Genomic DNA, 137,015 nt, shown 5'->3' with positions numbered 1-137,015 from the left:
AATTCTTGCTTCTTGTGCATCCCCGATTTTAATCGCTCCACCATTGACGGCCGTGCTTTCAGCTGCCTCGGCCCTAAGCTCTGGAATTCCTGCCCTGAATCTCTCCGCCTCTCTACCTCTCTCTCCTCATTTAAGATGCTCCTTAAAACCTCCATCTTTGACCAAGATTTTATTCACCTATCTTAAAACCTCCTTACGTGGCTCAGTGTGAAATTTTGTTTGATTACGCTCCTGTGAGTTGCCTTGATAAGTTTTACTACGTTAAAGGCGCTATATAAATGCAAGTTGTTCTTCTTGTTGTGTGGCATTTTATCAACCGCATTGCCGTCATCAACCCTCTCCGTTACCTCATTCAAGTTAGTCAAACATGATTTGCCTTTAACAAATCCATGCTGGCTTTACTTTATTAATCCACACTTGCCCAAGTGACTATTCATTTTGGCCCAGATCATCGTTTCTAAACGCATCACACCTCCGAGTTTAAATTGACTGGTCTGTAGTTGCCGGGTTTATCCTTACACCCTATTTGAACAAGGATGTTCCATTGGTAATTATCCAGTCCTCTGGTATCACCCCCGCTTCCATGGCGGATTGGAAGATTATGACCAGCACCTCTGAAATTTCCAACCTTACTTCCCTCAGAAACCTTGAAAGCATCCCATCTGGACCGGGTGACTTATCAACTTTAAGCATAGCCAGCCTTTCAAATGCCTCCTCTGTATCAATTTTCACCCCATCCAGTATCTCAACAACCTCCCTTTTTACTGTGACTTTGGCAGCACCTTCTTCCTTGGTAGAGACAGACGCAAAGTACTCATTTAGTGCCTCAGTCATGCCATCTGCCTCCATGCGTAGATCTCCTTTTTGGTCCCTAATCGGCCTCACCCCTCCTCTTATTCCCATTTCGCTAATTATATGCCTGCAGAAGACTTTTGGATTACCTCTTCTGTTAACCGCCAATCTATGTTCATACTCTCTCTTTACCCCTCTTATTTACTTTTTCACGGTACTTCCTATATTCAGCCTGGTTCTCACTTGTATTGTCAAACTGACATCTGTCATTAACCCCCTTTATCTGCTTCATTTAACCCCCTATCTCTTTCCTCATCCAGGGGGCTCTGGCTTTAGTTGCCCTGCCTTCCCCGTCCTGGGAATCTACTTAGAGTGCACCCGAAACATGTTCTCTTAAAATGCCACCCATTGTTCGATTACATTTTAGCCTGCCAATCTTTGATTCCAATTTACACGGGCCTGGTACGTTCTGAACCCACTTGAGTTGGCCCTCCTCCTATCAAGTATTTTACTTGAAATAGCTCCTTCTCCTTTTGCATAACTAGTCTAAACCTTATGATACTATGATCACCGTTCCCTAAATATTCCCCAAGTGACACTTGCTCCACTTGACCCACCTCATTCCCCAGAACCAGATCCTTCCTCGTTAATATTAACACTTGTGACGTATTTGAATATTTGTTGTATTTAATGTAAGATGTTTGAGCTGCGAATGTGTCCAAAACACGTTTTGAGGATACTGCTCTCGAGGGCTTATTTTACAAACTTCTTTACCTACAACCAGCTACCCATCTCCATTAAAGGTTGCGAAGTGAAGCTGGTTTCAGAGCAGTTTTCGGCGTTCAGCTTTTCTCCACAATGTGCAATTAGTAGAAACTCATTTAGAGCATATCTTAGTATCAATGAGAATGTCACGCACAGAACAGTTGGGATGGAACCGTCTCTTACAATAATTACAAAGTGTAATAGATTACAAAGTGAAAACGCGAATCCAATCTCTCAGTCTCTCTCTCTGACACTTTCTCGGTGAGTGAACATAAACCAGCAGAAGAAGCTAAAACAAAGAACTGAGCAGTTTTGTTTGTTTCCTTTTCCTTCGGACGAGTACAGTTGAAGAGAATGATTTCTGTTTCCTGCTGGACAAATAACTGGAATGAGCAGTGTATCTGGTTCCCATGGTTACCCAGTGAAACATCCACGTTTAGATCTCCCATTTACACTGAAACCTTCCTTCCTCACGAATTATAGAAAAGTTTTGGTCAGGTTCAATTACACTTCAGAAGTCCAGAAGCACAAAGAAAGGTGGACATTTCATGGTGACCTAACCGACAGGCGAGAGAGGTTTGCAGTTTTACCTGGAGCTGTAAATGTATAAACTCCTTCCAATCTACAAACTCCCCTCACCAACAGCATTCAATTCTAACTGATCTGAGACTTTGGTCATTATTGGTGTTAAAACTTTGTGGAGTTAAAGCAGCAGTAAATATGTTCTGTGTTGTGTACATAGCAGTTCAGTCAATATAAAACATTGTCATCCGACCTACCATGAGCAATGCCACACGGGGTATGTTAATTACGGACAGTCCTGCCTCCTGCAGTTGGTCTCTCGGTCACACATCCGGCATCACCTCTCGGTGCCACACTTCAGAGTCACGCCTAAATATGAACACATTTCTGCTTCAGACTTTTACATGGAGATCAACAATTCACTAGTCAAGATGGAGAGAGCAAACAAATCAAATATTTAAGAACGTTAACAGATAGAAAATTCACCATAAATGACTGAGGAAAAAATGAAGCAAACGGAACGGGATGAACAATTAGCAAAAGGTAACAATTAAAGAAAGGAGAAGGGGAACCGATCAAATCGTTTTTGAAAAATCCTTTCGGTTTTCATCTTAGTTTCTCCGTTAAGTTAGGGACGTACATCGAGAAATGTTTTTCGTAATATCATAAAGACAATTAGAATAAACATTTCACAAAGTAGGCCTTAATCTTACTTATACGACAGCGTGTTATGTGATTGTAAAATCTGCAATTGTTTTACCATTCTTCAAGTTTAGAGCGATGCTCTGAATATATGCTCTACATTGAAACGTAAGTGGATTAATAAAATATATTGAGGAAATTTGTTCATGAAAATGAAGAGCTGCTTTTCCATCTTACAGATCGCGATATATTTATTTACACAACTGTCATTTGTGAAATGATGGAATGTATTTATTTCTATATCTGTACGGGTAAGGAAATCCCCATTGGATCATTTCCAGAAACCAGTCAAGTACTTAAATTAATTTGTCAAACCCAAAACACCCGTTGGGAATTGCTGATTGAAAATTTGAATGGAAATCGAGACCATCACAAAGCATTGGAACAATTATACCCATTGAGGTTTCGGGGTTGTTACTGATTGATTTCTATCACTGAGTAACCTATTTTAAACAGGGTAAAGCTGCAAATCTAATGATCAGGGTCTGGGTTGGAGAAGGAACAGATGAAAGTATAAAATTTAATTACACTGATTCCACAAACACTGCACACCACATCCCTAAAACATTTTTAACTGTTTCTACATAAAACTGGAGAGGGTGTAAATAGAAAGTAACAGAAAAAAAAGCTCATTAATGTAACAAATTTAATTTTGATATTGTTGCACAAACACTGAACATCCCATCACTAAAACACTGCCCCGATCTAAAATCAGTCGGCATGACCCTGAGCCACAGTGAAAATTCTGTGATTTCAACCTGGTTCAAAACACACAACCTTCTGATTTGGAGTCAGACGCGACTGTTCTTGTTCCAGGCCCACAACAAGCGGCTGGAGCAGGATCCATTGGAGGGCGATCAGTGCAGACTGCCGCCGCGGCTCTCGGAATGTGAAAGGCGGAAGCCGCAGCAGTCAGACGACCTCAACCACAACACAAGATCCCCGCTCTCCTTCTAACTCGCTAGCTAACTCTGTGGCGCAATGGATAGCGTGGCGATTTTCTATTCCGTGGGTGGCGGAGACATTCAAAGGTTGTGGGTTCGAATCCAACCAGAGTTGGATTTTAGTTCACGGATCGGGAGCTGAGAAGTGAAATTTTGGAGCAAAACCGAAACAGGGTCATTAATGTCCGTCAAGAACGGGAAACTGCCCCCTGCACTTCATCTTACACAAACGGCTCCAGTCCCACCCGAATTCATGATTCTTAATCCACTTTGAGCAGGATTGGCGAAACACTCTCAAGAAGGAGACTCATCAACTGCTCAGACCGAAAGTCAATCTGCTCGACTTCCGGCTCTGTCAGACTGAATGTTCCTTCAGACAGGTTTCGAACTGGACACATGCATCCGACTGCCGTGCGAGCATTGGTGCTTGAGGGGTCGAATTATTGCTTGTAGTAATTCTATTCCTGTAAAACTAGCTCCTGAAGTGTAGAATGGAAAGTATCCTGGCTGAGCGGTCGAAGGCGCTGGTTCAAAGCTCCAGTTGAATCCCATAGTGTGTGGATGGATCAAAATCATAGTTTGCGTCTCCAAAACCGCAGCCTCCCTCCTGTAAAGAAGTAATCCTAAACATCTCATCTGCTTTTGCAACAGCGTGGTCCGGAGGAACCACATGGCAATACAAATAAGTAGATGCATTTTGGAACAAACCAATTGTACCTTCAACTCCGGTCGAAATGTTCACAAGGAAAAGGATTGTTTGATCTCGGTGAGACTAGAATTAACAACCTCGGTATTTCCCGATCCTGTACTGTCATATAAGGACCGCGCACTGACCGATTGCGCCGCTGGAGTCCGTTCACTCTGATCACCTGTCCCACTCTGCTGGAAAGAATATTAAGGTAAGAGGCCCTTACCTGCGGAAACGTGTCCTGTCTCCTGCAGTTGATGAAAATAATGTCTGCACTTTCACTTTCAGCTTCTTTCACATCCTCTGCTCCATCGCACTACATTCGTGTTTTCTGTGAACAGGTCAAAATGAACATTGCCAGAAATTCTATCAGTAGTAGGATTTGAACCCAGCGCCCACGCAGCGATTGTATTTATTGTCTGAAAGCAGTAAGCTCCGCGAGCACAGCGCCTTACCAGTCTTTCACGTTTTGTTTAATGCGCAAATAAATAAATTGGAGCTAATAGACCGCATTTACGCCGTGCTGGGGTTGTTCTCCTTCGAGCAGAGAAGGTTCAGAGGAGATTTGATCGAAGTGTTCAAAGTCATGAAGGGTTTAGATAAAGTTAATAAAGAGAAGCTGTTCCCATTGGGGGAAGTGTCGAAACCAGAGGGCACAGATTTGAGGTGATTGGCAAAAGAACCAAAGGCGACATGAGGAAAATATTTTTAACGCAGCGAATGGTTATGATCTGGAATGCGCTGCCTGAAAGGGCGGTGGAAGCAGATTCAATCGTGGCTTTCAAAAAGGAATTTGATAAATACCTGAAGGGGAAAATGCAGGGCCACGGGGAAAGGGACGGGGAATGGGACTAATGGGATTGTTCGTACAAAAGGCAGGTAAGGAATTGTTGGGTCGAATGGCCTCTTTCTGTGGTGTGTTCATTCTGTGATCAATATTATTTTACATACAGTGAACAGACCATCCCTGAAAAGATGGACAGTTACATGGGTAAGATGGGTATAGAGGGATATGGGCCAAGTGCAGGCAATTGGGACTAGCTTAGTGGTATAAACTGGGCGACATGGACATGTTGGGCCGAAGGGCCTGTTTCCATGTTGTAAACTTCTATGATTCTATGATTCTATGTCCCGCGATAAAACAGAGTGACACTGAAACGTTGCGAAAATGTGATCCAAACACACATCCTTTTGATTTGGAGTCAGACGCGCTACCCTTGCGCCACGAAGCTCACAGCGAGCAGCTGTAGCCGGATCCATAGGAGGGAGATCGGTACCGACCGCCACAGGGACTCGAAGAGGCGGAAGCAGCAGCAGCAACAGCGCAGGAACGACGCTCTCGAATCCAGCCGTTACCAGCGGAGAGCTGCCAGTCCCGGCCTGAGCCCTGTCTGGGAGCCGACTGCCATTCTTTCTTCACAGAACGGGACCGATCCAGTTTCAGCTCACACACAAACTCAGGTATCTCACTCCTGAGAGATTCACTTATTTAAACCTTACTTAGATTCAGTGAATTGGGATTCAATTCAATCCTCATCTGCCCGACGCTCTGTCAGTTCAGGACTTTATTTGAACTGACACTTGGAGCTCTGTTTTAGAGGGTGCCGGCTGTTTAAGCATTTCTCAGTCCCACCACGAACACTTTTTGCTGCTAACTTCTGCTTAATACAAAGTTCCCAGGAACGAGGGAATTTCTCCAGGTACTGAGTTCGAGTTGAAGAACAATAGAGGTGCGATTACACTACTTGGTGTGTTCAGTAGGCCACCAGCAAGTGGGACGGATATAGAGGAGGAAATTTGCAGGGAAATTACAGAGAGGTGCAAAAGCCATAGAGTAGTGATAACAGGGGATTTCAACTATCCTAAAATAGACTGGGATAACCAGAATATAAGGCGCAAAGAAGGAGAAGAATTTTTGAAATGTGTTCAGCATAACTTTCTCGACCAGTACGTTTCTGGCCCACTGAGGAAGGAGGCATTGCTGGACTTGGTTCAAGGGAATGACGTGGGCCAAGTGGAGCAAGTGTCAGTGGGGGAGCATTTAGGGAGCAGCGATCAGTATCATAAGGATTAGAATAGCTATGGAAATGGACTCTGTCCACTCTAAAGTAAAAATACTCAATTGGAGGAGGGTCAATTTCAGTGAGATGAGAACAGATCTGGGCCCGGGTAAATTGGAATTAAAGATTGTCAGGCAAAACTGTAATTAAACAGTGGGCGCCTTTTAAAATGATGATTCGGGTATGGAGAAGGTACATTCCAACGAGGGAGAAAGGTAGGGCAACTAAAGCCAGAGCTGCCTGGATAATAAGCGAGATAGAGAGCAAGAAAAAGTGGTGTATGACAGGTGTCAGATTGATTACACAAGTGCCAACCGGAGAGAATATAGAAAGTTCAGAGGGGAAGTGAAAAGAGAAATAAGAGGGCCAAAGAGAGAGTATGAGAATAGCGGACAACATAAAAGGGAATCCAAAAGTCTTCTTCAGACATGTTAACAGTAAACGGGTTGTAAGAGGAGCGATTAAGAACCATAAAGGAGATTTACTCATGGAGGCAGTGGGTATGGCAGAGGTACTAAATGAGTACTTCGCATTGTTCTTTACCAAGGAAGAAGATTCTGTTAGATTCCCGATGAAGGAAAATATAGTTAAGATACTGGATGGGCTAAAAATGAGAAAGAAGAGGTACTAGAAAGGCTTGCTGTACTTAAAATAGATAAGTCACCTGGTCCGGATGGAATACACCCGAGGATGCTGAGGGAAGTAAAGGGGGAAATTGCAGAGGAACTGGCCATAATCTTCAAGACATCCTTAGATATGGGGATGGTGCCAGAGGACTGGAGAATTGCAAATGTTACAACTTTGTTCAAAAAAATGGTGTAAAGATTATAACAGCAACTATAGGCCAGTCAGTTTAACCTCGGTGATGGGGGAAGTTTTGGAAACGGGACAGAATTAACAGTCACTTGGACGAGTATGGATTGATTAGGGAATGCCAGCACGGATTTGTTAAAGGCAAATCGTGTTGAACCAACTTGAGAGAGTTGTTTGATGAGGTAACAGAGAGGGCAGATGAGCTCAATGCAGTTGACGTGGTGTATATGGACTTTCAAAAAGCGTTTGATAAAGTGCCACGTGGTAGGCTTGCTATCAAGATTGCAGTCCATGGAATAAAGGGGGCAATAGCAACATGGATGCAGCACTGGCTAAATGACAGGAAACAGGGAGTTGTGGTGAATGGTTGTTATTTGGATTGGAAGGAGGTGGGCAATGGTGTCCCATAGGGGTCGGTGCTGGGACCACTGCTTTTCTTGATATATATTAATGACTTGGGCTTGGGAGTGAAGGGTACAATATCAAAATTTGCAGATGACACAAAACTTGGAAGGGTCGAGAACAGCGAGGTGGATAGACTTGAAGAGGATATGGACACGTTGGTGGCATGGACGGACACGTGGCAGATGAAGTTTAACACGGAAAAATGCGAGGTGATGCACTTCGGTGGGAAAAACGAGAAGAGGCAATATAAACTAGAGAGCACAATTCTAAAAGGGTTAGAGGAACAGACAGATCTGGGGGTATATGTGCATAAATCGTTGAAAGTGGCAGGGCAGGTTGAGAAAGTGGTTTATAAAGTGGTTTATAAAGCACTGGGCTTTATAAAGAGAGGCATTGAGTACAAAAACAAGGAAGTCATGATGAACCTTTAGAAAACACTATTTCGGCCACAAATGGTATTTGGTCCAGTTCTGGGCAGTGCACTTTTGGAAGGATGTGAAGGCTTTGAGAGGGTGCAGAGGAGATTTACTGGAATGATTCCAGGGATGAGGGACTTAAATTACAAGGATAGGCTGAAGAAGCTCGGATTGTTCTCCTTGGAACTGAGAAGGCTGAGAGGAGATATGATAGAGATATTCAAAATCATGAAGGGCCTAGACAGTGGAGATAGAGAGAAACTGTTCCCATTGGCGGAAGGGACATGAAGCAAAGGGCATAGATTTAAGGTGATTGGCAAAAGAACCAAAGGTGACAAGAGTGAAAACTTCTTTACAGAGAGAGTGGTCGGAATCTTTGATTTTTGTGCTTTGCATGTGATGAAATTTCATCATTTTACAGACTGTATCTTAAGAAAGGGATTAAAAGTTCAGTTTATGACGCCAGGAATCTGGTGCAGCCGTTGTTAAATTTATCAAAGCAGGCAATTGTCGCCATTCATCACAAGAACGCCCTAACTGGTTATGCGCTCAAAATGAAAGTAACTCAACGGGGGACAATTGATAAAACACGAAAGGCATCGGGCTCTGACAAAAATCCTCACCGTTTTGCTTTTCCAATATAAAGGGTGCGCCATTTATTCTCTGAACAGAGAAACAGCCTGGTCTCGCTCACCACAGTAATCTCAATGTCACAGCGAATTGGCCTTTCGGGACCGTGTCTGTCAAGATGAATTGTGATTTCCGTGAAGCCAATGTTCCAATCCTTTGTAAGTTTCCTGTGCCTGCTATGCGATCACAAGGTTTTTTTTTTATTCCACAGGGAAAATAGTGGAATGTTAGCTCTGCTCAGCCGGCAATGATCACGGTACATTTTCTCGCAGACAAAACACACATTGAAACCCTGGAACATTGAGGCGATGAATCCTCAGGAAAAATAAAATAAGGGCTCGTATCAATCGAGGATAGCTTCAGTCTGCAGGACGATATAGATGGGTTGGTCAGATGGGCGGAACAGTGGCAAATGGAATTTAACCCGGAAAAGTGCGAGGTGATGCACTTTGGAGGGACTAACAAGGCAAGGGAATACACAATGAATGGGAGGACCCTAGGCAAGACAGAGGGTCAGAGGGATCTTGGTGTGCAAGTTCACAGATCCCTGAAGGCGGCGGAACAGGTAGATAAGGTGGTAAAGAAGGCATATGGGATACTTGCCTTTATTAGCCGAGGCATAGAATATAAGAGCAAGGAGGTTATGATGGAGCTGTATAAAACACTGGTTAGGCCACAGCTGGAGTACTGTGTGCAGTTCTGGTCGCCACACTACAGGAAGGATGTGATCGCTTTGGAGAGGGTGCAGAGGAGATTCACCAGGATGTTACCAGGGCTGGAGCGCTTCAGCTATGAAGAGAGACTGGGAAGATTGGGTTTGTTTTCCTTGGAGCAGAGGAGGCTGAGGGGGGACATGATTGAGGTGTACAAAATTATGAGGGGCACAGATAGGATGGATACCAAGGAGCTTTTCCCCTTCGTTGAGGGTTCTATAGCAAGGGGACATAGATTCAAGGTAAAAGGCGGGAGGTTTAGAGGGGATTTTAGAAATAACTTTTTCACCCAGAGGGTGTTTGGAGTCTGGAACTCACTGTCTGAAAGGGTTGTGGAGGCAGGAACCCTCACAACATTCAAGACGCATTTGGATGAGCACTTGAAATGCCATAGCATACAAGGCTACGGACCAAATGCTGGAATATGGGATTAGAGTGGACAGGGCTGTTGGCCGGCGCGGACACGATGGGCCGAAGGGCCTCTATCCGTGCTGTATAACTCTATGACTCTATGACTCTATGAACCAATAGCACCATCGAGACAAGTGAAGAGTTCACCTGCTCAATCAGTAATTCACTGAGCTGAACCTTGAGACTGCAGTGACCAATATAACAAGTGTCCACTGTCAGTTAACTTTTCCAAAATGAATGTTTGAAGCTTGCAGGAGTGAAAATCCAACGAGCCGGTCTTCACTCTTAAACCAGCAACTATGAAGTTAAGAGAAACATGCCGGCGAAATACTCGATTTCAGCGCGGTGACACTGGGCCAGAGTAAAGTTCAGTTAATATGATCACCGAGTGGCGAGAGGGTGGATTTGGAACTCCTGATCGACCGCACTGCGCATTTTCCAGTTCTGCTTCGAGCACCAATCCCTTCAATTCATCACTTACAGGGACAATTCGATTCTCGGTTTCTTTTCCCTGAACTTGACGAGATCTTCAAAATTGAAAGCGACCTATATCAGAGCGAACCTCGTCACCGACATGCTCACAGATACAAAGCGGCCAAAGTCTGCTTCAGTGAGATGAAAGCCCAGAGCGGTTTCAAGGTGGAATTGCAAAGAAAGCTCGATCAATGAAAGTGCAGATCATTGAAGTGCCTGTAAAGTCCAGATTGTTTGAACTGAACTTCTTCCGAAAGCGCTTGAGATTCAGGTGGAGTGATTTGGAGACTTCTTTTCCCTCTTTACAAAAGTTTGTACCGCAGATCAAGATCAAAATTCTTGGGCTGAATTTGGGCTTCTCCGTGATATGTACCTCGAATCGAGAATTATATCCCGACTACAACGAGCCCAGAAACAAATCAAGGGGATTCAGTCTGAGTAAAATAATGGTATTGGAGAAAATAATTAGATGAAAGATAGACAAATCACCAGGACCTGATGGTGACCATCCCAGGGGATTAAAAGGAGTAGGTGAGAAAATTGTACATGCTTTCGCCATGATCGTTCAAACTCTCTTGTTTCAGGAATTGTTCCATGGATTGAAAAATTGTCAATGCCATTCCATTATTTAGGAATGGGAGGAGAGATAAAGTAGGAAATTATACACCGATTAGTCTGACGTCTGTTGTGGGGAAGTTAGCAGTATCTGTTATTAGGGAAGAGAGACTGAGCACTTGGATAAATATGAATTGATCAGAGAATCCAGCATGGATTTGTAAAGGGTAAGTCAAGTCTAACGAAACTAGTTGAACTTCTTGAAGCTGTAATAACGTGGTAGATAATGGAGTGTCTTTGGGTGTTATATGTTTATTGACTTCCAGAGGCATTCGATAAGGTATCACATAAGAGACTGTTTACAGAAATGAGAGCACATGGAAATTAAAGCAACCTATTGACATCGGTGGGGAGTTCGTTAGAAGGTAGGAGACAGAGAGTCGGGATAATGGATCTGTGCTCAAATTGACAGCATGTGATTAGTGGTGTCCCCCAGGGATCTGTACCGGGGTATTAGCTTTTTACTATGTGTATAAATGAGGCAAATGAAGAAATAGAGAGCCATATATCCAAGTTTGTCGACGACACCAAGTTAGGTGGCACAGTGAGCAATGCAGATGGGAGCATAAAGTTGCAAAGCGAAATTGATAGATGAAGTGAGTTGGTAAAACTGTGGCAGATGGAGCTTACATAGAATTACATAGAATATACATCACAGAAACAGACAATTCGGCCCAACTAGACTATGCCGGTGTTTATGCTGCAGACGAGCCTCATCCTACCTCATCTAACCCTATGAGCAAATCCGAATATTCCTTTCTCCTCCATGTGTTTATCTCGCTTCCCCGTAAATGCATCCATGCGTTTCGCCTTAACTACTCCTTGTGGTAGCGAGTTGCACATTCTAGCGAGCCACTTTGTAAATATGGTTCTTTTGAATGCCATATTGGATTAAATGTGATTATCTTATATTTATGGCCCCAATTTTGGACTCCTCCCCCCAAAATTGCAGCACCTTATCTCCGTCTGACCTATCAAACCCTTGCATAATTTTAAAGTCCTATTTCAGGTCACCCTCAGCCTTCTATTTTCGATGGAAAAGAGCCGAAGACTGTTCAATCTTTCAATATTGGGAAGTGTGAGGTCATCCACTTTGGACCTAAGCAAGATAGATGAGAATATTTTCTAACTGGTGAGAAACTAGGAACTGTGGAGGAGGAAAGATGTTTACGGGTCCAAGTGCAGAAATCATTAAAAGTCAGTGGACAGTTCCAAAAATAATTAAAAAGGCTAATGGAACTTTGACCTTTATCTTAAGGGAGCTCGAATTCAAAGGGGTGTACTTTATGTTACAGTTATATAAACTCTGCTAAGAGCAAATTTCGAGTACTGCATTCAGTTCTCGGCACCACACCTCAGGGAGGATATATTGGCCTTGGAGCGGGTGCAGCGCAGATTCACCAGAATTATACCGGAGCTAAAATGTTTAAATTATGCGGACAAGTTGCAGAGAAAAGGTTTGTATTTCCTTGTGTACAGAGGATTAAGTGTTGATGTATTCGAGTTGTTGAAGGTGATTAAATGAGCTAATGGTGTGTGTGTGAGCTGTGAGACAGCTTGAAATACCAATCCTCTCCACCACTGGGGACTGAGTCTTCCAACATGCAGGGATTTTCACTCGTGCAAGTTTCATCCACATTTTCTGCTCTTCATTTCTCCGACTTGCTTGTTGCGCCTTTCCGTTCAATTCAGGACTTACAGGAAAAACTCGATTCTGCGATCAATCTTCGGGTCACATGGTGAGATTTCAAATAAGTGAAATCGACCCTTATCAAACCCCAATATCGTCACCTTCACGTTTGACGAATGCAAAGCGGCTTCTATCGCGGTTTGGCTGCACAACTCGTTCAAAGATACTGTCGGTAATTGGAGGGTCTTTCAAGTCATGACCCGAACATAACAGTTCGCACTGCCGTTTTCCCCAAGACGCTTCAGATTCATGTGGAATGATTTCGGTCTGGCGGTTAAATCAGTTCCCTCTTTCCGAATCCACCTTTGAACCCGGGAATTTCAGTATTTTTGATAACCGAGACCAAACTGGTTTGTCCTGTATTTTACATTACTTTCCAGATATTACAGATAAGCAGAGCACTTGAGCTGTCACAGCTGTGACTTTGACTTTTCTCCCTCTCTTCTGGATCTCCCCGGCAACTGCCACTAACCACAATCTTCTGACACACTTCTCCATCAGAAAGTTCCGAGTCTCGGTTTCCAAATGAAATAACGCCCATCTCTTCAATCAACGACTGCGCAGAGAGAGTTCCTTACTTTCAGCTCCCAATTTCCACAAATCCTCAAAGTAGCATGAAAATAATTGTCCTTAAGTTAATAATAATAATATAATTCAAAGTTCTTATCGTCTGGGGCTTTGTTTCAGATTCCACGGCTTTTAAAGTTCACTGCTGATGTTTCATGAAGCGCCTCTTGGTTGGAGGTTTCTGTGTGGGAAAGATCACGAAGCGATAATTGAGAGACCGAGGATGAAGCTGTTTGATGGGAGCACTGGTGACACAGACCGTGCGCGGCTCCAGTGGCGCAATCGGTCCCCGCGCGTTATTTCTACAATAATTATACGCTCGAGAAATGCTGGGGTTGTGAGCTCCAGCGCCATCGAAAGTAGTTGAACCTTCTAAATATTTTGACTGGAGTTCAAGGTACATCCGGTTCCATAACGCATCGACTTCTTCATGTCCCCATATGGGCACTGAGGCTCCTCTGGCCTACCGTCTTGCAATTGCAGGCGAGAGTTTAATTGTTTATAAGAGGAGAGGGGGCAATTGGCGACAGCTGAAATGGTAAAGGGGCCGGCACGACAACTTTAAATCCAAAGAACCAAAAACACAATTCTTCTTTCCGTGAAGCAGGTATTGATCGATTTGAAGTGTCGTGTAGGGAAAATTCGGGAGGCAAACCTGCTGCCTGGTGTCACCTTGTATCGGTTGAAATTATTCAGCTTTCAATTGTTGATCGGCTGAAAGGTCGAGAGGCCTATTCCAGCTCCCGTGTTGAACAAGTTTAGCTTTTGAGCCATTGGGTAAAGTGTTTTTGTTTAATTGCTGCTAACGAATGACAAGACATTTTGTACAACCAAGAAGAACTGCAAAATCACGATTTCGCTGCCCATGTTTCTAACATCATGTTCAACAGAAACAAGGATTCTCCTCAAATCGTTGCTGAGAATGAGAGAAAACGGACTCTCACCCTTATTCAACAGCGACAAGGGATAATTCACAGTCCTACCATGAATCCGTATGATGGAAGCAAGTCAAGCAACGAGCCTGGGTAGCTCAGTCGGTAGAGCATCAGACTTTTAAAACAGGTAGTGATCTGAGGGTCCAGGGTTCAAGTCCCTGTTCAGGCGAAAAGTTTTAAAGCAGCTGGCAAGTTCTGCCTTTCCAGCGGACCAAAAGAAGCAGGAGTGGGCGAGAGCGTCCCTCGACCCTGCTCCGCCATTTTATGAGATCATGGATGATCTTCGAACTCACCTCCACTTTCCCGACCTATCCCCATATACCTTGATTCATTTAGTGTCCAAAAATCTATCGATCTCAGTTTTGGACATACTCAACGATTCAGCATCCACAGTCTTCTGGGGGAGAGAATTCCAATGATTCACAACCCTCTCAATGAAGAATGTATGTCTCATCTCTGTGCTAAATAGCTGGCCCCTCATCTTGAGATTATGACCGTTACTTGTAGACTCTCTAGCTGGGGTAAGCAGCCTCCCAGCATCAAGCTGTCACACCCTCTAAGAATTTTATACATATCAATGAGATCATCTCATTATTCTAAACTCCAGTGAATACAGGGTCATTCTACTCAACCTCTCCTCAGAGGGCAAACATCTCATCCCAGGAATCAATCCAGTGAACCTTTGTTGCCCTCACTCTGAGGCAAGTATATCGTTCCACAGGTAAGGAGATCAAAACTGTACACAGTACTCCAGGTGTGGTCTCACCATAGCCCTATATAATTGCAGCAAGACTTTCTTATCCTTGTACTCCAAACCCCTTTCAATAAAGGTCAACATATCATTTGCTTTCCTAATTGCTTGCTGCACCTGCATGTTAACTTTCTGTGATCCGTGTACAATGACAGCCAAATCACCCTGAAGACCAACATTGCTTAGTCTCTCACCTTTTAAAAGTTATTCTGCTTATATATTCCTCGCAAAGTAAATAACCTCAGATTTCCCCACTTTATACCTAATTTGCCACCTTCTCGCCCATACACCCAACCTGTCTATATCACTTTGCATTCTCTTTGCGTCCTCCTCACAGCTTACTTACCCACCAACATTGTATCGTCAGCAAACTTGGATATATTACGCTCGGTCGCCTCATCTCAGTCATTAATTTCGATTGTAAATAGCTCAGGCCCAAGCACTGATGCTCACGGCACCACATGAGTTGCAGGCTGCCAACCCGAAAATGACCTGTTTATTCCGACTTTCTGTTTTCTGTCCGTCGACCAATCCTCAATACATGTTTATGTATCACCCATGATCCCATGAGCACTAATCTTGTGTACCTACCTCTTATGTGGAACCGTATCGAATACCTTTTGAAAATCCAAATATACTACATCCAATGGTTCTTCTTTATCTATCCTGATAGTTACAGCATCAAAAGCTCTAATAGATTTGTTAAACACTAATTGCCTTTCATAAATCCGTGTTGCATGTGACTAATCATATTATGGTTTTCTAAGTGTCCTGTAACCACGCCCCTTGTAATACATCCTAGCATTTTACCTACTACTATTGTCAGGCTAAATCGCCTGCAGTTCCCTGTTTCCTCCCTTCCTCCTTTGGGGTTATATTTGCTACCTTCCAATCCACGGGGACAGTTCTAGAATCTTGGGAATTCTGGAACATCGAAACCAATGCATCCACTCTATCTACAGCCACCTCTTTTAAAACCCTAGGATGTAGGTCATCTGGTCCAGGGGATTTGTTGGCTTTTAGTCCCATTAATTTCACCAGTACTTTTTCTTTACTAACCTTAATTACTTTAAGTTCCTCACTCATTAGCCCCTTGATTCCCCACTATTTCTGGTATGTTTTTTGTGTATTCTACTGTGAAGAACGATAAAAGTAGTTGTTTAACGTCTCTGCCATTTCCTTATTCCCGAATATAATTTCTCCTGTCTCTGCCTCCAAGGGACCAATGTTTACTTTCGCTAATCTCTTCCTTTATACACACTTGTAGAAATTCTTACAATCCATTTTTATATTCCTTTCTGGTTTACCCTCATCCTATTTTCTCCCTTTTTATCAGTTTCTTGGTCATCCTTTGATCATTTCTAAAACTCTTCAAATCCTCAGTCTACTACTCTTTATGGCAACATTGTAAGCCTCTTCTTTTAACGTAATACTACCCTTAATTTCTCCAGTTAAGCAAGGTTGTACCACTTTTCTAGTGAAGTTTTTAATCCTCAAGGGAATGTATTTTCGTTGAGAATTATGAATTATTTCTTTAAATGTTCGCCATTGCTTATCTCCAAACATATTTTTAATTTAATTTCCCAAACTACCTTAGCGAACTTGCCACTGATAACTACTTAATTGGCTTTGTTTAAATTTAAGAGCCTAGTTTCGGAACTAACGACAGCACTCTCAACTCAATATGAAATTCTATTATATTATGATCATTGTTCGTCAGAGGATCATTTACTCTAAGATTAATAATTATCATAGAATCATAGAATGGACCATCTGGACATCTGGACCATCCGACCCATCAATCCCGTACCTGCCTTTTGTAAGACCAATCCGGTTAGTCCCATTCCCCGTGGCCCTGCATTTTCCCCTTCAAGTATTTATCAAACTCCTTTTTGAAAGCAACGATTGAATCTGCTTCCAACACCCTTTCAGGCAGCGCATTCCAGATCATAACTATTCGCTGAATAAAAAAGTTTTTCCTCATGTCGCCTTTGGTTCTTTTGCCAAACACCTCAAATCTGTGTCCTCTGGTTCCCGACCCTTCCGCCAATTAGAACAGCTTCTCTTGATTGATTTCATCTGAACCCTTCATGGCTTTGAAAACTTCTCTCAAATCTCCTCTGAACTTTCACTGCTCCAAGGAGAACAACCCCAGTACCGGGAAAATGTGGTCACTTCGTTCTGCTTCATTAATTTTGGCATTAAACAGACCTTTGAACAGTGGCCAATTGACCCTGTTCCGGTGGTACTTTTTGGTGCAAAATGCCGATGCATTGGCCGGGAATCGAACCCGGGTCTCCCGCGTGGCAGGCGAGAATTCTACCCCTGAACCACCAATGCTTGTACCAATCGTTCCTGCATGTGTCCATTTGGAATTCTATCTGAACGAACATGCCGTTTTCAGCTGCGATGACTGAGTGGTGAAAGAGTTGGGCTCAAAATTCCAAGGGGGTTTTCCTTCCTCGGTTTGAATTCTGCTGGTAGCGCGACCATTTACAGATCTCGGTGCTTTCAATTGGATGTTAAAACTTCTCTTGCAAGATTTCAAGACCCGAGAAGGAATCTGTAACTTAAATTCTGCTAGTTTGCTACACCTGACATTTATAAACTTTATTTTATTTGCATTCATCACATAAGAACATAAGAAATAAGAGCAGGAGTAGGCTAATCGGCCCCTCGAGCCTGCTCCGCAATTCAATCAGATCATGGCTGATCTGATCCGAACTGCAAATCTAAAGAACACAAGAAGTAGGAGCAGGACCCAGCCACTCAGCCCCTGGGCCCGCTCTATCTCTCCCTGTCTTTAGCTTTTCTCTCTGTGCTGTCCCCAATGGACTTCTCAGGCTTCCTTGAACGGGGAAGGCTGATCTAACCTGCAACACTAGCAGAGAAGGGTGAAGAAATAAAAGAATGAGACGGTAGGAAAAGTAAAGGGGCAATCCAGCTGATGCAACCAATGTCGACACATTAATGCCTCTTTGCACTCAGAGTGAAACAAAACACTAATTTGATTAAAGTATACCTATGGTAGAGTGTATGTTATCACGATGCGGAGAAATTTACTTGCGAGCATTGGTGCTTGAGGGGTAGAATTCTTGCTTGCAGTAATTCTATTCCTGTAAAACTAGTTCCTGAAGTGTAGGATGGAAAGTATCCTGGCTGAGCGGTCGGAGGCGCTGGTTTAAAGATCCCGGTAAATCCCACGATTTGTAAATGGATGAAAATCATAGTTTTCGTCTCCAAAACCACAGCCTCCCTCCTCTAAACAAGTAATACTAAACATCTCATCTGCTATTGTAACAGCGTAGGCCGGAGGAACCACATGGCAATTCAAATAAGTAGATGCATTTTGGAACACACCAATTGTACCTTCAACTCCGGTCGAAATGTTCATAAGGAAAAGGATTGTTTGATCTCGGTGAGACTCGAATTAACAACCTCGGCATTTCCCCAGAATCTACGGCATAAAAAGACCGCGCACTGACCGATTGCACCACTAGAGCCCGGTCACTCTGATCACCTGTCCCACTCTGCTGGAAAGAATCTGAACATAAAATGTCCTTACCTGTGGAAACGTGTCCTGTCCCCGTGATGAAAATAATATCTGCACTTTAACTTTCAGCTACTTTCACATCCTCTGCTCCTTCGCATTCCAATCGGGTTTTCTGTGAACAGGTCAAAATGAACATTGCCAAAAATTCTATCAGTGGTGAAATTTGAACCCAGAAACACCCCAGACATTGGATCCACGCACCTTTGACCACCAGCTCACGCTTCCATAAAACAGCACCACTGGTTAAAGGTCTGTTTAATGCTCAAATAAATGAATTAGAGCAAATTGACCGCATTTGCCGCGTGCTGGGATTGTTCCCTTGGAGCAGAGAAGGTTCAGAGGAGATTTGATATAAGTTTTCAAAGTCATGAAGGGTTCAGATAAAGTAAATAAAGAGAAGCTGTTCCCATTGGCGGAAGAGTCGGAAACCAGAGGACACAGATTTAAGGTGATTGGCAAAAGAAGCAAAGGCGACATGAGGAAAAACATTTTTACGCAACGAATAATTATAATCTTGAATGCGCTGCCTGAAAGGGTGTTGGAAGCAGATTCAATCGTGGCTTTTAAAAAGGAATTTGATAAATACTTGAAGGGGAAAAAATGCAGGGCTACCGGGAAAGGGCCTGACTGGATTGCTCTTACATAATGCCGGCATGGGTTCGATAGGTCGAATGGCCTCCTTCTGTACTGTGTCCATTCAATGATTCCACAATAATTATTATTTTACAAACAGTGAACAGCCCATCCCAAAAAGACGGTCCCGCTATAAAGCAGAGAGACACTTAATCCCTGTGAAAACGCAATGACCTCGACGTGATTTGAACACGCATCCTTCTAATCTGGAGTCAGACGCGCTACCGTTGCGCCACGCGGTCCACATCCAATAAATGGAGCCGTATCCATAAGAGGGAGATCAGTACCGACCGCCGCAGGGACTTCCAGACGCGGAAGCAGCAACAGCAACAGTTCCGCTTTCTCATCCAGTCGCTGCCCGGTCCCGGCCTGAGCCCTGTCTGGGAGCCGCCTGCCAGTCTCTCTTCACTGAACGAGATCATTAAAGGCTCCAGCAGCGCTGTCTCGGCGAATAACAACAGTTCAAAACCGCATTCCAGATGCGACAACAAACCCATCAGTTTTCCGCTGTTCTCCAGCTGCCGGAGTGAGAGAGGCTGCGACAACAGGATTTATGGAGGATCGAAGAGAGTGAAACTTTATTTGGGCTTTAGTGGGAAATCCAGTGAAAGTGAGTAAGAGCTCCAGGATTTGAACCAGTGAAACTGCCTTAGCGGGAATCAGATCCAAAGATCAACTGGCAACAGAGCCGTGCAGCCAATGTAAAATTTCGCTGTCACGCAGCCGATCAGCCATCCTTCCAGAACACAGTATCCGTCCATTCTCGCTTTCTTCTACAATATATGATGTGAAGCGATATCAGATTCAACACTTATTATTTCAAGTCAACAATATTATCCTCTCTTCACCAAATTCGTTTTGAATGTACGACTTGCTTTATCGTGATCTGTTTGCAGAATGAAGTGTTCTGAAGCTACATAAATGTGGAGACATTGGCTACGAACTCATCAGCTGGGTTTTAACTTTACTTTTCCTACCGTCTCAGCCAGCTGGTGTTGCTGGTTAGATCAGTTTTCACCATTCAAGGAAGCCTGAGAATTCGATCAATTGAATTATTTGGATAATAAATTAAACGATTGAATTATTTGTATAATAAATTGAACCCTTTAATTTATTATACAATTAATTTTTTAATTTATTCATAACAATTAAACACGTGAATTATTTATATAATAAATTATACACTTGAATTATTTATATAATAAATAAATCAATTGAATTATTTCGATAATAAATTAAACTAATTAATTATTTATTTAATAAATTAAACTATTGAATGATTTTTATAACAAACTATTGAGTTATTTTTATAATAAATTAAACATTTTAATTATTTTGATAATTAAACATTTGAAGTGTTTGTATAAAAAATAAACACTTGAATAAATCATATAATAAATGAAACAATTAAATTGTTTATACTATAAATTAAACAATTGAATTATTTATATAATAAATTAAACACTTGTCTTTATATAATAAATTAAACAATTGAATTATTGATATGATAAAATAAACTATTGAATTATTTATATATAAAATTAAAGGATTGAACTATTCATATAATAAATTAATCAATTGAATTATTTAGATAACCAATTAAGCTATTGAATTATTTATGTAATAAATTAAACACAAATTATTATAAAATAAATTAAACAATTGAATTTTTTATTAACAAATGAAAGACTTGTGTTCTTTATATAATAAATTAAACATTTGATGATATAACAAATTTTTTAAATGAATTATTTATATGATAAATTAAACACGAAGTTTTTATGCAATCAAGTAAACAATGTCATTATATAATACATTAAACAATTCAATTATTGATATATTAAGTTAAACTATTGAATTATTTATATAAGTTAAACAATTGAATTGTTTAGATAATAAATTAAACACATGAATTATTATATAATAAATTATACACATGAATAATTTATGTAAAAAATTAAACACTTATCGACAAGAGACAGAATCAGTGACAGATACAGAAATGCAAGGAAATAAACAAAGAGTATAAATGCCAGGTTCTGCAATCTAGAAGAATTTAAATTGCTGATTGGGAGATATTCCTTCTCGTGTCTTGAAATCTTGAAAGAAAGCATTGGTCGCCCGCCACGGCGGAATGGCTCTCCAGCTTTGAAAAATGTAAACGCGGTCAATTAGCTCTAGTTTATTCATTTGGACATTGAACAGATCGTTAAACAGTAACTCACCGAGTAGAATTCAAACCGGGGCAAGAAAACCCGAGTGGGGTGTGAGTCTAACGCTTCAAACACTGGGCTATTGGAGCTGCACAAAGCAGTTCTTGCACAGCTGCAGGTCAGACTGCGGGGGGTTATCACAGGGCCTCCGTCAGACTACATGTGCTTTCAAACAGGATTCCAAATGGACACATGCAGCAAATGGCCATACGAGGATTGGTGGTATTGGCGTTGAATTCTCGCCTGCTTATCATGCGACCCGGTTTTGATACCTGGCCAATGCAGGATCGTTTTACATTCTGCACCAATGAGGAACACGGGATCAGGAGTCGGCCATCTCGCCCATCGAGTCTGTTCCGCAATTCAGTCCACAAAAAGCAGAACAAATCGAATCCGACCAATTGCCGCACCATCAGTCTGCTCTCAATCATCAGCAAAGTGATGGAAGGTGTCGTCGACAGCGCTATCAAGCGGCACGAACTCACCAATAACCTGCTCACCGATGCTCAGTTTGGGTTCCACCAGGACAAATAGGCTCCAGATCTCATGACAGCCTTGGTCCAACCATGGACAAAAGAGCTGAATTCCAGAGGTGAGGTGAAAGTGACTGCCTTGACAGCAAGGCAGCATTTGACCAAGTGTGACATCAAGAAGCCCGAGTAAATTTGAAGTCAATGGGAATCAGGGAGAAAACTCTCCAGTGGTTGGAGTCATACCGAGCACAAAGGAAGATGGTAGAGTTTGTTGGAGGCCAATCATCTCAGCCCCAGGACATGGCTGCAGGAGTTCCTCAGGGCAGTGTCCTAGGCCCAACCATCTTCAGCTGCTTCATCAATGACCTTCCCTCCATCATAACGTCAGAAATGGGGATGTTTGCTGATGACTGCACAGTGTTCATTTCCATTCGCAACCCCTCAGATAATGAAGCCGTCCGAGCGCGCATGCAGCAAGACCTGGACAACATCCAGGCTTGGGCTCATAAGTGGCAAGTAACATTCGCGCCAGACAAGTGCCAGTCAAGAGACTTTCTAACCACCTCGCCTTGACTTTCAACGAGATTACCATCGCAGAATCACTCAAATCAACATCCTGGGGGTGACAACGGATCAGAAACTTAACTGGACCAACCACATAAATACTCTGGCGACAAGAGCAGGTCAGCGGCTGGGTATTCTGTGGCGAGTGAATCACCTCCTCATTCTCCAAAGCCTTTCCACCATCGACAAGGCATAAATCAGGAAGGTGATGGAATAATCTCCACTTGCCTGGATGGGTACAGCTCCAACAACACTCAAGAAGCTCGACACCATCCAGGACAAAGCAGCCCGCTTGATTGGCACCCCATCCTCCACACTAAACATTCACTCCCTTCACCACCGGTGCACAGTGGCTGCAGTGTGTACCTTCCACAGGGTGGACTGCAGCAACTCGCCAAGGCTTCTTCAACAGCACCTCCCAAACCCGCGACCTCTACCACCTAGAAGGAAAAGAGCAGCAGGCACATGGGAACAAAACCGCCTGCACGTTCCTCTGCAATTCACACCCCGTCCCGACTTGGAAATATATCGCCGTTCCCTCGTCGTCACTGGGTAAAAATCCTGGAACTCCCAACCTAACAGCACTGTGGGAGAACCTTCACCACACGGACTTCAGCAGTTGAAGAAGACGGCTCACGACCACCTTCTCAAGGGCAGTAAGGGATGGACAATAAATGCTGGCCTTGCCAGCGACGCCCACATTCCATGAATATTTTAAAAATGTCTGACCTGTGACCTAACTCCCTAAAACCGCCTCAGCCCCATATCTCTTCGTAACTTCGGTTAACAAAAACCTGTCAATCTAAGATTTAAAATTTACAATTGAGGTCGCTTCAACTGCCGTTTGCTGAACCGTGTTCCAAACTTCTACCAACCTTTGCGTGTAGAAGTATTTCCTAACTTTATTCCTGAAAGTCCTGGCTCTAATTTTTACGATATGTTCCCTAATCCTAGACTCCCCAACCAGCGGAAATAGTTTCTCTCTATCTACCCCTTCAGTTCCCCTTAATATCTTGAAACTTCGATCAAATCACCCCTTACTCTTCTGAATTCTAGGGAATGCAACATAGGAACAGGAATAGGCCATTCAGCCCCTCGTTCCTGCTCTGCCATTTGATAAGATCATGGCTGATCTGTGATCTAACTCCATATACCTGCCTATGGCCCATATCCCTTAATACCTTTGGTTGCCATAAAGAAACTGTCTATCTCAGATTTAAATTTAGCAATTGAGCTAGTATTAATTGCCGTTCGCGAAAGAGAGTTCCAAACTTCTACAACCCTTTGTGTGTAGAAATGTTTTCTAATCTCACTCCTGAAAGGTCTGGCTCTAATTTTTAGACTGTGCCATCTACTCCTAGAATCCCCAATCAGTGGAAATAGTTTCTCTCTATCCACCCTATCTGTTCCCCTAATAACTTCGATCAGATCACCCCTTAACCTTCTAAACTGTAGAGAATGCAACCCCAATTTGTGTAATCTCTCCTCGTAACTTAAACCTTGAAGTCCGGGTATCATTCTAGTAAACCTACGCTGCACTGCCTCCAAGGTCAATATGTCCTTCCGAAGGTGCGGTGCCCAAAACTGCACACAGTACTCCAGGTGTGGTCTAACCAGGGTTTTGTATGGCTCTGGCATAACTTCTGCCTCCTTGTACTCTAGTCCTCTAGTTATAAAGGCCAGCATTCCATTAGCCTTCTTGATTATTTTCTGCACCTGATCATGACACTTCAATGATCTATGTACCTGAACCCTTAAGTCCCTTTGGACATTCACTGTTTTTAACTTTTTACCATTTAGAAAGGACCCTGTTCTATCCTTTTTTGATCCAAATTGGATGACCTCACATTTGTCTACATTGAATTCCATTTGCCACAGTTTTGCCCATTCACCTAATCTATCAATATCGCTTTGTAATTTTATGCTTTCATCTACATTGCTTACAATGTCACCAATCTTTATGTCATCGGCAAACTTAGATATGAGACTTTCGATGCCTTCATCTAAGTCGTTAATGAATATTGTAAATAATTGAGGCCCTAAGACAGATCCCTGCGGGACTCCACTGGTCACATCCTGCCAATGTGAGTACCTACCCATCCCTACTCTCTGTCGCCTTTCGCTCAGCCAACTTTCTAACCATGTCCGTACTTTTTCTTCGATTCCATGGGCTTCTATCTTCGCTAACAATCTCTGATTTGGGACCTTATCAAATGCCTTCTGGAAGTCCATATGAATAACATCTATTGACATTCCCTTGTCCACTACTTTAGTCACCTCTTCAAAAAATTCAATCAGGTTTGTCAAGCACGACCTACCTTTCACAAATCCATGCTGGCTCTCTCTGATTAACTGTAAATTCTCGAGGTGTTCAGTCACCCTATCCTTAATTTTCGACTCCAGCATTTTCCCCACAACAACCCTAGTTTGTGTAATTTCTCCTCATAATTTAGCGCTGGGAATCCAGATACCATTCTGGTAAATCTATGCTTCACTCCCTCCAAGGCCAATATATCACTCCTAAGGTGCGGTGCTCAGAACTGATCACAGTACTCCAGGTTTGGTCCAACCAGGAACTTTGTACAACTGAAGCATGACTTCTAACCCCTTGTATTCTAACCCTCCAGATATAAAGGCCAACATTCTATTTGACTATTTGATTATTTCCTGTGCCTGTCCATGACAGTTTAATGATGTATGTACATAGACCCCTAAGTCCCTTTGGACCTCAAGAGTTTCGAGCAATTCACCATTTAGAAAGTATTCTGATGTAACATTTTTCGGTCCAAAGTGGACGGCCTCACACGTGCTTACATTGAAATCCATTTGCCACAGTTTTGCCCATTCACTTAATCTAGTAATATCTCTCTGTAATCTCATTCTTCCACCTACCATGCTTACAATTCTGTCATCGGCAAACTTGGACATGTGATTCTCGATCCCGTCATCTAACATCAATCAGACCGGTCAAACTGGGGTAAATTCACATTCAGCTTCAATCTCCACATCATCTTGAGACATTTTCTTTACTCCGTGTGTGTTGCGCTTTGGAAACTTCTGCACTTTGTCCTCTGGAGCTCAAATATAATTCAATTCGAACAACTGCAAAGATATCAAAATCCAATTGGTGACTTCTCACACAGAAAAAGTGATCTAAAAGGGCTCGTCCGGGAGTTGAACCCGGGACCTCTCGCATATTCACGGAGTTGAAACACCCTCAGCGAGAATCATTCCACCGTCTTCAGCCGATTGGCCATCCTTTCAAACCTCTTCTGTCCATCCAATCTCGTTTTCTATTCCGATGTGCAGCAACATCAAGTTGTACACTAACTGTTTCCAGTCACCAATATTAGTCTCTCTTTACCAAATTCGTTTCCAATGAACGACTTGTTTTATCAAATAAGACTTTTCAGAATTAGTTAATCTGAAGCTGCATTGGCATCTGTCTCGGCATCGTCAGAGTATACAAGCTACCATAAGTATATTTTACTCACATTGCTGCTTTCTTTCACTGTGAGGGCGAAGAGGCAAAAATGTGGAGACATTAGATACGAATTTTTTCAGCTGGGTTGCACCTTTACTTTTCCGACCGTCTCAGTCTTTTTTTCCTTTCCCTTTCCCTGCTGGTGTTGCAGGTTGGATCAGCCTTTACCGTTCCAGGAAGCCTGAGAAGTCCATCAGGGGACAACATAGAGACAAGAGACAAGGAGCGATAGAGAGATTCATGTAAATAAAGTCGCTTATAAATGGGTGGTTCTGCAAAGTAGCAGAATTTTAGTTGCAGATTGCGCAAGATTCTTTCTTGTGTATTTGCATTTTGCAAGAGTACATTGGGCACCCAATTAAAAGCGCCGGCCACGCTCGAGTATCTCTCATGCTCTGAGAGAGATAAATGAAGTGAGTTAGATCCATTTCATTCATTTGAGCATTGAACGGATCTTTAAACAATAATTCAGCGAGCAGAAATCAAACCTGCGAAGGAAAACTCCATTTGATCTTGAATTTAACGCTTCAACCACTCGGCGGTCGCAGCGGCACATGGCAGTACTTGCATGGCTGTCGATGCCACTTTAAACTGCCAGTTGCTTCAAACGATGCCCGATAGACCGGCGTTGTCTTGTAGCTTTCCCAGGAGCTTCATTTGATTCGGTGGGTCAAGTTTGGGAAATTGAATGATTTTCACCGGCAGCTTGTGGTAGTATATTACCTCATTTTCATTACCGGTAATGAACCACTGCAGCCACTGCAGAATTCGGTGCCACCCACAGCCGATCGGCCATCCTTTCAGACCTCTTCTATCCATCCAATCACGTTTTCTATTCCGATGTAGAGAAATGTCGAGTTGCACACTAACTATTTCATCCGTTCTCTTTCGCAAACATATCACTGAACCAAACTTCACAAGTCACTCAGGAAAAATAATTCAGTTCAAAATCATTTGCTTCCGAAGGACGTGCGAGGACAGACTGACCAAACCTGCGTTCAGTCGTGAAGCTTGTGGATGTGTTCTGATCCGAAGGGACAGAGACAGGCCTGCGACAGAGAGCGAAGGCAGGAACTCAGAAATGTGGCCATAAATGGGCAGACAGTCAGTCACAGTCATTAATTCTGACACACGGCCCGGTAGTTGTTCAGTCAGTCGGGGAGCGAGGCCTGCAGCCAGCAAACAAAAAGCCTGGCCTGAGAATAAGGCCGAGACCCAATCAGACGGATAAACAGACAGACAGATAGACAGACAGACATCTGACTCAACGTCAAAACGCAGCGTGATCGAATCACGTTGCGGTGATATCATTTTCACAGCAGCTCAGGGTCCTTCCCACAGGTTTTACAGCGGGGCAGTGTTTTATGGATGGGCTGTTCATTGTTAGTAAAATAATATTGATCGGAATTTAATTTGTTACATTAAAGTGCTCTTTGTTTGTTAATTTTGATCTACATCCTCGACAGTATATACAGAAACAAGTAAGAATGTTAAAGGGATGTGGTTTATTCAATATTCGTTGTAAAACCCTGTCAGCTGGTGTAAAAATAAACACAAACTAGCCAACACGCGGGTAAGCCCATAAAGCTAAGATGTATACATGGCCGGTTAGCTCAGTTGGTTAGAGCGTGGTGCTAATAACGCAAAGGTCGCGGGTTCGATCCCCGTACGGGCCAAAAGGTTCCTATTGCCATATTTTGGTAACTTTTAAAAGTTTGGCAGACTGATGAAACAAGCGAATCCACACAAAATTTCATGAGGTAAATTTTTTGGAGTAACATCCATTAATATGTTTTCTGATCTATCTTTTTGAGGTCCAAAGTGGACGGCCTCAAACTTGCTTACGTTGAAATCCATTTGCCGCAGTTTTGCCCATTCACTTAATCTAGTGATATCTCTCTGTAATCTCATTCTTCCATCCACACTGCTAAAATTCTGTCTATCTTTGTGTCATCGGCAAACTTGGTTATGTGGTTCTCGATCCCGTCATCTAATATCAATGAGACCGCCTAAATTGGGGTAAATTCACATTCAGATTCAATCTCCACATCATCTTGAGACATTTTATTTACTCCGTGTGTGTTGCGCCTTGGAAACTTCTGCACTTTGTCCTCTGGAGCTCAAATATAATTCAATTCGAACAACTGCAAAGATGTCAGAATCCAATTGGTGACTTTTCACTAAAAAGCAGTGAGATAACAGGGCTCGTCCGGGATTTGAACCCGGGACCTCTCGCATATTCCATTAGAAAAACGCCCAAAGCGAGAATCATACCCCTAGACCAACGAGCCGCTTGCTAGAAAGCCCTGCAGCCGGTCTAAAATTTCACCATAGACTTCAGCCGATCGGCTATCCTTTCCAACCGCTTCTGTCCACCCAATCTCGTTTTCTATTCCTATATACAGCAATATCAAGTTGTACACGACCTATTTCCAGTAACCAATATTAGCCTCTCTTTACTAAATTCGTTTACAATGTACGACTTGTTTTTTCAAATAATACTTTTGAGAATTAGTTATTCTGAAGCTGCATTGGCATCTGTCTCGGCATCGTCAGAGTATACAAGCTACCAGAAGTATATTTTACTCACATTGCTGTTTTCTTTCACTGTGAGGGCGAAAAGGCAAAAATGTGCAGACATTAGCTACGAATTTATCAGCTGGGTTGCACCTTTACTTTTCCGACCGTCTCAGTCTTTTTTTCCTTTACCTTTCCCTGCTGGTGTTGCAGGTGAGATCAGCCTTCACCGTTCCAGGAAGCCTGAGAAGTCCGTCAGGGGACAACATAGAGACAAGGAGAGATAGAGAGATTCATGTAAATAAAGTCGCTTATAAATGGGTGGTTCTGCAAAGTAGCAGAATTTTAGTTGCAGATTGGGCAAGATTCTTTCTTGTGTATTTGAATTTTGCAAGAGTACATTGGGCACCCAATTAAAAGCGCCGGCCACGCTCGAGTATCTCTCATGCTCTGAGAGAGATAAATGAAGTGAATTAGATCCAGTTCATTCATTTGAGCATTGAACGGATCTTTAAACAATAATTCAGCGAGCAGAAATCAAACCTGCGAAGGAAAACTCCATTTGATCTTGAATTTAACGCTTCAACCACTCGGCGATCGCAGCGGCACATGGCAGTACTTACATGGCTGTCGATGTTACTTTAAACTGCCAGTTGCTTCAAACGATGCCCGATAGACCGACGTTGTCTTGTAGCTTTCCCAGCAGCTTCATTTGATTCGGTGGGTCAAGTTTGGGAAATTGAATGATTTTCACCGGCAGCTTGTGGTAGTATATTACCTCATTTTCATTACCGGTAATGAACCACTGCAGCCAATGCAGAATTCGGTGCCACCCACAGCCGATCGGCCATCCTTTCAGACCTCTTCTATCCATCTAATCACGTTTTCTATTCCGATGTAGAGAAATTTCGAGTTGCACACTAACTATTTCCTCCGTTCTCTTTCGCAAACATATCACTGAACCAAACTTCACAAGTCACTCAGGAAAAATAATTCAGTTCAAAATCATTGGCTTCCGAAGGACCTGCGAGGACAGACTGACCAAACCTGCGTTCAGTCGTGAAGCTTGTGGGTGTGTTGTGATCCTAAGGGACAGAGACAGGCCTGCGACACAGAGCGAACGCAGGAACTCAGAAATGTGGCCATAAATGGGCAGACAGTCAGTCACAGTCTTTGATTCGGACACACGGCCCGGTAGTTGTTCAGTCAGTCGGGGAGCGAGGCCTGCAGCCAGCAAACAAAAAGCCTGGCCTGAGAATAAGGCCGAGACCCAATCAGACGGATAAACAGACAGACAGATAGACAGACAGACATCTGACTCAACGTCAAAACGCAGCGTGATCGAATCACGTTGCGGTGATATCATTTTCACAGTAGCTCAGGGTCCTGCCCACAGGTTTTATAGCGGGGCAATGTTTTATGGATGGGCTGTTCATTGTTTGTAAAATAATATTGATCGGAATTTAATTTGTTACATTAAAGTGCTCTTTGTTTGTTAATTTTGATCGACGTCCAAGATTCTTCCATCACCATCCCTGTGCATGTCCTGTCCCACCGGCAGGACAGACCGACCAGAGGTGGCGGTGCAGTGATATACAGTCAGGAGGGAGTTTCCCTGGGAGTCCTCAACATTGACTCTGGACCCCAGGAAATCTCATGGCATCAGGTCAAACAAGTGCAAGAAAAGCTCCTGCAGATTACCACCAACCGCCCTCCCTCAGCTGATGTATCAATCCTCCTCCATGTTGAACACCACTTCGGGGAAGCACTGAGGGTAGCAAGGGCACAGGATGTACTCTAGATAGAGGACTTCAATGTCCATCACCAAGAGTGGCTCGGTCGTATCACTGCTGACTGAGCTGGCCGAGGCCTGAAGGACATAACTGCCAGACTGGAACTGCGGCAGATGGTGAGAGAACCAACACGAGGGAAAAAGTTACTTGACCTCGTCGTCACCAATCTACCTGTCGCAAATGCATCTGTCCATGACAGTATTGGTAGGAGTGACCACCGCACAGTCCTCGTGGAGATGAAGTCCCGTCTTCGCACTGAGGATACCATCCAACGTGTTGTGTGGCACTACCACCGTGCTAAATGGGATAGATTCAGAACAGGTCTAGCAGCTCAAAACTGGGCATCCATGAGGTGTTGCGGGCCATCAACAGCAGCAGAATCGTATTCCAGCATAATCTGTAATATCTTGGCCCGGCATATTCCTCACTCTACCATTAATAAACAAGCCAGGGGATCAACCCTGGTTCAATGTGGAGTGCATAAGAGCATGCCAGGAACAGCACCAGGCGTACCTAAAAATTAGGTTCCAACCTAGTGAAGCTACAATTCAGGACTACATGCATGCTAAACAGCGGAAGCAACATGCCATAGACAGAGCTCAGCGAATCCACAACCAACGGATCACATTAAAGCTCTGCAGTCCTGCCACATCCAGTCGTGAATGGTGGTGGACAATTAAACAACTAACGGGAGGAGGAGGCTGTGTAAACATCCCCATCCTCAATGATGGCAGAATCCAGCACCTAAGTGCAAAAGACAAGGCTGAAGCGTTTGCAACCATCTTCAGGAAGAAGTGCCGAGTGGATGATCCATCTCAGCTTCCTCCCGATATCTCCACCATCACAGAAGCCAGTCTTCAGCCAATTCGAATCACTCCACGTGATATCAAGAAACGGCTGAGTGCACTGGATACAGCAAAGGCTATGGGCCCCAACAACATCCCAGCTGTTTTGCTGAAGCCTTGTGCTCCAGAACGAGCTGCGCCTCTAGACAAACTGTTCCAGTACAGCTACAACACTGGCATCTACCCGACAACGAGGAAAATTGCCCAGGTATGTCCTGTCCAAAAAAGCAGGACAAATCCAATCCGGCCAATTACCGCCCCATCAGTCTACTCTCAATCATCAGCAAAGTGATGGAAGGTGCCGTCGACAGTGCTATCAAGCGGCACTTACTCACCAATAACCTGCTCACCGATGCTCTGTTTGGTGTCCGCCAGCACCACTCGGCTCCAGACCTCATTACAGCCTTGGTCCAAACATGGACAAAAGAGCTGAATTCCAGAGGTGAGGTGAGAGTGACTGCCCTTCATTTCAAGGCAGCATTTGACCGAGTGTGGCACCAAGGAGCTCCAGTAAAATTGAAATCAATGGGAATCAGGGGGTAAACTCTCCAGTGGCTGGAGTCATACTTAGCAAAAAGGAAGATTGTCGTGGTTGTTGGAGGCCAAACATCTCAGCCCCAGGACATTGCTGCAGGAGTTCCTCAGGGCAGTGTCCTCGGCCCAACCATCTTCAGCTGCTTCATCAATGACCTCCCCTCCATCATAAGTTCAGAAATGGGGATGTTCGCTGATGATTGCAAAGTGTTCAGTTCCATTCGTAACCCCTCAAATAACGAAGCAGTCCGAGCCGGCATGCAGCAAGACCTGGACAACACCCAGGCTTGGGCTCATCAGTGGCAAGTAACATTGGCGCCAGACAAGGGCCAGGCAATGACCATCTCCTACAAGCGACTGTCTAACCACCTGCCCTTGACATTCAACGGCATTACCATCGCCGAATCCCCCACCATCAACATCCTGGGGCTCACCATTGACCAGAAACTTAACTGGACCAGCCATATAAACACTGTGGCTGCAAGAGCAGGTCAGAGGCTAGATATTCTGCGGCGAGTGACTCACCTCCTGACCCCCCAAATCCTTTCTACTATCTGCAAGTCACAAGTCAGGAGTGTGATGGAATACTCTCCACTCGCCTGGATGAGTGCAGCTCAACAACACATAAGAAGCTCGACACCATCCAGGACAAAGCAGCCCGCTTGATTGGCACCCCATCCACCACCCTAAACATTCACTCCCTTCACCACCGGCGCACAGTGGCTGCAGTGTTCACCATCCACAGGATGCAGTGCAGCAACTCGCCAAGGCTTCTTCGACAGCACCTCCCAAACCCGCGACCTCTACAACCTAGAAGGACAAGGGCAGCAGGCACATGGGAACAAGACCACCTGCACGTTCCCCGCCAAGTCACACACCATCCCGACTTGGAAATATATCGCCGTTCCTTCATCGTCGCTGGTTCAAAATCCTGGAACTCCCTTCCTAACAGCACTGTGGGAGAAGCTTCTCCGCACGGACTGCAGCAGTTCTGGAAGGCCAATTAGGGATGGGCAATAAATGCTGGCCTCGCCAGCGACGCCCACATCGCATGCACGAATAAAAAAAATGCGATTTTAATATATAAGCTGTAGGTGACTATCAATGAATGCGCTATTTATATATGAGCTGTGGGTGAGTGTATATGAATGCAATGTTTAGATATGAACTGTGGGTGTTTATATATGCGTGCGATGTTTATATATGAAATGTGGGTATGTATATATGAGTGCGATGTTGATATATGGACTGTGGATTTGTATATGTGGGTGCGATGTTTATATATGAACTGTCGTTGTATATATAGGTGTGCGATGTTTAAATATGAACTGTGGGTGAGTGTATTTGAGTGAGATGTTTATATACGAACAGTGGATGTGTATATATGAGTGCAGTATTGACATATGAACTGTGGGTGTGTATATATGAGTGCGATGTTTATATATGAACTGTGGGTGTGTATATATGAGTGCGATGTTTGTATATGAACTGTGGGTATGTATATATGAGTGCGATGTTTATATATGAACTGTGGGTGTGTCGATATGAGTGTGATGTTTATATATGAACTGTGGGTGTGTATATATGAGTGCGATGTTTGTATATGAACTGTGGGTGTGTATATATGAGTGTGATGTTTATATATGAACTGTGGGTGTGTCGATATGAGTGTGATGTTTATATATGAACTGTGGGTGTGTATATATGAGTGTGATGTTTATATATGAGCTGTGGATGTATATATATGAGTGCAGTATTGACATATGAACTGTGGGTGTGTTTTATGAGTGTGATGTTTATATATGAACTGTGGGAGTGTATATATGAGTGCGATGTTTATATATGAACTGTGGATGTATATATATGAGTGCGATGTTTATATATGAACTGTGGATGTGTATATATGAGTGCGATGTTTATATATGAACTGTGGGTGTGTATATATGAGTGCGATGTTTATATATGAACTGTGGGAGTGTATATATGAGTGTGATGTTTATATATGAACTGTGGATGTATATATATGAGTGAAGTATTGACATATGAACTGTGGGTGTGTTTTATGAGTGTGATGTTTATATATGAACTGTGAGTGTGTATATATAAGTTCGATGTTTATATATGAACTGTTGTGTGTCTGTGAGTGTTGTGTTTATATCTTGAACAGTGGATGTGTATATATGAGTGTGGTGTTTATCTATGGACTGTGGTTGGATATATATGAGTGTGATGTTTATATATGAAGTGCAGTAATGAACAGTAAGGCGTCGCTGGGGTTATATTTTCTTGCAAGACAATGGCGAAAAGTTGCATTTGCTTTGGTGTCCCAATAGCTCAGTCGCGGTTGCATTGGACTGAAAACTTAAAGGTCTTTGGTGTCATCCAGTGTTTGGCTGTTTTTGGTTATTTAGTTTCTTCTTCTTTGGGTCGATTCTCGCATTTATTTGCAGTGAAATTTTATTCCCGCCACTGAAGGATTGGGGATGGAACAGAGAGACATCAACGATGGGAAATATTTATATCGTCTGCATTTGGTTTTTATTTCTCTGTTACCTTCTGCCTTTTCCTCTTGGTTTTTCCTCTCTCGGTGCCGGGTGACCATTTGATTTGATGCATTTGTTCTAAACTGATCCTTTTTCCACATCTCGGGGCGGTCAGACCCGCTCTGTCTTTCTGTTGTTGCTGATGATCATTAATGGGAACAGGCCGCGAGTTAAACGTTTCTCTGCAAACCGGAGAAAGAAAAAGAAAAAGAAAGACTTGTTTCTCCGGCCCAGGGGTAAAGTTACAATGGATGTTATTCAATAAAATTGTCCCGTGAATTTGTCTGTGGATCTGATTGTAAAGCTTGGATTTTAAAATTACGAATACCCAAAACAAAGCCCCTTATCAACCCATACAGGAATCAAACCCGCGATCACGACATTGTGGCATGTTTTACTCCAGCACCTGTACAACCAGTCTCCTAAAATGCAGTCTGAAAAGCGTTTCACATACAAAACAAATCATTATTAAACTTGCGACTGTCACTCGGTAACCACGTTGGCGTCTCTTTCAGTCTGCAACATAATGTTATAGGTTGGTTAATGGTGTTTACAGAAATATTCCTCTTTTCGTCGAGTTTATTTGGTTTCATGTAATTAATTATATAGGTGTGAACGCCGAATCATAACCACGAGCCCACCAGGCACCTGTACGGACAGTTCACCCAATCCGGTTACTTTGATGATCTGCCCTACTCTGCTAGAAAAACAATAGGATGAACAGCCCTTGTCTGTGAAAAGGTGTCCTCTCCCCTTGATCAAACTAATGTGTGCAATTGATGAACTGGAGTGAATTGCGCTCAAAGCAGATCTGGAAAATGCGCAATGCAGCCGCACAGGAATTCCAAATCCACTCTACGTGGAGGAAAAGGAGTGACAGAAACAGAAGGAGATGCCACGTGAAAGATTTGGACCCGGACCTGCTGCATGAGACTTTAAATGTTGTCAGCCTTTAACTGTAGCTCACAGTGTGAGAACAGTCATTGTTATCATTTGCCTTTTATGTATCTTCTTGTACTGCATCTCTTCAATATCCCCGGGTTGTTACAGCACTGCTTTCTTCAAATTAAATCCCATTGTGAAAACATACACGATTTCAAACCAAAGCGAGGTGTGTGAGATTGGAAGGAGAGTGTGAGTGGGGATCATGGGCCCGTGCGTGCGTGCATTTTGGAAATGGAAACAGAGACATCCGCTGCTTGTTGGAGTGTTTCACCTCACTTTTCCATTTCACGCGCAGACCTACCCGCACTCGGTACTGTCATGGCCTGAACAAGTCTTTCGTGTTCTCACAGAAAATGCCACTTTGTGCGAGCAGTTTGTCCGGCCTGGGCTGCAATGAGGTAGGACACTGGGAGTATTCAATTAATGAAATCAGTACTTCAAACAGAAAACATTCTTCACTCACTCATCCTGAGACATTAGGGTCTCTATACTTGAATTATTGTTCCATTCATTGGAACTTGGGAATATGAGTTGGCCATTCAGCCCCTCGAGCATCCTTCCTGAGGTGGGTGCCCGGAACTGAATGCAATCCTCCAGATGGGGTCTCACCAGAGCTCTGTGCAGCTGTAACATAACATCCACCCCTTGTTTTCCAGCCCTCTTGAGATAAACGGGGAGAGTCAGAGCTCAAGAGAGAAAGCGAGAGTGAGCAAATGGGAGCGAGAGAGAGGACTATGCATTGCACAAACCGTCGCTGTGTCGATTTCTCAGGAGCGCTATGAATCCCCACTGAGCTTTTGAACCACTTACTGCACCGCAGCAAATGTTCCAAAGCAGCATATGGGTAACGTGAAATAACCTAATCGATAGCCGATTTGTGGTGCCATGGGTAGCACGTGGGGCTTCTTCTAATCACTGCAAAGGTTGTGTGTCCGATTCTCACCATCGTTGAATTTTAGTTCAGGGTTCGGTGATTTCGGCGCTGGGAAGTGAAATTTTGCAGCAAAACCGCAACAGGATCATTAATGCTCGTCAAGGAAGGGAACTAACCCCCTCCACTTCATCTTATACAAGTGGCTCCAGTCCCACCCGAATTTATAATGCTTAATCCTCTCTGAGCTGGATTGGCGAAACACTCTCAAGATGGAGGAACATCATCTGCTCACCACAAAAGTCAATCTGCTGGACTTCCGGCTCTGTCAGACTGCATGTTCCTTCAGTCAGGTTTCCAACTGGACACATGCATCCTGCTGCCTGCGAGCATTGGTGCTTGAGGGGTAGACTTCTTGCTTGCAGTCATTCTATTCCTGTGAAAGTAGCTCCTGAAGATCGCAAGATGGAAAGTATCGTGGCTGAGCGGTCTAACTCGCTAATTTAAAGCTCAAGCTAAATTCCATAATTTGTAGATGGATCAAAATCATAGTTTGCGGCTCCAATACCGCAGCCTCCCTCCTGTAAACTAATAACACTAAATATCTCATCTGATATTGCAACAAGAGGAACCACGTGGCGATACAAATAATTGATGCATTTTGGAACACTCAATTATACGTTCAGCTCCGTTCGAAATGTTCACAAGGAAAAGGATTCGTTGATCTCGGTGAGACTCGACTAACAACCTCGCCATTTCCCGACCTTGTACGGTCATATAAGGACCGCGCACTGACTGATTGCGCTGCTCGAGCCCGGTCACTTTGATCACCTCTCCTACTCTGCTGCAAAGAATCTTAAGGTGAGAAACGTGTCCTGTCCCCGTGATGAAAATAATATCTGCACGTTCACTTTCAGCTTCTTTCACATCCTCTGCTCCATCGCACTACAATCGGGTTTTCTGTGAACAGATCAAAATAAACACTGGCAGAAATTCTAACAGCAGTGGGATTCAAACCCACGCCTCCATAGAAATTAAATTTAACAACTTGGACCGCGAGGCCACGCTACCATAATGTCACAGTAATGTTTAAAGTGCTGTTTCAGGCTCAAATAAATGAATTGAAGCTAATTGACCGCATTTACCCGATGCTGAGGTTGTTCTCCTTCGAACAGAGAGCGTTAAGAGGTGATTTGATCGAAGTGTTCAAAATCATGAAGGGTTTGGATAAAGTAAATAAAGAGAAACTGTTCCCATTGGCGGAAGGGTCAAGGACCAGAAGACACAGATTTAAGGTGATTGGCAAAAGAACCAAAGGCGACATAAGGAAACACTTCTTTACCCAGCGAGTAGTTAAAATCTAGAATGCGCTGATTGAAAGGATGGTGGAAGCAGATCCAATCGTGGCTTTCAATAAGGAATTGGATAAATAGTTGAAGGGAAATACATTCAGGGCTAACGGGAAGGAGCGGGGGAATGGGACTATCTTGATTGCTTTAACAACGATCCGGCACGAGCTCGATGGGCCGAATGGTCTCCTTCTCTGCTGTAACCATTTTATGATTCTATGATTCGATGTATTCTCTTTATTTTCTTTGCATGCATTTCTCTATCTCTCCCTGTCTCTGTCTCTTGCGTTGTCCTCTGATGGACTTCTCAGGCTTCCGTGAACGGCGTTGGCTGATCGATCCTGCAACACCAGCAGAGAAGGTTAAACAAAGATTGAGACGGTAGGAAAAGTAAAGGTGCAACCCAGCTGCTGCAGCCAATGTCCAAACATTAAGATCTCTTCGCTCTCACAGTGAAACTACGCACCAATTTGATTAAAGTGTTCTGATGGTATAGTGTATATTATCACCATGCCGAGACAGACAGCAATTATATCAAAGAATCATAGAATCATTAAAATTTACGTTAGCGGAGGCCATTCGGCCCATCATGTTTGTACCGGCCGGAAAAGAGATATCCAGCATCAACCGACTTACCAGCGTTTAGTCCGTAGTCTTGTAGGTTACGGCTCTTCAAGTGCATATCGATGTGCTTTTTAAACCCGATGAGGGTTTCTGCTTCTCTCACCCTCTCAGGCAGTGAGTTCCAGACCCCCACCACCCGCTGGGTGGAAAAAAATTCCCCTCTGCTCCACTCTAATCCTTCTACCAATTACCTTAAATCTCTGACCCTTTTTATTGAACTCTCTGCTACGTGAATCAGGTCCTTCCTATCCACTCTATCGAGGCCCGTGATAACTTTATACACCTCAATTAAATCTCCACTCAGCCTCGTCGGTTCCAGAGAAAACAACCTCAGCCTATCCAATCTATCCTCATAGCCAAAATTCTCTACTCTTCGCAAAATCGTCGTAAATCTCTGTACCATTTCTAGTGTAGTCCCATCTTTCCTGTAATGTGGTGACCAAAACTGTACGCAATACTCCAGCTGTGTCCGAACTAGTGTTTTATTCAGTTCTAGAATAACCTCCCTGCTCTTACATTCTATGCCTCGGCTAATAAAGCAAAGTATCCTTTTTTCCTTTTTAACCACCTTAACTACCTGTCCTCTTAACTTCAGGGATCTGTGGACATGCACTCCAAGGTCCCTCTTTTTATTGACACCCATCAGTATCCTCCAAAGCAATGTAGTTTCCGAGCAAATAATTCTGAAACGTCTTGCTTGATAATATAAGTCGTCGAGACGAAACCAATTTAGTAAAGGGAAACTAATATTGGTGACTGGAAATAGTTAGCGTACAACTTGATATTGCTGTATACCGGAATAGAAAACGAGATTGGATGGACAGAAGAGGTCTGAAAGGGTAGCCGATCGGCTATGGGAGACAGCGAAACTTTACACTGGCTGCATGATGTAAGTAACAGCGTCTGCTTGGTCTAGATGTATGATTCTTGTTTCGGGGGCTTTGGTTGATTAATATCTGAGAGTCCCGGGCTCAAATCCCCGATAACCTCTTGCTGTTCCGTTTCGTTGAGTGTAAAATTCACCAATTAGCTTCTGACATCTTTTCAGTGTTCCTGTTGGTAGGATTAAAGTGCATGTTTGAGCTCCAGAGGAGAGAAAGCTGAAGTTTCCAAAGTGCAACACATGTGAAGTAAATAAAATGTTTCAAGATGATGCAGAGATTGATGCTGAATGTGAATTCCCCCTATTCAGGCGGTCTCATTGATATTAGATGACGGGATAGAGAGCGACATATGGAAGTTTGCCGATGACACCAAAATGGGCAGCGTTATAAGCAGTGGAGATTATATCGGAATTGGAACACAGGAACAGGAGTAGGCCATTCAGCCCCTCGTGCCTGCTCCGCCATTCTGATAAGATCATGGCTGATCTATCATCTAACTCCATGCACCTGCCTTTGGCCCATATCCCTTAATACCTTTGGTTGCCAAAAAGCTATCTATCTCAGATTTAAATTTATAAATTGAGCCAGTATCAATTGCCGTTTGCGGAAGAGAGTTCCCAACTTCTACAACCCTTTGTGTGTAGAAATGTTTTCTAATCTCGCTTCTGAAAGGTCTGGCTCTAATTTTTAGACATTGCCCCCTGCTTCCAAAATCCCCAACCAGCGGAAATAGTTTCTCTCTATCCACCCTATCTGTTCCCCTTAATATCTTATAAACTTCGATCAGATCACCCCTTAACCTTCGAAACTCTGGAGAATGCAACCCCAATTTGTGTAATCTCTCTTCGTAACTTAACCCTTGAAGTTCGGGTATCATTCTGGTAAATTCCAGAGAGACATTAATACAATGAATGAATGGGCAAAACTGTGGCAAATGGATTTCAATATAAGCAAGTGTGAGGTCATCCACTTTGGACCTCAAAAGGATAGATCAGAATACTTTAACAAAAGGTGAAAAATTCGAAACTGTGCAGTTCCAAAGGAACTTAGGTGTCCATGTACATAGATCAATTACATGTCATGGACACGAACAGAATATAATCCAAAAGGCTAATGGAATGGTGGCCTATATGTTTAGAGGATGAGAATAGACATTATGCTACAGCTACACAAAGCTCTGGTTGGACCACACCTGGAGTACTGTGTTCAGTTTTGGGCACCGCACCTTAGGAAGGATATATTGGCCTTGGAGGGAGTGCAGTGTGATTTACTAGAAAGATAACTGGACTCTAAGCGATAAATTATGAGGAGAGATTGCACAAACTATAGTTGTATTCCCTTCAATTTAGTAGATTAAGGGTTGATGTGATCGAAATGTTCAAGATATTAAAGGAACTGATGGGGTAGATGGATAGAAACTATTTCCGCTCGTTGGGGTGTCTGGGACTTGGGGACATAGGCTAAACATTAGAGTCAGACTTTCAGGAGTGAAGTTAGGAAACACTTCTGCAAGCAAAGTGTTGGAGAAGTTTGGAAATCTCTTCCACAAACGGCAGTTGATGCGAGCTCAATTGTTAATTTCAAACCCGTGATTTATCGATTTTTGTTAACCAAAGATATTTAGAGATATGGGACTAAGGCGGGTACAGGGATTTCGGTCATAACTCAGCCATGATCGTATTGAGTTGCGGAACAGACTGGACGGACCAAATACCACAATCCTGTTCCGAGGTTCCTCATTGGTGCAAAATGCAAAACGATCTTGCATTGGCCGGGAATCGAACCCGGGTCTCCCGCGTGGCAGGCGAGAATTCCACCCCTGAACCACCAATGCTTGCTTTTTGCCGAAGTTACATGTTCCTATATGGAATTCTGTCTAAACGAACATGCCGTTGACAGCTGCGATGGCCGAGTGGTTCAAGCGTTGGTCTCAAAGCTCCATTGGGGTTTTCCTGCCGAGGTTTGAATTCTGCTCGCAACCCCCAACTGTTTAAAGATCTCTTCAATGCTCAAATAGATTAATTGGAGTTAATTGACCGCATTTACCTCTCTCCCAGCATCAGAGATACTTCAACGTGGCCGGTGCTTTTAATTGAGCGTCCAATCTTCTCTTGCAAGATTTCAAGACCCGAGAAGGAATCTCTCCCAATCTGTAACTTAAATTCTGGTCGTTTGCAAAACCTGACATTTATACTCTTTATTTTCTTTGCATGCATCTCTCTATCTTTCCCTGTCTCTGTCTCTTCTCTCTCTGTTGTGCCCGACGGGCTTCTCAGGCTTCCTTGAACGGCGAAGGCTGATCTCACCTGCAACACCAGCAGAGAAAGGTAAAAAAAAGGCACTGAGACGGTTGGAAAAGTAAAGGTGCAACCCAGCTGCTGCAGCTAATGTCTACACACTTACGTTTCTTCGCTCTCACAGTGAAACAAAGCATCAATTTGTTTAAAGTATACTTCTGGTCGAGTGTATATTATCGCGATGCCGAGACAGACGGCAATTATATCATAGAATCCGAGAAAGTTATGCCAAAGAAGGAAGCCATTCTGCACATCGTGCCTGTGCCGGCCGAAAAATCGGTACCGAGCCTCATCTCACTTTCCAGCGTTTAGTCCCTAATCTTGTCGGTTATGGATCTTCACGTGCATATTGAAGTTTTTATTTTTCAATACGATGAGGGTTTCCGCCTCTCCCACCCTTTCTGGCAATGATTTTCCGACCCCCCCCCCCCCGACCCACCCACCACACTCTGGATGGAAAAAAAATTCACTCCCCTCTAATCATTCTACCGATTACCGAAGATTGATGTATCCTGATTATTGACCTCCCTACGAAGGGAAATAGGTCCTTAATATACACTCGATCGAGGCCCGTCATAATGTTATACACCTCAATTAAATCTCCCAACAGGCTCCTCAGTTCCAAAGCAAACAACCCCAGCTTATCCAATCTAATCTCATAGCTAAAATTCTCCAGTTCTGGCAACATTGTCTTAAATCTCCTCTGTACCATCTCTCGTTCAATCACATCTTTCCTGTAATGTGGTGACCACAACTGTACGCAGTATTCTTGCTGTGGCATAACTATTGTTTTATAAATTTCTACCAGAACCTCCCCTGCTCTTATATTCTATGCCTCGGCTAATAAAGGAGAATATTTTTTATGGCTTCTTAACCACCTTATCCAGCTGTTCTGCCACCTTCTGGGATCTGTGGACATGCACTCCAAGGTTTTTGCTGTTTATCTACACCTCTCAGTCTCCTCCCAAGCAATGTAGTTTCAGAGCAACTAATTCTGAAACGTCTTACTTCATAATTCGAGTTGTACAGTCGAAACCAATTTGTTAAAGGGAGACTAATATTGGTGACTGGAAATAGTTAATGTACAACTTGATATTGCTGTGCACCGGAACAGAAAACGAGATTGGATGGACAGAAGAGGTCTGAAAGGATGGCCGATCGGCTGTGGGAGGCAGCGCACCTTTCAACTGACTCCACGACTTCAGCATCAGCGGTTTGTTGGTCCAGGGGTATGATTTTTCGCTCAGAGGGTTGTGTTATGTGATATGCGCGCGATCTCAGCTTCAAATCATGCATGACCCCTCCTGTTTCTGTGCTTTTAGTGAAAAGTCACCAATTAGCTTCCGATATCTTTTCAATGTTGCTGTTGGTAGAATTGAATTATATCCAGAGAATGTTTGAGCTCCAGAGGACAGAGTGCGGAAATTTCCAAGGCACAACACAGGTGAAAAAATAAATGTCTCAATATGATGAGGAGATTGAAGCTGAATGTGAATTTACCCCAGTGCAGTCGGTCACATTGATATAAGATGACGGGATAGAGAGCGACATGTGCAGATGACGCCAAGATGGGCAGCACTGTAAGCAAAGTAGATGGAAGCAGAACATTACAGAGAGTATTTAATATAATAAATGAATGGGCAAAACTGTGGCAAATGGATTTCAATTTAGGTAAGTGTGAGGTCATCCAACTTGGACCAAGAGAGCATTGATCAGAATACGTTCCAACTGGTGAAATGCTCGAAACCGTGGAGTTCCAAAGGGACTTAGCGGTCCATATACATAGATCATTAAAATGTCATGGACAGGTACAGAAAATAATCAAAAAGACTAATGGAAAACTAGCGTTTATATCTAAAGGACCAGAATACAAGGTGATAGACATTATGCTACAGCTATACAAAGCTCTGGTTAGACCACACCTGGAGTACTATGTTCAATTCTGGGCACCGCACGTTAGGAAGGATATTTTGGCCGTGGAGGTAGTGCAGTGTAATTTTGCTAGATTGATACCTGGAATCCAAGGGTTAAATTACGAGGGGAGATTACACAAACTCGGGTTGTATTCCCTGGAATTTAGTAGAATAAGGGCTGATTTGAGTGAAGTTTTCAAGATATTACGGGGAACTGTTGGTGTTGATGGAGAGAAACTCTTCCCGCTCGTTCGGATGTCTAGGACTCGGGAACCTGGCCTAAAAATTGGAGTCAGGAATTTCAGGAGTGAAATTAGTTAACACTTCGACATGATGTGGAGATGCCGGTGATGGACTGGGGTTGACAATTGTAAACAATTTTACAACACCAAGTTATAGTCCAGCAATTTTATTTTAAATTCACAAGCTTTCGGAGGCTTCCCCCTTCGTCAGGTGAACGATGTGAAATCACATCGTTCACCTGACGAAGGGGGAAGCCTCCGAAAGCTTGTGAATTTGAAATAAAATTGCTGGACTATAACTTGGTGTTGTAAAATTGTTTACAACACTTCGACAAGCAAAGCGGGGTAGAAGTTTGGAACTCTCTTCTGCAAGCGACAGTGTTAGCTTAATTGTTGATTTTAAACCTGAGACTGATAGATTTTTTCGTTAACCAGTGGTATTAAGGGATACGGAGCGAAGGCGGTTATGTGGAATTAGGTCACAGATCAGCCATGATCTCACTGAATTGCGGAACGGGCTCGAGGGGCTAAATGGCTTACTCATCTTCCTAATTGGTGCAAAACATGAAACGTTCATGCATTGTCCGCGAATCGAATCCGTGACAGAGGCCAGAATTCTATCCCAGAGCCACCAATACTCATACGTACACGCACTGCATAAGTACATTTATGTTACTCTCATAGTGATTGAAAGCAGCAATTTGAGTAAATTATACTTATGGTAGAATGTAAACTATGACGATGTCGAGACAGACGATTATGTTGTTTCAGAGCAATTCATTCTGCAAAGTGTTACTTGATAATGCAAGTCTTACATTCAAAGCAAATTTGATAATAAGCGAGAAATATTGTTGATATGAAATGATCAGTGTGGAACCTGATATTGCTCTACATCGTGCATCGTAGAAGAAAGCGGGATTGTATGGACAGAGCCTTCTGAAAGGATGGCGGAACGGCTGCATGGCAGCGAAATTTTACAGCGGATGCACGGCTCTGTTGCTTGTTGGTCTTTGGGTCTGAATGTCGCTCAGGAAGTTCGAATCGTTCTAAATTCCGAATGAGCCCTGTTATGTCCCCATTTTTAGTCAAAAATCACCAATTGGCTTCTTACATCTTTTCAGCGGTGTGGAAGGCAGTTTTGACTTATCTCCAGCAGAGCATGTTTGAGCACCAGAGGAAAGAAAGCAGAGGGTTTGTCCATGCAACACAAGTAGACGAAATGAAGATCATCTTTCAAGAAGTTGTAGATTGAAGCCGGCACATGAATTTATCCCAATTCAGACAATCTCATGGGCACAGAACAAACAAGGTAAAGGATGCTGCATTGGCCTGGAAACAAACCCCTGGTTTCCAACCAGCAGGCGAGGGTTCCACCACTGAACCACCAATGGACACACGGCTGCAGGCAGCACGTGTCGCTTTGGATACATGTCTGGAACATGCCATCTGGCAGAGTTCCTGTGATTACCCTGCGCAATCGACTCCACAGCCGCGCGATGCCTTTGTGTTAACTTATAGACTAAGCATGGTCGTGAAATTCACTGGGGGTTCGAAACCAGCTTACACGACGATTGTGAAACAGTCAAATAAATAAGAGCTGTAATTACCAGGCAGTGTTTACTTCTCTCAGAGGTTAAGGGATAATCCAGCCCAATGTTCACCTTTAAGATTTCACGACTTGAGACAGAATTTCAAAAAAACTGTACCTTAAATTCTGCTCAATCACAGAATTTGGAGATTTATACTATTTTATTTCTTTGCATGCATCTCTCGATCGCTGTCTACGTTTCTTCTCTTTCTTATCGGGCTTCCTTGAACGGCCAGGTCTGGAAACCGGGGATGGAAAAGACTGTCGGATCTTCAGTCCAATTATTGGATTTCGACGGGATGAGCTTTGCTATTTTCCGTCTCCGTTTTCGGAAAATATAAACCCAGATGGGATTTCACCTCCTCAGTCCCGTCACCTCCGGGTAATGGGAATGAACCCAATCTATCGCTCGGTCGGAACATCCGTATTCTTATTGCTTAAGTATAAAATTATGGGGTTACAGCTATATTCAGGACGCATTTTAGAAATTAACACGTAACAGACTTATGCGAAAACTAGAAGCACGTGGAATTAAAGGACCTGTGGTAACGTGGGCACCTAATTGGCTCAGGAATGGGAGGCAGAGAGTAGTGGTGAACGGATACCCTTATACATTAGGGTCTCTATACTTGAATTATGTTTTCATTTATTGGAGCATAGGAACAGGAATCGGCCATTCAGCCCCTCGAGCCTCCAGGTTAACACATTCTGCCTGAGGTGGAGTGCCCAGAACTGAATGATGTCCTCCAGATGAGGTCTCACCAGAGCTCTGTTCAGCTGTAACATAGCTTCCACCCCTTTGTATTCCAGCCTTCTTGAAATAAACGGGGAGAGTAAGAGCTCAAGAATGAAAGCGAGAGAGAGCAAGACGAATAGAGAGAGACAGACAGACAGACAGATCACTCGGCATTGGAGAAACCGTCGCTGTGTAGATTTCTCAGGAGCTGCTGTGAATCCCCACTGAGCTTTCGAACCACTTGCTCCACCGCAGCAAAAAGTCATAAGCAGCAAATGGGTAATGTGAAATCACATAATCGACAGCCGATTTGTGGCGCAATGGGTCGCACGTTGGACTTCAAATCACCAGCTCCAAAGTTGTGGATTCCAATTTGACTACCGTTGAAGTTGAGGGCTCAATTTTGGTGGTGGGAATTAGAACTTTGCAGCAAAACCACAACAGGATCACGAATGTTCATCAAAGAAGGGAAACAACCTGAAAATCGCAATAATTCAAGTATCGTGACTGAGCGGTCTAACCCGCTGGTTTAAAGCTCCAGTTAAATCCCATATTTTGTAGATGGATCAAAATCACGGTTTGTGGCTCCAATTCCGCAGCCTCCTTCCTGTAAACTAATAAAACTAAACATCTCATCTGTTTTTGCAACAGCGTAGGCCGGAGGAACCACATGGCTGAACAAATAACTCGATGCATTTTGTAACACACAAATTGCACATTCTACTCCGTTCGAAATGTTCACAAAGAAAAGGATTGGTTGATCTTGATGAGAGTCAACTAACAACCTCGCCATTTCCCGACCCTGGACTGTCATATAAGGACCGCGCACTGACTGATCGCGCCGCAAGAGCCCGGTCACTTTGATCACCTGTCCCACTCTGCTGGATGGAATATTATGGTGAGCGGCCCTCACCTGTGGGAACGTGTCCTGTCCCCGTGATGAAAATAATATCTGCACTTTCACTTTCAGCTCCTTTCACATCCTCTGCTCCATCGCACTACATTCGGGTTTTCTGTGAACAGGTCAAAATAAACATTGGCAGAAATTCTCAGAGCATTGGGATTCAAACCCACGCCTCCATAGAAATTAAATGTAACACCTTAGACCGCGTGGCCGCGCTACCATAATGTCACAGTAATGTTTAAAGAGCTGTTTAATGCACAAATATATGAATTGAAGCTAATTGACCGCATTTACCCCGTGCTGGGGCTGTTCTCCTTCGAGCAGAGAACGTTAAGAGGAGATTTGATAGAAGTGTTCAAAATCATGAAGGGTTTAGATAAAGTAAATAAAGAGAAACTGTTCCCATTGACAGAAGGATCGAGAACCAGAGGACACAGATTTAAGGAGATTGGCAAAAGAACCAAAGGCGACATGAGGAAACACTTTTTTTACCCAGTGAGTATTTATAATCTGGAATGCGCTGCCTGAAAGGGTGGTGGAAGCAGATTCAATCGTGACTTTCAAAAAGGAATTGGATAAATACTTGAAGGGAAATAAATGCAGGGCTACCGGGAAGTGGCGGGGGAATGGGACTAACTGGATCGGTCTTACAATGAGCCAGCGCGGGCTCGATGGACCGAATAGCCTCCTATGCTGTAACCATTTTATGATTGTATGATTCTATTGATAATCCTTATTTTCTTTGCATGTATTTCTCTATCTCTCCCTGTCTCTGTCTCTTGTGTTGTCCCCCGATGGACTTCTCAGGCTTCCTTGAACGGCGTTGGCTGATCGATCCTGCAACACCAGCAGAGAAGGTTAAAGAAAGATTGAGACAGGAGGAAAAGTAAAGGGGCAACCCAGCTGCTGCAGCCAATGTCTACACATTAATGTCTCTTCGCTCTCAATTAAGTCACTCTCTTTTCATTCCTCTTAATTCGTTCTTTTTCTTTCTGCCTCCAGCACCTTTATCTCTATCCTGTTTTTATTCTCTCATGTGTCTCTGCTGGATGATCCAAAATTCAGACCCGCCGCTTCTTCCAGCTTTTTCTTCCTTCCACAATAATGGTCCATTTCATTGAGACTTTACTGCGGCCTTGCTACTCTAACATTCACCTTCACATTCTGACGCCTTTATGTTTGCTCGATATCGACCGCTGTTCCTCGGGGGCACGTGACCCGTTCATTTGTGCCTTGAAACATTTCCACCTGCGTGACTGTTCCAGAGACAAGCACAAAGAAAGCAGGTCTGGCATTCCGAAGGACAGCGGCATAGTTTTCCGTGAAATTTCCATGGGGTATCTTGTGACACGGGGGATGTTAACTGAAGAACTGGGATTTGTTTTCATGGTCGTTGGAGCTTTTCCCCGAGCAGTTGATGTGCGGGAGAGACGGGCGGCACGACATAGATACGAATGACAGCTGAAAGGTGCACTTTTGGCAATCTGGGCGGTGCAGGAAAGTCGGAAATGTTCCGCTTGATCTTAATAGGTCTGTGGAAATATCTGATTCAAAAGGAATGAGGAGAAATGAAAAGAGCGGGAATGGTGAAAAGGTGTCGATTACAGGAGATTGGCCGTGAGCGAAAGATCCTTTGAAAGCTCGGCGAAGAGGGGAATTTTGTTCGGAAACGGCAGACTTTAAGCGCGTGAGGAAAGTGAAGTGTGAGCTGCGTCCTTGGGTCAAATTGGGTGTTTTCAGGAAAACAGCAATTGTGAAATCACGAAAATGAAAACAGAAAATGCTGGAAACGCTGAACAGGTCAGGCAGCACCTGTGGAGAAAGAACCAGAGGAAACGTTTCAGCTGCATGACCTTTGTCATCAGAACTGAAAGGTTTGTCATGTGTTTGAGCAACTTGACTGTCGAAGATGCGAGCTTCCATCTCTGAATTATTTGGGTTCGAATCTTACTGCTGCCAGAATTTGTCGAGTTTTTCATTTTGGCCGCCACACCAAAAACCCTTCTTTAATAAGAAGTGTTTTTCCGCATTGCTGGTTTACACCTGTTTGTAAAATTCAGCAAATTCTGGATTGCCACCCAACTGTTTCTTAGACGGAGGTGTTGGGACTGTAAGGTGTGATCTCGGCGAAGTATCAATCAATGTGCACAATGGCGCCCTGGTGAACCGAGTACCTCTTAAAGTCAGTATAATATAAAAGATATGTACCATAATTATGAATTTCTTCTTTACATCACACTAGGATTTATTATCAGGGAATGGACATGAGCAGGTCGATTTACGTCACGCTCCGGTCGCTTTGCATCGCCCCCGACACATAGAATAGAATCATAGAAAGGTCAGAGCACGAAAAGAGGCCATTCGGCACATCGAGTCCGTGCCGACAATCTGCCACTGCAATCCAGATAGACCCACTCCCCCACCCTATCCGTGTCGCCCTGTATTATCTTTCGTTTCAAATACTTATCCAGTTCCTTATTGATGACCATGATTGAATCTGCCTCCACCACCCCCTCGGGCGGTGTATTCCAGATCCTAAACACTCGCTGTGCAGAAAAGTTTTTCCTCATGTCACCTTTGGTTCTTTTGCCAAACACCTTAAATCTATGTTCTTTGTTTTTTGATAGGAACAGTTTCTCTCTATCTACTCTGTCTCGATCCTTCATGATTTTGAATACCTCTATTAAATCTCCTCGTAACCGTTTCTGTTCCAAGCAGAACAACCCCAGCTTCTCCAATCTATCCATGAAACATATGCCCCTCATCCCTGGAATCTTTACAGTAAATCTCTTCTGTGGGGATTCGGTATTAACATCGCCGAATCCCCCACCATCAACATACTGGTGGTCACCATTAACCAGAAACATAACTGGACCAGCCACAGAGGCTGGATATTCTGCGCCAAGTGACTCACCTTCGATTTCGCTAAAGCCGTTCAACCATCTACAAGGCGCAAGTTGAGTGAGTTCGAATACTCATGTGATGGTCATCGACCTGAGACGTTAATTCTGTTTCTATGTCTAAAGATTCTGCCTGACCTGCTGAGGATACGCACATTTCCAGTTTCTGTTTCAGGTTGGCAACAGAGTCAGTATTTTCATTTTGAATAAAGGGGCTTTCACGCATTTCTCCATGCGACGAGGTGGTAGAGAGGTTAAGGCGATGACCTGTTAATCTGTTGTGCTCTGCAAGCGTGGGTTCAAGTCCCATCTTCGTCGTTATTGTGTTTAAGTTCTGTTCCTCTCATTCGTGAAAGAATGTCTGGTGAAAGTCCCATCCTTCTCGAAACGGCAGACGGAGTGTTGTGCATTGTTTGCTGAAATCAGCTACAGTTCCTTCCAGGACGGTGTTGAGATTGTATGGTCGCGAAGTATCAGATTGAAGATTGGTGTAATTGTAAAAAGAGTAAATCTTATGGTCATCGTAAGAGAAACGTATGTACCATAATTATGATTTATGTCCGGATCATTGCGTGTCTGTGTCTGTTAAAAATGGATGTGCTGTAAGTCCCGGATCATTCTCTGTGCGTTTTACCCGATTTTCTTGATACCTTTTTCCTTCTGAACTGAAATGACGATCCTCTCTCGAGAAAACGGTTCACCACCTGCTTCGGGCAACTGGTCGGAAAAATAACAAAAACTGATGAGACCAAGTTCATTCTGCTCGGATTAAATTCCAATCTCCGCACTCTATCCCCCATTCAGACCCACCCCCGCCTGGACATTATAATCAACGATATTCATAAGGGAATGGAGAAGCAGAATATCACGGTTATAATTTTCTTCGTTGCTCAACACTGAATAGCTTCAATTGCAATGATTCAGAAGGTAATCATAGAATCATAGAATCTTACAGCACAGAAGGAGGCCATTCGGCCGTCGTGCCAGTGCCGGCTTTTTCGAAGACCTGTCCAAATTAAACTCACACCCCACATTTTTCCCAATAATCCTGCAAATTCGTCCTCTTCAATTATGTCAAATTGCCTTTTGAATGATCCCATGGAATCGGCTTCCACCACCCTTTCAGGAAGTGCGTTCCTGATCTTAACAAACCCTCTGTGTGAAAATAATTCTCCTCAATTCCCCTCTAGTTCTTTTGCCAATTATTTTAAATCTGTGACCTTTGTTTACCGACCCACTTGCCAGAGGAAACAGTTTCTCCCAACTTGCTCTTTCAAAACCCCTCATTATTTTGAATATCTCTGTTAGGTCTCCCGTTAACCATCTCTGCTGTAAGGAGAATAATCCCAGATTCTCCAATCTCTCCACATAACTGAAGTCCCTCATTCCTGGTAACATCCAGGTCAACCTGCTCTGAATCCTCTTCAATGCCTTTTTATCCTAAAGTGTGGTGCCCAGATCTGTACAATATACTCCAGCTGAGGCCTAACCACTGATTGTAAGGATTAGTATAATTTCCTTTTTTTTTGTATTCAAATCCCCTGTTTACAAAGCCAAGAATCCCATACGCTTTCTTAACCACCTCATCAACTTGCCTTGTTTTATGAATATGAACCCCCAGGTTCCTCTGCTCTTGGAACCCCCCATAAATTGTTCCATTGAGATTATACTGCCTCTCCATGTTCTTCTTCCAAAAGTGCATCACTTCACACTGATCGGCGTTAAATCTGTCACGTGACCGCCAATTTCACCAGTCTGTCCATCTCATCCTGAAGTCTGCTATTATCTTGCTCACGATTTACTACGTTGCCAAGTTATGTATCATCCGCAAACTTCGAAATTGTACTCCCTATTCCCACATCCCAGTCATTTATATATAACAAGAAAAGCAATAGCCCTAATACCGACCCCTGGGGGATTCCACTGCATATTTCTCACCAGTCAGAAAAACATCCGTTCACCACGAATCTCTGCCTCCGATCCCTCAGCAAATTACTTGCCCACGTGACCACCGGCCCTTTAATCCCACGTGCTTCTAGTTTTCGAATAAGTCTGTTATGTGTTAATTTCTAAAATGTGTCCTGAAAATAACTGTAACCCCGTAATTTTGTTGTTAAACATTGAGAATACAGATATTACGACCGAACGATAGATCGGGTTCATTCCCATTACCCGAAGGTGTCGGGACCCGAGGAGGTGAAAACCCATCTGGGTTTATATTTCGCGAAAACGGAGCCTGAAAATAGCAAATCTCATCCCATCGAAATCCAACAATTGGACGAAGAACCGACAGCCTTTTCCCATCCCTGGTTTCCAGACCTGGCCGTTGAAGGAAGCCTGATGAGTCCATTAGGGAGCAACACCGAAAGTGAAGAAACGCAGACAGAGATAGAGAGATACATGCAAAGAAAAATAGTCTAAATTTCCAATTCTGTGACTGAGCAGAATTTAAGCTGCAGCTTAAAGGAAATTCGTCTCATGTCGTGAGATGCACATAGGGCTGGATTATAACTTTATTTCTGAGAGAAGTAAACATTGCTTGGAAACTACAGCTGTTATTTATTTGACCATTTCACAGTGGCGGTGTGAAGTGATTTCGAATCTCAGTCAATTTCAAGACCATGCTTGATCCACTCGTTTGGTCACCCACGGATTGCACGCGGCTGCAGAGCAGACTGCGCAGGCTTATCACAGGAACTCTACCAGACTGCATGTTCCAGACTTTTATCCAACGCTACACGTGCAAACTGCAGCCATGCGTGCATTGGTGGTTCAGTGCAGAACCCTCGCCTGCCGGTGGGAAACCAGGGGTTTGGTTGCAGTCCAATGCAGCTTCCTTTACCTTTTGTATCTGTACCCATGAAATCGCCTGAATTGGGATAAATTCATGTGCCGGCTTCAATCTGTACAACTTCTTGAAAGATTATCTTCATTTCATCCACGTGTCTTTCATGGACAAACCCTCTGCATTCTGTCCTCTGGTGCTCAAACATGCTCTGCTGGAGATAAGTCAAACCTGCCTTCTGCACCGCTGAAAGGAAATGAGAAGCCAATTGGTGATCTTTGACTAAAAATGGGGACACAACTGGGCTCATCCGGGATTTGAACCAATGAAACTCCCTGAGAGAAAATCAGACCCAAAGATCAACTCGCAACAGAGCCGTGCAGTCACTGTAAAATTTCGCTGCGACGCAGCCGATCCGCCATCCTTTCAGAACTCTCTGTCCATACAATTCCGCTTTCTTGTACGATATACGATGTGGAACAATGGCAGGTTCTGCACTAATTATATCATTTCAACAATATCAAATTTGTTTTGAATGTATGACTTGTATTATCAAGTAACACTTTACAGAATGAATTACTCTGAAACTACATTGTCGTCTGTCTCGGCATCGTCATAGTTTACACTCCACCATAAGTACACTTTACTCAAATTGCTGCTTTCATTCACTATGAGAGCGAAGATCCATGAATGTGGATACATTAGCTACGAATTTATCAGCTGGGTTGCACCTTTACTTTTCCTACTGTCTCCGTCTTTTTTTTCTTTCACATTCTCTGATATTATTGCCGGTTAGATCAGCTCTTGCCGTTCAACGAAGCCTGAGAAGTCCATCGGGGACAACACAGAGAGACAAAAGACAGAGACAGGGAGAGATAGAGAGATGCAGGCAAAGAAAATGAAGAGTGGAAATGTCAGGTTTTGCAAACGAGCAGAATTTAAGTTCCTGATTGGGAGAGATTCCTGGTCTGGTCTTGAAATCTTGCAAGAGAAGATCTGACACTAATTAAAAGCACCGGCCACGCTGTCGAATCTCTCATTCTGGGAGAGAGATAAATGCGGTCAATTAACTCCAATTAATCTATTTCAGCACTGAAGTGATCTTTAAACAGTAGCTCTGCGAGCAGAATTCAAACCTGCGCAGGAAAACCTCAATTGAATTTTGAGTCCAACGCTTTAAACACTCGGCCACCGCAGCTGTAAACGGCATGTTGGTTCAGATCGGATTCCAAATGGACACTTGCCGCTATTAAGAACGCGCGCATTGGTTGTGCAGGGGTCGAATTCTCAATTCTTATGCGGGAGAATTTGGTTCGATTTCCGGCCAATGCAGAATCATTCTCACCAATGAGGAGCTGAGGAATATAAGTATGCCATTTCTCCCCTCGAGCCTGTTCCGCAATTCAAACAGATCATGGCTGATATGTGACCGAACTCCAGATAATCGCTTTCGCCCCGTATCGCTTAATAACATCAGTTAACAAAAATCGATCAATCTCAGGTATAAAATTAACAATTCAGTTCGCATCAACTGCCGTTTGCGGAAGAGAGTTCGAAACTTCTCCCTCCCTTTGCTTGCAGAGGTGTTTCCCAACTTCACTCCTGAAAGTCCTGACCCTAATGTTTAGGCGATGTCCCCAAGTCCTCGACATCCCAACCGGCGGAAATAGTTTTTCTCTATGTACTCCATCAGTTCCCCTTAATATTTTGAAAAGTTCGATCAAATCAGCTCTTAATCTACTAAATTCGAGGCAAACCCGAGTTCATGTAATCTCTCCGCGTAATTTAACCCTTGGGGTCCAGGTAACATTCCAGTAAACCGAAGCTGCACTCGCTCCACAGCCAATATATCCTTCCAAAGGTGCGTTGCCCAGAACTGAATACATTACTTCAGGTGTGGTCGAAGCAGGGCTTTGTTTTGCTTTATCATAATGCCTATCCCCTTGTATTCTCGTCCTCGAGATATAAAGACCAATATTCCATTAACATTTTTGATTATTTTTTGTACCTGTCAATGACATTTTAATGATGTATGTAGATGGACACATCAGTCTTTTTGGACCTCCACTGTTTCGAGCTTTTCACCATTTACAAAGTATTCTGATCTATCCTTTTTGGTCCAAAGTGGATGACCTCACACTTGACTAAATTGATATCGATTTGCCACAATTTTACCCATTCATTTATTGTATTAATGCCTCTCTGTAATTTTATGTTTCCATCTGCAAGGCTGACAATGCTGCCCATCTTGGTGTCATCGGCAAACTTGGATATGTGGCTTTCTATCCCGTCATCTAATATCCGCCTGAATTGGAAAAAATCCAAATTTAGCTTCAAACTCCTCATCCTCTTGAGACATTTTATTTCCTTCACGTGTGTTGCGCCGACGATACTCCGGCATTGAGTCCACTGGAGCTCAAACATCCTCTGGATTTCATTCAGTTCCACCAACAGCAATACTGAAAACATGTCAGAAGCCAATTGGTGACTTTTCACTAAAAGGAGGGCTCGTCCGGGATTTGAACCCGGGACCTCTCGCATATTACGCAATGAACCGCCCTAAGCGAGAATCATACCCCTAGACCAACGAGCCGCTGTTACTTCAACTGTGCAGCCAGTGTAAAAGTTCGTTGCCTCCCACAGCCGATCGGCCATCCTTTCAGACCACGTCTGTGCATCCAATCTCGTTTTCTGCTCCGGTGTCCAGCAATATCAAGTTGCACACCAAATATTTCCAATCACCAATATTAGTCTCCCTTTACCAAATTGGTTTCGAGTGTACGACTTGAGTTATCAAGTAAGACGTTTCAGAATTATTTGCTCTTAAACTACATTGCTTGGGAGGATACTGAGAGGTGTGTCGATTTGCGGCACGCTCTGTTCCCTTTGCATCGCCTCATGCTCATTGAGTTGAATCAAAGAAAGGTTGCAGCACGGAAAGAGGCCATTCGGCCCATCGAGTCCGTGCTAGCGCTCTGCAAGAGCAATCCAGCTAGAAACACTCCCCCGCCTTTCCCCGAAGCCCTGCATTTTTTTCCTTTCAAGTACTTATCCAGTTCCCATTTGATGGCCATGATTGAATCTGCCTCCATCACACACTCGGGCAGCGCATTCCAGATCCGAGCCTCTCCCTGTGTGAAGAAATTTTTCCTCATGTCACCTTTGGTTATTTTGCCAATCACCTGAAACCGATGTCCTCTGGTTCTTGACCCTTCCGCCAATGGGAACAGTTTCTCTCCATCTTCCATGCCTGGATCCTTCATGATTTTGAATACCTCGATCAAATCTCTACAAAACCGTCTCTGTTCCAATGAGAACAACCCCAGATTCTCCAGTCTATCCACGGATCCCTGCAATTATGCTGGTAATTTTTTTCTGCACCCCCTCCAAGGCCTTCACATCTTTCCTGAAGTGCGGTGTCCCGAACCGGACACAATACTTCAGATATGTTCGAACCAGTGTGTTATAATGCTTCATCCTGACTTCTACACTTTTGCACTCTATGCATCTATTTGTAAAGCCCAGGATCCCGAATGCTTTTTAACCGCTTTCTCAACCTGCCCTGCCACATTCAACTATTTGTACACATGAACCTCTCATTGTTCCTGGATCGCTTTCACATTTGTGCCCTGGGGTTTATATTGCCTCTCCTCGTTCTTCCAACCGAAATGTATCACTTCGCATTTTTCTGCGTTAAATTTCATCTGCCACGTCTCTGCCCATGCCACCAGCCTGTCTATGTCCTTTGACGTCTATCACTGTCCTTAACACTGTTTACTACCCTTCCAAGGTTTGTTTCATCTGCACATTTTGAAATTGTGCCCTGTGCACTCTGGTCCAACTCATTAATATATATCAAGAAAAGCAGTGGTCCGAGCACTGATCCCTGGGGAACACCACTGTACAACTCTCGCCAGTTCGAAAAACAACCGTTCACCAGTAATCTCTGTTTCCTGCTCTTAGTCAATTCTGCATTCATGTTGTTACTGCCCCCTTTATTCCATGTGCCTCAATTTTGATGATAAGCCTACCATGCGGCCCTTTATCAAACACCTTTTGAAAGTCCATATACACCACATCAACTGAATTGCCCTCATCTATCCGCCTTGTTACCTCATCAAAAAACTCTTACAGGTTAGTGAACCACGATTTGCCTTTAACAAATCCGTGCTGGCTTTCCCTAATCAGTCCACCCTCGTCCAAGTGACTGTTAATTCTGTCCCGGATTATCGTTTCTAAAAGTTTCCCCACCACTGAGGTGAAACTGTCTGGCCTATAATTGCTGGGTTTATCCGTACACAGTTTTTTGAACAAGGGTGTAACCTCTGCAATTCTCCAGTCCTCTGGCACCACCCACATATCTAAGTATGTTGGTAGATTATGGCCAGTACCTCCGCAATTTCCACCCTTACTTCCCTCAGCAAACCAGCATGCATCCCATCCGGATCTGGTGGTTTATCTACTTTAAGTCCAGCCAGCCGTTCAAGTGCCTCTTCTTTTTCAATTTTTAGACCATCCAGTATCTCAACTATAACTTCCTTTGCTGAGACTCTGGCAGCATCTTCTTCCTTGGTAAAGACAGATGCAAAGTACTCATTTGTTACCTTGGCCATCCCCTCTGCCTCCATGAGTAGATCTCCTTTATCGTGCCTAATCGGCCTCACCCCTCCCCTTACTACCCGTTTACTGTTTACATGCCTGTAAAGGATTCCCTTTTATGCTGGCCGCCAGTCTATAGTCATATTTCTCTTTGCCTCTCATTTCCATTTTGACTTCACCTCTGAATTCCCTAAATTCGGCCTGGTGAATGAGCGCATAAAAAAGTTAGCATTTCTTTCAGCCGGAAACAGAATGTTACCTGTTGATTAATGGCGATTTGAACAAGTATTCGTCTTTTTTACAATGTTTAATGAGTTTTGTGAAATTAATACAGTGAACTAATGCAGTAAAGTTGAATTCCTGATCGGGAACCGCCTCAGACAGCGCATTACTGCCCATCCCTGGGAAACAAGATACTACCGAAACGTTGACAACACATCGCAGGTCCCGCTGCAAAGACACAGCTTGCCAGTTGTTCCGAAATTTGGAGCCTGGACAGGGAGTGAAACGCTGGACCTTCAGCTCACTACTCACTTTAAAAGTCTGATACTCGACCGACTGAGCTACCCAGGCTCGATACTAGATAAGCTCCCATCGTACATATTCATGGGAGGTCTCTGAATTATCCCTGCAGCCGTCGAGCAAGGGTGAGGTCCGTTTGATAAAATTCTCAGTGACGTGTTGAGGAGAATCCTTGTTTCTGTTGAACATGATGTAAGAAACATGGACAGTGAACTCGTGAGTTTACAATTCTTCTTGTTTGTGCCAAATGTCTTGTCATTCGTTAGCACCAATTAAAATAACACTTTTCCCAGCGCCTCAAAAGCTGAACTTGTCCCACACGGGAGTTGGAAAAGGCCTCTCGATTTTTCAATGTATTAACATCTTTGAGCTGAATAATTTCTCCCGTTACCCAGTGACACCAGGCAGAATATTTCACTTCCAAATTTACCCCACACGAAACTTCCAACCGATGAATATCGGCTTAACGAAAAGAAGAATTGTTTGTTTGGTTCTTTAGATTTAATGATCTCGTACCGGCCCCTTTGCCATATGAGCTGCCGCGAAAAGCCCCCTCTCTCCCTTTGAACAAGTAAACTGGCACCTGCTATTGCAAGACGGTAGGCCAGAGGAACTCAAGAGCCCACATGGGGACACGAAGAAGTAGATGCGTTATGGAACATACCAGTTGTACCTTGAACTCCAGTCAAAATGTTCGGAGTAAAAGTTTTGATTGTTTTAGAAGACGCTCGAACTCACAACCTGGTCATTTCAGGAGCCCATACTGCTATAAATAAGTAACGCATGCTTAACAATTGTACAATACGAGAGCAGCGAACAATCGACAGCATCAGCGCTCCTGCCAAACAGCTTCATTTTCCATCTCTCAATTATCACTTGGAGATGTTTCTCAAACAGAAGCTTCCAATCAAGATGCACTTCGTTAAATAACAATTCCTAAATCAAGAGAGTTTTGGTCGATCATGACTAAATTTCCTTACCTGTTGCTTTTAATCACATGGGATGGTGACCATCAGGTCCTTGAGATTTGTGTATCTTTAGCCTAATTATTTTCTCCATCGCCATCATTTTACTTATACTGAATCCCCTTGATTTATTAACAGTTTTCCTCGTGTCTCTGGTATGTTAGCCTCATCCATTTCTGTGACGACCGATGCAAATTAAAAATTTAGCAACTCTGCCATTTCCTGATTTTCAATTACAATATCACCTCCATCTGTCTTTCAGCGGCGCACATTACACTAAACCTCCCTTCTTTCTCTTAATATACTTGTAAAAACCTTGAGAGTTGTCCTCATTTTTCCGCACAAGTTTTTCTCCTTTTCCCTTTTTGCTCCTCTAACGATTTTTTAGTTTCAGCACCACAATAAACAAAACTTCGCTGTAAAGTTCGGCTCAATAGTTCTCCAATGTCAGAGCGAGAATTGTCTGAAGCCCTAATTTATTTAATGTAACAAATACAATCACACATAATCATCCGTGTATCAACGCACTGATGGATACACAAAGATGAACACAGCGAGAAATCCAGTCAGTGTCGGAATGCACCGGGAAACGGACAAGCGAAATGGACAGAGATAAAACGGCCTGAACTCCCAATGGTGAAGTGTCGCTGATAGATATTAATGAGAGGAGGTGGAGACAAAGTGGCATCAATTGGCGCTGTAGCTTAGTTGGTTAAAGCGTCTGTTCAGTAAACAGAAAATCCTGGGTTCAATTCCCAGCAGTGCCTTGTGTAGCTTGTTATTTTACCTAATTTGTGGAATTGAGCGACAAAATAACACTGTGGTATTTGTTCAGGAGGAAACGGATACCAGAATGACTGTTCAAAAACGCCCTTTCATTGTGCAGACAGACCTCTCATGGAATGTGTTTGAAACACGTTAATTTAAAGACACGTTCTTGTTTCTGGGCTCGTTGGGGTCGTGGTATAATTCACGATTTGAGGTTCAAACCCGGAAGTAGTCCTAATTTGGTCCTGGACTTGTGATCTTGACCTGCGTTGGAAACTTTTGCAAAGAGGGAAAGGAAGTCCCCAAATCACTCCACCTGAATCGCCAGGCCCGGATGAAATATATCACAGGCTGTTAACAGAAGCAAGGAAGGAAATAGCGGAGGCTCTGACCATCATTTTCCAATCCTCCCTGGCTACAGGTGTGATGCCGGAGGATTGGAGGACTGCTGAAGTTGTACCGTTGTTTAAAAAGGGAGAAAGGGATCGATCGAATTATTGCAGGCCAGTCAGCCTGAACTCGATATTGAGCACAATTCTGGGGGAAAGTATTAATCTTCTTATAGAAAGGCACGGATTAATGAAGGTCAGTCAGCATGGATTTGTTCAGGGATGGTCGTTTGCATTGAATTTTTTGAGGAGGTATCAAGGAAGGTCGATGAGGGTAGTGCGTTTTTTGTTGTCGACACAGATTTTCGCGAGGCTTTTGACAAATTCCTATATGGCAGATTGGTCAAAAATATAAAAGCCCATTGGACCCAAGGGAAATTGGCAAGTTGATCCAAAATTGACTGAGTGGCAGGAAGCAAAGGGTAATGGTCGTCGGGTGTTTTTGTGACTGCAAGGCTGTCTCGAGTGGGGTTCCGCAGGGATCCGTACTAGGTCGCTGCTTTTCGTAGTAAAGTTCATTGATTTGGATATAAATATACGGGGTATTATTAACAAATTTGCAGAAGATACAAAAATTGGTCGTGTGGTTGATGGGGAGGAGGGAAGCTGTGGACTGCAGTAAGAGATCAGTGGACTGGACAGGTGGATAGAATAGTGGCAAATGTAATTCAATCTGGAGAATGAGGTAATGCATTTAGGGAGGGCAAACAAGGCAAGGGAATACACAATAAATATTGAAACTAATTTGCATTTACACGCCCATTTTGCGTGATGTCTTCCTGTATTTTTCGCATTTTTCCTTTGTGTTAACTACAGCTCCCAATTATATGCTGTCTGTCAATTTTGAAATTCCATTTCCGATTCCTGTGACCAAATCATTAATGTAAATTGTGAACAACAGTGGTCCCATTACCGATAAATTGTGAACAACAGTTGTCCCAACACAGATAAATTGTCAACAACAATCGTCCCGGCACAGATAAATTAGAGTCATAGAGTCATAGAAGTTTACAACATGGAAAAAGGCCCTTCGGCCCAACATGTCCATGTCGCCCAGTTTATACCACTAAGCTAGTCCCCGTTGCCTGCATTTGGCCCATATCCCTCTATACCCATCTTACCCATGTAACTGTCCAAATGCTTTTGAAAAGACAAAATTGTACCCGCCTCGAGCAGCTCGTTCCAGACACTCACCACCCTTTGATTGAAAAAATTGCCCCTCTGGACCCTTTTGCGTCACTCCCCTCTCACCTTCAATCAATGCCCCCTCGTTTGGGACTCCCCTTCCTTCGGGAAATAATAGATGACATAAGGCACTGCGGGGAGTTGAATCCAGGACCTCCTATTTACGAGACAGATGCTTTAACCAACTTAGCCACAGCGCCCGTTGCTAAATTGTCAACAACAATCGTCCCAGCACCGATAAATTGTGAACAACAGTGGTACCAGCACCGATAAATTGTGAACAACAATGGTCCCAGCACCGATAAATTGTGAACAACAGTGGTGCCAGCACAGATAAATTGTGAACAACAGTGGTCCCAGCACCGATAAATTTTGAACAACAGTGGTCCCAGCACAGATAAATTGTGAACAACAGTGGTCCCAGCACCGATAAATTGTGAACAGTGGTGCCAGCACAGATAAATTGTGAACAACAGTGGTCCCAGCACCGATAAATTGTGAACAACAGTGGTCCCAGCATCGATAAATTGTGATCAACACTGGTCCCAGCACCGATAAATTGCGAACAACAGTGGTCCCAGGACTTCAGACCTTGAACTTCATTTGAAACTTTTGCATAAAAGGAAATGCAGTCCCCAAATCGCCCCACGTGGCTCTCAAACGCATTGGGAAGAAGTTCAATGCAAACAATCAGGACTTTAAAAGCAACTCAACGACCTGAACTTTCTTTGAATAAGTTTTGTTAGCGATTATATTCGACCGTGAAATCGCTCTCGGCTTTCATCCAGCTGAAGCAGAGTGTGTCCGCTTTGTATCTGCGAGCATGTCGGTGACGTGGTTAGCTTTGACACTGATCGCTTCCAATTTGTAAAATTTCACCAAGCGTCAGCCAAAAGAAACCGAGAATCGAATTGTCCGTGGAAGTGATGAATTGAAGGGATTGGTGCTCCAAGCAGATCTGGAAAATACACAGTGCGGTCGATCAGGAGTTCGAAATCCACCCTCCAGCCACTCACCAATCATATTAACTGAGTTTTACTCTGGTCCATTGTCACAGCGCTGAAATCGAGTATTTCTCCGGCATGTTTTTCTTCATAGTTGCTACTTTAAGAGTGAAGACCGGCTTGTTGGATTTTCACTCCTACAAGCTTCAACCATTCATTTTGGAATGACTGTAGACAGTTGTTATATTGGTCGCTGCAAACTCAAAGTTTAGCCCAATTAATTATTGGTTTATCAGGTGACCTCTTCGCCTGTCTCGTCGGTGCTATCGGTTACCACGAAAGTTTGATGTTTAGGTTCGAGCTCTTATTTGATTTTTCCTCAGGATTCTTCGCCTCAAAGTTCCAGGGTTTCAATGTATGTTTTGGAAGCAAGAACATCACAATTCTCCTTGGCAGACAAGCCCCCGAAAGGCCAGAAGGGAGGTCACACCAGCTGCAGGAGAGCTGGTTCGCTGTGACATGGAGATTTCTGCAGTGAGCAAGACCAGACTGTTTCTATGTTCAGAGAATAAATGTCACACCCTTTATGTTGGAAAAGCAAAGCGGTGGGGATTTTTGTCATAGCCCGAGGCCTTTCGTCTTGTATCAGATGTTGCTCGTTGTGTTGCTTTCACCTTGATCGTGGAACCGGTTCGGGCGTTCCTGTGATAAACGGCGACAATTGCCTATTCATTTTAAATTTAACAACAGCTGTACTGAGCTTTTAATCATACCCTTAAGATACAATCTGTAAAATGATGAAATTTGATCACCTGCAAAGCATAAAAATCTTATTAAAGTTTTGACTGTCTCTCGGTCACCACGTCAACATCTCCTTCAGTCTGAAATAGAAAGTTATCGTTTGATTAATGGTGAATAAAACAGTCATTCATCTACCAATAGGGTTTAATTAGTTTCATGTAATTAATTTCATAACTCTTGCTTAAGTTAATTCCCTGACTTGGAATCGAACTCATGCGGCGGTGGGAACATTGAATTCTAACCATTCGTCCATCGGGGAGCTCCCAGGATTGCGCACGGAACACACGGGACTGGTAAGATTTACTTTTCTTTCACTCTTTCGTGATTCATTCAGCTCTGTGTTCATTCTCAGGCCTCTTATCTCTCCCTTCTTTTCAGCTTCTGACTGCGGATATTCTTGTGGTTAAATATGAATAATATAGAATATCTCACAGCCCCAGTATGTGTGCTCCTTCTCTGTACAGTTCTGTACAAAATCAAACTGTACGCTTGTACCGACGGTGTCTCTCCTTCACCCCCGACAGAAGCAGGAGGAGATGCCACTTTAAACTGCCAGTTGCTTCAAATGATTCATGATGGTCCTGAGTGGCCTTGCAGTTTTCCCAGGAGCTGCATTCGTATCGTGAATTTTGGAAATGGAAACATGTCCATCAGCAGCTTGTGGTAATATTTTACCTCACTTTCCATTTCATGTACTTGCCTAGTTGCACTTGGTGATGTCATTGCCTGAACATCACCTTCTGTCGCAGTAGTAGTTTGAACAGAAGATGCAATTTTGTGGGAGCAGCTTGTCTGGCACGAAAATAACCTGAATTACAAAGAGGCAAGTCGGAAAGGCCGCGTTGGGCTGCTTGTTCGCAGCAAAGAATTTTCAGCGTTTCCTTGTGGTCCAGTGTTTAGATTCGGTCATCACCATGGCAACGGATCGATTGGTGTCTGTCTCGACATCCGCATTTAAACACTCTACTATAAGTGCACTGTACTCAAATTGCTGATTTTTTCACTGTGAGGTCGAAGAGACATAAATGTGTGGACAATAGCTCCGAATTCATCAGCTGGGTTGCACCTTTGCTTCTCCCTCCGTCTCAGTCTTTCCATCTTTACCCTTCTCTTCTGGTGTTGCAGGTTCGATCTTCCTTGGCCGTTCAAGAAAACCTGAGAAGTCCATCAGGGGAAAACTCAGAGAGTCAAGAGACAGAGGCAGAGACAGGGAGAGATTAAAGTTTCGAAATAAATAGTATAATTATCAAGCTCTGCGAACGAACAGAATTTAAGATGGAGCTTGGGAGTGATTCTTTCACGTGCCGTGCAACTTTGCAAGTGACCATTGGCTCCGAATTAAAAACGTTGGCCGCGCTGGAGCATCTCTCTGAGGGAGCAAACACCAGTTCACTCCAGTTCATATTTATTTGAACATTAAACAAATCTTTAAGAAATAGCGCTACGAGCAAGATTCGAACCTGCGCAGGAAACCCCCATTGGATTTCGAGTCCAACGCCTTAACCACTCGGCCATCGCAGCTGCGATAAAACAAACCAGCTACTGCTACCAAAAGATTGCAACCAGTGCAGAATTCGGTGCCACCCTTCGCCGATCGGCCATCAGACCATCCATCCAATCACTTTTTCTATTCCGATGTGCAGCAATGTAAAGTTGTACACTAACTATTTCATGTCAACAATATTAGCCTCTCTTTACCACATTCGTTTTCAATGTGCGACTTGTAATGCCAAGTGAGACTTTTCAGAATTAATTGCTCTAAAGTTACATTGTTCTCTCCCTCGGCATCCGCAGATTATCCACTCCATCACAAGTATAACAGTGACTACACTTCAAAAATACTTCATTGGTTGTAAAGCACTTTGGGACGTCTTGAGGTCGTGAAAAGCGCTTTATAAATACAAGACTTTCTTTCTTTTTATAGTGGAATAAAATTACTGATGTTTTCACTGTGAGGACGAAGAGACATTAATGTGTAGACATTAGCTGCGAATTCATCATCTGGGTTAGATTTTTACTTTTCCTGCCGTCTCAGTCATTCTATCTTCACCCTTCTCTGCTGGTGGCGCAGGTTCGATCAGCTATGGCCGTTCAAGGCTGCCTGAGAAGTCCATCAGGGGGAAAGACAGAGAGAGATAGAGAGATAAAAGTATAGAAAAAACCTAACATCAAGTTAGCAGAATTTAAGATGGAGATTGGGAATCATAGAAGCGTCACTGCACAGATGGAGGCCATTCGGCCCATCGAGCCTATGCCGGCTCTCTTTAAGTGCAATCCAGATCGTCCCATTCCCCCGTTCTTTCCACGTATACCTGCAAATATTTTCCCTTCAAATACGTATCCAATTCCTTTTAGAAACCACGATTAATTCTGCTTCCACCACCCTTTCAGCCGATGCATTCCACATTATATCTACTCGCTAGTTTAAGAAGTTTTTCCTCATATCGCCTTTGGTTCTTTTGTCAACCACCGTAAATCTGCGTCCTCTGGTTCTCGACCCTTCCGCCAACGGGAGCAGTTTCTCTTTATTAACTTTATCTGAACACGTCATGATTTTGAACACTTCGATTAAATCTCCTCTCAACCTTCTCTGCTCTAAGGTAACAACTCCAGCTTCTCCAGTCTACCCACGTAACTGAAGACCTCATCCCTGGAACCATTCCAGTTAATGTTTCTGCACCCTCTCTGACGCCTTCACATCCTTTATAAAGTGCGGTGCCCAGTTTTGGACAGTTGTGGAACATTGTGAAGTTCCCTTCACGTATCTTGATATTTTGCAAGAGACCACTGGGCTCCCAATTAAAAGGATCTGCCTCGGTGGAGTATCTCTCTGAGGGAAGGAATTGCCGCCCGTTATCTCCAGATCATATTTATTTGAGCATTGAACAAAACTTTACACAATATCGCCGATAGCACGATTCCAACTTCTGCCGGAATGCCCCATTGGGTTTCAGATCGAACATCTTAACCACTCGACTGCCGCAGCTGCGAGCGCCTTTGATGCACGGCTGTAAATCAGAATGCACAGGGTACTCACAGGAGATTTGTGAGACTATATGTTATTTCAGACAGGTTTCCAACTGGACACATGCAGCCGCTACCGTCCGGACGTTGCTGTTTCACTGGTAAAATTCTCACCTGCCACCCGAGGAGACGGGGATTGATTCCCGGCCGATTCAAGAGCATTTTCATTCTGCACCGATGAGATCGCCTGAAAAAGGATACATTCACATTCAGCTTCAATCTGCACACCACGTTGAGACATTTTCCTTTCTCTGTGTGGTTTTGCGTCGACAAACCCTCTGCGTTCTGGCCTCTGAACGTCAAACATTCTCTAAAATTAAGTCAATCCTGTATTCTGCAACGCTGGAAAGATGTGGGAAACAAATGAATGAATTTCCACTGAAAATAGTGACACAGGATGGCTCGTCCGGGAATTTGAACCCCGGACCTCTCACATATCAATTAGTGAAACGCCCAAAGTGAAAACCATAATCCGAGACCAACACAGCCGTGCAACCAGTCGAAAGTTTCCCTGCTGCACACAACCGATCGCCTATCCTTTTAGACCGCTCTGTCCATCCAATCATCGAATCATAGAATGGTTAAAGCACAGATGGAAGTCAATTCGGCCCATCCAGACCGTGCCATCTCTTTGTAAGAGCAATCCAGTTAGTCTCATTCCCCCGCTGTTACCCCTTGGCCCTGCATTTTTTCCCTTCAAATATTTATCCAATTCCTTTTTGAAAGCCACGATTGAATCTGCTTCCACCGTTTGATACAGCACATCTGGATCATAACAACTCTCTGCGTAAATTTTTTTTACTCATTTCGCGTTTGGTTTCTTTGCCAATCACCTTAAATCTATGTCATCTGGTTCTCGACCTTTCTGCCAATGGGAACAGCTTCTCTTTATTTACTTTTTCTAAACCCTTCATGATTTTGAACACTTCAATCAAATCTCTTTTCAACCGACTCTGCTCCAAGAACAATCCCAACTTCTCCAGTCTGTCCACATAACTGAAGTCCCTCATCCCTGGAGCCATTCTAGTAAATCTTTTCTGCACCCTCTCTAAGGCCTTCACATCCTTCCTAAAATGCGGTGCCCAGAATTGGACACAATGCTCTGGTTGTGGCCGAACCAGTGTTTATAAAGGTTCAACATAACTTTCTTGAGTTTGTACTCTATGCCTCTATTTATAAAGCCCAGGACCACGTTCTCAGCCTGTCCTGCCACCTTCAAAGATGTGTGCACATATGCCCCCAGGACTCTCTATTCCCGCACCTCATTTGTATCATTTAGTTTATATTGCCTCTCCTCATTCTTCCTGCCAAAATATATCAGTTCGCACTTCTCTGCATTAAATTTTATCTGCCATGTGTCCGCCCATTCCACCAGCCCGTCTGTGTACTCTTGAAGACTATTATTATCCTCTTCACTGTTTACTACAATTCCTAGTTTTGTGTTATCTATGAATTTTGAAATTGTTCCTGTACGGAAAAGTCCAAGTCATTAATATATATCAAAAAGCAGTGGTCCTCGTCCAGACCCATGGAAAACAACACTGTCTACCTTCCTCCAGTCCGAAAAAAATCCGTTCACCACGACTGTCTGTTTCCTGTCATTTATCCAATTTAGTATCCATGCTTTTATTCCATGGGCTTCAATTTTGCTGACAAGCCTATTATGTGGCACTTTACTTCATCGAAAAACTCAATCAAGTTAGTTAAACAAGATTTGCCTTTAACAAATTCGTGTTGGCTTTCCTTTATTAATCTGCACTTGTCGAACTGGCTGTTATTTTTATCCCGTATTTATCGTTTCCTAAAGCTTCTCTACCACCGAGGTTTAACTGACTGGCCTGTAGTTGCTGGGTTTATCCTTGCACACGTTTTTAAAAAGGGAGTAACATTTGAGGTTTTCCAGTCGTCTGGCACCACCCCCATATCTCCGGACCGTGTGACTTACCCACGTTAAGTACAGCCAGCCTTTCTAGTACCTCTTCTTTATCAATTTTTATCCCATCCAGCATCTCCACGACCTCCGCTTTTACTGACTCTGGCAGCTTCTTCTTCCTTGGTGAAGACAGGTGCAAAGTACTCATTTAATACTTCAGCCTTGCCCTCTGCCTCCGTGCATGCATCTGCTTTTCTGGCCCCGAATCTTAATTTGGATTCCGATGTGGTGCAATGTCAAGTTGCACACTAACTATTTCAAGTCAACAATATTGGTCACGTTTCATCAAATTCATTTATGGTGCATTTTCTTACAATGAAAACACGCATTGAAATCGGGGATATTGTATCGTCCCTTGGGGGTCATCGGACCATCAAATTTTGGGTTAAGAGCCGAACGCGCTAAATGATTGTACCAGAGAAAAACATCACATCGCATGATTAACAACATTAATATTTCACCGAGCTAAAGCTTGTGGTTGCAGTAACCAATGAACGTTGTTAAATTAATTCATGAAACGGATGAAATTCTGTGAAAGATGAATAATAGTTGTAACCGATAACTTTATGCTGAAGAATCACGGAAATACTAACATGGATAATGAAACTTTAATTAAGTTTTTGTGCTTTGTATGTGATGCACTTTCACCGTTTTCCACTTTCCAGACTGCATTTTAAGGGTCTGGTTTCAAATGTTGATAGTTTACGACACCTGGAATTTGGTACAGCCGTTGTTAAAGTTAACAGGAAGGAACAAGAATTGTCCCTTCTCCAAGCACAAGTTGACGCTTGGGGGTTTATCCGAAGCAAGTTCCTCAATGCTATGTTTTTATGCGGGAACTGAAATCGAGCTTTTTCACGTAAAAGGCGAACATGATAAGCACTACACCACGGAAAACTCAGCACACGATTTTGGCAGGACTCAGGGCCCTGCCCACTGGTTTAACAGCGGGGCAGTGTTTCAGGGCTGGGCTTTTCACTGTTCAGAACATAATTATCACCAGAATTAAATTTGTCGCATTAAAGTGCTCCTTATCTGTTAATTTCGATTTACACCCTTGCCAGTTTTATGCAGAAACAAGTAACAATGTTTAAGGGATGTGGTGTGTTCAATGTTCCTGCAATAACCGTATCACGCAGTGTGAGAAGTGAAACACAGACCACCCAATGCGTGCCCCAAACCGACTGACGTAAACAATAAAAATGGCCTGTTAGCTCAGTTGGTTGGAGCGTGGTGCTAATAACGCCAAGGTCGCGGGTTCGATCCCCGTATGGGCCATTAGTAATTAATGATATTACTTTAGTGACTTTGAAAATCCGGACTTGAGTAACACGGAAATTCACGCAAAAAGTCAGAGGAAATTGTATTTGCAATAGCATTCATTGCAATGTTTGATATATCTTTGCCCCTGGGACGGAGAAAAAAATTCATTCTTCATTTATCCTTCTTTTCTCACTCACCTTTCCGTGTCTCCATCTCTTTCTGTCTGTCTCTTTTCCCATCTCTCCATTTTTTTCCATTTCCGGAACCATTTTTCCAGGTATGCTTTCTGACAAACATTACAACCTGTGTCACTCAGTGTCCGGGTATGTTTACTGACACACATTGCAATCTGTGACACTCAGTATCCGGGTATGTTTACTGACACACGTTACAATCTGTGTCACTCAGTATCCGGGTATGTTTACTGACACACATTACAATCCGTGTCACGCAGTATCCGGGTATGTTTACTGAAAAACATTACAATCCGTGTCACTCAGTATCCGGGTATGTTTACTGACACACATTACAATCTGTGTCACTCAGTATCAGGGTGTGTTTACTGACACACATTACAATCTGTGTCACTCAGTATCAGGGTATGTTTACTGACACACATTACAATCTGAGTCACTCAGTATCCGGGTATGTTTACTGACACACATTACAATCCGTGTCACTCAGTATCCGGGTATGTTTACTGACACACATTACAATCTGAGTCACTGAGTATCCAACAATGTGAAGCAACGAGTTTTATTCCCGCTGTGATATCTCTCTGTCGGTTTGCTGATAAACGTTTAACTCGGGGCCTGTTCCCTTTAATGATCACAAGCAGTTAGAAACAGACAGAGCGGAGATGAGGAAAAGGCATCAGTTTAGGAATCAAATGCTTCAAATCACATGTTCGCCGGCGCTGAGAGAGGCAAAAAACAGAGAAAAATGCAGAAAGAAATAAAGCTAAATAAAGATGCTATCAATATTTCTCATCCTTGATGCTTCTCTACTCCTTCCCCAAGCCTCCAGCGCCGGTTAAAATTTCTGTGTAAATTAATGCGAGATTCGACCCAAAGAACGAGATCCAAACAACGAAATTTTGCTGAAATTCGGGATTCAACCGGGGACTTACAAATTTTTGGATTCTCAACTAAGCTATATCGACTCCATCCCAAGTTAGAGTGTATGGCGTTGCTTTGGAAAAAACAAACATAAACCGGGTGGAATTGCCTCTCCCGCTCATTCCTTACCTCGGGGGAATGGGACCCGACCAGATCTCGGAACTCAGGTTATGTTAATGTTCTGCTGATGATATCTTAATATTATCTTGTGTTTGGGCCACTTTTAACAAGGTTCGTGGACACATTCTTCTATCATCCCGTCTCCCACATCGCGCCTCTCTCTCATTCATTCTTTCATCCATTGAATCCATCAGGTAGCGGGAATCAGAGCTCACCCTCAAACCCCCAACACACAAACCCCCAGTCAATAATTTACACTCTTTATAAACACAAAATGGTAATACACCAGGGGAGACTTCACAGTTATGGACACGGAACGAAATACACCAAAGTGTTTATAAACACAGAAAGTGGACACACCAGGGGAGACCACACAGTTTTGGACACGGAGTGAAAAACACTTTAGTTTTCATGAGAAGTTACAGAACACGTAATGTCTGTAAAATTTCCATTCTTTTCCCGGCACTGGTGGGCTCTGAAGGGAGAGATGGGCCCGCAGACACTCTGATCCGCACTGATCCCGAGCTGCAGTGTGACTGCGTCGATGAGTTTCCAGCTCTGATGGGTAATTGAATTCCTTCCCACAGTCCCCACATTTCCACGGTTTCTCCGTGGTGCGGGTGTCATTGTGTCTCTCCAGGTTGGACGATCAGTTGAAGCCTCGTCCACACGCAGGACACGTGTACGGTTTCTCTCCGCTGTGAATGGTGCGGTGTTTTTTCAGACTGTGTGACTGGTGAAAGCTCTTTGCACAGTCAGTGCACTGGAACACTCTCACTCGGGTGTGTGTGTCTCGGTGCTTTTCCAGTCACACTGATGTTTGAATTCTTGTCCCACAGACAGAAAAGACAAATGTTTCTCCTTCCACATTCAAAGGTCGATGATATTCAGGTCCAAGTGAATCGAGTGACTCTGTCAGATCTTGATGTGATCTTTGGTTTGAATTTCCCGTCTGCAAATCCTCCCCTTCTAATACCCTGAAAAAGTTTACAAAAGTCATCACTCTAAATAAAGGATCGAAATTTGGAACAGACAATTCTAGTTTCTATGGAACTTTCCATCCTCTCTTTTCCGCCAAAGCTGTAAATCCCCGTCCCACACACTCTCCCTCCTCCCTGTGCTGAAATCCAAACCCATCCCACCATCTCCAATATTTCTTCCCTCCACTCCCAGTTTTCTCCCTCCCTCTCCTCTGATTGGGTTCAGTTCTACACCCGCTGTGGGCAGAGTGAGAATAAAGTAAATGAGGCAATGATTTTCTTTCCTGGTCACTGGGACCGTGAAGCCCCGCCCACTCTTTGTTCCTGTCACTGGGACCCTGAAGCCCCGCCCACTCTGTTCCCGGTCACTGGGACCCTGAAACCCCGCCCACTCTTTGTTCCCGGTCACTGGGACCCTGAAGCCCCGCCCACTCTTTGTTCCCGGTCACTGGGACCCTGAAGCCCCGCCCACTCTTTGTTCCCGGTCACTGGGACCCTGAAGCCCCGCCCACTCTTTGTTCCCGGTCACTGGGACCCTGAAGCCCCGCCCACTCTTTGTTCCCTCTCACTGGGACCCTGAAACTCCGCCCACTCATTGTTCCTGTGCCAAGATGGCCGCGCATGCGCCAAGATTCTACCATGACTTCCGCTCGCAAGATGGCGGCCAGTCACACTGCTTTTCGGACGGCTGCTGGTCGGGCCTGTCACCGAGGTGCAAACACTGGGCCTGTGAACTCGTATTTGTGGCCTCAAGATGCGATCAGGTGCTTGTGAAGCTTCTCCGCCTACCCACAGGTCCCATTCCTCCCCCGTCTTCTCCCGGCCTCCGACTCGCCTCTTCCTCCTCAGTCCTTCGCCACCACTCGCACTGCTCATGCTCAGAGCACGGCCCGGTCCTGCCACTGCGCACGGTTCTCCTGTAGTCATTGATAGGACACATTCTGAGGCGCGGGGGATTGTGGGGAAATGCCCCGCCATTGAATGCCGGAATTTCCGAACAGAAAATTAATCATTGTCATCCCATCGAGGTTGGTGCCAGGGAGGCAACAAACATAATAAATAAATTATACAGAAACCCGAGTGCTCAGCCCTTCCCCATGGTGCGAGGTAAACTGGCCGCTACTTTTCCGTTCGTAAGTCGCAACTCAGGCCCGACCCGCCCAGTCTGGTTTAATTGCTAAATGTTCTCTAACTCGAATTCAGACCTGTCATTCTCAGGGAAACTGACGAGGTCTCATTTTTTCTGTGCCCTACCCGAGAGCCAGTTAATGGCTTTAATAAGCTGGCAACAATTTTTGCAAAAGTGAAAAGAGGAGAAAAATTCCACGAGCGATGCCTCAATACACAAGGGATCGCGAACACTGTGACACCAAATCGAGGGCAACTTACACGGGACACCAAATCCGGGAACAACTTACACTGAGACACCAAATCCAGGACCACTTACACTTGGGCACCAAATCCAGGGACCACTTACACTGGGACACCAAATCCACGAAACACTTACACTGAGACACCAAATCCAGGACCACTTACACTTGGACACCAAATCCAGGGACCACTTACACTTGGACACCAAATCCACGAAACACTAACACTGGGACACCAAATCCAAGGACACGTGGACAGGGATACCAAATATAGGGACCACTTACACAGAGACACCAAATCCAGGGACCACTTGCACAGAGACACCAAATCCAGGGACCACTTACATTGGGACACCAAATACAGGGATCAGTTGCACAGAGACACCAAATCCAGGGACCACTTACATTGGGACACCAAATACAGGGATCAGTTGCACAGAGACACCAAATCCAGCGACCACTTATATGGTGACATCCTTTTTGCACCTTCTCCAGTATCTCTATATCCTTCATATAATATGGAGACCAGAACTGTTCACAGTACTCCAAGTGTAGTCTAATCAAGGTTTTATACAAGTTTAACATAACTTTCCAATTCTATCCCTCTAGAAATGAACCCTAGTGCTTGGTTTGCTTTTTTATGGCCTTTTTCACCTGCATCACTAATTTTAGTGATTTGTGTATCTGTGTCCCCAGATCCCATTGCATTTCTACCCCATATACACTCTTATTGTACAAGCAGTATGTGGCCTCCTTGTTCTTGCGACCAAAATGCTCCACTTCATCCTCATCTTTATTAAAATTAATTTGCCAATTACACCCCCATTCTGCAAGTTTATTGATGTCTTCTTGTATATTCTTGTAGTCTTCATCAGTATCAGCTATACCCCGCCCCAAACTGGTGTCATCCGTAAATTTTGAAATTGTACATCCGATTCCCGAGTCCAAATCATTTATATAAATTGTGGCCATGATGTGGAGATGCCGGTTATGGACTGGGGTTAACAATTCTAAACAATTTTACAACACCAAGTTATAGTCCAACGATTTTATTTTTAATCCCACAAGCTTTCGGTCCATCACCGGCATCTCCACATCATAAATTGTGAACAGTGGTCCCAGCACCGATCCTTGTGGAACACCATTTTCCACCTTTTACCAGTCTGAGGAGCGAACCTTAACCCCTACTTTCTGCTTTAATGCAGTGATCAAGAGAAACTTCTTTACACAGGGAGTTGTGAAACTGTGGAAATCACTTCCAAAGTTCTGTAATGACAAGTGGCCTCATGTTTTTATCCAAGACATCACACAGCCCAGTCATTTACTCCAAATGTTGATGCAATGGTTCAAGCTAAGAGGTGCCAGGTATTGGGAGCAGCAGTAGCAATAAATAAAATCTAAACGTAAGTAAGTACCAACATCGTTCATCTTCATCTATTTCTAGTTTAATAACTTTTGCTGAATGTGGCCCAGGCCAAGTGCCATAATATCGGATCAGGCTCATCATCCAAAATGAGTTTGACAAGCCTAAGATAGACAATGTGAAGCGGATTACCCTCATCCACTAACCCAGCAACTTCTTCAAAAAACTGAAGCAAGTTTGCAAGACACGACCTTCTTTCCCGGAAGCAGTGTTGAGGATCTCTAATGGCGCCTTCTCTTTCCCCGTGGTCATAAACAGCATCTCTTCGGATCCCTTCAAGCATATTCCCTCTGATCGATGTCACACCGATGGGCCTGTCATTCCATGGCTCTGATTTGTCCCCTTTAATGAAAATGGGAACTACGTAAGCTATTTTCTAATCTCAGGAGACAATCGCTGACTCTACTGAGCTGTTGAAGATACACGCAAGGGGCTCACAGAGCACCCGTCTCATCTCTTTAAACACCCGTGGGTGAATATCATCGGGACCTGGAGCACAATCTATTTTGAGATTTCGTATTTTATCCAAGATGACATCCCTTTCTATTTTAATATTTATGATGTTATTGTCGACAACACATCCCACAGCTGGAATCTGAGCATCTTCCACAGGAGTGTAGACTGATGAGAAATAGTCATTTAACAGCTCTGCCATAGCCTGGGAATCTATCCTGAACTGCCTTTCAGTGGACCTAAACTATCTTGAATGGTCTTCTGACTCCTGACGCAGCTGAAAAGGCGTTTGCTTTTATTCCCGCAATTGTGCACCATCTGCTTTTCCAATGATCTCTGAGCTTCTCTAATGGCTGCTTTTGTCTCCCTCGATTGTGGGTGATATTTGACACTATCCTCCTGTAAACTGAATTCATCCTGATCTGACCTGAGTTAAATGTAAGACAGTTCGGGGAGTCAGGAATCATTCACCCTGAGACCTAAACTTCCAGGTAAAACCCCAGACGGTTCCTTCGTAAGGTTTCCTCTGTTTCCTCGGCATATATTTGTCAGGATGCCGAAACCCAGCTTTCTTACAGTCCACTCCTGGAGGTCCCACTCCCTGAGCCTACAACCTTCAGCAGTGTCAGTGGTGGAGTTCACAAATGAACTGAAACCCTTCAGAATGCGAAAACAATTTTGCGTTTCCAAAATAAAAGGACTGACATTTATCGTGGAAACAGTCTGGTGTCGCTCACTGCAGAAACATCCATGTCAGAGTGAAGCCGCTCTCCTGCAATCTTTGGACCTTGTCTGTCAAGAAGAATTCTGATTTTCGTGAAGGCAATCTCAAGTTAAATGGTGGAAGATCGGCCGTGCTCAGCTGGCCATCGAAACCGTGCATTTTTTTGCAGACACAACATACATTTGAAACGAGGAAATGCGAGACCATGAATCTTAAGGTAAAAGTTTCGCTACCGTCTCTGGGTGGGCTCGAACCACCAACTTTTCAGTTAACAGCCGAACGCGCTAACCGATTGCGCCACAGAGACACGGCACGTTTGTTTTTGAAACATTGATTTAACGAGCTAAAAATTCTGGTTGCCGCGATCAATTTTACCTCTCTCGACCATCAGTTTACGTTTCCAAAATAAAGGGTGTGAAGTTTGCACGAGTGAAAATCTGTGCTGTATTATTTCTGAACATTAAACTCACCTTGCCATTAAACACCTGTATGTTTGAAGTCCTAGTCCCATCGTGGCAGAGAGGATTGATTTTTCGAGCTGTGATTCTCCATCCTCTATTCCAGTGATATTCAGGTTTGGTGAAAATCAGATGAGATGAAACGATCAGGTCCAACCAGCAGGTCTTTGACACTACACGGTGTCTACAAAGTTGTCGCTTGCACTTACAGTGAAGCTGGCGGCAGTTTTCACTCTTAAACCAGTAACTGTGATGTTGAAAGAAAATGTGGCCGACAAACACTCGATTTCCGCGCGGTGACACAGTAAAGTTCAGTTAATGCGATTGCCGATTGGCGAGAGGGTGGATTTGGAACTCCTGTGCGGCTGCACTGCGCATTGCCCAGATCTGCTTGGAGCGATATTCACTTCAATTTATCACTGACAGGGACAGTTTTATTCAATGTCTCTTTTCTCTGGTAATTGTTGAGATTTCAAAAGTTGAAAACCACCCGTGCTGACCCCAACCTCGCCACTGACACGCTGACAGATACAATGCGGTCACAGTCTGGTTCATTGAGATGAAAACCGAGAGCGTTTTCACAGTCGAATGCAATGCGAACAAAACTCATTTAAAGAAAGTGCAGGTCACAGAGGTGCCTTTAAATTCCAGAATGTTCGAAGCGGAACTGGAAAATGCGCAATGCAGCCGCACAGGAATTCCAAATGAACTCTCCGTGGAGGAAATTGAGTGACAGGAGCAGAAGGAGAGGCCACGTGAAAGATTTGGACCCAGACCTGCTGCATGAGACTTTAAATGTTGTCCACCTTTAACTGTCGCTCACAGTGTCAGAACAGTCACTGTTATCATTAGTCTTCTTGCACTGCAACTCCTCAATAGCCCCAGGTTATCACAGCATCGCTTTCTTCAAATTAAATCGCAGTGTGAAAAGTTACACGATTTCAAACCCAAGCAAAGGTGTGCGAGATTGGAAGGAGAGTGCGAGTGGAGATCATGGGCAGGGGGGCAGTGAGATCGTCACCTGAGCATTGAGATATCCCACATACCAAAGAAGCAGGGAGATGAGATCTTTGTGTCTATTTTTCCCGGCATGTGCAAAATCCATCCCTTCTCAATGTCCCTGCTGTCCAGGTCAGGATGGGATTCATGAATTCCCCTGTGTTTTCACCAAGCATCTAATTCACCTGGCAGCTGGAAGAGTGGAGGAAGCGGGAGGGGAAGAACAGTTTTAAACAGGAGATGCCACGTGAAACGGGCCGAATCGTATGTGTGTCAGTTGCTTCAAATGATCCACTGCAGCCCTGCCTCGCCTCGGAGCTTTCCCAGGAGCTGCATCGATTCGGCCCGTGCGTGCGTGCATTTTGGAAATGGAAACAGAGACATCCGCTGCTTGTGGGAGTATTTCACCTCAATTTTAAATTTCACGCACAGGCCTACCCGCACTCGGTACTGTCATGGCCTGAACACGTCTTTCGTGTTGTCAAAGAAAATGCCACTTTGTGCGAGCAGGTGTTTGGACTGGACTGCACTGAGCTGAGTCACTGAGGATATTCAATTAATGAAATCAGTACTTCAAACAGAAAAATTCTTCGCTCACTCATCCTGATACATTAGCGTCTTGATTCTTGAATTATTGTTTCATTCATTGCAAAATAGGAACAGGAATAGGCCATTCAGCCCCTCGAGCCTCCAGGTTAATACATACTTCTTGAGGTGGGGTGCCCAGAACTGAATGCAGTCCTCCAGATGGCGTCTCACCAGAGCTCTGTGCAGCTGTAACATAACTTCCACCTCTTTGTATTCGAACCCTCTATAGATAAACGGGGAGAGTGAGAGCTCAAGAGAGAAAGCGAGAGAGAGGGAGAGAGAGCACTATGCATTGAACAAACTTTCTAAAGGAGTTCATTTGAAACCCCACTGAGCTTTCGAACCGCTTGCTCTCCCGCATCAAAATTTCATAAGCAGCATATGGGTAATGTGAAATCATATAATTCATAACCGGTTTAGTCGCGCAATGGGTAGCACATCGGACTTTTCGCTCAGAAATTGTGTGTTCGCATCACACCAGCGTTAAATTTTAGTTCGTTGATTTCGGAGCTGGGAAGTGAAATTTTGCAGCAAAACCGGAACAGGATCATTAATATCTGTCAAGGAAGGGAAACAGCCCCCATCCACTTCCTCTGATACAAGTGGCTCCAGTCCCACCCGAATTTATAATGCTTAAACCACTCTGAGCTGGATTGGCGAAACACTCTCAAGAAGGAGGCTCGTCATCTGCTCACCGCGAAAGTCAATCTGCTGGACTTCCAGCTCTGTCAGACGGGATGTTCCTTCAGACAGGTTTCTAACTGGACACATTCAGCCTGCTGCCATGCGAGCATTGGTGCTTGAGGGGTAGAATTCTTGTTTGCAGTAATTCTATTCCTGTAAAAGTAGCTCCTGAAGATCGCAAGATGGAAAGTATCGTGGCTGAGCGGTCGAACGCGCTGGTTTAAAGCTCAATCTAAATCCCATAATTTGTAGATGGATCAAAATCATAGTTTGTGGCTCCAATTCCGAAGCCTCCCTCTGTAAACTAAGAAGACTAAACATCTCATCTGCGTTTGCGACAGATTGGGCCGGAGGAACCACATAGCTGAACAAATAACTAGATGCATTACGGAACACACCAATTGTAAATAGAAACTTGGAAAATAGGAGCAGGAGTAGGCCATTGGGCCCTTCGAGCCTGCTCCGCCTTTCAATATGATCATGGCTGATCCTGGACCTCAATACCATATTCCCGCTCTCTCCCCATACCCTTTGATGCCTTTTGTGTCTAGAAATCTATCCAGCTCCTTCTTACATATATTCATTGACTGGGACTCCACAGTCTTCTGTGGTAGAGAATTCCATAGGTTCACCACCCTCTGAGTGAAGAAATTTCTCCTCATCTCAGTCCGAAATGTTCCCATCTGCTATTGCAACAGCATACGTCGGAGGAACCACACGGCGATGCAAATAACTAGATGCATTTTGGAACACACCAATTGTACCTTCAACTGCGGCCGAAATTTTCACAAGGAAAAGGATTGGTTGGTTTCGGTGGGCCTCGACTAACAACCTTGCCATTTCCCGGCCCTGGACTGTCATATAAGGACCGCGCACTGACTGGTTGCGCCGCTCGAGCCCAGTTACTTTGATCACCTGTCCCACTCTGCTGGAAAGAACCTTAAGGTGAGAGGCACTTACCTGTGGAAACGTGTCCAGTCATTGCGATGAAAATAATATCTGCACTTTCACTTTCAGCTTCTTTCACATCCTCTGCTCCATCGCACGACAATTGGGTTTTCTGCGAACAGGCCAAAATGAACATTGGTAGAAATTCTAACAGCAGTGGGGTTCAAACCCACGCCTCCGTAGAAATTTGATGGAACACCTGAGACATCGAGTGCACGCTACCATAATGTCACAGTAATGTTTAAAGAGCTGTTTAATGCTCAAATAAATGAATTGAAGCTAATTGACCGCATTTACCCCGTGCTGGGGTTGTTCTCCTTGGAGCAGGGAACATTTAGAGGAGATTTGATAGACGTGTTCAAAATAATGTAGGGTTTAGATAAAGTAAATAAATAGAAACTGTTCCCATTGGCGGAAGGGTCGTGAAGCAGAGGACACAGATTTAAGGTGATTGGCAACAGACCCAAAGGCGACATGGGGAAACACGTTTTTACCAACGAGCAGTTGTAATCTGGAACGCGCAGCCTGAAAGGATAGTGGAAGCAGATTCAATCGTGGCTTTCAAAAAGAAATTTGATAAGTGCTTGAAGGGAAATAATGCAGGGCTACCGGGAAGGAGCGGGGGATTGGGACTAACTGGATTGCTCTTACAATGAGCCTGCACGGGCTCGATTGGCTGAATAACTTCCTTCTGTACTGTAACCATAACTCAAGGGCAATGAGGGATGGGCAATAAATGCTGGCCTCGCCAGCGACGCCCACATCCCATGAACGAACTCAAAAAATAATGACTGTATAATTCTATTTTACAGTTTATTTTCATTGCATGCATTTCTCTATCTCTCCCTGTCTCTGTCTCTTGTGTTATCCGCTGATGGACTTCTCAGGCTTCCTTGAACGGCGATGGCTGATCGAACCTGCAACACCAGCAGAGGAGGTTAAAGAAAGATTGGGACAGGAGGAAAAGTAAAGGGGCAATCCAGCTGTTGCAGCCAATGTCTGCACATTAATGCCTCTTCTCTCTCACTGTGGAACAGAGGCACCAATTTGATTAAAGTATTTTTACAGTAGATTGTATATCAACACAATTCCGAGACAGACAGCAATCATATCATGGAATCATACAATCATAGAATGTTACCACACAGAAGGAGGCTATTCGGCCCTTCGTGTCTGAGCCGTCCGAAAAAGAGGTATCGAGCCTCAACCCACTTTCCAGAGTTTGGTCCACAGTCTTTTGGGCCAAACCCTCTGCCTCCATGAGTCGATCTCCTTCATGCTCCCAAATCAGAGTCGGGTTCTTACGACCCGTTTAATATTTACATGCCTGTGGAAGACTTTTGGATTGCCTTTTATGTTGGCCCCCAGTCTATTCTCATACCCTCTCTTTGCCCCTCTTATTTCCCCTTTCAATTCCCCTCTGAACTTTCTGTATTCTGCCTGGTGATTGAATGAAAAAAAAGTTAGGATTTCCGTCAGCCTGAAACAGAAAGTTATTAGTTGATTAATGGCGATTTGAACAACTATTCGTCTTTTTTCAGAGTTTAATGAGTATTGCGAAATTAATAGAGTAAACTATTTTGTAGAAGTTAATTCCCTGAACGGGAAAGGGATCCGTCACCCACACTGAGAGCATTTGCAGACGGCAGCTGTGTTCTGAGGGTTTCCTATAACAACATGTGCAGCACAGTTTCTGCAGTGTTGTGGTTATCACGTCCGCCACACACGATAAGTCCCCGGTTTCAAACCGGGCAGCAATATTTTTGGGCCACCCACTCTGCCTCCATGAGTCGATCTCCTTTATGATCCCGAATCAGCGTCGGGTTCTTCCCACCCGTTTAATGTTTACATGCCTGTGGAAGACTTTTGGATTGCCTCTTATGTTGGCCCCCAGTCTATTCTCATACCCTCTCTTTGCCCCTCTTATTTCCCCTTTCAGTTCCCCTCTGAACTTTCGATATTCTGCCTGGTGAATGAATAAAAAAAAAGTTAGGATTTCCGTCAGCCTGAAACAGAAAGTTATGAGTTGATTATTGGCGATTTTAACAACTATTCGTCTTTTTTCAGAGTTTAATGAGTATTGCGAAATTAATTCAGTGAACTATTTTGTAGAAGTTAATCCCCTGAACGGGAAAGGGACCCGTCTCCCACACTGAGAGCATTTGCAGACGGCAGCTATCTTCTGAGGGTTTCCTATAACAATCTATCCAGCAGAGTTTCTGTAGTGTAGTGGTTATCACGTTCGCCTAACACGCGAAAAGTCTCCGGTTCGAAACCGAGCAGAAGCATTTTTGAGCTGCCTCCATGAATCGATCTCCTTTGTGGTCCCGAATCAGAGTCGGGTTCTCACGACCCGTTTAATGTTTCAATGCCTGTGGAAGACTTTTGGATTGCCTTTTATGTTGGCCGCCAGTCTGTTCTCATACCCTCTCTTTGCCCCTCTTATTTCCCCTTTCAGTTCCCCTCTGAACTTTCTGTAATCTACCTGGTGAATAATTTTTTTAAAAGTCAGTATTTCCGTCAGCTTGAAACAAAAAGTTATTAGTTGACTAATGGCGATTTGAACAACTATTCTTTTTTCAGAGTTTAATGAGTATTGCGAAATTAATACAGTCAACTATTTTGGAGAATTGAATTCCCTGAACGGGACAGGGACCCGTCTCCCACACTGAGAGCATTTGCAGTCGGCAGCTATCTTCTGAGGGTTTCCTATAGTGAACTGTATAGCAGAGTTTCTGTAGTGTAGTGGTTATCACGTTCGCCTAACACGCGAAAGGTCCCCGGTTCGAAACCGGGCAGAAACATTTTGAAAAAGTTCCCCACTAAAAATCAATCCGTCTGAAAAAAAGCAAGAATTCATTCTGTGGTTAAATGTGAATAAAATACCACACCTCACAGAACCGATATGTTTTCCATTCTCTGTCGAGTTCAATACACATTCAAACACTACACATATACAGACAGTGTCTCGCCCTCATTCACGTTTCATGCCCCGACTGTGCAGGAAACCCCTCTCAAAGCTGCACATTGCGATAGTTTTCAGTTGATTTGTGAGAGGTTATTAAAGGATCCTGCAGCGCTGCCTCGGTTTATAAATACAGTTATAAACAGCATTGCAGCCGCGGCAACAAACAGATCAGATTTTCGATGTTCGATGTTCCCCAGCTCCCGCATTGAGTGAGGCCACGAGAGCAACAACATTCAGGCCGCCTGTCCGATCACACGTTGCTGGCGGGAAGCTGCAATTGCCGCTTCAGGCAGCGCATTACTGCCCATCCCTGGGAAACAAGATAACACCAAAGCTTTGACAACACATTGCAGGCATCGTCTGTCCCGTAGTTGTTGCTCCGCTGCGAAGACAGAACTTGCCAGCTGTTTCAAAATTTACAACCAGAACACTGGATCCTCAGATCACTACCCGTTTTAAAAGTCTGTTACTCTATCTACTGAGCGACGCAGGCTCACAATTTGTTAAGTTCCTATCGTACTTATTCATTGTAGGACTCTGAATTATCCATCGTAGATGTCGAAATTGGGTGAGGGTCCCTGTTATAAAATTGTCAGCAACGTGTTGAGGACAATCCTTGTTTCTGTTGAACATGATGTAAGAAACATGGACAGTGAAATCGTGAGTTTACAATTCTTCGTGTTTGTGCCAAATAAGAACATAAGAACATAAGAAATAGGAGCAGGAGTAGGCCAATCGGCCCCTCGAGCCTGCTCCGCCATTCAATAAGAACATGGCTGATCTGATCCTAACCTCAAATCTAAATTCATGTCCAATTTCCTGCCCGCTCCCCGTAACCCCGAATTCCCTTTAATTCTAGGAAACTACCTATTTCTGTTTTAAATTTATTTCATGATGTAGCTATTATTTAACAATATCTTGTCATTCGTTAGCAGCAATTAAAATAACACTTCACCCAGTGGCTCAAAAGCTGAACTTGTCCCACACGGCAGCTGGAAAAGGCCTCTCGACCTTTCAGCGTATTAACATCTGTGAGCTGAATAATTTCACCCGTTACACAGTGACACCAGGGAGAATATTTCCCATCCAGATTTTCCCCACACGAAACTTCCAACTGATGAATATCCGCTAAAAGAAGAATTGTATGTTTAGTTCTTTAGTTTGAAAGTTCTCATACCGGCCCCTTTGCAGTATCAGCTGTCGCTAATCGCCCCCTCTCCCCCTATAAACAAGTAAATTCACACCTACTATTGCAAGACGGTAGGCCAGAGGAACACTAAGAAGTAGATGCGTTATGGAACATACCAGTTGTACCTTGAACTCAAAATGTTCGATTGTTCCAGATGAGGCTCAAATTCACAACCTGGGCATTTCTGGAGTTCGTAAAAGTACCGCACGCTGAGCGCTTGCGCCACAAGAGCAGCGCACAATCGGTTCGATCAGTGCTCCCGTCAAACAGCTTCATTTTCCGTCTCTGAATTATCGCTTTGTGATCTTTCTCCGATTTCTCCAAGAAGCCTCCAATCAAGATGCACTTCGATAAATATCCGCAGTGAACTTTAAAAGCCCTGGAATCTGAAACAAAACCCCAGAAGATAAGAACTTTTATTGATCTTATTATTAACTAAAGGACAACTTTTGATGGTGCTTTAAGGAGGATTTGGATAAAGTGTGAAATGAAACTGAGAAACTCTCTCTGGGCTGTCGTTGATTGAAGAGATGGGCGTTATTTCATTTGAAAACCGAGGCTCGGAACTTTCTGATGGAGAAGTGTGACAGAAGATTGTGGTTAGTGGCAGTTGCCGGGGAGATCTGGAGGAGAGGGAGAAAAGTCAAAGTCACAGCTGTGACAGCTCAAGTGCTCTGCTTATCTGTAATATTTAAAAAGTAATGTAAAATACAGGACAAACCGATTTGGTATCGGTTATCAAAAATACTAAAGGATACGGGTTCAAAGGCGGATTTGTGAAAAGGGAACAGATTTAACCGCCAGACCGAAATCATTCCACATGAATCTGAAGCGTCTTGAGGAAAATGGCAGCGCGAACTGTTATGTTCCTGTCATCACTTCAATGACCCTCGAATTACCGACAGTATCTTTGAACGAGTTGTGCAGCAAAACCGTGAGTGAAGCCGCTTTGCATTTGTCAAACGTGTCGGTGACGATATTGGCGTTAATAAGGGTCGATTTCAATTATTTGAAATCTCACCATACCTCTTGACCCGAAAATCGACGATAAAATCGGGTTTTTCCTGTTATTCGTGAATTGAAGGGAAAGCCGCATCAAACAGATCAGAGAAATGAAGAGCAGAAAAGGTGGATGAAATTTGTACGAGTGAAAATCCCTGTTTTTCGGAAGACTCTGTCCCCAATGGTGGAGAGGATTGATATTTCGAGCTGTTATTCACCAGCCTCAACTTCAGTAATTTCCTGTTTGCTGACAATGAGATGAGACGGAATGAACAGGTCTAACGAGCCGGTCTGTAACACAGGACAATGATTCAGTGCAGCTCGTTACCCAGTCACTGGGCTCCGTTATAGTCGCTCCTGTCAGTCACACACAAAGATAAATTGTAAATCGGCAATAGAAAGCGTTAATGTAAAACACTTAATATCAACCACCAGTTTTTCCCTCTTTCCTGCTTTTAAAACAATATGTTTCACAGTTTGTCAAACCCAAAACAGCCTCTGGTATTTGCTGATCGAGAATTTCAGTGGAAATTGGGACCGTCACTTAGTATCGGAACAAATATACCCGCTGAGGTTTCGGGGTTGTTACTGGTTTATTTATATCAGTGAGTGACTGGTTTTAAACTAGGTGAGGATCCAAGCCTGAGGTAAGAGCCTGGGATGGACAAGAGATTCTACAATATATCAAGTTAAATTACATTGATTCCACCAACACTGTACATCACATCCCTTAAATATTGTTACCTTTTGCAATGTAAAACTGGTGTGGGTGGAAATGGGAAATAACTGAAAAAACCTTCATTGTATCAAACTTATTATTATTATACAAACAATGTACAGCCTATCCCATAAAAAAGACTCAATGTAAAACCAGTCGCCAGTTCCAGAGCTGCTGTGCCGGTGATGTGATTTGCATCCGATTCTGACTGACTTAGTATCAGACGCGCTCCCGTCCACAGTAAACGGATGGGGCCGGATCCTGAAGAGAAAAATGAGGACCGACCTCCGCATAACCTGTCCTCATAATTTAACCATTTTAGCCCCGGTATCATTCTGGTCATTCGGCGCTGCAGCCCCTCCAAGGCCAATATTTCCTTCCTGATGTGTGGTGCCCAGAACTGAATGCAGTACTTTAAATGGGGTCTCAGCAGATATTTCTATCTGTAACATTCTCCCCCTTTGAATACCAGCTTCTTTGAGATAAAGGCCAACATCCCATGGGACATTTAAATAAATTTTTCGACCATTCCACTGGCTTTTAGTGATTTCTGTACTTGGACCCCTAAATCTCTCTGCTCCTCCACAGTTCCTAGCTTCTCACTTTTCAGAAAATACTGTGATCTATCTTGCGACAGTCCAAAGTGGATGAACTCACACTTCTCCATATTGAAAGTTTGAACAGACTGGAACTCTTCTGCATAGAAAAGAGAAGGCTGAGGGGTGACCTGATATAGGACTTTAAGATTATGCAAGGGTTTGATAGGTTGGACGTGGATAAGGTGTTTGCATTTGTGGAGGTGGGGACTCCAAATCATTGAGGCAATGAATATAAGGTATTCACAATGTAATTCAATATGGCATTCAAGAGGAACTCATTCACCCAGAGAGTGGTTAGAATGTGCAATTCGCTCCCACAAGGAGTAGTTTAGGCGAATAGCATGGATTCGTTTACAGCGAAGCTAGAAAAACAAATGGAGGAGAAAGGAATCTAAGGGTTTGCTCATAGGGTTAGATTAAATGGGCTTGGCGGAGGCTTGTTTGCAGCATAAACACCGGCATTGTCTAGTTGGGCCGAATTGCCTGTTTCCGTGATGTACTTTCCATGTAATTCTATGTTGCTCCATCTGCCACAGTTTTGCCAACTCTCTTAATTTATCAATTTCCCTTTGTAACTTTATGCTTCCATCGACACGACTCATTGCGACACCTATCTCGGTGTCAGCGACACACGTGGATACACGGCTCTCTATTCCTTCGTCTATGTCATTTATATACCGGGTCTCTGTCTCCCACCTTCTAACCAACTCCCTACCCATTTCATTAGGTTGCCTCAAATTCTACGCACTGTCATTGTCGTTAACAGTCTCTTATATGGTACCTTATCGAATACCTCTGGAAGTCAATATCATTTAACAACCATGGACACTCCATTATCCACCACGTTCGTTACATCTTTATAAAGTTCAACTAGTTTTGTTAGACTTGACTTACCCTTTACAAATCCATGCTGGCTCTCTCTGATCAATTCATGTTTATCCAAGTGCTCAATCTTTCTTTCCCGAACAACGGATACTGGCAACTTCCCCACAACGGATGTCAGACTAATAGGTCTAGAATTTCCAACATCATCTCATCCCAAATAATGGAGTGACATTGAAATTGTTTCCATCAAAGGAACAATTCCTGAATCAAGATATTTTGAACGATCATGACTAAAGCATGTACAATTTCCTCACCGAGTCCTCTCAGTCCCCTGGGATGGTAACCATCAGGTCCTGGAGATTTGTCTATCTTTTAATCTAATTATTTTCTCCATTGCCATTATTTTACTTATACTGAAACCCCTTGATTTATTTACAGTTTTCCTCATATCTCTGATATGTTAGCCTCATTTATTTCTGTGACGAACGAAGCAAAGTAAATATTTAGCAACTCTACATTTCATGATTTTCAATTACAATATCACCTCCATCTGTCTTTAAGCGGCCCACATTACTCTCAGCCTCCCTTCTTTCACTTAATATACTGGTAAAAATCTTGACTGTTGTCCTCATTTTCCCGAACAGGTTTATCTCCTTTTCCCTGTTTGGACCTCTTACGGTTTTTTATTTTCAGCACCAAAATAAACAATACTTTGCTGTGAAGTTCGTCTCAATAGTTCTTCACTTTCAGAGCGAGAATTGTCTAAACCGGTAATTTATTTAATGTAACAAACAAAAGTACACATACTCATCCGTATATCAACGCATTGATGGAGACACAAAGATAAACAAAACAAGATATGTCGGCAGCATCGGGATGCACAGGTGAACGGACAAACCAAACAGACAAAGATGAAACGGTCTGAACCCCAAACAGACAGTGACGTATCGCTGATAGATATTAGTGAGAGGAGGTGGGGCTGAGCGCTCATGAATGGGCGCTGTGGCTTAGTTGGTTAAAGCATCTGTCTTGTAAACAGGAGATCCTGGGTTCAACTCCCAGCAGTGCCTTGTGTAACTAATTATTTTTACCTAATTTGTGGAATTAAGCGACAAAATGGCACTTTGGAATTGGTATTTGTTCAGGTTTGAGGAGGAAACTGATATCAGATTGACTCTTCTAAAACGCCCTTTCATTGTACAGTCAGACCTCTCATAGAATGTGTCAGCAACGGGTTAACTTAAAGACACGTTCTCGTTTTTGGGCTCGTTGAGGTCAGGGTATAATTCACGATTTGAGGTTCAAACCCGGAAGTAGTCCTAATTTGGACCGAGATTTGTGATCTTGACCTGCGGTGAAAATCTTTGCAAAGAGGAAAATGAAGTCCGCAGATCACTCCACCTGAATCTCCCGACCCCGATGAAATATATCCCAGGCTGTTAACAGAAGCAAGGGAGGAAATAACGGAGGCTCTGGTCATCATTTTCCAATCCTCCCTGGTTACAGGTGATATGCCGAAGGATTGGAGGACTGCTAAAGTTGTACTGTTGTATAAACAGGGAGAAAAGGATAGATCAAGTAATTACAGGCCGGTCAGGCTGAAGGTATTCTATTAAATCTACTCTGCACTTCCTCCACGGCCAATACACGAAGGAGAGGACACTTGACTGACAAGCCTCAGCTCTATCAGGAGAGGGAGACTGACCCACGCTCTCTCTTGCTTCTGGGATGTACCACTTTTGAAAAAAGAAGGTGAATTTCTCTATATCTTTAAACGCTCTGTCTCACTGCACATGGTTTAAAGTGTATTGTGGGACGCTGTGACTATCTCTGTACCTGTAAACTCTCTGACTCACAGCACGGATGTTTAATGTGTACTGTAGGATAGTATGTAAGTATCTCTGTATCTTTAAACTCTCTGTCTCTCTGCACAGGTATTGAAAGTGTATTTTAGGATGGTGTGTGTGTCTTTATGCCTTTAAACTCTCTGTTTCACTGCACAGCATTGACAATGTATTTTTGGATGGTGTGTGTGTCTTTATACCTTTAAACTCTCTGTTTCACTGCACAACATTGACAGTGTATTGTAGGATGGTGTGAATGGGATGAGGGTCAGTGGGGCGAAGTGCAGCCGATTGGGAGCAGCGCCCGTTGGCGGGGTGAGTATTGCACGCTTGATTTTCTCTCTCCCTTCTATTTTCTTTCTCTCTTTCTTTCTTTCACCTCCCTCTCTCCCATTCTTTCTTTCACTCTCTTTTCATTCCTCTTATTTCGTGCTTTTTCTTTCTGCCCCAGCACCATTGTCTTTATCCTGTTTTTGTTCTCCATGTGTCTCTGTTGGATGATCCACAATTCAGACCTGCCGCTTCTTCCAGCTTTTCCTTCCTTCTACGATCATGGTCTATTTCATTGAGACTTTCCTGCGGCCTTGCCGAATCTAACATTCACTTTCACATTCTTCCGGCTTTAATTTTGCTCTCCATCGACCGCTGTTTCTCGGGGGCACATGTCCCGTTCGCATCAATGTTCATTTGTGCCTTGAAACCAGTCGATACATTTCGATCTGCTCCAGAGACAAGCTCTAAGAAAGCAGGGCTGGCATTCGGTAGGACAGCGCATACTTTTCCGTGAAATTTCCATGGGGTATCTTGTGACACGGGGGATGTTAACTGAAGAACTGGGTTTTGTTTTCATGGTCGTTGGCGCTTTTCCCCGAACAGTTGATGTGCGGGAGAGACGGGCGGCGCGACATTGCTGCGAAAGACGGCTGAAATGTGCATTTTTGGCAATCTGGGCGGTGCAGGAAAGTCGGAAATGTTCCGCTTGATCTTAATAGGTCTGTGGAAATGTCCGATTGAAAAGGAATGAGGAGAAATGAAAAGAGCGGGAATGGTGAAAAAGTGTCGATAACAGGAGGTTGGCCGTGAGCGAAAGGTCCTTTGAATGTTCGGCGTGGAGGAGATTTAGTTCGGAAACGGCAGACTTTAAGCGCGTGAGGAAAGTGAAGTGTGAGCTGCGTCCTTGGGTCAAATTGGGTGTTTTCAGGAAAACAGCCATTGTGAAATCACAAGAATGAAAACAGAAAATGCTGAAAACGCTGAGCAGGTCAGGCAGCACCTGTGGAGAAAGAACCAGAGGAAACGTTTCAGCTCTATGAGCTTTATCATCCGATCTCAATGGCTTACCATGTGCGTGAGTAACTGCGCTGTTTCAGATGCTGGTTTCGATCTCTGAATTATGAGGGTTCGAATCTCACTGCTGCCAGAATTTGTCGACCCTTCCATTTTCGCCGCCTCACCAAAACCCTTCTTTGATTGGAAGTGCTTTTCCGCATTGCTGGTTTCCACCTGTTTGCACAATTCAGCAAAGTCTGGATTGCCACCCAACTGTTTCTTGGACGGAGGTGTTGGGACTGTGAGGGGTGATCTCGGTGAAGTATCAATCAATGTGCACAATGGCGCCCTGGTGAACCGAGTACCTCTTATAGTCAGTATAATACAAAAGATATGCACCATAATTATGAATTTCTTATTTGCATCACACAAGGATTTATTATCAGGGAATGTACATGAGCAGGTCGATTTACGTCACGCTCCGGTCGCTTCCCATCGCCTCCCACAAATAGAATAGAATCATTGAAAGGTCACAGCACGAAAAGAGGCCATTCGGCACATCGAGTCCGTGCCGGCTCTCTGCAAGTGCAATCCAGACAGACCCACTCCCCCACCCTTTCCCTGTAGACCTGTATTCTCTTTCGTTTCAAATACTTATCCAGTTCTTTATTGAACACCATGATTGAATCTGCCTCCACCACCCCCTCGGGCGGTACATTCCAGATCCTAAACACTCGCTGTGTCGAAAAGTTTTTCCTCATGTCACCTTTGGTTCTTTTGCCAAACACCTTAAATCTATGTTCTCTGGTCCTTGAACCTTCCGCCAATTGGAACAGTTTCTCTCTATCTCCTCTGTCAAGATCCTTCATGATTTTGAATACCTCTATCAAATCTCCTCGTAACTGTCTCTGTTCCAAGCAGAACAACCCCAGCTTCTCCAATCTATTCATGAAACTTATACCCCTCATCCCTGGAATCATTACAGTAAATCTCTTCTGTGGGGATTCGTTAGTAACATCGCCGAATCCCCCACCATCAACATACTAGTGGTCATCATTAACCAGAAATTTAACTGGACCAGCTACATAAATATTGTGGCGACAAGAGCAGGTCAGAGGCTGGATATTCTGCGCCAAGTGACTCACCTTCTAACTCCCTAAAGCCGTTCAACCATTTACAAGGCGCAAGTTGAGTGAGTTGGAATACTCATGTGATGGTCATGGACCTGAAACGTTAACTCTGTTTCTGTGTCGAAAGATTCTGCCTGATCTGCTGAGGATATACACATTTACAGTTTTTATTTCAGATTGGCAACATAGCCAGAATTTTAATTTTGAATAAAGGGGGTTTCGCATATTTCTGCATGCGACGAGGTGGCCGATAGGTTAAGGCGATGGACTGCTAATCTGTTGTGCTCTGCACGCGTGGGTTCGAATCCCATCCTCGTCGTTATTGCGTTTAAGTTTTGTTTCTCCCATTCAGTCCACCCAGAAGGTCTGGTGAAAGTCCCATCCTTCTCGAAACGGCAGACGGAGGGTTTTGCATTGTTTGCTGAAATCAGCAACAGTTCCTTCCAGGAAGGTGTTGAGATTGTGAGATTGTGAGATCGCGAAATATCAGAGTGTACATTGGTGTCATTGTAAAATGAGTAAATCTTATGGTCAACGTAAGAGAAACTTACGTCCCATAATTATGATTTATGTCCGGATCATTTCGTGTCTGTGTCTGTTTAAAAGGGATGTGCTGTAAGTCCCGGATCATTCTGTGTGCGTTTTACGCGATTTTCTTGATACCTTTTTCCTTCTGAACTGAAATGACGATCCTCTCTCGAGAAAAAGGTTCACCGCCTGCTTCGGGCAACTGGTCGGAAAAATAACAAAAACTGATGAGACCAAGTTCATTCTGCTGGGCTTCCATTCCAATCTCCGCACTCTATCCCCCATTCAGACCCACCCCGCCTGGACATTATAATCTGCGATATTCATAAGGGAATGGAAAAGCAGAATATCACGGTTATAATTTTCTTCGTTGCTCAACACTGAATAGCTTCAATTGTAATGATTCAGAAGGTAATCATAGGATCATAGAATCTTACAGCACAGAAGGAGGCCATTCGGCCGTCGTGACAGTGTCGGCTTTTTCGAAGACCTGTCCAAATTAGACCCACACCCCAGATTTTTCCCCATAACACTGCAAATTAGTCCTCTTCAATTATGTCCAATTGCCTTTTGAATGATCCCATGGAATCGGCTTCCACCATCCTTTCAGGAAGTGCGTTCCTGATCTTAACAACCCTCTGTGTGAAAAAAATTCTCCTCAATTCCCCTCTAGTTATTTTCCCAATTATTTTAAATCTATGATCTCTGGTTACCGACCCACATGCCAGAGGAAACAATTTCTCCCTACTTGCTCTTTCAAAACCCCTCATTATTTTGAACACCTTTATTAGGTCTCCCGTTAACCATCTCTGCTGTAAGGAGAACAATCCCAGCTTCTCCAATCTCTCCAAATAACTGAAGTCCCTCATCCCTGGTATCATCCAGGTCAACCTGCTCTGAATCCTCTTCAATCCCTTTTCATCCTAAAGTGTGGTGCCCAGACCTGTACAATATACTCCAGATGAGACCTAAACACTGATTTGTAAGGATTAGTATGATTTCCATTTTTTGTATTCATTGCCCCTATTTACAAAGCGAAGTATCCCATATGCTTTCTTAACCGCCTTATCAACTTGCCCTGTTTTCTGAATATGAACCCCCAGGTCCCTCTGCTCTTGGAACCCCCCATAAATTGTTCCATTTAGATTATACTGCCTCTCCATGTTCTTCTTCCAAAAGTGCATCACTTCACACTGATCGGCGTTAAATCTGTCACGTGACCGCCCATTTCACCAGTCTGTCCATGTCCTCCAGAAGTCTGCTATTATCATGCTCACTATTTACTACGTTGCCAAGTTCTGTATCATCCGCAAACTTCGAAATTGTATTCCCTATTCCCACATCCAAGACATTTATATATAACAAGAAAAGCAATAGTCCTAATACCGACCCTTGGGGGATTCCACTGCATATTTCTCCCCAGTCAGAAAAACATCCGTTCACCACTACTCTCTGCCTCCTATCCCCCAGCCTATTACTTGCCCACGTTACCACCGGTGCTTCTAGTTTTCGAATAAGTCTGAATTTCTAAAATGTGTCCTGAAAATAACTGTAACCCCGTAATTTTATTGTTAAACAATGAGAATACAGATATTAGGACCGGATGATAGATCGGGTTCATTCCCATTATCCGCAGGTGACGGGACCCGAGCAGGGGAAATCCCATCTCGGTTTATATTTTCCGAAAACGGAGACGGAAAATAGCAAAACTCAACCCGTCGAAATCCAACAATTGGACGAAGAACCGACAGCCTTTTCCCATCCCGGGTTTGCAGACCTGGCTGTTGAAGGAACCCGGATAAGTCCATTAGGGATCAACAGCGAAAGTGAAGAAACGCAGACAGAGATAGATAGATACATGCAAAGAAAAATAGTATAAATCTCCAATTCTGTGATTGAGCAGAATTTAGGTGGCAGCTTAAAGGAAATTCGTCACATGCCGTGAAATCTTAGACGTGTACATAGGGCTGGATTCTTACATTATTTCTGAAAAAAGTAAACACTGCCTGGTAACTACAGCTCTTATTTATTTGACCATTTTACAGTGGCGGTGTGAAGTGATTTCGAATCTCAGTGAATTTCAAGACCATGCTTGACCCACTCGTTTGGTCACATACAGGTAGCACGCGGTTGTAGACTGCGCAGGCTTATCACAGGAACTCTGCCAGACTGCATGTTCCAGACTTGTATCCAACGCGACACGTGCAGCCTGCAGCCGTGTGTGCATTGGTGGTTCAGTGTCGAACCCTCGCCTGCCGACGGGAAACCAGGGGTTTGGTTCCAGGCCAATGCAGCTTCCTTTACCTTTTGTATCTGTACCCATGAGATCGCCTGAATTGGGATAAATTCATGTGCCGGCTTCAATCTGTACAACTTCTTGAAAGATTATCTTCATTTCGTCTACGTGTCTTTCGTGGACAAACCCTCTGCATTCTGTCCTCTGGTGTTCAAACATGCTCGGCTGGAGATAAGTCAAACCTGCCTTCTGCACTTGCTTCAAAGATGTGAGAAGCCAATTGGTGGTTTTTGACGAAAAATGGGGACGCAAGGGGGCTCATCCGGGATTTGAACCAGTGAAACTCCCTGAGCGAGAATCAGATCCAAAGTCCAACTGGTAACAGAGCCGTGCAGTCACTGTAAAATTTCGCTGCCAAGCAGCCGATCCGCCATCCTTTCAGAACACCATGGCCATTCAAACTCGCTTTCTTGTACGATATACGATGTAGAGCAATATCAGGTTCGAAACTAATGATTTCATATCAACAATATTAGTCTCTCTTTATCAAAATTGTTTTGAATGTACGACTTGTATTATCAAGTAACACTTTACAGAATGAATTACTCTGAAACGACATTGTCGTCTGTCTCGGCATCGTCATAGTTTACACTCCACCATAAGTACACTTTACTCAAATTGCTGCTTTCATTCACCATGAGAACGAAGAGCCACGGATGTGGAAACATTAGCTACGAATTTATCAGCTGGGTTGCACCTTTCCTTTTCCTACTTCCTCAGTCTTTTTTTTCTTTACCCTTCTCTGCTATTTTTGCAGGTTAGATCAGCCATCGCCGTTCAAGGAAGCCTGAGAAGTCCATTGGGGACAACACAGAGAGACAAGAGACGGAGACATGGAGAGATAGAGAGATGCAGGCAAAGAAAATAAAGAGTATAAATGTCAGGTTTTGCAAACTAGCAGAATTTAAGTTACAGATTGGGAGAGATTCCTTCTTGGGTCTTAAAATTTTGCAAGAGAAGATTGGACGAAAGTTAAAAGCACCGGCCTCGCTGGAGAATCTCTCATTCTGGGAGAGAGATAAATGCGGTCAATTAACTCCAATTAATCTATTTCAGCACTGAAGGGATCTTGAAACAATAGCTCTGCGAGCAGAATTCAAACCTGGGCAGGAAAACCTCAATTGAATTTTGAGTCCAACGCTTTAAACACTCGGCCACCGCAGCTGTAAACGGCATGTTCATTCAGATCGGATTCCAAATGGACACATGCTGCTGTTACAAACGCGCGCATTGGTTGTGCAGGGGTCGAATTCTTACTTGTTACGCTGGAGACCTTGGTTCGATTCCCAATACAATGCAGGATCATTCTGTAACAATGAGGAACTGAAGAGCAAAAGTGTACTATTTCGCCCCTCGAGCCTCATGCGCAATTCAGTGAGATCCTGGTTGATATGTAACCTAACTGCATATTATCGCCTTAGCCCCATGTCCCTTAATGCCTTTGGTGAACAAAAATCTATCAATTTCAGTTTTAAAATTAACAATTGAGCTCGCATCAACTGCCGTTTGTGGAAGAGAGTTCCAAACTTCTCCCTCCCTTTGCTTGCAGAGGTGTTTCCCAACTTCACTCCTGAAAGTCCTGACCCGAATATTCAGGCTGCTTCCCCGAGTCCCAGACACGCTAACGGGCGGAAATCCTTTTTTTTCTATTTACCCCATCAGTTCCCCTTAATATTTTGAAATGTTCGATCAAATCAGCACTTAATCGACTGAATTCGAGGCAAACCCGAGTATATGTAATCTCTCCGCGTAATTTAAACTGTGGCGTCCAGGCAACATTCTAGTAAATCGACGCTGCACTCCCTTCATAGCCAATATATCCTTCCTGAGGTGCGTTGCCCAGATCCGAAGGCAATACTCCAGGTGTGGGCCAACCAGAGCTTTGTATAGCTGTATCATAATGCCTATCCCCTTGTATTCTAGTCCTCTGGATATAAAGACCAACATTCCATTAACCTTTGTGATTATTTTTTGTACCTGTCCATGACATTTTAATGATGTATGTTCATGGACCCCAAAGTCTTTTTGGACCTCCACTGTTTCGAGCTTTTCACCATTTAGAAAGTACTCTGATTTATCCTTTTAGGTCCAAAGTGGATGACCTCACACTTGACGAAATTCATATCGATTTGCCACAATTTTGCACATTCATTTATTATATTAATGCCTCTCTGTAATTTTATGCTTTCATCTGCACTGCTTACAATGCTGCCCATCTTGGTGTCATCGGCAAACTTGGATATGTGGCTTTCAATCCCGTCATCTAATATCCGCCTGAATTGGGAAAAATCCAAATTCAGTTTCAATCTCCTCATAATCTTGAGACATTTTATTTGCTTCATGTGTGTTGCGCCGACGAAACTTCGGCATTCAGTCCACTGGAGCTCAAACATCCTCCGGATATAATTCAGTTCTCACAGCAAAACTGAAAAGATGTGAGAAACCAATTGGTGACTTTTCACTAAAAGGAGAAACACATGCGGGCTCGTCCGGGAATTGAACCCGGGACCTCTCGCATATCACTCAATGAAACGCCCTAAGCGAGAATCATACCCCTAGACCAACGAGCCGCTGTTACTTTAATTGTGCAGCCAGTGTAAAAGTTGGTTGCTTCTCACAGCCGATCGACCATCCTTTCAGACCACTTCGATCCATTCAATCTCGTTTTCCATTCGGGTGCACAGCAATATCAAGTTGTGCACCAACTATTCCCATTCACCAATATTAGTCTCCCTTTACCAAATTGCTTTCGAGTGCACGACTTGAGTTATCAAGTAAGACGTTTCAGAATGAGTTGCTCTGAAAATACATTGCTTGTGAGGAGACTCAGAGTCGTATCGATTTATGGCACGCTCTGTTCCTTTTGCATTGCAACCGACACATGGAATTGAATCATAGAAAGCTCACAGCACGGAAAGAGGCCATTCGCGCCATCGAGTCCGTGCGAGATCTCTGCAAGAGCAATCCAGCTAGAACCACTCCCCTACCTTTCCACGAAGCCCTGCATTTTTTTTTCCTTTCAAGTACTTATCCAGCACCCCTTTGACGGCCATGATTGAATCTGCCTCCATTATACCCTCGGGCAGTGCATTCGAGATCCGAACCTCTCGCTGTGTAAAAAAGTTTTTCCTCATGTCACCTTTGGTTATTTTGCCAATCACTTTAAATCTATGTCCTCTGGTTCTTGACCCTTCCGCCAATGGGAACAGTTTCTCTCCATCTTCTGTGCCGAGATCCTTCATGATTTTGAATACCTCTATCAAATCTCTACAAAACCGTCTCTGTTCCAAGGAGAACAACCTCAGATTCTCCGGTCTATCCACGTAAGTAAAGTCCCTTATCCCTGGAATTATTATAGTATTTTTTTTCTGCACCCCCTCGAAGGCCTTCACATCTTTCCTGAAGTGCGGTGTCCCGAACCCCACACAAAATTTCAGTTGTGTTCGAACCAGTGTGTTATAAAGTTTCATCCTGACTTCTATACTTTTGTACTTTTGTAATCTATACATCTATTTCTAAAGCCCAGGATCCCGTATGCTTTTTAACCGCTTTCTCAACCTGCCCTGCCACATTCAACGATTTGTACACATAAACTCCTCTTTGTTCCTCTACCGCTTTTACATTTGTGCCCTGGAGTTTATTTTGCCTCTCCTCGTTGTTCCGACCGAAATGTATCACTTCGCATTTTTTTGCGTTAAATTTCATCTGCCCCGTCTCCGCCCATGCCACCAGCCTGTCAATATCCTTTGAAGTCTATCACTATCCTTATCACTGTTTACTACCCTTCCAAGTTTTGTTTCATCTGCAAATTTTGAAATTGTGCTCTGTGCACTCAAGTCCAAGTCATTAATATATATCAAGAAAAGCAGTGGTCCCAGCACTGATCCCTGGGGAACGCCACTGGACACCTCTCGCCAGTTCGAAAAACAACAGTTCACCAGTAATCTGATTCCTGCTGTTCGTCAATTCTGCATTTATGTTGTTTCTGCCCCGTTTCTTCCATGGGCCGCAATCTTGATGAGAAGCCCACCATGCGGCACTTTAGCAAACACCTTTTGAAAGTCCTTATACACCACATCAACGAAATTGCCCTCATCTATCCTCTCTGTTACCTCATCAAAAAACTCTAACAGGTCAGTTAACCACGATTTGCCTTCAACAAATCCGTGCTGCCTTTCCCTAATCAATCCACCCTCGTCCAAGTGGCTGTTAATTCTGTCCCGGGTTATCGTTTCTAAACGTTTCCCCACCACTGAGGTTAAACTGACTGGCCTATAATTGCTGGGTTTAGCCGTACACACTTTTTTGGACAAGGGTGTAACCTTTGCAATTTTCCAGTCCTCTGGCACCACCCACATATCTAAGGATGTTGGTAGATTATGGCCAGTACCTCCGCAATTTCCACCCTTACTTCCCTCAGCAACTGAGCATGCATCCCATCCGGACCGGGTGGCTTATCTACTTTAAGTACAGCCAGCCGTTCAAGTGCCTCTTCCTTATCAATTTTTAGACCATCCAGTATCTCAACGATAACTTCCTTTGCTGAGACTCTGGCAGTAGCTTCTTGGTAAAGATAAATGCAAAGTACTCATTTGGTACCCAGGCCATCCCCTCTGCCTCCATGAGTAGACCTCCTTTTTCGTGCCGAATCGGCCTCACCCCTCCTCTGACTACCCGTTTACTGTTTGCATGCCTGTCGAAGTCTTTTGGATTCCCTTTTATGTTGGCCGTCAGTCTATAGTCATATTTCTCTTTGCCTCTCATTTCCTTTTTCACTTCTCCTCTGAACTCCCTAAATTCGGCCTGGTGAATTAACGCATAAAAAAAGTCAGCATTTCTTTCAGCCGGAAACAGAAAGTTACTGGTTGATCAATGGCGATTTGAACAAGTATTCGTCTTTTTTACAGAGTTGAATGAGTTTTGCGAAATTAATACAGTGAACTGATACAGTAAAGTTGAATTCCTGATCGGGAACCTCCTCAGACCGCGCATTACTGCCCATCCCTGGGAAACAAGATACTACCGAAACTTTGACAACACATCTCAGGTCCCCCTACAAAGTCACAGCTTGCCAGCTGTTCCGAAATTTGGAGCCTGGACAGGGAGTTAAATGCTGGACCTTCAGCTCACTGCCCACTTTAAAAGTCTGATACTCTACCGACTGAGCTATCCAGGCTCGATACTACATAAGCTCCCCTCGTACATATTCATGGGAGATCTCTGAATTATCATTGCAGCCGTCGAACGAGGGTGAGGTCCGTTTGATAAAATTCTCAGGAACATGTTGAGGAGAATCCTTGTTTCTGTTGAAGAAGATGTAAGAAACATGAACAGTGAACTCGTGAGTTTACAATTCTTCTTGTTTGTGCCAAATGTCTTGTCATTCGTAAGCAGCAATTAAAAATAACACTTTACCCAGAGGCTCAAAGGCTGAACTTGTCCCACACGGGAGTTGGAAAAGGCCTCCCGACCTTTCAGCGTATTAACATCTGTGAGCTGAATAATTTCACCCGTGACACAGTGAAACCAGGCAGAATATTTCTCTTCCAAGTTTTCCCAACACGAAACTTGCAACCGATGAATATCGGCTTCAAGAAAAGAAGAATTGTTTCTTGGTTCTTTCGATTTAAAGATCTCGTACCGGCCCCTTTGCCATATGAGCTGCCGCTAAAAGCCCCCTCTCCCCCGATGAACAAGTAAACTGACACTTGCTATTGAAAGACGGTAGGCCAGAGGAACCCAAATGCCCACATGGGAAAACTAAGAAGTCGATTGTTGACCTCCATACGTTTGTCCCACAAGGGCGTATTGTAAAAACGACTGGTTGTTAACAAGATGCGTTATGGAAGATACCATTTGTACCTTGAACTCCGATCAAAATGTTCGGAGTAAAAGGTTTGATTGTTTTAGAAGACGCTCGAACTCACAACCTGGTCATTTCTGGAGCCCATACTGCTATAAATAAGTAACGCACGCTTAACAATTGTGGAACACGAGAACAGCGAACAACCGACAGCATCAGCGCTCCTGCCAAACAGCTTTATTTTCGGTCTCTCAATTATCACTTCGAGATCTTTCTCAAACAGAAGCCTCCAATCAAGATGCGCTTCGTTAAATAACAATTCCTAAATCAAGAGAGTTTTGATCGATCATGACTAAAGTATGTACAATTTCCTCACCTGTTCCATTTCATCCCCTGGGGTGGAAACCATCAGGTCCTGGAGATTTGTCGATCTTTCGCCTCCTCATTTTCTCCATTGCCATCATTTTACTTGTACTGAATCCCCTTGATTTATTAACAGTTTTCCTCGTGTCTCTGGTATGTTAGCCTCATCCATTTCTGTGACGACCGATGCAAAGTAAAAATTTAGCAACTCTGCCATTTCCTGATTTTCAATTACAATATCACCTCCATCTGTCTTTAAGCAGCCCACATCACTCTCAGCCTCCCTTCTTTCTCTGAATATACTCGTAAAAACCTTGAGAGTTGTCCTCATTTTCCCTCACAGGTTTTCTCCTTTTCCCTTTTTGCTCCTCTTACGATTTTTTAGTTTCAGCACCACAATAAACAACACTTCGCTGTAAAGTTCGGCTCAATAGTTCTCCAATGTCAGAGCGAGAATTGTCTGAAGCCCTGATTTATTTAATGTCACAAATACAATCACACATAATCATCCATGTATCAACTCACTGAAGGATACACAAAGATAAACTCAGCGAGAAATGCAGTCAGTGTCGGGATGCATAGGTGAACGGACAAGCGAAATGGACAGAGACAAAACGGCCTGAATCCCCAACAGTGAAGTGTCGCTGATAGATATTAGTGAGGAGGTGGGGGTACCATGTTATCAATTGGCGCTGTGGCTTAGTTGGTTAAAGCATCTGTCTAGTAAACAGGAGATCCTGGGTTCAACTCCCAGCAGTGCCTTGTGCAGTTGATTATTTTACCTAATTTATGGAGTAAAGCGACAAAATAACAATGTGGTGTTCGTTTTTGTTCAGGTTTCAGGAGGAAACGGATAACAGAATGACTGTTCAAAAACGCCCTTTCATTCCACAGACAGACCTCTCAGAGAATGTGCCTGTAACACGTTAATTTAAGGACACGTTTTTGTTTCTGGGCTCGTTGGCATCGGGGTATAATTCACGATTTGAGGTTCAAAGCCGGAAGTAGTCCGAATTTGGAACAAGACTTGTGATCTTGACCTGCGGGACAAACGTTTGCAAAGAGGAAAAAGAAGTCCTCAAATCGCTCGACCTGAATCTCCAGGCCCAGATGAAATATATCCCAGGTTGTTAACAGAAGCAAGGAAGGAAATAGCGGAGGCTCAAACCATCATTTTCCAATCCACCCTGGCAAAAGGTGTCGTGCAGGAGGATTTGAGGATTGCTAACGTTGTACCATTGTTGAAAAAGGGTAGAAAGGGAAAGATCGAGTTAATACAGGCCAGTCGGCCTGAACTCGAGCTGAAGTATGAATCGTCATTTAGAAAGGCACGGATTAATCAAGGACAGTCAGCGTGGATTTGTTAAGGGATGGTCGTTTGAATTGAATTATTTGAGGAGGTATCAAGGAGGATCGATGAGGGTATCGCGATTGATGGAGTCAACATGGATTTTAACGAGGCTTTTGACAAAGTCCTACAGGGCAGATTTGTCAAAAATGTAAAAGCCCATTGGATCCAAAGGACATTGGCAAGTTGAATCCAAAATTGGCTGAGTAGCAGGAAGCAAGCGGTTGTGGTCGACGGGTGCTTTTGTGACTGGAAGGCTGTTTCGAGTGGGGTTCCATGCGGCTTCGTACTCGGTCCCTGCTTTTCATGGTACAGATCATTGATTTAGAATTAAATGTAGGGGGCATGATGAAGACATTTGCAGATGATACAAAAATTGTTCCTGTGGTTGATAGTGAGGAGGAAAGCAGTAGACTGCAGGAAGATATCCATAGAGCGGACAGGTGGAAAGAAAAGTGGCAAATGCAATTCAATCTGAAGAAATGTGAGGTAATGCATTTAGTGGGGGGGGGGGGGCAAAAAGGCAAGGGAGTATATAACAAATATTGCAATTAATTTGCCATTTACACGCCCATTCTGCAAATTTACGAATGTCTTCCTTTATTATTCGCATTTTTCTTTGTATTCTCTACAGCTCGCAATTAGGTGTCGTCCATAAGTTTTGAAATTGTACTTCCGATTCCCGTGTCCAAATCATGAATGTAAATTTTGAACAAAAGTGGTCCCACCACTGATAAAGTGTTAACAACAGTGGTCCCATCACTGATAAAGTGTTAACAACAGTGGTCCCATCACTGATATATTGTGAACAACAGTTGTGCCAGCATCGATAAATTGTGAACAACCCTGGTCCCAGCACCGATAAATTTTGAACAGCAGTGGTCCCAGCACCGATAAATTGTGAACAACAGTGGTCCCATCACTGATAAAGTGTTAACAACAGTGGTCCCATCACTGATATATTGTGAACAACAGTTGTGCCAGCATCGATAAATTGTGAACAACCCTGGTCCCAGCACCGATTAATTTTGAACAGCAGTGGTCCCAGCACCGATAACTTGTGAACAACTGTCGTCCCAGGAATTTTGATCTTGAACTGCAGTTGAAACTTTTGCACAAAAGAAAATAACGTCCCCAAATCGTCCCACGTGAATCTCAAATGCTTTGGGAAGAAGTCCAATAGAAACAATCAGGACTTTAAAGGCACCTCAACGACCTGAACTTTCGTTGAATGAATTGTGTTAGCCATTGCATTCGACCGTGAAATCGCTCTTGACTTTCATCTCACTGAAGCAGAGTGTGGCCGCTTTGTATCTGTGAACATGTCGGTGGCGTCTTTACATTTGATATTGATCGCTTCCAATTTGTAAAATTTCATCAATCGTCAGGAAAAGGAAACCGAGAATCGAGTTGTCCCTCTAAGTGATGAAGTGAAGGGATAGGTGATCCAAGCAGATCTGGAAAATGCGTGGTGCAATCGGTCAGGAGTTCCAAATCCACCCTCCAGCCACTCGGCAATTATATTGAATGAACTTTACTCTGGCCCAGTGTCACCGCACTGAAATCGAGTATTTCTCCGGCATGTTTTTGTTCATAGTTGCTGGTTTAAGAGTGAAGGCCGGTTGGTTGGATTTTCACTCCTACAAGCTTTAATCATTCATTTTTCACTGACTGTAGACAGTTGTTATATTGGCCGCTGCAATCTCAAAGTTTAGCCCAGTGAATTATTGGTTTAGCAGGTGATCTCTTCACCTGTTCTTGGCGGTGTTAACCGTTATGGTGAAAGTTTGATTGTTCGAGCCCTTATTTTATTTTTCCTCAGGATTCATCGCCTCAAAGTTCCAGGGTTTCAACGCATGTTTTGGAATCAAGAATCATTGCCAGCTGAGCAGGGCTGATATTCCACCATTTACCCTGCGGTCGGGAATCAGGCACATGAATCATATAAAGGAATGGAACATTGGCTTCACGGTAATTACAATTCTCCTTGACAGACAAGCCCCCGAAAGGCCCGAAGGGAGGCCACATTCGCAGCAGGAGAGCTGGTTCGCTGTGACATGGAGATTTCTGTAGTGAGTGAGACCAGACTGTTCCTATGTTCAGAGAATAAATTTCACACACTTTATTTTGGAAAAGCAAAACGGTGGGGATTTTTATCATAGCCCGATGCCTTTCGTGTTGTATCAGATGTTCCTCGTTGCGTTACTTTCATTTTGATCGGAGAACCAGTTCGGGCGCTCCTGTGATAAACAGCGACAATTGCCAGTTAATGTTAAATTTAACAACGACTCCACTGCGTTTTTAATCCCACTCTTAAGATGCAGTCTATAAAATGAAAAAAATTCATCACATTCAAAGCATGAAAATCTTATTAAAGTTTTGACTGTCTCTCGGTAACCACGTCAACATCGCCTTCAGTCTGAAATAGAAAGTTATCGATTGATTCATGGTGATTAAAACAGGGATTCAACTACGAACAGGATTTAATTAGCTTCATGTAATTAATTTAATAAGTTCATAACTCTTTTTTGAAGTTAATTCCCTAACTGGGAATCGAACCTCGCGGCGGTGAGAGTACCGAATTCTCACCACCAGGCCATTGGGGAGCTCCCAAGATTGCGCACGAGACAAAGTGGAACTGATGACATTATTTTTTCTTTCGCTCTTTCATGATTCATTCAGCTCTGTGTTTATTCTCAGGCCTCTTATCTCTCCTTCTTTTCAGCTTCTGACTGCGGATATTCCTGTGGTGAAATATCAATAATATAGAACATCTCACAGCCCCGGTATATTTGCTGTTTCTCTGTGCAGTTCTGTGCAAAATCAAACTGCACGCAAATACCGACAGTGCCTCTCTCTCACTCCCCACAGAAGCAGCAGGAGATGCCACTTTAAACTGCCAGTTGCTTCAAACGATTCACGATTGACCTGCGTGACCTTGCAGTTTTCCAAGGAGCTGTATTCAGTGCGTGAATTTTGGAAATGGAAACATGTCCATCAGCAGCTTGTGGTCGTATTTTACCTCACTTTCCATTTCATGTACATGCCTACTTGCACTTGGTGATGTCATTGCCTGAACATCACCTCTGTCGCGATATTATTTCGAACAGAAAATGCCATTTTGTGCGAGCAGTTTGTCTGGCAGGAAAATGACCTGAATTACAAAGGGCCAAGTAGGAAAGGCCGCGTTGCTCTGCTTGTTCGCAGCAAAGAATTTTCAGCGTTTCCTTGGGGTTTAGTGTTTAGGATTCGGCGCTTTCATCACCACAGCAAAGGTTCGATTGTCGGTCTCAACATCCGCATATTATACACTCTACCATAAGTGTACTGTACTCAAATTGCTGATTTTTTCATTGTGATGGGAAGAAACATAAACGTTTGGACATTAATTACGAATTCATCAGCTGGGTTGCACCTTTTCTTTTCCTACCGTCTCAGTCTTTCCATCTTTACCCTTCTCTGCTGGTGTTGCAGGTTCCATCATTCTTCGCTGTTCACGATGCCTGAGAAGTCCATCAGGTGAAAACAGGCAAAGTCAAGAGACAGAGACAGGGAGAGATTAAAACATAGAAATAAATTGTATAAATGTCAAGTTCTGCGAACGAGCAGAATTTAGAATGGAGCTTGGGAGAGATTCCTTCACGTGTCTTGCAATTTTGCAAGAGATCATTGGGCTCCGAGTTCAAAGCGTCGTTGGCGATGGAGCACCTCTCTGAGGGAGCGAACAAGGTCCGTTCGTTCAAGTTCAGATTAATTTGAACACTGAACAAACTTTAAAAAGTAGCGCTGCGAACAGGATTCGAACCTGTGCAGGAAAACCCCATTGGATTTCAAGTCCAACGCCTTAACCACTCGGCCATCGCAGCTGCAAACATCGATGATGCACAGCAAAAAATCAGAATGCGGAGGGTTATCACACGAGATCTGTGACACTTTGTTCTCTCAGACAGGTTTCCAACTGGAAACTTGTAGCTTGTTAATGTGCTGACTTTGCTGTCTCGGTGATAGAATTCTCATTTATCACGTGAGAAACCGGGGTTCGATTTCCGGTTCGTTTCGGATTATTTTCATTCTCCATTCATAAGATCGCGTGAATTGTGCGACATTCGCCCTCAGCTTCAATCTGCGCACCATTTCGAGACATTTTCCATTCTCCACGTGTGTTGCGTCGAAGCTGGGTTGGAAAATCACATTGCAAGTCCTACTTCTTAATCATTGGGACATCGCAGCTGCAAGCGACAAATCCGACACGGCTGCAGAAGAGAATGAAGAAGGTTATGACAGGAGAACTCTGAGACTGTATGTTCTTTCAGACAGGTTTCGAACTGAGCGTGTGCCGCCGGCTGCTGTGCGGACTTTGTTATTTCAGTGATCAAATTCTTGCTGTCTGCGCGGGAGGCCCGGGTTCGATCACCGCTCAATAGAGGAGCATTTTTCATTCTCCATTCATGAGGTCATGTGAATTCGGATACGTTTACATTAAGCTTCAATTTGAACACCATCTTGTGACATTTTCCTTTCTCCATGTGTGTTGTCGTTGACAGAACCTCTGCATTCTGTCCTCCATGCACTGGAATTAAGACAATCCTGCCGACTTCACAGCTGACAAGACGTGAGGAGCCAATTTGTGATTTTGAACGAAAAATGGTAACATCGCAGGGCTCGTCCGGGATCTCTCACATTACAATCAGCAAATCCACAAAGCGAGATATCATACCCGAAGACCAAAGAGCCACTGATAACAGAGGGGTGCAACCAATGCAGAATTCTGTGCCACGCACAGCCGATCGGCCACCATTCTCTACATCCTATCACTTTTTCTATTCCGATGTACGGCATTGTGAAGACGCACATTAACTATTTCATAGCAACAATATTAGCCTCTCTTTACCACATTCGTTTCGAATGTGCGAGTTGTAATATCAAGTGAGACTTTGCAGAATTAATTGCTCAAAAGCTACATTGTTGTCTGTCTCGGCATCCGCAGATTATCCACTCCACAACAAGTATAACAGTGACGACACTTCAAAAATACTTCATTGGCTGTAAAGCGCTTTGGGACGTCTTGATGTCGTGAAAAGCGCTTTGTAAATACAAGACTTTGTTTTTATACTGGGCTAAAAGTACTGATGATTTCACTATGAGGACGAAGAGACATCAATATGTGGACATTGGCTACGAATTCATCATCTGGGTTGGTCCTTTACTTTTCCTCCCGTCTCAGTCTTTCGATATTTACCGTTCTCTGCTGGTGTCGCAGGTTCGATGAGCTTTGGCCGTTCAAGGAAGCCTGAGAAGTCCATCAGGGGAAAACAGAGAGGGACAGAGACAGGGAGAGATAGAGAGATAAAAGTATGGAAAAAAAGCCTGAATATCAAGTTAGCAGAATTTGAAATGAAGCTTGAGAGAGATGGAATCATGCACTCATAGAATCGTTGCTGCAGAGAAGGAGGCCATTCGGCCCATTAAGCCTGCCCCGGCTCTCTTTCAGAGCAATCCAGTTAGACCCATTCCCCCGTTCTTTCTCTGTAGACCCGCAAATAATTTTCCTTCAAATACTTATCCAATTCCTTTTAGAAAGTTACGATTAAATCTGCATCCACCACCCTTTCAGGCGATGCATTCCAGATTATAACTACTCGCTGATTTAAAACGTTTTTCCTCATGTCGCCTTTGGTTCTTTTGTCAACCACCGTAAATCTGTATCCTCTGGTTCTCGAACCTTCCGCCAACAGGAGCAGTTTCTGTTTAGTTACTTTATCTAAACCCGTCACGATTTTGAACACTTCTATCAAATCTCCTCTCAACCTTCCTGCCCTAAGGAGAACAACCCCAGCTTCTCCAGTCTATCCACGTAACTGAAGTCCCTCATCACTGGAACCATTCCAGTAAATCTTTTCCGCATCCTCTCTGAGGCCTTCACATCCTTCCTAAAGTGCGGTGCCCAGAATTGGACACAATACTCCAGTTGTGGATTATTGTGAAGTTTCCTTCACGCACCTTCAAATTTTGCAAGAGACCATTGGGCTCCCAATTAAAAGGCTCTGCCGCGGTGGAGGATCTGTCTGAGAGAAGGAAATGCGGCCCGTTATCTCCAGTTCATATTTATTTGAGCATTGAACAAAACTTTAAACAATAGCGCCGCGAGCAGCATTCCCATGTTTCACCGAAAGACCCTGTCGAGTTTTAGATCTAACGCCTGAACCACTCGGCCATCACAAGCAGCGAGTGCTAGTAATGCACGGCTGTAAATCAAAATGCGCAAGGTACTCAGAGGAGATTTGTGAAATTATATGTTGTTTTAAACAGGTTTCCAACTGGACACGGAGAGCCCGATACCATGAAAACGTTGCTGTTTCACTGGTAGAATTTGCACTTACCACGCGAGGGAACAGGGTTCGTATTCCCGACCAATTAAGGAGCATTTTTATTCTGCACCTCTGAGATCGCCTGAATTGGGATACATTCACATTCAGTTTGAATCTGCACACCGCCGTGAGGCATTTTACTCTCTCCGTGTGTGTTGCGTCGACAAACCGGATGCATTCCGGCCTCTGGACCTCAAATATGCTCGAGAATTAAATCAATGCTGCTTTCTGCAACGCTGAAAAGACGTGAGAAAGAAATAAGTGAATCTTCATTGGAAATAGTGAAACAGGAGGGTTCTGGGATTTGAACTGGGGACCTCTCACATATCAAACAGTGAAACGCCCAAAATGAAAACCATAATCCGAGAACAAGGAGCCGTCAGTAACACAACCGGACAACCAGTCGAAAATTTCCCTGTTCCCCACAACCGATCGCCCATTCATTCAGACCGCTTCTGTCCATCGAATCATAGAATGGTGACAGCACAGAAGGAGGCAATTCGGCTCATCGAGCCTGTGGCGGCTTTTTATGAGAGCAATCCAATTAGTCCCATTCCCCGGCCCTTTCCCGGTGCTCTGTACTTTTCCCCTTCAAATTCTTTTTTTAAGTCACGATTGAATCTGATTCCACCAACCTTTCAAGCAGCGCATTCCAGATCAGAACTACTCGCTGCGTAATTAAGTTTTTCCTCATATCGCCTTTGGTTCTTTTGCAATCACCTCAAATCTGTGTCCTCTGGTTCCCGACCATTCCGCCAATTAAAACAGCTTCTCTTTATTTACTTTATCGAAACCCTTCATGACTTTGAACACTTCTTTCAAATCTCCTCTGAACCTTCTCTGCTCTAAGGGGAACAACCCCAGCACGAGGCAAATGCGGTCAATCAGCTTGAATTAATTTGTTTGATCATTAAACAGACCTTTAAAGACTGGCCCTGTTTTGTGGAAGTGTGAGCTTGTGGTTTAAATCGCTGGTTTCAATGTCTGGGGCGTTTCTCGATTTGAATTTTACCATTGACAGAATTTCTGCAAATATCCATTTTGACCTGTTCACAGAAAACCCGATTACAGTGCGATGGAGCAGAGGATGTGAAAGAAGCTGAACGTGGAAGTGCAGATATTATTTTCATCTCGGGGACAGGTCACGTTTCCACAGGTAAGGATATCTCAACTTAAGGTTCTTTCCAGCACAGTGGGACAGGTGATCAGAGTGACCAGGCTCTAACGGCGCAATCGGTCCTTATATGAGATACAGGCTCGGGAAATGCCGGGGTTTTTAATTCGAGTCTCACATAGATCAAACAATCCTTTTCCTTGTGAACATTTCGACCGGAGTTGAAGGTACAATTGGTGTGTTCCAAAATTCATTTAATTATCTGAATTGCCAAGTGGTTCCTCCGGACTACGCGGTTGCAAGAGCAGATGAGATGTTTAGTATTACCTGTTTACAGGAGGGAGGCTGCGGTTTTGTAGACACAAACTATGATTTTGATCCATCTTCAAATCGTGGGATTTAACTGGAGCTTTAAACCAGCACCAGAGGCCGCTCAGCCAGGATACTTTCCATCCTACACTTCAGGAGCTAGTTTTACAGGAATTGAATTACTACAAACAAGAATTCTACCCCTGAAGCACCAATGCTCACACGGCAGCAGGATGCATGTGTCCAGTTAGAAACCTGTCTGAAGGAACATGCAGTCTGACAAAGCCGGAAATCCAGCAGATTGACTTTCGGTCTGAACAGATGTTGAGTCTCCTTCTTGAGAGAGTTTCGCCAATCCAGCTCAGAGTGGTTTAAGAATCATGAATTCGGATGTGACTGGAGCCATTTGTGTAAGATGAAGTGTCGGGGGCAGTTTCACATCCTTGACGGACAGTAGTTATGGTTTTGCTGCAAAATTTCACTTCCCAGCTCCCGAACTGAAATCCAACGCCGTTGCAACTCGAATCCACAACCTTTGAATGGCTTATCAAACAAAACAAGTAGAAGTCCAACACACTAGTCATTGCACCACAGGGTCAGTTGCCAAAAAAACCCGAATAAATAGAAAGACGCGTTTCTCCGGTCCAAGGGCAAAGTGAGAATGGATGTTATTCAAAAAACTGTCCCCTCGAATCTGTCTTTATATATGTTTTGTAAATCTTCGATTTTAAAAGTTACAAAAAGCCGAAATAAATGAAGTAAATTATAAGAATCGAATCCGTGATTAAGGCGTTACAACCCACTCGAAACAATTGAGTTAACCGGCCGTACTGACGGTCCATTAGACATTTTAATTAATTTCTGTACCTGTACGCTAGTTGGTAGCGCTTTCTGTACTTGGACCCCTAAATCTCTCTGCTCCTCCACAGTTCCCAGTTTCTCACCAAATAGAAAACATTCTGATTTACCTTTCTTAGATTTAAAGTGGATGACCTCGCTCTCCCCCACATTGAACTCTATTTGCCGCAGTTTTGCCCACTCACTGAATCTATCAATTCCCACTTTTCAACTTCCTGCTTCGATCTTCATGACTTATTGCGTCACCAGAAGGCTGCGTGTTCAAATCACGGGGTAACCGTTACTTTTCGAGCTGATCAGATTCTGGATCGTTCCGGGATGAATATTGTATCTGCTTTTTCTCAATAAACAGAACCTTGCTCTAAAGTCTGCTTCCCTGGTTCTCAAATTTCAGGAAGGCGTCTCATTCCGCCCTCGACTTTTTATTTTGACCTGCGTTTGAAACTTTTGCAAAGAGGGAAAAAAAGACCCCAAATCGCTCCACGTGAATCTCAAACGCTTTGGGAAGAAGTTCAGTTCAAACAATCAGGAATTTAAAGGCACCTCAATGACCTGCACTTTCTTGGAATGAGTTTTGTCCGCCATTGCATTCGACCGTGAAATCGCTCCCGGCTTTCATCTCACTGAAGTGAAGAGTGTGACCGCGTTCCATCTGTCAGAGTGGAAGTGACGAGTTTGGGGTCGGTGTGGGTCGTTTACAACTTTTGAAATCTCACCAAGCAGCAGAGAAAAAGTAACTTAGAATCAAATTGTCCCTGTCAGTGATGAATTGAAGTGAATATCGCTCCAAGCAGATCTGGACAACTCGCAGTGCAGCCGCACAGGAGTTCCAAATCCACCCTCTCGCCACTCGGCAATCGCATGAACTGAACTTTACTCTGACCCAGTGTCACCGCGCTGAAATCGAGTATTTCTCGGCCACACTTTTTCTGAACATCATGGTTCCTGGTTTAAGAGTGAAAACTGCCGTCCGCTTCACTGTAAGTGCAAGAGACAACTTTGTAAACACCGAGTCGTGTCACAGACCTGCTCGTCGGACCTGCTCATTTCATCTCATCTCATTTTCAGTAAACCTGAATATTACTGGAATGGAGAATGGCGAATCACAGCTCGAGAAATCAATCCTCTCGACCACGAGGGGACGGAGTCTTCCAACATACAGGTGTTTAATGGCAAGGTGAGTTTAATGTTCAGGAATAATAGAGCACAGATTTTCACTCGTGCAAACTTCACACACTTTATTTTGGAAAAGTAAACTGACAGTCGAGAGAGGTTATATTAATCGCTGCAACCTGAATTTTTAGCTCGTTCAATCAGTGGTTCAGTAATAAACGTGTGCTGTCTCTGTGGCGCAATCGGTTAGCGCGTTCGGCTGTTAACCGAAAGGTTGGTGGTTCGAGCCCACCCAGAGACGGTAGGGTATCTTTTATCTTCATGGTCTCGCATTTCCTGGTTTCTGATATTTGTTTTGGCTGCAAAACAAATGCCCGCTTTCGATGGCCAGCTGAGCACGGCCGATCTTCCACCATTTCACCTGTGATTGGCTTCGCCGAAATCTGAATTCTTCTTGACAGACAAGGTCCGAAGGTTGCAGGAGAGCCGCTTCACTCTGACATGGATATTTCTGCAGTGAGCGACACCAGACTGTTTCCACAATGAATGTCACTCCCTTTTATTTTGGAAACGCAAAATTTTATTCACATTCCGATGGGTTTCAATTGATTTGTGAGAGATCATGAAAGGATCCTGCAGCGCTGCCTCGGATAATAACAACAGTTCTAAGCCGCATTTCAGTCGCGGCAACAAATCCTTACATCTGAGTATCTGCACCCTTAAATCCGAGTATCTGCACCCTTAAATCCAAGTATTTGCACCCTTGCACCGGTGTATCTGCACCCTCACACCGGAGTATCTGCACCCTGACACCGGAGTATCTGCACCCTCACACCGGAGTATCTGCGCCTTTACAACCATTAACTCATCAATTGTCCCCAATCATCTTTATCAGCGTCAGGAGACCGAAACAAAACCCAACAGAGAAGAAATTGGCTTTATGATTCTTCACTAATGTACGGACACGTTTTTATTTCCGGTGCTTCAAGGGATATGTGGGGAAAGTGGCCGCTGATACTCAGAAACTACTGCTTGTTGCTTTTTTTTCTCGCAGGCTCGTTGGTCTCGGGGTATTATTCTCGCTTCGGGTTTGTTGTTTGAAATATGTGAGAAATCCCAGATGAGCCCTCATTTTTCCCCCTGACTTTTGATCTTGACCTGCTGTTCAAGCTGGCAGGATGTTTGGAGGTATCTCAATGATCTCACGATCTCTGAATGCATTCTGCTTGCAATTGGAATTGACCTTGAAACCGCTCTCGGATTTCATCTCACTGAAGCTGAATGTGGCCGCTTTTTATCTGGCAGCGTGGAGGTGACAAGGTTGTGGTTTATCACCGCGGGCACACCTGTCCGGACATTGGTATTCAGAATGTACAATATGCTGTCTCAAATACTCTGTTGTCATCCAGGGAGCTCTAGTTTTGCATGCCCAACCTTTCCCCGAGTAAGAATGTGTCCAGTCTGTACACGAACTATCTCCTCACTCAAAGCCTCCCATTGCTCATTTACTGTTTTACCTGCCAATCTTTGATTCCAATCCACCTGGACCCGATCCCTTTTCAACTCGCTGAAATTCGATCTTCCAAGTTGAGTATTTTCATACTTGATTTTTCCTTGCATTTTCCATAACTACACTAAACCTGCTGCAAATGCTCCCCCATTGAATCATGCTCCACTTGTCCCACTTCTTCCCCCTAAATAAATCCAACACTGCTTCCTTCCTCGTTGGGCTGAAAACATACGGATTAAGAAAGTTCTCTTGGACACATTTCAGGAATTGCTCGCCCTCTTTGACTTTGACACTGCTATTTCCCAGTCTATATTCGGATAAATGAAGTTCCCTTTTATCACGACTCTAAAATTATTGCATCTTTCTGCAATTTGCCTGTCCATTTGCTCCTCTATCTCCTTCCCACTATTTGGTCCCCCTATCGAATGCATCCAGCAGCGTAATAGCTCCTCAATTGTTCCTTAATTCTAAACAAATAGATTCTGCCTTTGAACCCTTAAGCATGTCAACCCTTTCTACCGCTGTCACAGTATTTTTGATCAATACTGCCTGCTCCCCTCCAGCCCCGCCCCCCTCCTTTTTTCCCCTGCCTTTCCTGAATACGTTGTAGCCTGGAATATCGAAGTGGCCACTCCTCCGCTTGTTTGAGCCAGGTCTCCATTATTGACACTATAACATAATCCCATGTTACCACTTGTGTCTGCAGCTCACCAACCTTATTTACCAAGGATGTTAAACACAACATCAGGGCATAAAGGTCGGACAAGTTCCAATGCCCAATTAAATGTTCTATACACTAATGTACGTAGCATAAGAAATAAAACAAGTGAATTAGAAGCGTAAATTAAGCTTATAGTGCATGACGTAGTGCTCATCACTGAGACCTGACGACAAACTGGGCATGACTGAGATAAATATTTCAAGTTATCAGCCGTTTGGAAAGGATAGGGACATTGGAAAAGGCGGTGGAGTAGCGATATTGATGAGGGATACTATTACTGCATTGGAAAGAAGAGATATCAGTAAAGGTGAGCACGCAGTAGAAAGGCTTTGCGTAGAAATGAGTAACAGAATAGAATACAAGACTTTGGTGGGAGTTGTTTATAGACTTCCGGATAGCGGTGAAAAAGTAACAGGACACACAAAAGCGGACAGGTTGTTAGGGGTCTGGAACTCACTGTCTGAAAGGGTGGTCGAGGCAGAAAACCTCAACTCATTTAAAAAGTACTTGGATGTGCATTTGAAGTGCCGTAATCTACAGGGCTATGGACCAAGTGTTGGAAAGTAGGATTAAGTTGGATAGCTCTTTTTCGGCCGGCACAGACACGATAGGCCGAATGGCTTCCTTCTGTTCTGTAATTTTCTATGATTCGATGATTCCGTGTGTGGGAAGGGATTCACTCAGTCATCACACGTGCTGAGACACCAGGGAGTTCAAAAGTGACTGCAGGAGTTGGATTCTGCTGTTAATCCCATCCAGAACTGAACCATTTTCATTCTGACATTTCGGGTTTGTTTCTTCTGATGTTAATAACCCCTATAACTGGGCTGGAGTTTAATTTTCTGGATATCTGTTGAATAAATCAGCTTTGTTTTAAACATCTTGTTGTAGATTTTGGTCTTTCCCACCTGAGTGTTTAGCATCACCTGACTGGAGCTCAGAAAGGACAATCTTGGGGGAGGATCGTCCGATTGGAACAGAACTTCAACCTGGACACAGTCCTTCAGGGCCACACTGAGAGGGGCAAACGGCACTTTGGTCTTTCTTGGCTCTGTTCACTGATAGCAAAGTGGCCGTGCGGCATCCAGTCTAAAAATGACTGTGGTAATTATTCTCTGAAGATTTAACCTCTTTGTCTGACAGTCCTGAGTCGACCATTTAAGGCAGGCGTTAACTCATTTAAAATAAACCCGCTTAAAATAAATGGGTTATGAATTATGATTTCTGTGAAGTCAATGTTCCATTCCTTTATATGATTGATGTGCCTGCTCTCCGACCGCAGGGTAAATGGTGGAATATCAGCCCTGCTCCGCCGGCAATCATCACGGTACATTTTCTTGCAGACAAAACACACATTGAAACCCTGGAACTTTGAGGTGATGAATCCTTAGGGAAAATAAAATTAGGGCTCAAACCATCAAACCTTCGCGTCAAACGATAGCACCACGAGACAGGTGAAGAATTTACCGACTGAAACAATAATTCACTCAGCTAACCTTTGAGGTTGCAGTGACCAATATAACATTTGTCTACTGTCAGTCCAAAATGAATGATTGAAGCTTGCAGGAGTGAAAATCCTGCAAGCTTCTTAAATCAGCGACTATGAAGTTAAGAGAAACGTGCCTAATAAATACTCGATTTCAGCGCGGTGACACTGGGCCAGGGTAAAGCTCAGTTAATATGATCGCTGAGTGGCGAGAGGGTGGATTTGGAATTCCTGAGCGACTGCACTGCGCATTTTCCAGATCTGCTTGGAGCACCAATCCCTTCAATTCCTCACTTGCAGGGACAATTCGATTCTCGGTTTCTTTTCCCCGATGCTTGGTGAAATTTTAAAATTTGTAAGCGACCAATATCAAAGCGAACCTCGTCACTGTCATGCTCACAGATACAAAGCGGCCACACTCTGCTTCAGTGAGATGAAAGCCCAGAGCGGTTTCAAGGTCGAATGCAATTGTAAGCAAAGCTCGTTCAATGAAAGTGCAGGTCATTGAGGTGCCTTTCAAGTCCTGATTGTTTGAACTGAACTTCTTCCGAAGGTGCTTGAGATTCAAGTGGAGTGATCTGGGGACTTCTTTCCCCTCTTTGCAAAAGTTTGAACCGCAGGTCAAGATCAAAAGTCCCGGGTTAAATTCGGGCTTCGACTCTCGAATCGAGAATTATCCCCCGACCTCAACCAGCCCAGAGACAAGAACGTGTTCTTTCATTGACGTGCTACGGTCACATTCCATGAGAGGTCGATCTGAAAATTGAAAGGGCATTTTTGAAGAAACATTTTGATCAATTCTGTGTTGACTCTCTGAACAAGGACAAACACCACACTGTCTGTTTTCGCATATCAGATTCACTCAACATCATAAATTACACAAAGGCGCCGCTGAGAGTTGAACCCAGAATCTCCTGTTTACCAAACAAGCGCTTCAACCAACTAAGCCACGGAGCAAATTTCTGGCTGTGGTTTTCACCTCCTCTCATTAATATCTATCAGCCACACGTCACATTCTGTTGGGGGTTCAGACTGTTCCATCGTTGTCTATTTCGGTTGCCCGTTTCCCTGTGAATCCCGATACTGACTGCGTTTCAGTCTGTGTTTATCTGTGTGTGTCCATCAGAGCGCTGATACACGGATGGATATGTTTGCTTGTGTTTGTTTGTTACATTAAATAAATTAGAGGATCAGACAATTCTCGCTCTGACACTGAAGAACTAATGAACCAAATTATTGTGGTGCTGAAATTTTAAAAAATCTTAAGAGGTGCAAAACGGGAAAACGAGAAAAACTTGTGAAGGAAAATACGGACAACTCTCACGGTATTAACAGTACACAACGAGAAAGAAGGGTGACTTGGAGTAATGTGGGCCCCTGAAAGACGGATGGGGGCGATATTTTAATTGAAAATCAGGAAATGGCAGACTTGCTAAACACTCAAAGAAAAGGATGAGGGTAATATCCCAGAGACACGAGGAAAACTGAAAATAAATCAAGGGGATTCAGTGCAAGTAAAATAATGGTAATGGAGAAAGTAATTGGACTAAAGATAAACAAATCTCCAGGACCTGATGGTTACCATCCCAGGGGATGAAAAGGAATCGGTGAGGAAATTGTACATGCTTCAGTCATGATCGTTCAAAACTCTCTTGAATCAGGAATTGTTCCATGGATTGAAAAATTGGCACTGTCACTCCATTATTTTGGAAGGGGAGGAGAGATAAAGTAGAAAATTACAGACCTATTATTCTGGCGTCTGTTGTGGGGAAGTTACCAGTATATGTTATTAGGGAAAGAATGACTGAGCACTTGGATACACATGAATTGATCAGAGAGAGCCAGCATGGATTTGTAAAGTCGAAGTCAAGTCCAACGAAACTAGTTGAACTTTTTGAAGATATAATAACGTGGTAGATAATGGAGTGTCTCTGGGTGTTTTATGTATATTGACTTCCAGAGGCATTCGATAAGGTGCCACATGAGAGACTGTTAACACAAATGGGAGCACATGGAAATTAAAGCAACCCATAGACATGGGTAGGGAGTTGGTTGGGAGTTAGGAGACAGAGAGTAGGGATAATGGATCTGTGCTCAAATTGACAGGATGTGATTAGTGGTGTCCCTCAGGGATCTGTTCCGGCCCATCAGCTTTTTACTATATGCTTAAATGACGTAGATGAATGAATGAGAGCCGCATATCCAAGTTTGTCGACGACACCAAGTTAGGAGGCACAGTGAGTGGTGCAGGTCGGAGCATAAAGTTATAAGAGAAATTGATAGATTAAGTGAGTTGGTAAAACTGTGGCAGATGGAGCTTACATAGAATTACATAGAATGTACATCTCAAAAACGGACAATTCGGCCCAATTAGACTATGCCGGTGTTTATGCTGCAGACGAACCTCCTCCAACGCCTCTTCATCTAACCTTATGAGCAAACCCTTTTATTCCTTTATTCCTTTCTCCTCCATGTGTTTATCTAGCTTCCCCGTAAACGCATCCATGCGATTCGTCTTAACTACTTCTTGAGGTAGCGAGTTGCACATTCTAACGAGTCTCTGGGTATATATGGTTCTCTTGAATGCCATATTGGATTAATTAGTGACTTTTATTTATGGCCCCAAGTTTTGGAATCATCACCAACAAAAGTTCAAACACCTTTTCTACATCTGACCTATCAAACCCTTGCATAATCTTGAAGTCCGATATCAGCTCAGCCCTCAGCCTTCTCTTTCCTATGGAAAAGAGCCCCAGTCTGTTCAATCTTTCAATATGGGGAAGTATGAACTTTGGACCTAAGCAAGATAGGTTAGAATATTTTCTAACTGATGATAAGCTCGGAACTGTGGAGGAGGAAAGATGTTTTCGGGTCCAAGTGCAGAAATCACTAAAAGTCAGTGGACATTTGCAAAAAATAACCCAAAAGGCTAATGGAATGTTGGCCTTCATCTTAAAGGGAGCTGGAATTCAAAGGGGTGTACGCTATGTTACAGTTATATAAACTCTGCTGAGACCACATTTCGAGTACTGCATTCAGTTCTGAGCACCACACCTCAGGGAGGATATATTGGCCTTGGAGGGGGTGCAGCGCAGATTCACCAGAATGATACCGGGGCTAAAATAGTTAAGTTGTGCGGGACAGGTTGCACAGACAAGGTTTGTATTTCCTTGTGTATAGAAGATTAAGTGATGATGTCATCGAGTTGTTGAAGGTGATTAAATGAGCCAATGGTGTGTGTGTGAGCTGTGAAACAGCTTGAAATACCAATCCTCTCCACCACTGGGGACTGGGTCTTCCAACATGCAGGGATTTTCACTCTTGCAAGTTTCATCCACATTTTCCGCTCTTCATTTCTCCGACTTGTTTGTAGCGCCTTTCCCTTCAATTCAGGACTTACAGGGAAAACTCGATTCTGCGGTCAATCTTCGGGTCAGATGGTGAGATTTCAAATAATTGAAAACATCCCTTATCACTCTCAATATCGTCACGTATACGTTTGACGAATGCAAAGCGGCTTCAATCGCGGTTTGGCTGCACAACTCGTTCAAAGCCACTGTCGATAATTGGAGGGTCTTTCAAGTCATGACACGAACATAACAGTTCGCACTGCCGTTTTCCGCAAGACGCTTCAGATTCATGGGGAATGATTTCGGTCTGGCGGTTAAATCCGTTCCCTCTTCACAAATCCGCCTTTGAACCCGGGACTTTTAGTAATAACCACACCGAACTGGTTTGTCCTGTATTTTACATTACTTTCTAAATATTACAGATAAGCAGAGCACTTGAGCTGTCACAGCTGTGACTTTGACCATTCTCCCTCTCCTCTCGATCTCCCCGGCAACTGCCACTAACCACAATCTTCTGTCACACTTCCCCATCAGAAAGTTCCGAGCCTCGGTTTCCAAATGAAATAACGCCCATCTCTTCAATCAACGACAGCCCAGAGAGAGTTTCTTACTTTCAGCTCCCAATTTCCCCAAATCCACAAAGAAGCATCAAAATAATTGTCCTTAAGTTAATAATAATAATATAATTAAATGTTCTTATCGCCTGGGGTTTTGTTTCAGATGCCACGGCTTTTAAAGATCACTGCGGATGTTTGACGAATCGTCTCTTGGTTGGAGGCTTCTGTGTGGGAAAGATCACGAAGCGATAATTGAGAGACCGAGGATGAAGCTGTTTGATGGGAGCACTGGTGACACAGACCGTGCGCGGCTCCAGTGGCGTAATCGGTCAGTGCGCGTTATTTCTACAATAATTATACGCTTGAGAAATGCTGAGGTTGTGCGTTCCCGAGCCATCTAAAGTTGTTGAACCTTCTAAACATTTTGACTGGAGATCAAGGTACAACCGGTTCCATAACGCATCGACTTCTTCATGTCCCCATGTGGGCACTGAGGCTCCTCTGGCCTACCGTCTTACAAAAGCAGGTGAGAGTTTATTTGTACATAGGAGGGAGAGGGGGCAATTGGCGACAGCTGAAATGGTAAAGGGGCCGGCACGGCATCTTTCAATCGAAAGAACCAAAAACACAATTCTTCTTTCCGTGAAGCAGGTATTCATCGGTTTGAAGTGTCGTGTGGGGAATATTCGGGAGGCAAATCTGCTGCCTGGTGTCACGGTGTAACGGGTGAAATTATTCAGCTTTCAATTGTTGATCGGCTGGAACAAGTTTAGCTTTGGAGCCATTGGGTAAAGTGTTGTTTTTAATTGCTGCTAACGAATGACAAGACATTTTGTACAAACAAGAAGAATTGCAAAATCACGGAGTTCGCTGTCCATGTTCAACAGAAACAAGGACTCTCAACACGTTGCTGAAAATTGTTTCAAAGGGACACTCTCCCGAATTCGACATCGACAGGGATCATTCAGAGTCCGACCATGAATCTGTATGATGGAGCCTGGATAGCTCAGTCGGTAGAGCATCAGACTTTTAAGAACGGGTAGTGATCTGAGGGTCCAGGGTTCAAGTCCCTGTTCAGGCGAAAACTTTTAAAATAGCTGGCAAGTTCTGCTTTTCCAGCGGAGCAAAATCAGCGAAAGGAGCAAGAGTTGGCCACACAGTCCCTCGAGCCCACTTCGCCAATTTGATTAGGTCATCGCTGATTTTCGACCTCAACTACACTTTCCTGACCTGTCCCCATATCCTTTGAGTTCCTTCGTGTCCAGCATTCTATCCATCTCAGTTTTGAATCTATTCAATGGCTCAGCATCCACAGCCCTCTGGGGTAGAGAATTCCAATAGTTCACAACCTTCTCAGTGAAGAAATTATTCCTCATCTCTGTACTGAATGGCCGGCCCCTTATCTTGAGATTATCATCATTAGCTCTAGACTCTCCAGCAAGGGGAAACAGCATCCCAGCATCTACCCTGTCAAGCCCTCTAAGAATTTTATATGTTTCAATGAGATCACCTGATTATTGAAAACTGCAGAGAATATAGGCCCATTCTACTCAATCTCTCCTCACAAGACAACCCTCTCATCCCAGGAATCAATCGAGTGAACCTTTGTTGCATCCACTCTAAGACAAGTGTATCGTTCCGCAGGTAAGGAGATCAAAACTGTACACAGTACTCCAGATGTGGTCTTACCAAATCCTATATAATTACAGCAAGGCTTCCTTATCTTTGTAATCCAACCACCTCGCAATAAAGGGCAACATACCATTTGCTTTTCTAATTGCTTGCTGCATCTGCATGTTAACTTTCTGTGATCCGTGTGCAAGAGCACACAAATCCCTCTGAATACCAACATTTCGCAGTCTCTCACCTTTGAAAAGATATTCTGCTTTTCAATTCTTCCTACCAAAGTGAATAACCTCACATTTCCCCACGTTATAATTCGTCTGCCAACTTCTCGCCCACTCACTTAACCTGTCTGTATCACTTTGCATCCTCTTTGCGTCCTCCTCACAGCTTACTTTCCCACCTAGTTTTGTATCGTCAGCAAACTTGGATACATTACATTCGGTCCCCTCATCTCAGTCATTAATATCGATTGTAAATATCTGAGGCCCAAGCACTGATATTCACGGCACCCCACTAGTTACAACCTGCCAACCCGAAAATGACCTGTTTATTCCGACTTTCTATTTTATGTACATCAACAAATCCTCAATCCATGTTGATATATTACCCACTATCCCATGAGCCCTAATCTTGTCTAACAAACTTTTGTGTGGCACCTTATCGATTACCTTTTGAAAATCCAAATATTCTATATCCACTGGTTCTCCCTTATCTACCCTGCTATCTACACCCTCATAACCTCTAACAGAGTTGTCAAACACGATTTCCCTTTCACAAAACCGTGTTGCATGTGCCTAATCATGTTATGATTATCTAAGTGTCCTGTTATCAAGTCCCCAGTAATAGATTCTAACATTTTCCCTCCTACTATTGTCAGGCTAAATGGCTTGTCGTTCCCTGTTTCCTCTCTCCCTCCTTTCTTGAATAGCGGGGTTACTTTTGGTACCTTCCAATCCATGGGGACCTTTCTAGAATCATGGGCACTCTGGAAGATAAAACCAATGCATCCACTATCTCTGCAGCCACCTCTTTTAAAACCCTGGATGTAGGCCACCAGGGCCAATGAATTTGTCAGCTTTTAGTCCAATTAATTCCTCCAGTACTTTTTCATTACTAATCTTAATTGCTTTAGGTTCCTCACTCTCATTAGAACTTTGGTTCCCCAATAGTGCTGGTATGATTTTTGTGTCTTCTTCTATGACGACAGATACAAAATACTTTTTTAACGTCTCTGCCATTTCCTTATTCTCCAATATAAATTCTCCTGTCTCTGTCTCCAAGGACCCATGTTTACATACGCTAATCTCTTCCTTTAAACATTCTTAAGAACATAATAACATAGGAAATAGGAGCAGGAGTAGGCCAATCGGCCCCTCGAGCCTGCTCCGCCATTCAATAAGATCATGGCTTATCTGATCCTAACCTCAAATCTAAATTCATGTCCAATTTCCTGCCCGCTCCCCGTACCCCCTAATTCCCTTGTGGAAGCTCTTACAATTCATGTTTACATTTCCTGCTGGTTTATCCTCATTCTATATTCTCCCATTTTAGCAATTTCTTGGTCATCCTTTGCTGATTTCCAAAACCCTCCTAATCCTCAGGCTTACTACTCTTTTTGAGAAAAATATAAGCCTTTTTTTACCCGAATTCTATCATTAATTTCTCCACTTTTCCGGTGGTGTTTTTAATCCTCAAGCGAAAGTAATTTTGTTGAGAAATTATGAATTATTTCTTTAAATGTTCGCCATTGATTATCTACCATCATATTTTTAATCTAATTTCACAAACCATCTCAGCCAACTCACCCCTCATAACTCCGTTATTGGTTTTGTTTAAATTTAAGACCCTAGTTTCGGACTTAACGACATCATTCTCAAACTCAATCTGAAATTCTATCATATTATGATCATTCTTCCCCAGAGGATCATTTACTTTCAGTCTACTAATTAATCCTGTCTCATTACACAATATTAGATCTAAAATAGCCTGTTCCCTTGTTGGTTCCTCGACATATTGATCTAGAAAACTGGCTCGAATGCATTCCATCAACATAAAACAGCTTATCTTGAGTTGCTAACATGATGTCAGCACGATGGGACGTGTTATGACTGGAAGACAAGGCCAGATCTGCCAGGTGAATTCGATGTTTGCTGCAAGCATGGAGAATTAATGAAACCAAGACTTCCCTGCAGAGCAAGGAGTTGGAAAGAAAGATGCTGGGCATTGAGAGGCGAAGGATTTTGTAGACAGCAGGATGAATGGACAAAAGGATCTCAACACCCTGCTTCTTTTCTACACTGATAAATCTCGACAAAAATATCATCTCCGTACTTCTTACAGATAATGAATGTCTGAATGCTCAAGAGATCACTGATCCAAGCCAATTATCTCCACTCGCACTCTGCTTCCAATCTTGCACACGTTGCTTAGCTTTGAAATTGTTCATTTTTTCACACTGGGATTCAACTTGAAGAAAACGAAGCTGTGATCAGCTGGTGTTGTTCAGGAAATGGAGTAAAAGAAGATACATAAAAGGCGAATGATAACAGTGACTGTTCGGACACTGTGATCTACTTTTAAAGGTTCTTCAACATTCAAAGTGTCAGGCAGCAGATCTTTTCCAAATCATGACAGAAATGGCAAGAAAACTTCATGCAGACTTTGATGAGCGGCACGACTTTCGAACAGGAGGCATTTTACAGAAGGCAAGAAAGTGCATTGTATATCGCTCTTATGGGTTGTAAAATTGAAGAATGATGGGCTACTGGCTGTTCAGGCAGGAGCCGTGAAATTGCTCATGTTGATCAGGAGCGAGCTTTGCGCTCAGTCGGGGGAATTTGGTTGGTGCTATTTTGAACAACACCAGGAAAGTCAAGTTCCCTGATCGGGAATCAAACATGGTGCCGCGGCGGCGAGAGCACCGAGTCCTCAGCACTGGACCACCAGCGAATCTGCTGCAATTTTCATTCAAGCAAACAGACCAACGCTGCCTTTCCGACTTGTCCCTTTGAAACTCAAGTCACTTTCGCCCCAGATAAGTTGCTCGCACAAAATGGAATTTACTGTTCGAACATGAAAGAGTTGTTCAGACAACGACAGCACCAAGTGCGGGTCGGCAGGTACATGAAATGGACAGTGAGGGGAAATATTACCACAGCTGCTGGTGTAACTGTTTCCATTTCCAAAACGCACGCACCGAATCAGTGCAGCTCCTGGGAAAGGTGCAAGGCAACGCAGGGCTGTCATGTCTCACTTGAAGCAACTGACACACACAAGATTCTGCCATCACCTGCCATCTCCTTCTGTTTCTGTCACTACTTTATCTCCAGCTTCCTCTGCTCCTCCAGATGCCGGTGAAATAGATGTTCAAAGCAAATAATGCGACTTAACGAGAAAAAAACCTTAACTGGAAAGCAGGAGAGGGGAAAATGATGCTGGGTATTGAGACACGATGGATTTTGCAGATACCTGGATAAATAGACACAACGATCTCATCTCCCAGCTTCTTCGGATACTGAATATCTTAATGCTCAAGAGATGTTCTCACTGCCCCAGGCCCATTATCTCCAGTCGCATCTCCCACCAATCTTGCATATGTTGCTTCGCTCTGAAATTGTGCATTTTTTTCACACTGGGATTCCATTTGCTGAAAACATTGCTGTGTTCAACTTGTGTTGTTACGGAGATGGAGCACAAGAAGATACATAAAAGTCCAATGATAACAGTGACTGTTCAGACACTGTGAGCTACAGTTGAAGGTCGGCAACATTTAAAGTCAAGTAACAGATCTTTTCCAAATCTTGACACAAATGGCAAGAAAACTTAACGCAGACTTTGATCAATGTTACGACTTTCAAATAGCAGACATTTTATACAAGGCAAGAAAGATTTACAAGGATGTTGCCTGGACTGTAGAATTTTAGCTAAGAGGAAAGATTGGATTGGCTGGGGATGTTTTCTTTGGAACAGAAGAGGCTGAATGCAGATTTAATTGAGGTGTACAAAATTATGAGGGGCCGAGTGTGGATTGGAAGGACCCATATCCATTCACAGATAGGATAGTAACCAGGGGCACAGATTTAAAGTGATTGGTAGGAGGATTAGTGGGGAGCTGAGGAGAAATTCTTTCGCCAAGGGTTGTGGGGTCTGCAACTCACTGCCTGAAAGGGTGGTAGAGGCGGACACTCTCATCGCATTTAAAGAGTACGTGGGTATGTGCTGTAAACTATAAGGCCACAGACCAAGAGCTGGAAAGTGGGGTGAAGCTGGATAGCTCTTTTTCGGCCGGCACAGACACGATGGCCTCTTTCTGTGCCGTAAATTTATTTGATTGTATGATTCTAATTAACAGTAAGCAGGGTAGTTCAGGGGTCATGGGAAAGCTACTGAAGAAAAATAACTGCTGGGAACCATGCAATGTGTTCTTGTAAACCACAGACTAGGGGAGTTCCAGTTCCAGTGACGGGATACTGATGTAAGGGGCAGTCGGGACTGGAGACACTGGAGATCAAGCTCAGGGTGCCTGAGGTTCCATCCAGAGGGATCATCTCGTGTACACGGGAGACTTGTATGTTTACTCTGGTACGGTAGAGGAAAGAGAATTTACTCATATATTTCTTAATAAGGTATTAAAGTTGCTGACTCTCAGAATTGTTAATTAATAAGACAACGTATTAGTTAGGACCTTCCTCCCCGAAGTCTCCCCGCTCCTCCACTTTTAAACTTTGACCATTTAGTTTATATTTCATCTCATTTTTCTTCCTCTCAAAATCTATCACGTCACATTTCTCTCCATTAAACTTCACCCGCCTGTTTACGAACCTGTGGACGTCACAATGACGTCACTGACTCATCTTCACAGTTCCCCACGCTGCAAATTTTGGCGTCATCCAGAGATTTTCACCTTGTGTCCCACATACCCAAGCTCAGATCATTCTCTGTATTGAGAAGAGCAATGGTCCCAACACGAACCATGGGGGACACCACTGTTTACATCTGTCCTGTCTGAAGAACATCCATTAACAACTACTCTCTGCTTTCTGCTCTTTACACAACTTCCTATCCACACTGCCCAATTCATTTTAATACCGTGGGTATTAATTTTATCAACAAGCCTCCTGTCCGTCATCTTATAAAACACCTTTTCACAATCCATCTACACAACCTCCGCTACATTCCCTTTATCAGTAGACTTGAGATATCTCAAATAATCCATGTTAGTTGTTCTTAATTAATGTGTTTTTCCAACAAATGTTGAAATGTTTGTTCCACCTCATCTTTTTCAAGCCACAACAGAAAGGTCGAGTTTTCTCCTGGAGCTTAAGATAAATTAATTTTTAAAAATGATGCCTCAGACAATGGGGACATCTGGGCTTAGACCCGCCCATTCGGTGCCGCAACTCCCGCCCCTCACACACTCCGAATGGTCAGAGGACCAACTATCCGCTCATCCCTCCAGTCAATTTACCATAAGACCATAAGACCATAGAGATAGGAGCAGAAGTGGGCCATTTGGCCCCTCGAGCCTGCTCTGCCATTTAATGAGATTATGGCTGATCTGATTTTTACCTCAACTCCACTTTTCTGCCCTTTCCCCATATCCTTTAACTCCCTTGCTGATCAAAAATTTGTGTAACTCAGCCTTGAATGTATTCAATGACTCAGCCTCCACAGCTTTTTGTGATAACGAATTCCAAAGATTCACGACCCTCTGGGAGAAGAAATTCCACCTCATTTCCATCTTAAACGGGCGACCCCTTATTCTGAGACTATGCCCCTAGTTTTAGAGCCCCCATGAGGGGTAACATCATCTCAGTATCAACCCTATCAAGTCCCCTCAGATCCTTGCATGATTCAATAAGATCTCCTCTCATTCTTCTAAACTCCAATGCGTATCGACCCAACCTGTTCAATCTTTCCTCATAAGACAATCCTTCCATAACCGTTATCAACCTAGTGAACCTTCTCTGTACCGCCTCCAATGCAAGTATGTCCTTCCATTAATAAGGTCACCAGAACTGTACGCAGTGGTCTCACCAGCACCCTGTACACTTGCAGCATGACTTCCCTGCTATTATACTCCATCCCCTTAGAAATAAAGTCCAATATTCTGTTTGCCTTCCGGATTACCTGCTGCACCTCTATGTTATAGAATCATAGAATCATAGAAGTTTACAACATGGAAACAGGCCCTTCGGCCCAACATGTCCATGTCGCCCAGTTTATACCACTAAGCTAGTCCCAATTGCCTGCACATGGCCCATATCCCTCGATACCCATCTTACCCATGTAACTGTCCAAATGCTTTTTAAAAGACAAAATTGTACCCGCCTCTACGACTGCCTCTGGCAGCTCGTTCGAGACACTCACCACCCTTTGAGTGAAAAAATTGCCCCTCTGGACCCTTTTGTATCTTTCCCATCTCACCTTAAATCTATGCCCCCTCGTTATAGACTCCCCTACCTTTGGGAAAAGATTTTGACTATCTACCTTATCTATGCCCCTCATTATTTTATAGACTTCTATAAGATCACCCCGAAACCTCCTACTCTCCAGGGAAAAAAGTCTCAGTCTATCCAACCTCTCCCTATAAGTCAAACCATCAAGTCCCGGTTGCATCCTAGTAAATCTTTTCTGCACTCTTTCTAGTTTAATAATATCCTTTCTATAATAGGGTGACCAGAACTGTACACAGTATTCCAAGTGTGGCCTTACTAATGTCTTGTACAACTTCAACAAGACATCCCAACTCCTGTATTCAATGTTCTGACCAATGAAACCAAGCATGCTGAATGCCTTCTTCACCACCCTATCCACCTGTGACTCCACTTTCAAGGAGCTATGAACCTGTACTCCTAGATCTCTTTGTTCTATAACTCTCCCCAACGCCCAACCATTAACGGAGTAGGTCCTGGCCCGATTCGATCTCCCAAAATGCATCACCTCACATTTATCTAAATTTAACTCCATCTGCCATTCATCGGCCCACTGGCCCAATTGATCAAGATCCCGTTGCAATCCTAGATAACCTTCTTCACTGTCCACAATGCCACCAATCTTGGTGTCATCTGCAAACTTACTAACCATGCCTCCTAAATTCTCATCCAAATCATTAATATAAATAACAAATAACAGCGGACCCAGCACCGATCCCTGAGGCACACCGCTGGTCACAGGCATCCAGTTTGAAAAACACCCCACTCCAACCACCATCTGTCTTCTGTCGTCAATCCAATTTTGTATCCAATTGGCTACCTCACCTTGGATCCCGTGAGATTTAACCTTATGTAACAACCTACCATGCAGTACCTTGTCAAAGGCTTTGCTAAAGTCCATGTATACCACGTCTACTGCACAGCCCTCATCTATCTTCTTGGTTACCCCTTCAAACAACTCAATCAAATTCGTGAGACATGATTTTCCTCTCACAAAACCATTCTGACTGTTCCTAATCAGTCCCTGCCTCTCCAAATGCCTGTAGATCCTGTCTCTCAGAATACCCTCTAACAACTTACCCACTACAGATGTCAGGCTCACCGGTCTGTAGTTCCCAGGCTTTTCCCTGCCGCCCTTCTTAAACAAAGGCACAACATTTGCTACCCTCCAATATTCAGGTACCTGACCTGTAGCTGTCGATGATTCAAATATCTCTGCTAGGGGACCTGCAATTTCCTCCTTAACCTCCCATAACGTCCTGGGATACATTTCATCAGGTCCCGGAGATTTATCTGCCTTGATGCGCGTTAACACTTCCAGCACCTCCCTCTCTGTAATATTTACACTCCTCAAGACATCACTATTTATTTCCCAAAGTTCCCTAACATCCATGCCTTTCTCAACCGTAAATATCGATGTGGATCTCACCCATCTCTTGTGGTTCCGCATATAGATGACCTTGTTGATACTTAAGAGGCCCTACTCTCTCCCTAGTTACTCTTTTGCCCCTTATGTATTTGTAGAAGCTCTTTGGATTCTCCTTTGCCTTATCTGCCAAAGCAATCTCATGTCCCCTTTTTGCCCTCCTGATTTCTCTCTTAACTCTACTCCGGCAATCTCTATACTCTTCAAGGGATCCACTTGATCCCAGCTGCCTATACATGTCATATGCCTCCTTCTTCTTTTTGATTAGGGCCTCAATCTCCCGAGTCATCCAAGGTTACCTACTTCTACCAGCCTTGCCCTTCACTTTATAAGGAATGTGCTTACCCTGAACCCTGGTTAACACACTTTTGAAGGCCTCCCACTTACCAGACGTCCCTTTGCCTGCCAACCGACTCTCCCAATCAACTTCTGAAAGTTCCTGTCTAATACCATCAAAATTGGCCTTTCCCCAATTTAGAATTTTAACTTTTGGGCCAAAACTATCATTCTCCATAGCTATCTTAAAACTAATGGAATTATGATCACTGGTCCCAAAGTGATCCCTCACTAACACTTCTGTCACCTGCCCGTCCTTATTTCCCAAGAGTAGGTCAAGTTTTGCCCCCTCTCTAGTCGGGCCATCCACATACTGAATGAGAAATTCCTCCTGAATACACTCAAGAAATTTCTCTCCATCCAAGCCCCTAATGCTATGGCTGTCCCAGTCAATGTTGGGAAAGTTAAAGCCCCTACTTCTGTTGACTTCTGTGTTTCATGTACGAGGACACCCAGATCCCTCTGTTCCACAGCATTTTGTGGTATTTCTCCATTCAAATAATATTTTGCTTTGTTATTTTTCCTCCCAATGTGAATGACTTCATATTTCGCACATAAGATTCCATCTGCCAAATTTTGCCCATTCGCTTAACCAGTCAACATCCCTTTGCAGACACTTTGTGTCCTCATCGCAAGTTGCTTTTCCACCTATCTTTGTATCATCAGCTAATTTGGCCACAAGACACTCTGTTCCTTCATCAAAGTTGTTGATATATTTTGGAAATATTTGAGGCCCCCAACATTGATCCCTGCGGCACCCCACGAGTTGCAGGAAATTCCAATAAATTTCCGCTCCTCCTATTGGTCCGGAACTCTCCTTAATCACCAGGACGGGGTTAATGGTGAGACTGGCCGTCCTGCGGTGCAGTTGGAAAATAAACATTAATTGAACCCGTCAGTTGCAACATTTAATAAAACAAAATTAATAAAAGTTACCGACAAAATATTTTCTGGAGTTCAGCAAAGTGGGGCAGGCGGGGCATCTACGCTGTGTGTTTTTGTCGGTTTAAATGGCACGAAGGGCTGGGGTTTCAGTTTATTTTGTTATCCTTGGTCCAAACGCGCTCTCTCTGCTTCCAATGTCTGTGCTTTTCGGCCAGATAGTAAGATAATCAATGGCGGATGCATCACCCAGCATGCAGCGCGGTACAGATTGTGCCCTATCTGAATCAGAGGAGCACAGTGCGCAGGCGCAGTCTGACTCATTATCGGGCAGTGTGTCCTGAGCATGCGCGGTCAGTCGAGGCTGCGGGAGGAGCGCGTTCGGTGCAGGTGAGAGGATCGGAGCAAGAGGATCAATAAACCCCGGGGCCCGGGTCCGGGCTCAGGCCCAGGCTCAGGCTTTACAAACCCCGAGTGCGGCCCCAGACCCGAATATAAAACAGTGAACATTATCCCCCCTCACTACCCGCCGGTTTCCGGTTTCTCCCGTTTCGCTCCGGACCAACTCCCAACAAAAGGCCGCGGCCCCGCGCATTCGCGGTGTAAACTGGGAATTCTCAGGGAGCGTCTGTAAATGAAGGAGAAATGGTGATCGGTCAGGGAGCGTCTGTAAATGAAGGAGAAATGGTGATTGGTCAGGGAACGTCTGTAAATGGAGGAGAAATGGTGATCGGTCAGGGAGCATCTGTAAATGAAGGAGAAATGGTGATCGGTCAGGGAGCATCTGTAAATGAAGGAGAAATGGTAATCATTCAGGGAGTGTCTGTAAATGGAGGAAAATGGTAATTGGTCAGGGAACGTCTGTATATGAAAGAGAATTGGTGATCGGTCAGGGAGCGTCTGTAAAAGAAGTTGAAATTGTGATCGGTCAGGGAGCATTTGTAAATGAAGTTGAAATTGTGATCGGTCAGGGAGCGTCTGTAAATGAAGGAGAAATGGTGATCAGTCAGGGAACGTCTGTAAATGGAGGAGAAATGGTGAACGGTCAGGGAGTTTCTGTAAACGAAGGAGAAATGGTGATCGGTCAGTGAACGTCTGTGAATGATGAAGAAATGGTGATCGGTCTGGGAGCATCTGTAAATGAAGGGAAAATGATGGTCAGTAAGGGAGTGTTTGAAAATGAAGGAGAAATGATGATTGGTCAGGGAGCATCTGCAACTGAAGCAGAAATGATGATTGGTCAGGGAACGGCTGAAAAGGAAGGGTGATTGATCAGAGAGCATCTGTAAATGAAGTGGAAATGATGATCGTTCAAAGAGCGTCTGCAACTGATGGAGAAATGGTGATCAGTCAGGGAGCGTCTGTAAATGAAGGACGAATAGTGATCTCTACACCTTTAGTCATCCAGGGAGCTTCAGCTTTGGATGCCGTTCCTTTCCTTCTCATGGGAATCTGTCTTGTCTGTACCCAAAGCTGCTCCTCCTTGAAGGCCTCCCATTGTTCAATTACTGTTTTGTTGCCAATTTTTGATTCCAATCCACCTGGACAAGATCCCTTTTTAACTCATTGGAATTAACCCTCCTCCAGTTAAGAATTTTCACATTTGACTGACCCCTGTCCTTTTCCATAACTGTTCTAAACCTAACGAGATTATGATCACTGCTGCCCCACTGAAACATGCTCCACCTGCCCCACTTCATTCTCCACACCTGTACTCACATTCACTCTCTCACACTCTCTCACATTCATTCTCTCTCACACTCACATTCAATCTCTCACACTCACTATCTGACATTCACTCTCTCACATTCACTGTGTCACATTCACTCTCACGCTCTCTCACTCATGGTTTAGGGTCACTGAAAGATGATGTGATGGGTTTGGATTTCAGCACAGGGAGGAGGGAGAGTGTTTGGGACGGAGATTTACATCTTTGGGGTGCAAGAGAGGAAAGAATGTTCCATAGAAACTAGAATTGCCTGTTCTGAATTTCTATCCTGTACTTACAGTGATAACTTTTACAAACTTCTTTTACAGGGTATTAGAAGGGGAGGATTTGCAGAGGGAAATTCAAACCAAAAATCACGTCAAATCTGACAGAGTCATTTGATTCATCAGGACCTGAATATCATCGGCCTTTGAATGTGGAAGGAGAAATGTTTGTCTGTTCTGTCTGTGGGAGAAGATTTGAAACATCAGTGTGAGTGGAAAAGCACCAAGACACACACACCCGAGTGAGAGTGTTCCAGTGCACTGACTGTGGAAAGAGCTTTAACCAGTTACACAGCCTGAAAAATACATCAGACCATTCACAGCGGGGAGAAACCGTACATGTGTTCTGTGTGTGAACGAGGCTTCAACTGATCGTCCAACCTGGAGAGACACAAGGACACCCAGACCACGGAGAAACCGTGGAAATGTGGGGACTGTGGGAAGGGATTCAATTACCCGTCAGAGCTGGAAACTCATCGACGCAGTCACACTGGGGAGAATCCGTTCACCTGCTCCGTGTGTGGGAAGAGATTCACTCAGTCATCCACCCTGCTGACACACCAACTTGTTCACTCCGATGAGAGACCTTTTAAATGGTCTCACTGTGAGAAGAGCTTTAAAAGCAGAAATGAACTGCTGAGACACCAACGCTGTGAAACTGGGGAGAGGCCGTTCACCTGCTCCGTGTGTCAGAAGAGATTCACTCGGTCATCCCACCTGCTGAGACACCAACGAGTTCACACTGATGAGAAACCTTTTAAATGTTCTGACTGTGGGAAGAGATATAAAAGCAAAAGGAATCTGCTGACACACCAACGTACTCACCCTGGGGAGAGACTTTTTAAATGTTCTGAATGTGAGAAGGGCTTTAAAAGCACAAATGATCTGCTGAAACACCAACGCACTCACACTGGGGAGAGACTGTTCACCTGCTCCGTGTGTGGGAAGGGATTCACTAATTCATCCCACCTTCTGAGACATCAACTTGTTCACACTATTGAGTGACCTTTTAATGCAGTGACTTTGAGAAGAGCTTTAAAAGCAGAAATGAACTGCTGACACATCAACTCACGCACATTATGGAGAGACTGTTCACCTGCTCCATGTGTGGGAAGGGATTCACTCAGTCATCAGACGTGCTGAGACACCAGCGAGTTCACATATGACTACAGGGGTCGGATTCTGCTGTTAATCCCATCCAGGACTGAAACATGTTCATTCTGACAGTTGGGGATTGTTTCTGCTGATGTTAATAACCCCTATAACTGGGCTGGAGTTTAATATTCTGGATATCTGTTAAATAAATCAGCTTTGTTTTAAACACGTTGTAGATTTTGGTCTTTCCCACCTGAGTGTTTCGCATCACCTGACTGGAGCTCAGAAAGGACAATCTGGGGGGAGGATCGTCCGGTGGGAACAGAACTTCAGCCTGGACACAGTCCTTCAGGGCCACACTGAGAGGGGCAAACGGCACTTTGGTCTTTCTCGTCTCTCTTCCCTGACAGCAAAGTTGCCGTGCGGGTTAATCTTGAGGCGTGTAAGAAAAGTGTTGCAGCCGCTCTCTTCCATGGTTCAGTGCTCCTCGGAATGGAACAGAAGGGTCCTGTACAATGGTGTTTAGAGTCAGGAAGAACAATGTGTAAGGATTAAGCCATTAAAGTGGTAATTAACAGACCTTGGGGAAAACCACAGGCACTAAGGGAGGATGTGCTGGAATAGCATAATGTCTCAAAGACATGTAGATAAAGGGACTGGAGGTTAATTAAATCAAGGTGTCACGCAGGCTTAGGCCTCTCTATCTCGAGCCTCCACAAGCTCGTGAATAGAAGTCTGTTTATACAAACGGTTCTGTGAAGGCTGGCAATTAAACTCTCAGATAAGGTTCTGTTAAGTCTGTAACAACAAGGCACGGATGGTACCAGGAGTTATGCTTGGAATGTAACTTCTGAAGGTTGAGAGACATGAATAATGGTGAGGCTGAGAGATGTGGATGTGATAGTGAACTGCTCATAAACTGAAAAAGCGGATAAGAAGAGACCTCAAAAGCTGAGGAAGGCGCGCAAGATTCTGGCAAGGAAGAAGAGAATTTTTCAGTCAACAGATCACAGCAAGAGAGAGAGAGAGAGACCGCGCCATCGTCACTTGGAGAGATACTTCCGAGGTTTCAAGGAACAGACTGTGACTATTCCCCTTTGTTAAGTATCACCTTTTTGTACTAATTGTGATGTGCTTAATAAATCTGTTTTGCCTTTAACCATAATACCAGTACCGTGGTAATCTTGTTGTTGTCAGGAACCAGTTCTTAGATGGATTAGATTATAATCCTGAAAGTAGTGGTTTAAATCCTACAATTGGCGACCACGAATGGACTATTTCTGACAACAGCCAAAACCTGGTATTACTGGATATAAGGTAATGGACGCGAGGGTTATCACTTGATCACCAGTCAATCCTTGTGGGGGATTAGTAATAACAAACGGATAGTGGCTCTCTAAAGTACACGAAGATGCCGAACGGGGATCTTTGGAAGGAGTATAGTACCCGGATCAAGAAAAACTGTAGTGGGACCGATGGACAGGTCTTATTGTTAGAATGGTTGGGTAAAGGCCCGGAAGTTACATTGAAGGACGCCGTGGCGTAAAAAATGGAGGCGGAATAGGGCGATCCGCTTGATCACTTCTGCACCCTCGTATTGCACGGGACAAGATCGGCACATTATCCTGGTACAGAATGAACAGTTAAAACGGCAGCAGAAAGAACTTGCCGAGAAAGATAGTCAGATTGATGACCAGTTAAAATGGCAGCAGAAAGAACTTGCCGAGAAAGATAGTCAGGTTGATGGTCTAAAATACCAAGTTGCATCGGCAGCTGCAATCATGCAACATCAAAGTGTTAAGGCTGTAAATGCTGGATCAGCATTACATAATTTAGAAGAAATACGATGTCAGCTAGAAACTGTAATGAAAGACAATACTCGTCTCACTAAAAACTTCGAGGATGCAAGAGGTGCTTTGAGAGAAGCCCCCAGAGAGAGGCGGATCATCGTCAATGCCATACCAGAGTTAGCCAGTTAGAAAAACAACTGAGCGTGTAACATACAGTGTTAGCGGCAATGACCCTGGGGGGACCCTGACGTGGATTATGGTCAAGAAAGAAATGAGTATAGTGAGAACTTATAACCCCCTCTGCCACCACTCCCTGCACCAGATCCCCCGCCCCATGTGAACCGTGAGGAGAAACCGGTTTCCGTTGCCCAAATTGAGGGAAAAGTCCCTGACGAAGACAAGGCCCACTTGATTCCCCAAGTGCAGAAAACCCGGTGAGTGTTATTATCAGAACTCGGGTAGTTCCCAATGTACCAGATGCAGCACCAGCAGCGGGAGGAGCAAATTCTCCACCTGGGGTCCCCTGGGCAGGTGCATCCCAACGGTCTCAGCCCTTAGATTATTCCGAACTACAAGCATGTGTCCAACAATTAGGACCAATTAGTCCACAAACGTGCCCCCCAGAATTAAGACAGTGTCGACAGACGTTTCGGAATTACCACCCCAATTATGAAGACAGTGATATGAAGAATGTTATTTTATCCGCTCTCACTTCGGACTTGGGAGGTGGCCTTCCTTTTATTGTCTTTAACCAAGCTGCTGCCCGAAACAAGAAAGCTTTTCAACATGGGAGTAAAAACAAGCCTGGTAAAAAGGGCTTTCAACATGAGATTTTAAATCATTTAGAATTAAGTTAAGTAGGAAAAATTAGAGATTGAAAATGGAGTGCAGAGATGAAGGATAAATGATTTAAAAATAACTACAGAATGTGTTCTTTTGTTTTCAGTGTACTGTCTCTTTAAAAAGCCTGTCCTTATTGTGAGTGTTTTCTGTTGGTGTTGTGGGCCACGCCCCCTTCTTACTGCGTCTTACGTGTTTTCCTCTTTTGTGTAATGTATCTGTTTTGTCTTGTGTTTAATTCTGATATTGCTGAATTAAAATTGGAGTTATTGAGGTTAAGTGACCTATTAAATTCTGGTTCTTATAAAATGTGAGCGAGTCAAATTCCAGACATTGGATCTTCCCAGAAAAATTGGCATTTTGATTTTCTTATATGTCGAGTGATTTGAAGTTTAAGTTGTGTTGAGTATTGGTGAGTGTGAATTGATGTAAGGAATTAATGTTATGTGTAACTGTAAATCGAAGAACGACATCTTGTTATCTAGTACAGGGCATCAATTTTGATAATTTAGGGATTAATCTGAGTTGTACTAAAATGTGATAGCTGTTAGCTCTGACAGCACACCCCTTTTTATCTTGTGATTGGCTGTGGTTTGAAAAAAAAAGTGACCCAAAAACGGAACAGATAAAAAAGGATATCTGATATCACCTTGATAGGAAAAGCAGGAAACCTGGAACAGCTCGGAGAGTTAGTTACAATCATACCCACGAAAGTATGTGAAAAAACAATGAATTGGAAAGCTATAGTTGTATTATGGCGATGATAGCAAATTATAAAACTCAAGAAACAATTAGAAATTGAGGGGACCTCAACAAAAAGTTGATCACAACAATCTGGAAATACTGGACTAACTAAAAACTAAAATGTACGAACGGAGATGCTATTTCCCGGTACGAATGTTTTTTTAAAAAAAATAATTTACGTGAAAGCTGCCTTGACGTACACTGAGAACACTGCGTGCATCTGATATCTGGCTCCGTCGTTTTGTTTCTGCAAAAAATAAAGTTAACCCCTTCCAAGGACACTGACATCTGTTTTCAATTCACCAAGCAACAACCTTTGCATTTATATAAAATAATTGACAAAATGAGATTTAATTGTAAAAGAAAAGATAAAGTGCAGCTTTAAAGAATTACAAGTTACAGTTGCAGGATGGTCTCTGGTTATAAATTAATTTGAACTTCTTCGAAGCATTTTGTGCTATTGTGATTGATTCCTCCCCCACCCCTTAAGGTTTTGACAAGCAAGAAGTAACTAACCCGTACTTCTGTATTGCTGAAGTTAAGTATTTGGACTGCGCTAGTTTTTTTTTAAGATTTTGATCTGACACCTTTGGAGTCACAGCATTCTGAAAGTGGAAAGAGCAGGTACTGTAAACAATTTTATTGTCTCTTGATAAAAACAATGATTTTTGTGAATATTGAAGGGAGACACCTCCTTTCTTCAGGAGTGTATGGTGAGGACCCCTAAACCCTCCTCCCCTGAGGGAATAAATGAAATCAAAAACACAAAACATTTTTCTTAATGTGGTTACATCTTGAAAACACAGAGAGAAGGATTTGGAGTTGGAAATTCCAATTGGCAGTCCTACGTACATCTGTGCGTGGGAGAGACAGGCTTTATTTCAGACAGGCTGCCAGCTCCAGAGAGGGAGGGAGGGGGGCTGGGCAGTCCCTCTCTCTCCTGTTTTGTTTTCTGGATTTGTTTCGGGTAAAGGGATTATTCCTTTGGACAAAAGAAATAATAAATGATGATTTGACAAATTAACCCCATGGGCTCTCAGGAAGAGCCACAATGGATTTTATGTGTTTCGTTTAAAACAGGTGACCCTGATTTTCGGGACCACATGAGTGTTGATGGTGCAGGATTACCAAGAGTAGTTCTTTGACATAAAATGGCTTTAAAAAGTTACGGTGCAACCTTTGCTGGAGGAATTTGGGGCAGGAAGCGATCCAGTGGTGTCAAAAATTTAAGACCTTAGCTGCAGATATCGGCAGATATCAAATGTCACAGCGTGGTGATTTTGTTTCAATAATTTAAAATGAAATAGAGAAGGAAAAGCAATCATCAGCCTTGATCCAATCTGCTTTTCTTCTTTTGAAAACATTTTGATTTGTTTTGTTTTAAGGCTACGGGTTACGGTGAAAATTGACCCAGAGTGGTTTCATTCAGATTCAAAATGGAGATGCAAGAATATGGTTTAAATCTGAATCTTGTCAATGGAGATGCAGATTTATGTAAAATCAGAAAATTCATCAAATTTCGTCCGATCAAGCATGAATGCCACGAAGTAGGGAGCCAGAAGTTGTTGGTACTAGGAGTAGGAATTCCCATGTAGTATGAACCGAACGATACCCAATACCCTGTTCAGAGTGTGTAACACAAGGGTGAACTGTAATGACATATCACAAGTGTTGTCAGCAGCTAAACGTGTTTACATCGCGCAAGACGCCTCAAGGCCACCAGCTGTTTGACCTGGCCGTCCGCCGCAAGTCCACTTGTTTCCGCCCCAGTATAAATATCGGGGACTTCCCAGACTCGGAGGACTGCACCGAGGACTGGGAGTGCATCCGGTGCCTTGGAAAACTACAGGCTCAATTACCAGCCGTCGACTTCAGGGGTCCCCGACGGGCAGACGGACGTGAGCTTGTGATTGATTGTTTGTCTGTTACAGTACTTGTATGTTATAAGTGTTACAATATAGTAGCACCTTTTACTTTCGCCTGTGTACTATATTGTCTCAGATCCAGAACCTGTGTTTAAAACAATACACTACAGAGTGCAAAATATAGGAGTTGTGAAAGGAGCTACTGTTAGCCGATTTTGGACCCCACCCCAATGGTTGGTCCAATTAAGAGAGTTAACTTGGATAGAACCGAACCTACAGGGTTGCTATTCCAGTGAAGATGCCCTCATTTGCCCCGATGATTTATATGACCACTCAGTAGACACGTGTGGTTTTGATTGGAATCAGAAAGGCTTAA

The 137,015-nt window shown here is 43.7% G+C and overlaps 21 non-coding genes across 21 annotated transcripts; 11 read left to right on the top strand and 10 right to left on the bottom strand.

The window, feature by feature from the left end:
* Window positions 1-14,226: 14,226 nt before the first annotated feature.
* trnak-uuu (transfer RNA lysine (anticodon UUU)) lies at window positions 14,227-14,311 on the top strand. Its single transcript is given in 2 exon segments — window positions 14,227-14,263; window positions 14,276-14,311. It is a non-coding gene; the product is annotated as a tRNA-Lys (tRNA).
* Window positions 14,312-17,162: 2,851 nt separating this feature from the next.
* On the bottom strand, window positions 17,163-17,233 carry trnag-gcc (transfer RNA glycine (anticodon GCC)). The gene has a single exon. It is a non-coding gene; the product is annotated as a tRNA-Gly (tRNA).
* A 2,016-nt stretch (window positions 17,234-19,249) lies between these two features.
* trnaw-cca (transfer RNA tryptophan (anticodon CCA)) lies at window positions 19,250-19,321 on the bottom strand. The gene has a single exon. It is a non-coding gene; the product is annotated as a tRNA-Trp (tRNA).
* An 8,094-nt stretch (window positions 19,322-27,415) lies between these two features.
* Window positions 27,416-27,489, top strand: trnai-aau (transfer RNA isoleucine (anticodon AAU)). The gene has a single exon. It is a non-coding gene; the product is annotated as a tRNA-Ile (tRNA).
* Window positions 27,490-28,014: 525 nt separating this feature from the next.
* trnap-ugg (transfer RNA proline (anticodon UGG)) lies at window positions 28,015-28,104 on the bottom strand. The gene is given in 2 exon segments: window positions 28,015-28,050; window positions 28,069-28,104. It is a non-coding gene; the product is annotated as a tRNA-Pro (tRNA).
* Window positions 28,105-40,481: 12,377 nt separating this feature from the next.
* Window positions 40,482-40,552, bottom strand: trnag-gcc (transfer RNA glycine (anticodon GCC)). Its single transcript has one exon. It is a non-coding gene; the product is annotated as a tRNA-Gly (tRNA).
* Window positions 40,553-54,587: 14,035 nt separating this feature from the next.
* Window positions 54,588-54,676, bottom strand: trnap-agg (transfer RNA proline (anticodon AGG)). The gene is given in 2 exon segments: window positions 54,588-54,623; window positions 54,641-54,676. It is a non-coding gene; the product is annotated as a tRNA-Pro (tRNA).
* A 4,186-nt stretch (window positions 54,677-58,862) lies between these two features.
* Window positions 58,863-58,936, top strand: trnat-agu (transfer RNA threonine (anticodon AGU)). Its single transcript has one exon. It is a non-coding gene; the product is annotated as a tRNA-Thr (tRNA).
* A 1,701-nt stretch (window positions 58,937-60,637) lies between these two features.
* trnat-cgu (transfer RNA threonine (anticodon CGU)) lies at window positions 60,638-60,711 on the bottom strand. Its single transcript has one exon. It is a non-coding gene; the product is annotated as a tRNA-Thr (tRNA).
* A 2,984-nt stretch (window positions 60,712-63,695) lies between these two features.
* On the bottom strand, window positions 63,696-63,777 carry trnas-cga (transfer RNA serine (anticodon CGA)). The gene has a single exon. It is a non-coding gene; the product is annotated as a tRNA-Ser (tRNA).
* Window positions 63,778-68,417: 4,640 nt separating this feature from the next.
* Window positions 68,418-68,491, top strand: trnai-aau (transfer RNA isoleucine (anticodon AAU)). The gene has a single exon. It is a non-coding gene; the product is annotated as a tRNA-Ile (tRNA).
* Window positions 68,492-74,897: 6,406 nt separating this feature from the next.
* Window positions 74,898-74,971, bottom strand: trnan-guu (transfer RNA asparagine (anticodon GUU)). The gene has a single exon. It is a non-coding gene; the product is annotated as a tRNA-Asn (tRNA).
* A 5,585-nt stretch (window positions 74,972-80,556) lies between these two features.
* Window positions 80,557-80,629, top strand: trnav-aac (transfer RNA valine (anticodon AAC)). Its single transcript has one exon. It is a non-coding gene; the product is annotated as a tRNA-Val (tRNA).
* A 443-nt stretch (window positions 80,630-81,072) lies between these two features.
* On the top strand, window positions 81,073-81,145 carry trnav-aac (transfer RNA valine (anticodon AAC)). The gene has a single exon. It is a non-coding gene; the product is annotated as a tRNA-Val (tRNA).
* Window positions 81,146-86,638: 5,493 nt separating this feature from the next.
* Window positions 86,639-86,712, top strand: trnat-ugu (transfer RNA threonine (anticodon UGU)). The gene has a single exon. It is a non-coding gene; the product is annotated as a tRNA-Thr (tRNA).
* A 3,410-nt stretch (window positions 86,713-90,122) lies between these two features.
* Window positions 90,123-90,204, top strand: trnas-gcu (transfer RNA serine (anticodon GCU)). Its single transcript has one exon. It is a non-coding gene; the product is annotated as a tRNA-Ser (tRNA).
* A 4,986-nt stretch (window positions 90,205-95,190) lies between these two features.
* On the bottom strand, window positions 95,191-95,279 carry trnap-agg (transfer RNA proline (anticodon AGG)). Its single transcript is given in 2 exon segments — window positions 95,191-95,226; window positions 95,244-95,279. It is a non-coding gene; the product is annotated as a tRNA-Pro (tRNA).
* Window positions 95,280-99,563: 4,284 nt separating this feature from the next.
* trnat-agu (transfer RNA threonine (anticodon AGU)) lies at window positions 99,564-99,637 on the top strand. The gene has a single exon. It is a non-coding gene; the product is annotated as a tRNA-Thr (tRNA).
* A 4,370-nt stretch (window positions 99,638-104,007) lies between these two features.
* Window positions 104,008-104,089, bottom strand: trnas-uga (transfer RNA serine (anticodon UGA)). The gene has a single exon. It is a non-coding gene; the product is annotated as a tRNA-Ser (tRNA).
* Window positions 104,090-110,212: 6,123 nt separating this feature from the next.
* On the top strand, window positions 110,213-110,286 carry trnan-guu (transfer RNA asparagine (anticodon GUU)). The gene has a single exon. It is a non-coding gene; the product is annotated as a tRNA-Asn (tRNA).
* Window positions 110,287-118,604: 8,318 nt separating this feature from the next.
* trnak-uuu (transfer RNA lysine (anticodon UUU)) lies at window positions 118,605-118,690 on the top strand. Its single transcript is given in 2 exon segments — window positions 118,605-118,641; window positions 118,655-118,690. It is a non-coding gene; the product is annotated as a tRNA-Lys (tRNA).
* Window positions 118,691-137,015: the final 18,325 nt, after the last annotated feature.

Source organism: Heptranchias perlo, chromosome 20 (genome assembly GCF_035084215.1).
Source record: "Heptranchias perlo isolate sHepPer1 chromosome 20, sHepPer1.hap1, whole genome shotgun sequence".
NCBI lineage: Eukaryota > Metazoa > Chordata > Chondrichthyes > Hexanchiformes > Hexanchidae > Heptranchias > Heptranchias perlo.
This window is presented reverse-complemented; position numbering and strand designations above follow the sequence as displayed.